This window comes from Drosophila obscura, unplaced genomic scaffold, assembly GCF_018151105.1.
Source record: "Drosophila obscura isolate BZ-5 IFL unplaced genomic scaffold, ASM1815110v1 contig_37, whole genome shotgun sequence".
NCBI lineage: Eukaryota > Metazoa > Arthropoda > Insecta > Diptera > Drosophilidae > Drosophila > Drosophila obscura.
This window is the reverse complement of record NW_024542825.1, coordinates 2,559,397-2,703,575: the sequence shown is the minus strand read 5'-3', so window position 1 is coordinate 2,703,575 and position 144,179 is coordinate 2,559,397. Positions and strand designations below refer to the sequence as shown.

General features: G+C 41.9%; 2 protein-coding genes across 4 annotated transcripts; one reads left to right on the top strand and one right to left on the bottom strand.

Annotated features, from left to right (window-relative positions):
* The first annotated feature begins 35,802 nt into the window (after positions 1 to 35,802).
* LOC111074997 (rap1 GTPase-activating protein 1) lies at positions 35,803 to 140,615 on the top strand. Of its 3 annotated transcripts, none has more exons than XM_022368037.2 (5): positions 35,803 to 36,193; positions 90,761 to 90,950; positions 136,591 to 138,309; positions 138,387 to 138,923; positions 138,996 to 140,615. In XM_022368037.2, exons 1-5 carry the CDS (start codon positions 35,871 to 35,873, stop codon positions 139,155 to 139,157), a joined length of 2,931 nt encoding a protein of 976 aa, XP_022223729.2. In that variant the 5' UTR covers positions 35,803 to 35,870; the 3' UTR covers positions 139,158 to 140,615. The 3 variants fall into 3 exon arrangements, with proteins under 3 accessions (XP_022223729.2, XP_041450763.1, XP_022223731.2); XM_041594829.1 differs by lacking the exon at positions 35,803 to 36,193 and adding an exon at positions 47,293 to 47,758; XM_022368039.2 differs by lacking the exon at positions 35,803 to 36,193 and adding an exon at positions 80,858 to 80,946.
* LOC111074998 (lectizyme-like) lies at positions 120,872 to 121,801 on the bottom strand. The gene has a single exon (XM_022368040.2). The coding sequence runs from the start codon at positions 121,757 to 121,759 to the stop codon at positions 120,947 to 120,949; it is 813 nt and encodes a 270-aa protein (XP_022223732.2). The 5' UTR covers positions 121,760 to 121,801; the 3' UTR covers positions 120,872 to 120,946.
* Positions 140,616 to 144,179: the final 3,564 nt, after the last annotated feature.

Genomic DNA, 144,179 nt, shown 5'->3' with positions numbered 1-144,179 from the left:
TTCAGCCCCTGTGTTAGGGTATCCCATAATTCTACCTGATTGCCGCCCACCCATTTACCTTGGTTGCATGTAATGAACAATTTCATGCACTTGGAACTTGGGGGCCATAAATAACGTGGCTGAGCCCATTGTGCGTTGCCTGCCACTGAGAAATCGAATCAATCATTTTGCACACACGAAAACGGAACAGCATTAAAAAAATGCAATTGTTTTGCAACGGGGTGGGTGGGGGGTAGTTGGAGTTGTTGAGTGGGGTGGGGTGGAAATACAGACAGTCCGTTATTATGACAGCATTAACAAAGAGCGGCCAAATTAAAGTGTTTAATTAACACAGAAAAAAAAGAGTTCAACAAACACACAACACACCAGACCAGAAACCAAAAACAACGAACACAACATACAAAAAGAGAGGCTCGACATGCTCAAAAATCGCTCATACGCTCCGTTGAACTTCGGTAAAAAACACGCATGAGGAAAGACTAAACACAGCAACCAAAAAGCGAATACGTGTGAATGAATGTGTGAGTGTGAGTGTGAGTATTCGAGTATCGCAAGGTGTACCAAGCTCTTGATTAATTGTGCAATTGCAATTGAATTAAAAGCGTGTAAATAACTCGAGCAGCGAGAAGGAAATCCAAGAGAAATGTTCAAAGACGAGCAAGCAGCGTCACCTGATATGCAAAGCAGGGAGGAAGAGGGGTGGAGAGCAGGGGAAAGTCTCTTTGGATAAAGGACAACCTGATGAGCGGACAGACAGAGCGGACAGACAGAGCGGACATCGCGGGTTAAATTGAATTTATGGTAAATGCAAATGAGCGGAAAACAGAAAAATAACAAGAAAGAAAGTGTAGCCTGTGAAGGCCGAAGTTTTGGATACACTTAAGCATTAATTGTGGCTTTGAAGGCTATAAATAAAAATAAAATACAATTTTATAAATTAAAATAATATTAAAATAAAAGCCATAAAAAAACTTTAGCTTGGGCTGACATAATACTCAACATATCAATACTTACTTGCATTGAATGAATTTTAATTCTAATTTTTTAGTTTTTAATTAATTAATGTTTTTAATTTTAATTTTAAATCTCAAAATATTCTCTTTGGAAAATGTGAAAGTGATTTGCTGTTTATTCTGAAATATAATGAATATTTTTTAAGAGATCGCAGATACTTCGCTCTCTTCCTAAAATCGTCATACCCCTTATTGTTAGGGTATTCTACTCAACATGAAATTGATTGAGGCAAGTGGAATATGCAAAAAAGGAACAAAAACATATGGATGCAAATACACACATAAACATGTTAAGTATATAGATATCAAAATATATATATGTACGAGTGCACATACAAAATATCTGCCAAGAGTAAAAACAAACGAGGAATAAACTTCGTTAACATTGTGCACACGAGCGAATTGCTCTCTGGCGATTACGATTAAACACGCTTGTAAATACTGGATCAAAGCAAGCAACACAAAATAAAAACAGCAACAAAGATACAGAAAACAACAACAAAAATACAGAAGAAAAAAACATGAGAAGAAAAATAATGAAAAAAAAATATACGAAATATATTCATAAGTCAAGCTGCTACTGCATCGAGGTCGAGGCGAAGGCGACCCAGGAAAGGCTTCCACAGCCAGAGGAAAAACAGGAAAGAGGTAATGGGAATGAAAAGATTTGATGGAGCCACTCGAATAATTTCCAGATGAACTTCCGCTGGAAATTGGAAAACACTTAGCGAACAGAGAGAGAGAGAGAGAGAGGGAGAGAGAGAGATAGAGAGAGTGGAAATGCTTAAGGGGAGCGAAACTGATCGAAATAAGGAAATGTGAGCAAAGTTCTAAGCAGTAAAAGAAAAAGAAAGAGAACTAAAATGCGAAAGAAATTGGAGCAGAACATCTTAGGGTTATATTCTGATGTCTCGATCAAAAAGGATGAATAGTTAATTATGGTGTCTGAAAGTTCTTGTATAAATGTAAGGCCAACTAAAAGTATAAACGGTTGAGAAATTTCATGGATAAGAATGCAATGAAAAGATTGCAAAAATATATGAAATAAATTGTGGGAAAAGTGTAAGGATTTTTAAAAGCTAATCAAAATATGAATGATCGAAATTCGTATTAAAAATAGCTATAACAATTTAGATCTTTTACCAAATAAAAACATTATTCTATATATAATAATCTAAATAAATATTATCTATTATATTATATTATAATAATATTACATATATCAGAAAATATATATTCATGGAATTACAGATTGCTTTCAAGTTTCTATTTCAATTCTTTTCCCTTCTTGCACTTATTCTCTCTCTTGCACTATGTCCAATATACCCCTCAGCTGCCAGGGTAACGCATATCGTGCGATAAAAACTTTTCGCTTTTCGCGTTCAATTGAATCCGCTAACTGTTCAACTGAGTGAGTAATGTCCAAAACGTTGACAACGGACACAAATCTGTGAAGGAGGAAGGAGAGGAGGGAGGGGGTGTAGACAGGGGATAGTAAGTAGAGTTGTAGCTACAGCATACCTCTACCTATACCTATACTATATATATATATTTACAACATGTATGTATAGAGGTATGTAGGTATGTCAATATGTACAAGCAATCATCCGTATCCGAAGCACACACACACACTCGAGTACGCCACGGCCCACGACAATATTGAAACGGCGAACCGAACGCACTTAAGTGCCTTCGTCTCTAAAGCTCTCCCAGCGCCGCTGCCCTGCCTACCCGCTCCGCATACTCACCAGCTACGATGCCGATTCCTCCCTGCCTTCGTCCCGCTACCTGCTCTGCCTGCCAAGTTCGACTTTGCCCACCTCCGCTCTCTGCGCGCTCATAGATCCAACGGACTCTGTGGCTCCGTGCCTTACATTACACGACGACGCTTTGCTGATTCGCATTAAGCGCGCTCGCTGCACGTTTCTTACATGCCAATGGATATAGTTTCTTCTATATGTAGATATGTGCACCATACAGCGGTGCCTTTTTCTCTTTATGGGTTTAGTGTTTTGTGGTCAAACGGGTTTAAATTTATTTATGATTGGATTTGATTTTATTAAAATAAAACGAGCAAAAAAATAAAAAAACCCCCCGCACCAGATAAAAAGGCGAAACAAAGTCAGCGGGCGGTGTTCGTAATTGCCACTGCCGCAAGGAGTGCTGGATCAATTGATGCGGGTGTTGAATGTAGCAGCAGGAGGGGGGGCAGAGGTACTCGGGGGTAGCGATCTCTAATGGCTAATACAGTTGTTAGACAAAGCAACATTTATTTGAAGTCAACTTCCGCATTGAGACGAAACGAAAAAGTAAATAATAATTTACACACGAAAACACGATCGACTTTGGGCTATCTCAAGATGAACATCGTGGTGGAGGTGGAGATGGAGATGGAAGATGGTAATGGATTTTGTTGCTGATGAAATGAGAGTGAGAGCGGAGGAAGAGTACCTATGCTGAGTAAAGGCGTGCGCTTAAATCAAATGTCGATTGCCTTCACTTTTATTTGTTTCGCCGCTGATTTAGTGTGCCATTTTGGTTGGCGCAATGCCTTTGCCTGCTGACTTCATACATAATTGCCTGCCCTGACGACTGCGAAATGCGTGACAAAAACACTGGAGATGAGCGCGTGAGAGCAATCAGGAAGTACATTTAAAGAAGAGCAAAAGTCAAGGGTTTCGTGATGGCCGGAACACGGAAAGAATAAGAGCGAACGTGTCAGGTATTTCCGAGTGGGAAGTGCAGAAAATAGGCGATGAAAAGTAGGGGAATAAAAACGAAAAGATTAATATAATCTAAGAAATATTTTACTTTTGAGACAGTAATATAAAGCAGAGGCCGTCAGCGTCGTATGCACTGTGCATAGGAAAAAATCTCGGGCAGCGCTGTCGGCACACGTACAGCGTACAAGCTTCGTGTAGAGCGGCTCGGCTGCCGCAGCGGCAGAGAACTAACTTCGTGTGCCCAATGCACAATGCACAATTGCACAATAAGTGAAGTATTTGCCTTCGTGTCTGTTGTCTTCGCACACAAACGCACTAAAACATGAGAGTGTCTGCGTGTCCGACCCCTGATATAAAGTATGAATATTTCTTAGTGATTCCAATGGGAGAAATGATTTTCCATCCAGAACTTAATATCTATACACTGATATTTTAATGCAGAAAATACGTGTTAAGCAGGCTAAACTTCTATTATAATTAAAACGACAGAAGGAAACCCTGCGTAGAACTAATGGAACCCAGCAGAGCTGTCGATGTATTTATTTACCTCTAGTATACATTTTTACACAAAAAAGCTGGCACAGATTCGCTTAATGGGTTGCCCTCCAGCGTACTATAAATGCATTTCTGCATACATCCAACCTAATAACACTGAGATTCGCCATTCTCTCACGCTACCATCTCCATTTGGCAGATGATAGCCGCCTTAACCGTGTCCACATTTTGTCAGCGATTTGCACAATGTGCACATGCCTGTTGCCTGTTGTCTGTTGCCTTTTTGCCTTTTTGCCTTCTGCATTTTGCCAGCTACTTGTAGTACTTGCTTGTATCTACTATAATTTAGCGCTTGCCTTCTTGCCAATACTCGCATTGTGTGCAGGGGGGGGCGCTCCCAACTCCAACTCCAGCCACAGTCCCAAACGACGCGACTCCTCCTCTCCGCCTATTCCTCTCAGGCTACCTTTTTATTCGCTTTGTTTGGCAATTACAAAATTTGTAATTTCAGGTGCGATGCGCCGCGGGAATCTTAAAGAAGAAAAAGAAAAAAAAAAACAAAGTCTGTCGCTGCTGCTGCTGTCAAGACGCTTGCGCAAACTCCAAATAAGAAATATAAAACTCGTTAGTGCTGGGATCGAACGGGGGTCTATGTGGTCTATGGGGTATATGGTAATCCATGTAATCGCTCTAATCTTAACAAGAATGCCGCCGCAACAAGTCGCGCAGCACTTTGAGTGCCCGCGGCAAAGAATGTCAAAAACTTTCATGAAATTGTTTTCGAAAGAAAAAAACCATACAAAAAAAAATGATTGCCCTCCAAAATTGCTGCTCAAAAATTGCTGCAAAGAGAAGTGTATGGTATGCAAAATTGTTTTCAGGCACTCCTCAAAAAATAGTTGTTGTTTTTTGTTTTGTTTCCAATGCGGTAGCCATGTCATTTGGAACCCTTTTGTTGGCGCTGTATAATCTATTCATATCTATGGCTCACATCTGCATACAATGCCCATTGAGCAGGGGCTCCATGGAGTCACAGGTATTTATCAGCAGATATCCAAAGCCCATTGTTGAAACGTTTTTAATGTGTAGCAAAGCAGCACCAGCAGCAGCCAGTAACGATGGGTGGCAGGGGGCGGGCCTCCTCTATAATGACACTAAAAAAAACATGATATTGCGGTTTTTAGCAAATACCAAAAATATTAATCTCATCTTTCACTTGAGTCATTATTGGGTAGCATTGAACGGCATTTGAATTGGCGGCGCTTTTTACCACACAAAAAACTGACAATGATGATGATGCTGCTGCTGCTGCTCTGCTGCTGCTGCTGCTCATAATCACGTTGATGGGCGCTGGTTTAATGTTTGTTATTTTTTTTTTCTGTGGTAGCCATGAAATTTGCATAGTAAACCTTTCCTCCTCCTGCTCCTCCTCCTCCTCTTTTGGTTTCGCCTGACAATTGAAATCCGCGCTTCTCAAAAGGTTAAATCTTAAATGGCATTTGGATAATGCGATGATGCCAGAAACAGCAACAGAAAAAAAAAAACAATTGAACTCACTCAACTGCAGATACAGATACAGTTGCGGATGGCTGCCACAGCTACAGATACACAGATACAAGAGCGGCAATTGATTTCGTTTTCGTCGCTTTTTATTTGACTTAACATTTAGCCCTGATTGATGGGGGCGTGATAAACTATTTTATTTTGTTTGCATTTAAAGGTGAGGTCTGATTTGGTTTTTCGGGGCTTGCGGGTTTTTTTTTTTGTAGCTCGCTGGGAAGCCATAAAGGTGAAGATTCATTTTGGTAGAGCCGCAGAATGAAGGCAGAAGGCAGAAACCATTCCATAGATGGCAATGCAAACAGTTGATGGATGGATGGATATACCTACAGATAGAATGACTGATACACAGATAAGTAGAGCCAAGCATCGTCAGGTTCTAAGATGAATAACTGAGAGACTTTGTGCACTATTCAAACAAAATTTAATAAATATAAACCAGTAGATTACAGCACTTAAAGTACTTCCCTAGAATAATATTATTTATTTTAATATAATATATATTTATTATATATTTCTATATAATTTTGTATTTAATAGTTTTAATATTTTCTTCACTCTTCGCTCAACACTTTCCAACCCACATCTAAACATTAGCCAATTTCTTTCAATAAACCATAATAATCCATCACAATTGCTCACAATTTCGATTCAGCTTTTTATTTCAATAATTAATTAATGTTTTGCATACTTACCTTTCACTCGACTCCTCCCAGCTCTTTAATCTCACTTGATGCAGCCAATCCCCCAACAGATCGCCCACAGTCGCCGCAGCAGTCTCGGCATCAGCCGCAGCCTCAGCCACAGCTCTTTAACCTTGCGGCACAAATTTGGCACATGCCACACGATCCATGATTACCCCTATATCATCATAAACAATCAGCCAGACGACGTCCGACGCTTTTGGGGCAACAACACCCCTGCAGCTCCATATAGGCCCATCTAGCTATATGTATCTATCTGTATATAAGTCTCCCGATCTGCAGCACTCCTCGCGCTGTGAGTCTCTCTCCCCTGTAAGTAAGATTAATGAAAACATATGCCAAACAAATGCGAATGCGTTATGTTGATGGGGAGCGGAGTGGCGGGGGCTCCAAGTGACACAGAAATGGAATAGAGAGAGACCCGGCACGTAATTGAACAAGCTCGATTGTCGCCGAAGTCGAGTACGAGTACGAGTCCCCGCGTCGAGTCGGTGATTACTCCAAGTCAAAAGAGAGGCGAGACAGTCATACAGGGTGTAAAAGAGAGGGGTTGGGGGGGGGGGTGTGTGTGTGTTTGCATTCGGATTAGCATAAATTCAAGCCTGACTCTGTCAATAGGATAGGTGTGTGTGTGTGTGTGTGTTTTGTGTGCACGGCAGACGACGGGCAGTAACTAATGAATACATTTGCATGGGCATGACTGTCCCCATGTACTTGCCGCTCCCCACACTCACTCCCTGTAACTACTCAAAAGGGGAAGTGGGCCAAGCGAGAGATGAAGAGATAAAGAGGTCAAACAGCTGATTTAGCTAATAGAGATGGCACATCTGATCGATATGTCATCGGAAACAATATAATCGAAATTAATATGGAGGAATTATGCAAAATATGAGAGCTAAAAAGATTGAAAAAAAAATTATTTCATCAGTTACAACGATAAACTGTATCAATAATCGATTAAATTAATATGCAAATAATAGATAATAATGGTATTATTTTAATGGATATTAATTCGACTAAATTAATATTGAAATAATTGATAATAATGAATATTAATTTGATATACAAATTTTCTTGGCAGGAATCATTTCTAGAATGCTATTAACATATTACTTTTCCAACTTTTATACTTTTTGTAAATAATCCAACACACTCTCGATAGCTGGATATTTATTTTATTTTTGTATTCTATTTTTTTATTTATTTAAGATAGATTTTTCATCTGCTGGCAATTATCAGTCAGGCATCAGTTAAGCAATATTAGTTCCGATGTTTTCCTTTCAACATCCCCCCCAATTAGCTGTGCTCCCAAGCTTACGCTTATCCGCATTCAGCCAAAAGCTCTCTGCCGCGAGCTGAGAGATACCTACTCGTATATGCTGCACTGCTTGCTTCGCACTGCACTAGCAGCGCTCTCTGGTGCATGCCTTCTCACTCGCACTGTGCCATGAGATAATTGTTTCGCATTCGTCTCGCTAGCAAGTCACGACATGGAATGGCTGCATTCCACACAGCAGAGTGCAGAGCAGAGCGGCGCAAAAGAAGTGCAGATCGGATCGCGGCAGAGTAAAGCAATTATAAACAAATCAACGCAATATACAAAAATTGTTTTTTGGTCGTTGCACTCACGGAGAGAGAGACGCCACTCCACTCCACTTCGTTGCACTCGAAGCCGTGCCACTTCCGTGTCAAAGAAAAAGGAGCTTAAGCTGGAGCTGAAGCTGGAGCTGGAGCTGGAAATTGGGGAGAGAGACAGCGCGCGGCTCATCCTTCGGCGCCATTAAGCTGACAAATTGTTATCGTGGCCGTCGCCGAGTCTCCAAGTCGTAAATTAAGAGTCACTTGCCACACGGCAGATAGGATAGGGGGCATGGGATTGGATTGGATTGCCATCCAGCCGGAGAGCCTTTCACCCACTTTCGGCCAACAGGGCAATGCATCATGCACTTGTCAGAAAGTGAAAAAATCAACAGCAGCCAAATTGGAAAGAGGCATGCAAAGCGACAAGAGGGATACTCTACCTATGCAAGGGATTTTTTTTTTGGCACTAAATTATTGTTGTTCCATACAAAATTATTTTTTTCTATAATCAAATTTGTTATAAATAGTTCGTTGTATATATTAAATAAATTAAAATTTATTAAATAAATAAATAAATATTAAATAAATAAATAAATAAATATTAAATAAATAAATTAATATTAAATAAATACAACGAACCATTTATTTATAACAATCTATTTATAGCCACAGCTGCACAACCTCAGGCATACACACAGTACACACCTCCAGGCACTTCTTGTATAAATTAAACGACGCTGCCATTGAGAAAGACTCTTCAAAGAAAGAGTGAGAAAGCGAGTGAGAGAGAATGTGGTGTTGGGGGAGGAGAAAGCGACGTCGCGGTGGCTGCTCCACTTTTTGGAGCTGCGTTACGCAATCAACATCGCCGTTGCCCGCTCCACTGTCTGTCTGTCTGCCCGTCTGCCTGTCTGCAACGCAGTTACAGTTACAAGACTCTCGAACAATGCTCACAAACGTAAAGAAAGAAGCAAAACAAGACTCAACATGCGTCTGGGGCCCCCATCGATGCCTGTGCCATCCCCCTACCCTCCTCGTCTGCTGACCCAAGAGTGGACATCACATCCCATGTTGCTGATTGGAGTTTCATTACCATCGTAAGTCGCAGTCGCAAGTCTGGCTCCGTTCCTCCTCCAGGTTGATATAAATCAAATGGCCTGAGACAATGCATCAAGTGAAGGCGCTGCTAATGTCGACTCAAAACCCTCCACGCTTCACTCTCCCCCTGGTCTGTGTTTCTCTGTTACTCTGCTTCTCACCCTCTACCTCTCTCTCTCTGTCTCTGTGCATCTTAAGTGCATCTCTCTCTCTAATGGTTTTAGTTGGGACAAATGCCACAGTATTGACATTTTCCGTTTTCATTTCGCCTCATTTCGTTTTTGTTTTGTAGGGTATACCCCTTCAAGGGGGGGTGCTATGATATTGAGCAGCTGTTTGTTATAAGGTAAAGGAAGCATATTTGAGGATTAAATATAAAAATATTAGAGCAAAGAATATAGATTATATATAACAGCATTCGCATACGTAGCATTCAAATCGCAAACGTTAATATAAAGACCTTATCTTATCGAGCTGCCATTATATCTTATATCTTTTTATTTTTTATATTTATATTTTTTATGTTTTATTTATATTTTTAAAAATATTATTTAAATATTACTTGAATCGGAAACGTTAATATAAAGTACTTATATCATCGAGCTGCCATTATATCTTATATCTTTTCATTTTTTATATTTTATTTATATTTTTTATACTTTATTTATATTTGTTCAGAAAAAACTTGTGTTTTAATACGCAAATTCTGTGTTATTTGATGCTTTATAAACTCATATAATTCTTAGTCAAATCATATCTATATATCCGGTCGAAACTTTAGTAAAAAGAACTTAATGGATCTGCAGATATTCCAATTAAATTTAAAGATATTATTATTATTATTTATTTATTCAATATTAACTTTTATACGTATACCATGTTGACAATATGATAGCCTATTAAAAATAGCAGCACCATACATTTCTATGCATCTTACCAAATCGTCTAACATTTATTCCACAAAAACAAATCACATCTAAAGAGTATCCCTTGCTGCGATCTCCTGCAGCTTTTACTCTCTTTCTCTTTGTTTGTTTTTAAACTGATTTCAAATCTGCAAATTGACATGAGAAACAATTTCTGTTACGTTTCTTCAAGATTTTTGGGGAGAAGGGCCAACAACAACAACCATCAGCAGACCAGACTACTCTTTTTGTGGCTCTTTTTTTTCTTTCTTTCTCCTGTGTGCTTTTCGTCGCTTTTTGTCTTTGACATTTTGTAAACACTTCCGCATGTGCTCTGATTGTTGTATTTGCTGTAGTTGTTGTTTGTTATTTTCGTTGTTGGTATTATTGTAATTGATGGTTTCATTTTGTGGATTGGCTCTGATTTGTCTGTGTGTGTGGATCTGTGTATCTGGCTGCATTTAATGATGGTTATTTGTGGGTGATTGTGTTTAGATGACAATCGCGTGAGTGGTTTTCGCCGACTCGTCGGCGGGGGAGTTTTAGTTGAACTAAAAATATTCACATGGCATACATTATAAATGTTTTAAGATGGCAGAGGCAATACACACATGGATCATTAAGTCTCTTCCTTGAGTCTTGGGGTCTTATTTTGGTAATTTATTTCTGACATTTTTTTAAATTTTAACCAGCAAAAATATCTTCTTTTTTAGTTAATGCCAGAAACTTTAGAAACTTTACTGAAGTTTCAGGATTATTTATTTGAAATATATCCGCTTTTAGGGGTCATCTTTTTTAAATAACTTTTCTTTTTTGGGGGTAAAGTTTTTTAGAATTTTTAGTAGTTTGGGGTCACCTTTCTTCCCTGAGAATGGGAACTGATTATTTCTCGTAACTAAGTTACGGAAAAAACATCCACTTATTCTCATTCATCCACTCCTCATCTATTCATTCATCCACTCTCTACCCATTCTGCGTCATTCACTCCACTCAAGAGTCTATCCTTTCGCTGCATCATAAGTAACCTACCGCAATAGCCATGACCTAGCTGCCATCTCCAAATATAGCATTTATTCCTGACCTAATGGATGTCATCACTTTTCTATTTTTAAACGTTTTGAGGTTTGCCATTTGGCATCTGCTTTTTATTCATATTTTCTGCAGCCCCCACAAACATTTATTTCTGGGAACTAAATGCCTCCCACTGCTTGAAGGCTGAAATGGTAGCTCAGGGCTACCTCTTTTTCTTCAACTTCCTTGGGGGCATCCCCTTGAGACTTTGTTTTCCTAAACGTTTTTTCTGCTTCAACCATTTGAAAACGCATCGAATTACCTTCCTTTCAGCCCATCCATCCCATCCATCCATCTATCCATCTGTTTATCTAGTGTCTATCCATCTTAACAACCTACGACAAGAGTAATTACATTAATCCAATCCACAGGCCCAGGCACGCGCCGCACCGCGGCCCGACTGTCAGCGGCTTCTTCGCACCTTCGAGGCTGGCTGCCTCAACGCGATGTGTTGCGTGCACCGCCCGCAGCGTCATGAATATCAAATAACCAATCAACGGATAACAAAGTCTTACTTTTTTTTTAACACTAATCCAAAAGGCAAATCAATCAATGGGATAGGATGGGATGGTGCGACAAGGACGAACCCAAATCAATCAAAAATCGAAAAAATAAAACTTTTGTGTGTGCGGCACAACAATATTCGTTTACATGCAAAAAAAAAAAAAAACACAACGACGCACAAAATTTTTTAAACTTTTGTTGAAGTTTGCAATGTAGCCCAACACACAAAAGAGGTGACAAAAGTATTCATAACCCGCTCAATGGGGATGTTTTATTTTTGGTAACCAAACAACAACCCTCCGCTCCCCTCCCCACCCCACCTCCTGGTGGAAACTTTCGTTGCGAAAAAAAATTAGGATCTCGGGGATTGCTTATCACAAATGCAAATTGAAGCCAAAATTCAGTTTTTGCGCCGAAAGTCATTTGTCAATGGTGACAACCTTTCGTTCTCTCCCCCTCTCTCAGCACTCTTTTTATTGGGCGAAAATTATGTGCAAGTATTTCGCTGAATGATTAATTTTCATGTGCTGCTGCCAGGGGATTAGCCTGGACATTGGCTACTTGCGATTTTCCCGCTGCCTGTTTGCACAAATTTTTAAGTTGTTGTGTCAACAGAAGGAGGAGCACGAGACCAAGGGTAAAGAGAGAGAGAGGAGTAGACAACGCAATGGGCTGATAATTAATGATCCGAAACTCATACACGCATACGAGCATGCGAGACAGGACAGGACAGGACTGGACTGGACTGAGCTGCAGTGGACCAAAGGTATTAGTATGATAAATGAGCCTCACTCTCACTCACATTTACACACACTCTCTCACTCACATTTACCCACACTCTCTCTCTGTATGTCTCGTCTCCCTGCTCCTCTCTCTGCTGTGCTCTGCTAACCCACTCACTGTAAATCGCTGAATATTATGTAATTGGCCAAACGCATTTTGACCAGGTTCCGCGCGCCGATTATTCAGTGCCTTGTCACAGGTTGTTTGCCAGCGCACACCCAAAGATGATTTATCTTCATCCACCTTCGCCACACACACACGCACACATCCCTTCTGCACCTCCTTAAAGCTGCAAGGAAACATTCAGGCAGTCAGACAACCTCAGACCTCAGACCTGACCCGATTCCAGTTGTGTGTCGTCGGGCTGTAAGCCACCCTTCGTGTCGTGTCCTTTGAGTCGTTTACTGCATTATTGAGCAGCTGCTTGCTGTTTAAGGTGACAAGCACGCTCTGCCGCTGTAAATATCCAACTGGCTGCGAGCTGGGAGGAGACTTGGTGCTCTGGATTCTGGGTCTTCCTTTTTTTGACTGTTATTGGCCTTTCGCACCTTAATGTGGTCACATTTGTGCTGATGGCTCTGGGAGAGAGTGGTCGCAGAGGTAGCTGATGGCTCTGGGAGGCAGGGTACATAGTCGCTGCGGTTGCTGCTCGAGTTTGTCTAAGCGAATTGTGGATGAGTCACACGCAGGTCAATGGAAAGAGCAATGGGAATGGGAATATGTAAGTGTTCGCATAGAGATGAATGCGTGAGTCACGTTAAGCTGGAGTAAGGAGAATAGAAAGAGTAAAGTCATGAAGACACGCTTTAGCTGTCCAGAGAGATCTAAAGCGCGGATTTGCATGCAGGTACTCACATGTTTGAGTGCGTTTGTGTGCGGACACGAAGGCAAAAAAAAGGTTGCTGGCTTCCCTGCTGCGGCGGCTGGGCAGAATAACGAAGCTCAAGCCACACGAAGCTTTTAAGCTGTGCCTGCGCCGACTGCGCTGCTCCGCGATCTTTTTCTGTGCGACGGCTGCCTGCCGCTGATCTGCACGTACGAATCTGCACGTACGTAAACAAGGTAGGTAGAGATTAAACGAAGCAAGGAAGAAAGCAAATAAATAGAAAATCGCAGTAGCAACATTCTTCGGACAGTGACTGCATTGAGTAATCACAGCTCTGTGGCTCCTTTTGCTGCACGCCACCATCACTAACTAGAAATAAAAATAAAAACTAATCGACAATCCATCCAGTAGAGCAGCCTCAGAGCGCAGCTCTACGTATCCATCGCGTAAACAGCTCACGTGTGGCATGGCCTCCATCACTGATTGAATTACGGCACAAGTTGGAATGTGCTGCCGCTGCCGCTGCCCTCACACAGGAGAAACTTTTTGCAAAAATCCACCAGCACCGACTGACACCTCTGCTCAAGCACTGCCCACATCTAAACTAAGCTCTAACTATATTTGCACCACTCTCCCTCTCCCACTCTCCCTCTCTCTCTCACCCACTCTCTCCCCCTCTCCCACTCTCTCTACTTAGCAGGAGCCCCATTTTCCGATAACTTTTGAAACATGACCATTTTAAAAAGTTGCTGACAGATAGCAGAGGACACAAAGTCCTCCAGCAAATTGGCTGCAGAGAGAAAGTGAAGAAAAAAACACACACACTCCCATGGTTGGGTGTATCCTTTGGTGTGTGTCCCTTTGGGGCAGTCTTTTAGTTGGCGTGTGCGGGGTTTGGGGGTTTGAGCCTTTATTGATGGTGTCCATTTGCTGGCAGAACCGAATCACCCATCCACCTGTTGCGGCACAAAAAAAATAAAAAAAAGGTTCAACTAAGGAAGCTTTTCATCTGCTACCTCCTACCCCTCCCTTTCAGCTCTGCCTGTGCTGTGGTGCCTTTCGCTTCTGCCATGAGTTTTCCTGCTGCGGGTTCGGGTAATGCCTCACGTACGCGTTTTGGCGTTTAACTTTTAATTGAATTTGATCGAATGCATGCGATAAAATTAATTGAGGACCACGGTCTTGCTGTTACCCCAAGCCCGCTGTTTTCCTCTGGGTTTTCATCTACTTTTCCACTGTGTTTTGCCTTCATACTCTGCCCTGTCTTTCCTTCATACTCTTCCCTGTGTTGCCTTCCTGCTTCTCCCTGTCTTTTCTTCATAATATTCCTTCAAGCTACTGCTACTTCTATTTATATTTCCTTCCATTTCTCGGCTACCTCTGCATTTGGACAGTTGGCAAAAGTCTGCGCCACTTGACCGAAAGTTTTTAATTGACTTTGAGCGTAGACTTCAACGCCCGGAGGCCCAAAGCTGTTCAGCCACAAGCCATGGTAGCTGGTAGCCAAAAACCGTCTGAATGTCTAACTAGTTTGCATATGTATCAGCCCCCTCCTTCCCCGTTCTACCCACACCTATCACATGTGCATACCCCCCCGCACTGATGCCACCCCTACTAATTGCTGTGTTGCCAAAACTTTTCGAGTTAGTTTGGCTGCGGCATTTCATTAGCGGTTTCGCTTTTCAGTCCTGGCTAACGAGGATGCTACCCCCCATGATACCCCAATTACACCCTCAATGCTCCGCCATGCTGAAACCCAAAATTGTGGGCATCGAATCGGCCTGCTATGCGGGTTGATTGAACGCAGTAAAAGGCTTTTTCCTTTGGGGCTTTTCATTTTGGTTGTGCACTTTGCAGTGCTTTGTTCTGGGAGCGGAAAGAGAGGCAAGAGAGGGGCTAAGCCATAATTTGTTGATGCTCTTATGATAAATTATCCAACAACAGCAGCCAGAGTTATGCCGCCAGAGCCACAGAGTCGAAAGTCGAGAGTCAGTGGAGGCCCCAAAAGAGTCGAGAGTCGAGAGTCGCCGCAAGAGCCGCAGCAGCCGCAAAGTATGCCATGGAAAAGGCTTCCAACGAAGACTTCTAAAGAAAATGTACAGGGGGAAAAAAAGGAAAAAAAAGGGAAAGGATAAGGGTGAGGGTAAGGAGAACTCAACAAGGGACTAAGCACTGAGCCAGGTAGCTGCCTAAAAGGAAAATCTCTTGAGCAGGATGTGGGCAATTTGAGTATTTTTCATAATTTCCGCACACACACAACAACAACAAAACGCACGAGGAACCAAGCAAAATAACTTCCTGATGCTGCTGCTTATTTATGGTTTAATAAGCTACCAATAAAAATATAAAAATATATATGTATATGTAAAGAAGCGCACAAAAAACAGACACTGACATCATTATATTTCCAAAAAAAAAAACTGTAATACTTTTTGGTGGTTTGGTGGCTCTGAGCCGCTCTGCTAATTTCATCAAACATCAAAAAGAAAAGGCAAACAGCAGCCAGCCAGCCAGTCAGCCAGCGAGCAGTTTCCTGTGACATTAATGTATGCAAATGCCAAAGGACGAGGGCACATGCGATTATGTTGTATGAATATTATCCTTTCTGCGCTGTTTGTGTAACTTTACCCGAAACATGCACACAGCAAAGCAACAACAAAAAAATTTGCATTTTCGAGGGAGTGAGGGATGGGATGGTAGGGGTAAGGGTATGGGTATGGGTATGGGGCTGCGGATGCATGTTAATGTAAAATCAAACGACAAATGATTTTCTGATTTGCACGCGTCGCCTGCCATCAGTTGATTAATTATTGATCTCGAACAAAATTTGATTAAGTGATGGAAAAACTCAAAAGTGAAACAGCGACAGAATGAGTTCAACTGGAAAAAAAAGGTGATTAATTCGAAAGGTGCAGTAAAGAGGAGACTACTGCAATAGGAGGCGACCCAAAGAGCTACCAAAAGAGCTGCTCAAAGAGCTACCAAAAGAGCGCTGAAAGACGAGGCTACCAAAAAAGATTATACTCCAAAAATTCCTAGTAAAATAAACCCCTCAAAGACCACTCATAGTTCGCCTAACAGGCGTATCCAAAGCGGTCAACCTGGTCCCAGCATTGACCACAAAAATGAGCCAACAGACAAGCCAGAAAGGCGTGCAACAAAAACCTACACAAGGAATGGAACTCAAAACAAAACAAAAAACTCGAAACTAAAACATGAAAGGCATTCAAACAAAAGGCAAATGAGTAAAAAATTGCGCGCAGGCGCAGAAAATTTAATTAAATCGAGCAGCGAGCGCAGAAGCAACAACAGCAACCCTCGAAAAACCAGAACCCCGAAATGACACGAGTCCATCAATTTTTTCAGTGAAACACAATTCACGCAATTAGACACAGTCTGGGGCATTACCAGAAAACCTTTTCACACAAATATATGCAAAATGTGTGTGTAGAGCAGAAGGAAACGAGAGAGCAACTAGAGGTTTCGGGATTCGGGATTTGGAATTCGTTCGACCTGTCAGAATGACGTGAAGGAAACATCCAAGCACACAGAGATTCCATTAAGTAGATAGGCACACACACTCTACCTGAATTTCCATCAGAGATACGAAATCTGTTAAATATTCAAAAATATCAATCAGACACTTGAGCCCATCGAAGTGTGAAAGAAACGAAAAAGTTCATTTGAATATCGAGTAAAAAAATCACAATAAGAACAAGTCAATGCCCCGAGTCCTCCAGCCGGGTTCACATCAGGTCAAATGGAAGAATGAAACCTAAAGTTGAAGTGGAAATTGCTTCCAGTTGAATGCCGAAAGAAAAACCCACTGAAAAATCTTAAGCTTAAGAAAATTATGAGGGAAATAGGTCAGCAAATTGTATTGGTGGTGGAGGGGTGGGATGTAAATGCAAATATCTGGCAGACACCAGGGAAACCTTGGCATCAAAGTGAAATCAAGCGAAAAAACAGACAAAAATGCATAAATAAACATAAAGAAAATCGGCAACAGAAGCTCCATTGAAGCTGTCAAATGTTGGTTTTTCCAATTGTTTGTCTAAGAAAAGATAAAAAACTAGTTTTTCTTTTAGCTAAAATATGTTTGTGGTTCCCTTACTGAGAGGCGAGAAAAATAAAACAACCCTTGAATGACCCCCTTGAGACAAAACAAACATGTTTGAAGGGTTTGATAGGGAATTCCAACGTGTTGGGCTTGAAGGGATGAATGCGTCGAACCTTCTGAAAGGATGAATGATCGAACTTTTAGGGCGAACTCTCGAGCATGTTGGGAGTTGAGACCTAAGAATAACGGGGTTCGAACTTGGTTGGAAAAGAAAAATATATGAGGTATGAAAATATTTAATTTAATAATTTATAAAATTTATTTAATTTAATATTTAAGAGCTGAAAAATGATTTGAACTATTTTTGGAATATTCAAAATAAATATATATAAATATAAATTTAGATTAAAATAAAAGATGGAAGATTAAACTTTGAAAAACTTTTAAAGTGGTAAAGAAAGAGAGATTTCCATGAAAAGAATAAAAAAAATAAAGAAAAACAAAGAAAAAATAAAGAAAGAAATAAACAAATAAATATAAATTTGGATTTAAATAAAAGATGATTTTCATGAAAATAAATAAACAAAAATTATATGGAGCTAAGATTCATGAAGGCTTATATCTACTAAAGAAAGTATTTAGTTTCAGCTCGAATGACCTTCCAACGTCTAACGATCGCACATAAAATATTTTACAGTTCTTCGAAGCACAGTAGCAGTACCAACGGACACCTTTCTCCTTTCACCTTTCTACCTAATCATAGTCTATGCCACATTTTAAACCCAACCTCAACCCATTCGCAACCCTTTTCTAAGCCCAGCCCACGATTTGTCCAATTGTCAGCTCATAAAATATAGATCAGAGACAGCCAGCGAGAATCAATATTGCCAACTATATTTATGAGGCTGTGCCAAAATTATGAGAGGGCGACCCATTAAAAATAAATCATTGGACAGGCGGCACAACCCCTTAACCCCTCTACAGGGGCAGGCACGCAAACCCTAAGCTAACCCTTTGGGCTACCTTAGGACAGGGGCAACTCCGTCAGTCACTCAGTCAAGTGTGCAAAAATGCATTAAAACAACGCGACGAGCACGCGACTTTTGAGCACAAAATTTTTAAAAAAATATTTGCACTTCACTGGAGGCACAAAGGGGTGGAGGGGCAGCCGTTTTTTTCGGCTGGTTTTTCAGGTATGCGCTGCAGGATGAAGTATTGTGGATATAGTGGATGTAGTGCGGCTTTTGTTTTTGTTTAAAACTCTTTTGATTAGCTCATATCGATGTCAGAGAGCAACGACTTTTGCTGTTTGCATTTCCGGCCTGCCAAAGGGACCACAGAAAAAGTCCAAACAAAAGCCTCAGCCCTGACCTTGATGCGAGTGCGAGGGAGGACTGTATACACAGCTCTCTGATAGCTATATAAATTACCAGCAAGACCAAATATGCCGTCCACTGATTACCTCTAATTGGCATTCGATTGGGCCCCAAAGACATTTAATACGAGTATTCGCGGGCGAGTGTATCGTAGCTGGAAGTTGTCGCATAAATTTCCGACTGAAACTGCTCTGTTCGGGGGCGTTTTTTTTTTATACTCTACTCTACGTTTAGGAGACTCTATTCGATTCGATTTGAATTGATTCTGATTCTGATTCGGATTTTTATGTGGCTGTGCTGGTGATTGTGGGCGTCGTCTGGACTACTTGTTCTACGCGTATCTTGGACGGTAGACTCTGGCACTGGCACTGGCTCTGGCTTAGAGATGCAAACGTGAAACCCGTAGAGAGCAATCACAAGAGAATAAATACTTTATGGCCTCAAATTGTTGTATTGTTTCCAGCAGCAGCATTGGGGATGTACATAAATTAAGGAGAGACTGGGCAACCTTATACTTATGCATATTTTTAAAGAAGAAAAAACATTATTAGGTATTAAGTATAAATAAAATCTAAAAATTATTCATCAAATTATTATATTATATTTATATTACTATATATTATAATACTATACTATATTATATTATATAATATTATATTATTATTACATTATTTTTTTTTTTAAGATTTGTTGCCTTCAAATTTAATCTTAATTTATTTCCAATGATTCCTCTGGTATTTATAAAGTTCTTTCACGTTCGAAAAATGTGAATATTAAAAGCAGTCTTGGAGCAGTCTTTTGGATCCTGAGAGAATTATCCACGCATAAAAACTTGTGCTTAAAATATAATCTGATTCCTTAATGTTTTGCTTAGCTATGGAAAATAAATTAATATCACTGCCGAAAATTAATAGCTAGGAATTTATATATATTGCAAGTCACATCTTTCAGCTATCTAACAATATTCCACTCCATATATTCAGCATTATCACGACTCACTCTCCCATCACTGCTGCACATTGCATTCAAATGAGTTTTGAAGTGTGACTGGGACGGGGTCAACAAATGAGCACAGGAATCGACGACTTGCAGGCGACTTCTAATGAACTAAACATGAAAAAAACGGCAGCAAGAAAGGGTTCCAGCATCGGAATGGTCAATCAATCAATCAATGAAACTGTCTCCATAGGCGGCTGGGCAATGGAGACTGCGTCTGTTTCTGTGTCTGGCTTTTCTCTAATTAACTTGTTAACTGCGTTCGAGTATCCACACAGCTCTGGCCACTCTGCGGCGAAAAGTTTCGCTGGGTTTGCGGTTCGGGTTTTTGGTATCTGCCAGATACTTTGCATATCTGCGGCTCGAGTTGATCGCAACTTGATTTGCAGTTGGCGATTAGCGTCTGCGATTACATTTAAATGCTTTGCCTCTGGCTTTGCTTTTGATTGATTGATCGTCCATTAGAGTTTTGCCGGGGGGGGATGGGGATGGGATCCGTGGGCTGTGGCCTGCAGATAGTACGGAGACGGCAGTGGACTGAGTCAGTGGAGCAAGTGGCGTGGCTTTAGCTGATGTTAAATGTCTTGCGGATGTTGTCTCTGCATTGGATGCTAACCAATGTGGGACACTCGAAATGTTGAAGTGGTTTTCGGGCAGAGAACCTGAAATGTTTGATATATCTGCAAGGAAGCGAAGCCAAAGGGTTGGGCATATCTTTGCTGAAGATCCGTGGATGTGCTGGCCAAGAAATGCTGTGAATATCATTGGAAATATTTTGCTGCAAGTGCTGACAGTAAGTGAATAGTTTATGGGGGGAAGCTAAAAGATGTTTCAGCTGCGATAAAGAATGCTTTAATTGCAGTGACGGCAGGTATGGAGTAGTGGATGGGAAACTAGAGACAGGCTTAAAGGAAGTTGAAGAACGTTGGCAATTTATTGAGCGAAAATGGGGAATTATTTTTTAAAGAGAGATGGAAAAAGTAGATTTAATTGATCTGTATTACAAAATAAAGAACAAATCTGAAGACAGCTAGAAATAGTTGAAGAACTAAGCTGAGAGTGGAAGATCAGTTGAAGATCAAAATGATAATAAAATTATTTAAAAAATTAATAAAGAAATATTAAAATAATTAAAATAAAATATTAAAAATTAAACAATAATAATATATGTTTAATATAATATGTAATATAAACTAAATGGATATAATATAATATAATATATATATAATATAATATAATATAATATAATATAATATAATATAATATAATATAATATAATATAATATAATATAATATAATATAATATAATATAATATAATATAATATAATATAATATAATATAATATAATATAATATTAAAGATCAGTCAAATTGATGCTCGACACGCACAAGCAAATGCTGTAAAAGAAAAGTGCCAATAATTGACTCGACTAGAGGAGTCTCTCTGTGTCTCTTTCCAAAGAGCTTTGTGGTTTATTAAGCTTTGTGGATTGGCTTCGGCATGGATGGAATCAGAGCTGACATCAAATTATTGAATAAAGTCGAAGATATTTACACTCCAGTATTAAACACTTCACCCTAAGTAGATCATAAGTGCCTTAAGCTATAAAAATACTTCTCCTACTTCCTTTTACTTTTACCCACAAAATCTTTGACTTCCCCTTCTCCACCCCACCTCCTCTACCATTCACTCCTTGATTCTCCAAGTACCACACATTTTTGCCTCACCATTAGCTCTCACTTTCGTTCTCGCCCTGAGAGCCCTGCGAGCCCTGAAATGGAACCACACTCGCCTCGCTCTAATTGTGCAAATTCCCACAAAATGAATCTTATCCCAGCTTCGGGCAAACATACATTTTCTTTAGATTTTCCTTCGTTTCGGTGTGCTACTAGTGCGAGAGCCTCTCGCACTTGGACAAAGGATTTTGGGCTTCGGCTTTGGATTTTCCCAGCATCCCAGAAGGAAAAGGAGAAAGGGTTGCAGAGGTACAGACAATGAATGAAAGGGAAAATCTATTTGCTATTTTCCTCGGGCCGCCAGAGAAAAAAAGCTAAGCAAACAAACAACTAAACAAATGGAACAACAACAAAAAGAAAAACAAAAAAAAAACAAAACCTAAGAGAGAAAAAACCAAAAAAGAAAAAAGAAAACCTAAAAAGGAAACTTTATTTTTTTCCCCCTACTTCTGTCACTCATTGTTGCATGTTGCATCCTCTCCTGCGGTGCAGCATTGTTCTCTCCTCCTCCCCCTCTGTCCTTGTTGCCCGCTCGAGGATGGAAAGTGGAGCACGGCCAAAAGGAAGTGCAAGAGGGAAAGTAAGAGTGCGAGGCGGCTGAGAGGATGAGGAACCAGCGTGAAATCAATTTGCGGCAGCTACTTAAGTGCAACAAGGAAACAGCCACCAATGGACCGGACCCCCCCCCACCCCACTCCACTCCGCTACACACATCATTCGAGTTCCACTGTGAGCGATCGGAAATCGTTTGGCCATAATCGAACACGATTTGCCTATTAGCAAGCGAATACAAAAACAACCGAAATGCAAAAAAAAAACCAAAAAAGAAATCAACGGAAAAGAGTGGCTGGAAATGTACTTTGGTGACGTGGGAATGCCCTGCAAAATTGCAGATAGAAACAGTCGAGGCATGCCACGGCGTACTTTGACATTAGGATAACCAGCACTTGAGGGCTGACAGTTCTGCCATTTCTCTTTGTTTTTTTAGATTAACTTCTGCTTAAATTCAGTTTATTTTATTATAAAAATAATAAAATATATATAAATAAAAATAAAATAAAAACTAAATATTTAAAAATTAAAAAATAAAATAAATAATAAAGAAATAAAAAAAAAATTTTATTTTTAAGATTTATTACTGCTTAAATATAGATTATTTCGTAATATTTTAGCAATCAATCTTCAGGTATGTAGAACCTTTCATTTCAGCATTGATTTTTACTGGCCTTCCACAAGTGCCTCGACATCAAGCTGCACTGTAATTGTGGCTTAAACAATATATATTAATTTAATAATAATAATATTAATGAATTAATAATATTATTAATATTTATAAATATTAATATTATTACTTTAGGCCGGTTTTTTTAGGGCACTTTATATGGGTTTCATGATTTAAGGAAAAATCGCAAAATAAGTAAGAAAATCGAATACAAATACCAAATAGTCTGAACATTAAATAAAGATATAGAATATCTCTTTATTCTTAGCCTAAAAGCGTTGTGGCTCTGGCTATACAAATCAATTATAATGCAATATTAATCCTAGTGTAAAATGAAGTAAATAAATTAAAAAACTAAATCTCTTTATTCTAGAGTCAGAAAAAACACTTTCCTTGCTGCATGACAAACCTCTCCTGAAACCCCTACTACCCACTTTTAGTGTACCAAAAAAAAAAAAGGAAATGGCATAAAAAATGCGACACACAAAAATTTATTCGCTCTTAGAGGCTCTCGCAATGCTATGAAATTTAATTACCTCATCAGTGCAGAGGGGCGACACAAAAATTTGCATGCCACCCCCCGAAGTGCAGCAACCCACCCCGGGCAACTGCCCACCCCACCCCGCTACTACCTTCCCCCCTCCCTACACGCTGCTTGATTTTTGCACATTTTTGCACTTTGGCACACATTTCACAGGGCCTTCCTTTACGCAGGGCCATAAATTTTAATGGCAAAAAGCGCATTTGCAGCAAATCAGAGGGGGAGTGGGGCGTAGGTAGGCAGGGTGACAATGATTAGGGCATGGCGGCATGATGTTTGTCACTTTAACGAGTGGGCATGCATAATTTCAATATCTAAATGGCCTTCAAGGACACTTTCCCCCCATCAATTTTAGTCGAGTTCTTCGATCGATTTTTGTCCTCTTTTTAAATTGCAATTTGCATATGGCACAGTGGCAGGGCTGACGCAGGGGGAATGGGAAGGGGGTGGGGCGGATAAATGTTTGCATTTGAAAACCATTTAAGTCCCATACAACTAGCGAGCTTTTTGGTTGAGTGCCAGGGAAAACGAACGAAAACCACAAACGGATGAGTGGAGCCGGACCGGACCGCAGATAAGCCTGAAAATGAGCAACAGCCACGCCCAGACATGGGAAGATAGTGCTTAGGGAGAAAGTTAGTGTGTGCAAAGAATGGGGAATACCCCGAAAAGGGGCTTTGGAAAAGGGAATTATGTATCCATTTTTGGGATGATTTCTCAGGGTTTTTCTTTCTTTTAAGCTATTTCCATGAAGGAAAAATCGATCTTAACCTCCCCCATCGACCTCCTATTCTATACCCAAAAATATTTTTTAAATAATTAACATTATTTTATTTTATTTTGTTATTTATCTCTTATGAACTAATTTATATAACCCAAGTATAAATATGCATTCATATTCAATATTCAATCCCCAACTCTCTATAGGCCAATTTAATATGAAGAGTTCATGCAATCTTACAATAACCTTTACAAAATATGCAAAACTATTTATTTTTATTTAATTTATGTATTTAGTATTTAATTTTATTTTTTTGTAGTTAACAAGCCCTAAAGAGTGGTCTGGATTATATCCTTCTAAAATTTCTTGAAGGATATAGTGCTCGGTTTAAATGCATAAAAAATAGTACAAAAATGAAAAATTTTTTTTTTTTTTATCACCCAAAGTGCACTGGCCGTATTCCTTATTTATTTTTATTTATTTATTTATTTTAAGTTTGTAAAAGGAATAAGTTATCTGCTTATAACCCATTATTTAATCCAAGTAAAAATAATAATACAATTTTTTAAAGATATATAAGGTAATTATGACAGAGTTACTAATAGCTTTCACAAAGTACTCGATTCTTGAATATTCCATTACCCTTAGTAAAAGTTCTTCTAAGTCGAAACCCTTAAATAAAACCCACTTAAAGTGTCTGCCATTAGACTTGCTTTTCACAATGTCTCCGTTTAAAGACCCGCCCGCACACATATATCAAAGTCAACTCAACCCATCAACTGCTCAAAGTGCAACGAAAGGCTACAAAAAAAGAACGTAATTTTCCTCCTAAGAGGCAACTAAAATGAAGTCGTTTTTGCCTCCAAAGAGGAGCGCTTATCGCGGCAACAATCAATACGCCTTTGCCCTGCGACTATTGCCAGCCATTGGCAAGCAGCTTTAACTGCTTCACGTTGCAGCAAGCGGAGCTGCAGAGTGTGTGTGTGTGTGTGTGTGTGTGTGTGTGTGTGTGGCAGGGCAGTGGCGTTGTGGTGTGTGGCACTTGCAACCAGTTGCTTTTTTTTCTGTGTTGTGCTGCTCGGCACAAGAAAGCCAGACAAATGTGTGTGGCCTAGAAAATCGATATGCCGTGGAGTTTTGCCAAGAAAAGAAAGAAAAAGTCCTGGCAGAGTGGAAGCCAATGAATAACAATTGGGGCAAGAGCCAGCAGAGCGAGCAGTGCGGCCACAGAGAGGAAACTACATCTAACCCAAAGGAGGACACACACACACAATGTGCGCCACCCGCAACAAATATTGAGGCGACGCGTCATTTTGTCGCGTACTGGCGCCACTTTGTTTTATTTATGAATAACAGCCAGACATTCGGGCAGGGTCTCCCTTCTCCTTTTGTCTGCATTTTTTTGTTTGCATTTTTATTTGATATTTTCCATAGCTAGAGAGAGATTTGGGTCATGCCCCCACACACACACACGCATTTACAGTTCCATTGGCTGCTGCTGTTTTTCACGGAAATTGAATTGTTTTTTGCTGCTGTGCTCCCTTTAGAACTTCTCTTGGCTGGTAAACAAGTTGTTTGGACTCGTTAAGTGAGCGGGAGAAGCTTAAGCAGGGGCAGGACGTGCCATGGGGCAGAGTCAATGTATGGCAGAGCCGAAGGTGGCTTCGTTTTGCCCCCCAAATGAGGTATTAATAAGATGAAAACTTTGGCAGTAGTTTCAGAGAGCGGCTCAGAGTGGTTTCTGCTCGCTGTAAGAGTTGTGTAGTTTTTTTTTATTGGCCACATTTGACTTTTATCATGATGGCCCAAAGTTCTTGCGTAGATTTATTCCCCTTGAAGTGAATAATTTTTAATGAAATGTTGTTAATGAATGCGAAATTGGCATGGAGTCTCCCTTCAGATTTTGCTTCTGCCTTTGGATTAAAGATCTGCCAATCTGCCACACATCTGCAGCCCCTTACTCCGCTCCCTTCTGACAAAGGGCTTCTTCCTCTGGCTCCATCAATTTGGCGACCCCTTGCAGAAAACGAGTTCAGCACGTGACAATGGGCCAGGAAACTTGTCTTCTGGGGGGAGACAAGAGCCCAGAGCCAGGCCCCTTCCCTTTAGAACGAGGTCAACTATTTGGCTTTTGCTCTTCTTTTTTTTCTGTACTGCTGCTGCTGCTGTGTGAAACATTTCTCAACCGAAACCGGAACAAGAGTATTCCAAATGCACGACTGGCAGTGACAGAGAGAGAGAGACCCCCGTAGAAGGGGGCAGCCTGACCCACAGAGCCAGCAAGAGGCAGGCAGTCAGGGGTGTGTGTGTGTGTTCCCATTTGGCAGGTGTCTCGCACTTGCATTTAATTGCCATCATTTCATGTGCAAATTGTGCACAAATAATTGACGTTCTGGTTGTGGCTCCCCTTTCCTCGCTTCAGCCATGGTCAAGGTGTTCCAGCCAAACAGTCAGCGCTGCTTTTATTTCGCTGTATTTTTTGTCCGTTTTTTATTGATTTTCAATGAAGCGCAAAACCTTTAGAATTGACGGCAATTGACAGGCAGCGTGGAGCGGGGCGAAGAAAGTGTACAAGGTCAGGCATCAGGCATTTCTTTGAAACGATTAGAACTTACTCAACTGCGGGGTGTGCCGTGTCAGAGAGCTAATTAAATGAATTACATAAGTTTAGGGAGAGCTTAAAGTGAGAAATACATTAAATATTGAATAAATCGCCTATGCTACAGCTTTCTACATGGAGGATCTATCTTTACTTATCTTTTATATTCTTTACTAAGTTCTAAAGAAGGTTTTAGGAATTAATCATAGAATCATGCACTCTGCTAATGCTAAAATTCTAGACAAAAACGAACATATCATCTCAGCAGGACCCACATACGTTGTGTTCAATGAAATAGTAGTGCCCACCCACACTTCAACCCTTTTGAGATATTCTAGCTTCAATGACAGAACCTACGGGCCGGGTAAGCTGCCCCAACCACACCTTGTTTTGACTTTAGACACTACCAGGATACACATAATATGCACCACCGTAGCCATGGAGTGGAGGTTTTGGCGGTGTTTGGCGTGGCAGCCGGTCCAGAAGAGGAGACCGTGACTAAAAACTTGGGGAGGTTAATGGGATTGCTAAGTTGTGGCCTCACTTGTATTTACCCAATTAACTAGAGACTGGAAACGATTTTGCGAAAAAATTATTTTTAGGGATGGGGCGTGGCGGGACCAGGCCTTTACCCAATTATGTTTTAAATCGCTCGTCAGGGGGGTTAGCGGTTGTCACATATTGGGGCCCAGCACCGGTTGGGTGGAGGGTGCACGAATCCAGTTTGGCGCAGGGGGCGGTTCTGACAACTTTTGATGATAGTAAAGTTGTTGGTGATAGACTCAAAAAAATATGTTTGGCTTCACAATCCGTTACCACCTTCTGTTGGCGCGTGCTAGGGGCCCGCCATTAGCTTTACTTTCTAGCCTGGGTTGGTATATTTGGTTTTGACTGTGGGGTATACTTTAGATCTCTCATAAGGACCTGTGGTTTTTAACCGGATATGCTGCACCCAGGGGTTTTTTTCGGGACGGTTTCCATGGCCACTGCCAACTGGTTTAATCTCATCGCTTTGGGGACCAATACATTATTGCGCAACCGTGAACCAGAGCCAAGTTTTAGCGTGGCATGGTTTGCTTTAAGCGTGCAATTAATGACCCTATCCGGCGGGCGCGGCCTGTCTTGCTGTTGTGTGTTTTTTTGATCGTTTCTAAAAAAACACTACTATTTCATTGCGCTTTCTGGGTATCGGCTTAGTCATGTCGATGGCTGGCTCTTCGGTTCTAATGGTCGTCAGTTTTGGTCTTGTCTTTGGTGCTGGGGCAGGTTTGGTGATGGGGGGCCCTCTTGCCTGTATATCATTAAAAAAGATGCAAATTGATCGCTAATAGAAATAAAAAATTATAAATAATTTCAAATTTAAAATTAAATATTATATATACAAGTTTTGAATAACTTAATAATGTAGTAATATTGTTAGTACATTTAAGAAAGACTAGAAATAATTTAAAATGAAATATTAAATATTCAATTGTTTAATAAATTTAATATTATATTAATATTTTAAGTATATTTAAAAAAGTCTATAAAAAAATATTTTAAAATTAAAAATTAAATATACAAATTTTTAATCAATTTAATACTATATTAATATTTTAAGTATATTTAAAATAGACTAGAAATAATTTAAAATTAAATATTATATATAATATTTTTCAATAAATTTAATAATTCATATTTTTAGTATATTTAAGAAAGAATAGTCAATATATGCAATATCCCAGCAACGAAAATCCTTACATGACCGATTCTTAGAATTATGCAAGCAATGCTTATCCTCATAGAGAACACAAAACATTTTCATAATATCGAACAATAAAAACAAAAATTGAATTGGAAAATTACATGGAAAAATACACATTTCAAATTTAAGTGAAAATATATAGTAAAATATATAATTAATTCCACGATTTTGAATGCATTTTTGTATACAAAATTTCTTTGGAAACAGTTCTGGAAATAGCCCCCCCCATCTGCTGATTTTTAAGTGCTCCGAGTATAATTCTTAATCGCTGAAATATTCAAGCCTAACTTCACCGAGTTAATGCATTCAAATATCCTGATCTTCATGTGTCATAAAACCTTTAAAGGTTACCCTTGAGGTGCCCCCCTCCCCCCGCGATCTGCGATCTTTAAACTTCCTGGAATGCCCTCTTGCCCCGCTCCAACTTTTCTTTCACCACCGCCAACAAGTAATTTCTCCAAGTCACACAACTCAATTTAGTCGCCGCCTCTCGCCGGGCACGCTTCAATTACGGAAACACACATGTCAGACCAGGCCAGGACAGGACCCCCAGGCCCAGCACCAGGACGCAGGACATTTAAATGCTCAATGCTAAAGTGTCAAAATGTGTGTTGAAAAAAAGGCTCTTAATTTTTGTTGTTGTTGTGTGGAAATTTGTGCGCATGCCGACAACTCAATTAAGGATGAGAGATAGGATAGCCAGCTGAGGGCGGGGGAGGATGCAACAATTAGAAATCTCACCGCGAAGGAGAGTGAACGGAGAGCTGCGAGCAGGTAGGGCAGGAAATGGAGGGGAAGCAGCGACCCTTGGGCCGCACTTAGTTACGCAACATTTGCGACGAGATCACCAGATAAGGACACTCGTGGATATCCTTCAGGGTGCAGCAGCAGCAGGAGCAGCACTCTCCTTCGAGCGTAGGCGTTTGACAATTTTTTTTATTATTTGTATAGTAAAAATGCGTTAAAGGAACAGCTGCCCGGCGAGCGAGGATCCTTCGGCACTTTTTAGCCCGAAAAGATAAACAGGTCCTAGAAAAAGTCTCGCTAGCCGGGGCTGCTCCTTTCTTTAGTGCATTTCTTTTAGGAAATTAAATTGTGGCACATTTGTCTCTCGCATTTCCCTCGTTCTGTTTGCCCCCAAGTGTGGCAGCTCATTAATTTTGTGTGTGGCTCTGTGTGGCACGTGTGTGTGTGTGCTGGCGCTGCTCGTGTGTCCTCTCATATGCGTAATTAGTTGCGCACTTATAAGCAAATCGTTAAGCGCCAAGCAATTTGTTTAGCTGGATGGGGGGGAAACTCCAACAAGTTCTCCCCCACACACCCACCTATCAGCATATTTCCATCTTTATTTTTCTACTTCTACGCGGCCTTTTTCCTGCTTCTACTTCTGCTTATGCTGCTTCTACTACTGCTTTTCCAGTCCCTCCTCCTTCTGCTTTTCCTGCCCCTAATCCTTCTCCTTTTTCTGCTCCTCCTCCTTCTGCTTTTCCTGCTCCTCCCCCTCCTCCTTTTCCTGCTCCTCTTTTTCATGTTTTTTCCTTTGGGTTTCGGCTTGCGCTTCATGAATTATTTAACCAGCAAAAGTTTGGCTTTTCCTTCTTATTGGTTTATCGCAAAACTTTGAATAATCGACAAAGAGTTACCTCAATCTGCTCCTCTTTCTCCCTCCCCTCGCCAGCCCATCTGTTTTGTGTATCTTTCACCTCCAATATCTGATAGATAGATATCCTAGGCAACGGCTCTAGCTTGGGTTCTGCTGGTTGCCACTGCCACAGCATGCGGGCCAAAGCTCAAGTGAAAACAGCCCAAAGTCAAATTCTGAAGCAAAGCAGAGACACCACCCCCACCCCCACCCACCCAACACAATTTGCGCCTTTTGTGGCGAATGTGAGAATAGATTTTCGCAGAGGTGGGCGAGCAGGGGAGCTGAGGCACAGAATAGTTGCTAGAGCTGGGGCCTTGGGGGGTGGTCATGAGGAGCACACACGAGAGGCTGAAGGTGTGTCAAAAAGAGTAAATTCCCATTCAGAATTTCGAATACTCTCAGCTAAGAAAAGAAAATTGTAATAATTATGCAGAACAGTGTAAAAATATTACTTGAAAGAAATTGTGAAAAAAGTGTGTGACAAAAGTACTTAGGGGATTTTTAAAAAGTTCTATAAGAAAAAGGGAAAAGATTTGTGGAGATGGTTCTGAAGAGATCCTCGAAAGGCACCTTGACAGGAGTATTGGAAAGATTTCTAGAATTAACCCTGGAAGAACCACTTGCAATAGTATAATACCTGGTCGAAATAAATATTGGCACACTCAATTTTGTTTGCATAAAATCTTAAATACATATCTTTTTTGTTCTTTTTTTAATTTTATTTGTAAGTATGGTGAAAAAATTAATTGAAATAAGATGCAAATTTTTTTAATTACTGAGCCTTTCCGGGAAAATGTACATACATATATCCTTATTTTTTATCCCTTAGAAATAATTATTGGTACACTGAATTGAAAATAATTTTCGTTACAAATGCTAACCAGTTTTTATTATTATTAATAATTTAAACTATGATTAGTGAGTGTCCCAATATTTATTTCGACCAGGTATATAGCAGTAAAGATCACTTGGAAAAAGCCCCGAAACTGAGCACGAAGAACTGGAAAGTTCCCTGTTCAGAGCCTTGGCAAAATCTTTAAAAATATCAATGGAAAAATCACAGCAAATGGGTCCCCGCAATTAACTCTGGAAATAACTCCCGCAATAATTTTAAATGATTGAAGGAATGAATAGATTGAGGACCCCATCCATGCCCCATCTAAAAGCCCAGACACCGCCTGTAGATGCCCTGCAAAAAGGAGCAGCCGTGAAGAGTTTTCCATAGCCAAAGGCAAGTTCTAAGCGCTTGGCTCTGCAGCTGAATGGAGGACGCACCTCCAAGAGGTCCTGTCTGCGCTTCCTTCAGGCTTCCTAACCAGTCCGCCCCCCCTAGAAAGCCACGTCAGTTGGTCAGGGGCCAAAGCGGAAAGCGCAAAAATTAAATTTAAGCTGATTTTAGATTTACGAGCCCCCAAGGCGGCGGAGGGGCGGAGAGCAGTGGAAAAAGCGATGCAGAAGGATTACGCAGGAAGGAAAACGGAGGACAGGAAAATCCATCTGACAGACATGTCCCGTTCTAATTTCTCTCATGTCCAGAGGACAGTGGGAAGAGCAATGCAGAGAGAGGGCCTTGGATTTCCACGTAGTTTTTCCCGCAGATTTTCGCTTTCATTTTTTTTGTTTTTGTTTTTTTTTTCTGAAGTTTTATAAATTTTTTTAATTAAAAGTTTTTTGCTTTGCTCTGCAAAAACAAGAAAAAGAAAGGGCAGCACGAAGGGAAAGCAAAAATATGACGTTTTCCGGCTAAGTTTTCCTGCGAGGTTTTTCGCTGACAAATTGCTGTGTGGGTCCCATGCTGAGTCAGTAAACTGCTTGCCTTTTTTTATTGCCCAAATATTGGCCATAATTAAGGCGATAAAAAAGTGACAGTCGCCGCTAGAAAAGAGCGATAATTATTTCCTCTTTTATTTTGCTACAGTAAACTCTGACATAACTCTATCTCCCTTTCTGTGAGTCTCGCTCTCTCTCCCTCTCTCTTCTTCTGTTGCTCTGCTAATTTGCATTTTAATTTATGGCCGCCTATAACTTTTATCGAAGGGCAAAGTCGTCGTCTTTGTCTTTCTTTATTATCCTATGAGGATTGTAGGGGATTACCAAGCCTGCCACCGAAAGGTCACACAGCTGTTGGACGGGGGTCAGAAGACGTCATTCGGGGTTTGGGTTCTATGCGCTGAAAGGCAATTAGCAAGGAGGTCAAACGTTAGATATGATTCGGGCTATAGAGGGGCATAGAGGATAAGAGAGGGTTATGCATTGGCAGGAGCCCGTCAACAGCTGTGGCTAGGTGCAAGAGCAGGGGCTGGGCAAATGGGTGGAGAAAATAGAGCAACTGTCAGCTTGGGTTAGGGACAAAAAAGAGCAAAAGGTTTTGTAGAGTGTTTAATGCGTTCCTGTTGACTTAATTAGTAAGGATATGTATATGTATATATATGTACATATGTATGTATATATGTAATTTTTTTCTCAGCTCCCCATGATATTTTCATTATTTAACTTTGAGTTTTATATTTGAGCGAAAAATAAAACTCAAAGTTAAATTATTATTTTTGAGTTTTATTTTTTTCGCTCAAACATAATTGTTATGGATAATCATTAATAATAATATATACAAATAATTATTATTAATAATAATTATCACAAAAACTGAAAATTTAAAATTTTTTTGGATTTGCATAGTTTATTCTTAGAGCAGTCTATTGGTCTATTTAATTCTACGTGCGGCTACTTTAAGTGGATGATTTTCTCGAAAAAAAAAAAATAAAAAAATTATTTACGCTCCCTGATTTATTTATTTATTTAAAAGCAAAGACTGCGTTTATTGTTATTTGAATGCTGGCAGCGACTCAGCTGCAGCCCCAAGGCATTGACAAACAGCCCAAGGCAGAGGGGGCAGCGCGCTGAGGATAGAACTGAAACCTCACGCCTTTGGTGGGTAATTGTAGTCCTTTGCTCCTTTGCCCCTCGAGCACAAGAGTTTCCGCTCTTATCGCCCAAAAAGAAAGAGAAAGTGAAACCTCAGCATAGCTCTGGCACACACTCCTTCGCCCACTTCCTCCCTTTGCTATCTGCCCCGCTGCTATCTACCCCACTGCGCTATCTCCTGCCCCCCCCCCCTCCGTTTGCTGGCCGTGTCTCTCTTCTAATGAACACATGTCAATTAATGCCCAAGTCTCGTGTCTGCTGTCCATCGAATGAAATATGTTGGCCAGTCGCTCTCTCGGACAAAGTCTCAGACTCCGACTGCCCACTCCAACTCCTGGCTCCCACTCACTCCTTCTGCCAGCCCTCCCAACTGCCAACTCCCCTCCCATCAGCAACTGCAACTCAAATTCAGACCGCGACAAGCGTCTTGCGTGTGTGTGTGTGTGTGCCGTGGCCGCTCTTTTTGATGGCCTGCCTCTGTGTTACGTTACGTCCTCTCCACGCACAGTTATGTTTCAGCAGGGGGGTGGAGCAGGAGAAGCGCGGAGCAGGAGGAGCGACAGCTCAGACATGTTCGCCTCAAACCCCTCAAAATGCAAGTGTCTCGCATTACTACAGCTCTCTCTCTCCCTCTCTCTCTCTCTATCTCGCTCGTTCCCCACCGCTTACGCACGCACGCCTCGGCAGAGAGACGCGGAGTCTGGGAGCCGCCTGATTTATGTCGTCGAGTGTGTCGCGGGTGTTGCGTGTCACCCACTGTACCCCCCCAAACCACAAACCCCTTTTTGCAGCAGCGGTCAGTGGAGCGGAGCAGGCGATTTCCGCTTTAATGTAATTTTGACAAGGCATCCACAAGGGGGGTGGGGTGGGGGGGGGGTGTCGTCATCTAGGAAATGTCATGATAAATCTTGCTTGGATTTCCCCCCCGTTACAGTAGCAATTTTGCGCGGATTTCGATTTCATTTGCTTATCGTGCGATTTGTCGCTTTGGCATGTTTCGATTTATCTGGACTGGCGTTTGGTATTCGATTACCCGATAGGACGTTAGCAGGGAAAGCAGTCGAAAATGGCTTTGATCGAATGCTTTGCCCCGCCGCTTCCTCACTTTGTGCACTCAAGAGAAGAGCGTCAGGTTCCTCTCTTTTCACTTTGCGGTTATGCTTGCAGTTCTACTTCCACTCATTCCACTTTGCGGTTATGCTTGCAGTTCTACTTCCACTCATTCCACTTTGCGGTTCTGCTTGCAGTTCTGTTTCCACTCATTCTAGTTTGCGACTCTGCTTGCGGTACTGCTTGAAGTTCTGCTTGAAGTTCTGCTTAAAGTTCTGCTTGCAGTTCGGCTTGCAGTTCTGTTTCCACTCACTCCACTTTGCGTCTCTGCTTGCAGTTCTGTTTCCATTCCTCTTCCATTCCTCGCCCACCAGTCTGTCATCTTATCGCGAGCGCGCTCTCTCTTCTTGCCCTCTCTCCTGTTTCTGCGGAGAGTCATAAAAGTTCTCCTCTGTGACCCATGCAGTCGTAAACAGAGATTGACTGATTGATGCATTCATAATCTCTCTCATTCTAACCGCTCCTTCTACTTCCACTCAAATAAGTTCCACAGAATCTAAGTTGAGTTCCTGCGAGAGCGCCTGTCACTCTGCTGCTCAGAGATAGAAAGAGATGGCACATAATACTCTGCATTCCACTCTTAGCTGTTACCTGCACACTGTGCAGCCAGTTTCCTACCTCAGCTATCCACTTTCCTTGCATATCTAAGCTTTGCCTTGAAATTCGAATTCAATTCTAATTTCGAATTAATTTTTCTTAGGCATTAAATTTGAAGAACTACCGAATATTAACACCTCTAGTGAAATTCCAGTACTCCAGTACTCATTATCAAAATACGCCCCAAAGCTTACCCCCCACTCTACAGGAATCACAAAAAACTTCGATTGATTGATGGCTAAATTGATTAAGCCACAAGTCCATGGGCTGTGATTGATTGGAACATTGAACTAGAACTAAGACAATGATTTGTATTCATCCACCGTGTAATAGAGGGGCGTGTCCAAAGGGGGTGGATTGAGCCAAATCAAGATTACAATTTGTACAGTGAAAACTCTCTGCTAAGCACTGCCACACAATTAGTGTTTGTGGCAGAGAGATTAACGATGGAATAAATACAGCGTTGGAGCTGCAAAATAAATTTCCCCATAAATATATAAAGAGTCATATTTCCTCCCCGAGGGGTAACCGACGGGGCCCGCCCCAGACCCATCCTCCCGCGAGCCCAGGGGCCCCCACCCAACACCCCCCCCAACCCCGTATTTATTGATGGGGCCTAATTCCTCAAGACACCCCCGCGGGGAGGGGGGGGGGGGGGGGGGGGCGGGGGGGGGCCGGGGCCGCGTAGTCATATGCTATATCTGAAGTATCCACTAAGTTTGTGGCTTGGTCAGCCCCTATAGAACTTTTTCCCGTTTCTTAATAATTTCTTGAAATATTCTTCAGCAAAACGCTGAGCTGAACGCACAGAGTCAATCGCACGGGGCTGAGTATTTATTTATCGCATTAAGTGCAAAAAAAGCGAAATAAATAATAATCCAGCAATTGCAACTGCAACAAATATAAGCATGCAATTTAATACAAAAAAATAATATAAAATAATAAAAACCGCAGCAATATAACGTGCGAAGCAATAAAAAACAATGCAAAGCGAAACAGCACAAAAAGAGAGGCAGATCTTGCGGTAGAGCGAGAGAGAGAGAGAGAACACTGCTCCAGATAGTGGCCCATTGTACTGGGGGGACTACCATGGAGCTGGCTGCGTTCTTTGTTGCCCCGTCAGTCTGAAAAATCGAATCGAACGCGACGCGACGCGACATCGAAGCGCGAAACGGGGATTAATGGGATTAAGAATGATCCAACGAACTTAGGGATAGCAAAAGCAACGAAAACTGATAGAAAGCGGGAAGAAAACGTGAAGAAAACGCGAAGAAAACGCGAAGAAAACGTTCAGAAACGAAGTAAAGGAAAGTAAAAGCCACTCGAACTCCGGAAAAATGAGCTCCTACAGGACGCTGGTGGATCAGGGAACGCCGCCGTCTCATCTCGTCGTGGGTGGCAGCGAAATCTCGCTGGCTGCCACCTCATCGCCCAAGACGCTGCATCGCATGATCAAGTACTGGCGCAACAGCTCCGGCAAGATTCCGGGACTGCGGAAGAGCGAAAGCTTTGCGGATTACAGGCGACACTCCTCCAACTCCTGGGTGGGAGTGGGCGGCGGAGGAGGAGGAGCCACTGGTGGGGGTGGAAGATCGAGCACGCCGAGCACGAGATACCAGCGACTGGAGAGCTGCCCAACGCCAGCAACGCCAGCCACAAGGTGAGTGTGTAACGGGCACAGTGGGCCCCCATTGTGCATAGATCTTTGAAGTTGCAGCTGCCGCCCGCCGCCGCCTCCCCCCTTAAAAGTGGGCCAACACTTGCCAGCTGCAGCCGCAGCTTCTTTGGCGTACCGCCCCCCTGGGTCACATTTGGCGTTTATCTTGTGGGATGCTGTGGCCTCTTATCAGCAGAGCCTCTGCTGATAAAAACAAGTGCAACACGCCGCCGCAAACGCTGTGTGGATTCCACGCTCTGCGGTTTGTGGATGTCATTTACACTCTCTGTGTGAGTGTTGTGAGTGTGCTGAGAGAGCGCGATGCTCTCTCGTTGGACTTCCAGTGTCCACAAGATTCGGCCCACAAACAGCAGGCGGCAGCGCAGACAGCATCCACAGCATGAGCGCGTGGTGGAGCATGAAAGTTGTTTTTACACTAGACAACAAAATTTCAATGCTATGACGGGCTAATATAATTTATTTATGTACATATGTAAATGTAAATATATTTATACTGTTAATATGCTGAGTAAGCTTCCAAAATTCGAATACTATATAAGTCTGGCAAATATTTAAATATTCTACTGCAAAATCTGATATGACCAAAAACCAAATAATTGTACATTTTTTCAAAGTTAATACATATATCTCATATTTTCATATACCAGATTAGACATATAAAAGATTTAAAGTATAATCCCCACCTTGCCAAGCATCAATCAACTCAAACAAAGTCCAAACTCCTTGTTGCGCAGTGTAACAAACCAACTGTTTATGTTTTCATTCCATCGAAGAGAGCGCGCTGGCAGAGAGAGAGTTTCAGCTTTCATAGCTCTCCCTCTCTCTCTCTCTCTGGCGCCCGAAACAAAAACATATGGGCGCTCTGTGGGCTCCATGCCGGTCGTTCGATTTGTTTTTGTTATCTCTTTCGGCAGCAGCAACAGCAGCAGCAGAGCAGAGCAGCGGTAAAAGCGTGCCGCCGACGCTGCCGCCTTCTGCATACTTTTGGGGTGCCACGCCACCACCGCCCGCCCCCTTGCAACAACAGAGACTATGCAAATATGACTGCATTCCATGTGGCAGGGGTACGCGGGCGGCTTTTTTGTATTTGAACGGAAAATTGTGTTTGCTTTTTGCCTAATGCGGGCTGTCACCCCCTCCCCCACCCAACGCAAACAAACTGCGCGCATTTGGAATGCAATCCCCCGCCCCCTGACCAATCTACCAGACAGCAACTGCAACAGCAGCAGCCACCCACACAACACCCCAAACAGAGGCAGCGTCACACACACACACACATGTTCCTTCCAGTGCCAAGAGAGATAGAGAGAGAGAGAGCGCTACACTCTCTGAGAGCGCTGTGTGGACTCCATTGTGGAACCTGAAATCTGAGCTTCGTGCGCAACGTAGCTTTGCGGGCCCCACGTTTGTACCGTTTTTTCCGTCGTAGCGAGTGGGCGTTGTAGCGCAAGGTGCTGCTCTGGTGTCCCCCAATTAAATGTGTGTGACGTCTTCGTCGTCGTTGTCGTCGTCGGTGTTGTCGTCGTCCTGCGTCGCCACGAGTCTGCGTCAAAGTACGAGTCCGCAAACTCCTTACAGTTCTAACGGTACTTCAAAAGCAGCAGACAGCAACAGTTGCAACGGCAGCCAAAGCAGAAGCAGAAGCAGCAGGCAGCAAAAGAATCCAGAAATCAGCGGCAAAACAGCAGCAACAAATGTAAGGCAGAAAAAAAACAAACAAAACAAGAATTCGCATATTTTTGACAATCTCTGAAAAAGTGTGTGTGTGTGTGTACGTGTGCGTGGTATTATCACTGCATTTTCGAAATAGTGACAAAAGAAGCGTCGAAAAAAAAATTCGAGTCTCGCGCGAAAGTGGAGGGCAGCTAAATGCCAGCACGTTCCACAAAAACAAACCAAAAAAAGAAAAGTGAAATTCAACAAATAATACTATAAATAATAATTGCGTGTGCATAGAAATTACAATTAACGGCAGAGACAGCAAAAGAGCAAGAAGAGCTGCTGCTGCCGCCAAACGAAAGTGTTTCCAAAGTGAAATTGTGATTACATTTTTTTTTTGTCCCTGTCGTGCAAATCAATTACAAAATGGCAAGAGATGGCATAGAAAAAGTGAGAGAATAACATAATCATGGCAAAATAAATGTCACAAAAGTAATTAAATCAACAAACAAGAAAGTATAACCAGCAACAATTAAGAAGCTAGAAAAACCAGCAACAAATAAGACGCCGTTGAAAAAAAAACCAAACAAAAACCGCGCAAAATGAGAAATAATTTGTGAAAAGAGAAAAAGCCGAAAAATGCCACAAACAAAACTGCAGAAAAAGAGTGCCGCGATCTCGGTCTCTCTATCTCTCTCTCTCTAGCTCTAGCTCTTTAAGCGTTTTTTGCCGGTTTGTTTTTGCTGTTGTTGTTGTGTGGTGGCAGTGTTTTTTTTCTGTAAGGAGTTGAGTGTAGTTTTATCACATTGTAATTGTTTTTGTTGCTTTTGCTGCTGGGAATCTCTTTTCTCATATTGCATTTCGTTTGATATGCGTCACGCATGATTATTACGTGTTGTATTTGTTGTTTTGTTTTATTATCCCATTGAATTCGATCTCCCTGTGCCGATCGTAATAATCTCCCTCTCTCTTCCTCTCTTTCGTATGTGATTTATGTGCAGGTTATGTGACGCGATTATGCTTATGACCAGCAGGGTGGAGAATGGAATTGGTAGGGCTGTCCAACAAGTGGCTAAAGGGAATTAGGCACCATGTGACACTTACTTTATGACCCAAAGCAGTTGCCTCAATAAAAAAGTGAGTGTCATACAAACTTTAAGGGAATTCCGACAGGTCTTTTTCCTCGTCTCTCTCTCTCTCTCTCACTGCCACTTATCAGCGTTTATTTTTATTAGGGGTTGAACGATGCCATTTGAAGATCATGAACCTGAAACGAACAGGTTTTTTTTTCGGCTACATGGGGAAAATATATGGGATATGCAAATGTGATAATGATGGATTCCATGCCATGCCGAGTGTGAATGTTTTATGGATTTATTTATAAGTCCTCTGACTCCACTCGATGTGCGGAGGACTCTCTCCTTCTATATAAAAAAGAGACAACTTTTGCTTCTCTCTTTTGGTTTTTTCTCGTTTCCGCATTGCAAAAAAATTGTAAATTAAAATTCACGCACACCTCTCTGCCTTTCTCTCTGTTTCTTTGCCTTGTTCGTTTGTCCCGTTAGCTGACAATGTTGCTTCTGCTTTTGCTTTTAATACACTTTCGAGAGGATATACCTGTTTTGATAAGACTTTTGTCAGAAAAAAACTCTCCACAAAACCTAAGCCAAAATCTGTCCATTAGTCGCTAGTGTTTGATTCACCCAATGTCGTATTACTATATCCCATAGCTTTTATGCTAAAAATACTTGGCAAAAACACTTTGTTGGGGGTACAACTTTATTGTCTCTGCAGATATTTTCCTGCAAGAGTATCTATAGCTTCGGCTACAGTAAAAATCCATCTTTACTCTCTTGTTCTTCTGCTGTTATCAAGCCTGTTGTTGCATCTGCTGTTAATATGCATTTGCCGGCGGCGCAACGCGTTTTGTGGCATGGCATGCAAAACAAAAAAAAAAACGAAGCAATGAAAAATCTGCAGAGCACGTGAATTTCTTTTTCGACTTTTCGAAACGAGTTTTCAGGCCTGAAATGATTTCAGTTTTTTTTCCTTCGCCCCAGTTGTTGTTGTTGTTGTTGACTTTTCATTTTCGTTAACATTTTTTCTCAATTTTTTGTGCAGTGGGGAGTGGAGCTGTTTCATGGGGCAGTATCCAAGGTGCAACTTGCAAAAATATTTATTGGCCAAAAGTGTGTAGTTTCTGCATGTGAGTGAGTGTGTGTGTGTGTGTGTCGTGTCGTGTGTGTGGCTGCTGTATCGTGTATCGTTTGGCACCAGCTGCAATTTGTGGAATTTCTGAATTTCAGTGCTCTGGAGAGATAACGGGGCATATGGGTTCTGTGAAGAGTTTTGTTGTCCCAATGATAAATGGTGAGATGTAGGTAGTAGGAATAGCATTTGATGCTTGAGATAGAATTTTCTTATATTTTAAATTAAATATTTAGCAGTAGAAAATCATTTAATTTAAAATTGATCGATATTTAAGCGATTAAATATACAATAGTAATTGCTTATTTATCATATTCCAAATTTTAATAAGCTTGTTTTTTAATATTATTTAAAAGTTTAAGCGTAGTGAAACTTTAATTAAGCCTAAGATCATTTCTCTCTGTAATTTTTTCCCTGATTCTTCTGTATCAATGTGTGCCACTTCTCTCTTTCTCTCTGCTTTAGACTGTTGCATTTTTTTTTTTTACCATTTTTTCTGATTCTTATTTTTATTGCATTTTTGGGTTAAAAAGGTAAACGGACAGCTCATCAAATATTTATGCGAAAGAGCAAGAAGGAATATCTGATAATATTTCGGAGTGTTTGAATCGGATGTCAGATGTCCATCCGTTGAAGTGGGCAGAGTGGGGAAAAGTGTAGTGCGGAGGCTCCAAGTGAAATTCCGTTCGAGACGGCGTCGAAATGTAAATGAACTCGAAAAACAAATTGGCCTTGTCCCCCGCGCTCCGCGACTGAAGATGAACGATAATAACAGACAGCCGGGCGAAGAAGTGCAAAAAGAAGCGCACAAAAATAGCCACAAATAAAAGAAAAATAAAGCAAAAAAAAAAATAAAGCACAAAAATAAAGAATGAGCAAATACAAAACAAATGGAGAGAAAAACAGCTGCTTTTTGGGCGCACAATATTATATCTCTTGTATTTTGTGTGGTGTTTCTTCATTGAACCCTTCCTCATCTGTAAATCTTTTGCTATTTGTCCTCTACTTCCTTTCCCCTTTCCCCTTGCTGTTCGGCGCCCATCCTCTTCTTCTGACTTGTTGTCCCATTCATCTTTTGTCGCTGTCTGGCCCATCAATTGTCTTGTCATCTCCCTCCATGGCCCTCGCACTCTTTCGCTTTACACACACACACACACAGCCACACACACACACACAGTAGGCTGCCCACTCGAAAGTTCAAGTTGAAGTGCAATCCCGCACAAAAGCTAAGCTCAGACAGAAAGAGAGCGCAAAATGAGAGGAGAACGCGAAGATAGAGAGAGAGAGAGCGAGTGCGAGTGCAAAACCTTGCTGTGTCATTCGCCCTGCATTGATTTTGGATTCTGCCCTGCACAATTTACCGTTTTGCCAATGCGTTTACTGTTGTTGTTGTTGTTTTTCTGCTGCTGCTGTGTTGTTCGGTGTCTTATCTCGTTTTTTCAAGCTTCCCTCTCTCACTCCCCATTCTGTTTTGTCTGCAGAGAAAACACACGCGAAATTTTATATTAATTTATGGGGCGTGTGCCGTCGCGCCGCTTTCGCACGATGGCATGCATGGTGGCCCAGTGCCAAAATGTTTGTGGATACAAATGGATGGGGTGGAGAAGAGAAGAGTGGGATAGATAGATAGCTGGGAGAGGGGAATAAGGAGAAGCAGATAGAAGAAGGCAACAGTTTATGGGCGGAATGGGATTAGGAGATGCTGTGTGTGTGTGTGTGTGTGTGTTTGGTGGGAGGAGAAGAGACATCAGGCTGATGTCTAAAGAAGAGGGTGAATGCTCTTCCCCATACGTATACCACAACCCCCTCGCCAACCCTCTCTCTGTCTGCATAGTCCAATGTTTACACTATTTTAAATTGTTCCATATATTCCATACCCGTGGGTGATTTTTGTTTACGATCTGTTTACACCTGTGCAAAAAAAAAACAAGAAAAGCAAAAGAAAAACCCCCAACCAAAGCAAATGCCAAAGAGTTTTTCCCAGAAATTATTCAATTTTTATGTATTTTTCTCATATTTTAATGGGATAACTACATATTACAACATACGGGGGATATGAAGGTCGCGTGGCACAGATTGGACTTTGAAGTTTTCTTGTTTACATTGGTGATTAAAAGGAAATTGGGAACGAAAAACATTGCTGCAAAATGGAAACATAATGCCTCCTTCAAGGTCATGACTCGGGAGGAAAATGCTTATGAAAATGGCAATATGTTTTTGGGTAAAAAATATATAGTATTTATAGAATTAATTGAAGGGTAAATGATATGATGGCGGAAATTTATTGGAATTTTCCAAAGGTTATTGTAAATATAGAAGAGATTATTTAAGTATTTTATTTAACAAGGAAAATGTATGCAGAAATTCAACAGAAAAAAATACGTTAAAAAACTTCTGGGAAATATGGAAAATAAAATATGGCTTAATTGGGGGTAAATTATATCCCAAGGTAACATTATAAATGTTTTTTTTTAAACAATTGCAAAGTTTAAAAGTGTTTTAGAAACCTAAATTGAAATAATATAGTTGTTTATGTCTGGCAACTCCATAAACAAAGCTCTTCCGGCTGGTTTTAAGGTTTATTTTAGGCATATACGATATGCCATGAGATTATGAGATCAATTTTCAATGATTTTCAAGTGAAAAACTTTGGATTTATAAACAACTCAGAAATATATCACTTAGAAACAAAATTAATAACAAGTCGATAAGCAGCACTTTAAATATAATTTTTGTGTTTTATTTCCCGATGGGAATACAACAAAATTCAGTAAACGTTTTTAGCAAAAATTATTTTGAAAAACCCTGAGCCCAGGTTTTCCTATGAAGGAGTCTCTAAAATTAATTTATTTCTTATTTAAATATCACTTATAGCCAGAAATATTTCTAACGATTCCCCAACTCAATGGACATCCAGAGATACATTTAGAGTGCATGTGGCAGCGCTCTTTCAAGGTTGCAGAACCATTCAAAAACTGATTAGTGAGGCCCACAAAATTGGAAGCTGATTAGATAAGATACAGCATAATGGGAGATACATATAACAACCAGCCACCGAAGCGGAGTAGAAGCCAGAAGCAGAGACCACAACAGAAGTCACAATCGATTGGAAAATTCATCCCAAAAAAAAAGTTGTCGCCCCCAAAGGCAGTGGCACAAACAAAACCGACAGCTGTTAACGTTTGTTGCCCCAAAGATGGGGCCTAAATTTGTTTACAGCATTTTGTCGTGGCATAAATATTTGAACACGTGCAACGCACACAACACACAACGCACAGCAGCAGCAACAGGCAGCATAATATTCAGAGTAAAATGTGAAACAAAAAAACGACAGACGACAAACGACATACACAACGGACGACCCTCTCTATAGGGAAGTGTTTGCTTGTACCCGGAAATGGTACGCAAATCCCCAGCTTGGAATTTGGCCAAAAATGCCTGCCGGATGTTGCACGGAATTTAGAATTTTTTTCGGGGGTTTTCTCAGCACCAAAAGCAACGAATTTTTTGTACTAGAAATATGTTATGTATTACGATAAGAAAAACTTCAATCTCGCAGTTTTGTTGATAAGGAAATAATTTGAGTTCTTTGGTTGCTTTGGTTTAGCGTCTCAATTGAGTCACAGAATGTTGTTTTAGTGTGGAGATTGCGGTTCCTAAATGACGTATCGATATATGGTTTTGGTCTACTAACTGAAATCTGATTGCGAAACGTTGACGCAACGGTAATATTTGTGTGGGGGGCTCACAATATATGGAAAGGGAAAGGGTGGTAAATATTTACAGGGGGGTTAGCGAATGTTTGAGTATGTCGAGCACTTGACACAGTTATCAGTCGAATAATTGAGAGAAAATGAGGGTATACGATAAAATGATATATGGAACGAGAAAGATATAGGAGAAGTGAAACGGAGTGAATAAATAGAGAGAAAGTAAAGGAAAGAACACAGAGAAGGTGGGGGATTTAGCAGAGGGGGAGATTAATATTAATATAATATATAATAATATATAATATTATAATAATAATTAATATTAATAAACAATTGATTAATATTAATATATAATATAATAATAATATATTTATATATTTATAATAGTATAATAGTATATTAATAATAATATGTTAATATTAATAAACAATTGCCACACATTGCCACACATCATCTGCAAATGTATCTTGTATCTTTTTGCCACACATCATCTGCAAAAGTAACTTGTATCTTTTGTGACACACTTCATCTGCTGTAAAGTATCTCCCATATCTCTCTCTGTGTTGTTGCTTCATTAACTCAATCATACGCTGGATTTTTATATCATTTGCAACTCCACGGCTCACAATAAATCAATAAAAAGAAAAATGAAAAATTCCTAATTGAATGAACAGCAGAGAGTGCAAAAAAGCGGCTAGAACCTCCTCTAAAGAAAGACTGAGCATGGGGGGACCACCCACTGGGCGGTGCACCCCAACGTCCCACACACACACACACACGTAATTCTCTCGACTCACAACTCTTGTCTCTGATCTCTCACTCTCCCTTGCAAATCTCTTGACATTAATTTGAATGAATACAAATTTTTATAGATATTTCTTATAATTCTGTTGTTGTTGTTGTTGTTGCTGCTGTTGTTGCATGCCACCCCATAAATGGTTGTCGTCGTCGTCGTCTTGTCGTTGTCGTCTTGTCGTTGTCGTCGTTCGGGGGCGGTGGCTGCGGCTCAGCGACTGAGCGTCTGATTTAAATAAATTATTCTATATGCGTTTTTATAATGCAACAACAAAAAAACAACAACAACAAAATGAGCAAAAACCGCGCGGCAAACAGCCGCCCCATTTTTGTAGCTGCAAATTGTTTTCTATGCCACGTAATTCAATCTATTATGATGTATCTTTTTTATTTAGCACCTGAATTGTTGGTGTTTGCTTTATTATTTTTTGCTTTTCGCATGCGGAAATGAGGAATTTGCAACCGCGTAACGGAAGTTGCGTGTTGAACAAAAAAAAAAAAAAAAGATAGAGATACAAATAGAGGCTGTGTGGCAAGAAGAGGGATTTTTGTGTGTGGCAGCTTCAACATTTTGATTGCTCTTAATACGATTTTACATTGGGTAATTGCATTACAGCGACAGCAAAATATATCACTGTATCTCTGTGTGTGTGTGTGTGTGTGTGCTGCTAAATGTATCTGTGTGTGCTGCTAAATGTATCTGTCTGCCTGTGTATCTGCATCTTTTAGCCAAATGATTTGCCAAATGTTGCGTAGAAGATTTACAGATTTAATGCGAATTTGGGTCATCAACATCAACATCATCATCATCGAGGGGGAGCTGCTGGCATTAGTGCCACACAGATGAAGTAATGTATCTTTGAAATTCGCATGAAAATTAAGTAATATTTGTGGGGGGGAGAAAATTAATGAGAAAATGTGTTAATAACTTATGGGGTATTTTCGGGTTGTGTTTTGACAGAAATTAAACCAATTAAATGTGCACTCCGATATGGTTTATCCTTGCCTTTGGTGTACCTTTAATTTGGCCAATTTAAAGTGCTGGTTAAGTGGCAATTAGACAGTAATTGCGTCGAGTATTTGATTGGTTAAGTCTTTGGGAATGTGTTTGGACATGTTTATGGGTAGATTAATAAATTAAGCTGTAAGTTTGATGCATAAAATGCAGTAGAAACGCAAGGAAAGTGTTGCCTTGTATCTACAGACTAAAAGCTATCCTCGGGCGTAGTCGAAAGTATTTTTAGACCCATAAAAAATAATGGAAAGTAATTTTTTTTTAACCGAAAAATAGTCGAAAGTATTTTTAGACCCATATAAAATAGTCGAAAGTATTTTTTTAAACCGAAAAATAGTCGAAAGTATCTGCTCCGCTCTTCATGCTGTTCATTGCCACTGGCAGTTAACTCCCACACCGCCCACTCCAAGCCACGGTTAAGTAGCTTCTGCTGTTCGCCCCCTGCCATCCTTCATCCATGCTATGGTATTTTCCTTGGGTAAACGTCTTAGAGGAGTCTCCCCAGACCCCCTCCCCCTGCTTAACCATTCAGAACTCTCATAATGTACGCACATTACCACTTAAGCGAGAGAGAGAGAGAGAGAGAGAGAGAGAGAGAGGTGGTTGGCCCTTTCATCGTCGTCAACGTCATCCAAGCAGCGAGTGGAGCACCTGACAACAGAACGTAGCCACTGAGGCATGTGGCAAGGAATTGTGGCATGGCATGGGTTGCCAAGTTTTATGGCGGTTTCTGTTGCGATGATGGCCACACGAGAAGATGCCTTCAGTCAATGCCGTAAATCATAAATCATCGTAGGGGGCGCCGCAGCACTTGGACACGTGCCACACTGCCACTGCCACTGCCACAGGCATAGGTTGCTCTCGCTCTCTTTTGTAGGGATGAGGCATAAGCCAATTGTCAGTGGGGCAGGTTCAAGCACACACACACACACACAACAGAGTTTTCTTTGCCGCTTTATGAGGGTTTTCCTTTCTGCTTTCTGCTTTTCCTGCTGTTCTTCTTCTTGTCTTTGCCTTTTTTCCACATGTGTCTCGTCTCCCCCGTTTGCACGCATTTTCACGCGCTTTTCCTCGCCTCGATGGGCAGACGTTTTCAGCTTTTTTTCAGGCATTACTTTTTAATAACCAAACCCCCAACCCCCCAACCACCAACCCTTCTCTAATGTTTTTCTTTGAGTGATTTTGTTTGTTTTTTTTTTTTTTTTTTACCAAGCAGCAGAAATATTCTGTTTTTGTTAGCAGAAGTTTTACGACCATAAAGTTATTAAATTTCCATTCTTTTTATTGCGAAAAGTGTGTGCAGGGAACGCGGGCAGGGAAATTAGAGGTTTCCCAACATCGTAAAATGGGGGAAATTCATTATGGAAATTGTGCGGGGGCGAAACAGTTACAGCCGCTCAAGTGACCAATGAAAAAGCAAAGGCAAACGTCCATTGAAATTTAATTAATCGCCGGCAGGAAAAAAAAAAAACGGCCCAAAAGGGCGGGAGAGAGGCAGAGAGACGGCCACTTGATCTGATTTCCCAATTGAATTACAACCGGTTTTTCCCGGGTTTTCCCCCCCTTCCCACAGGAAAATGTAAAGTGAAAAAGAGTGAAAACGCAAGGAAAAACTACAAGAAACAAAAAGTGAATATTAAAAGGAAAATTTTAAGGGAAATTAAAAGGAAAAATAAATAGAAGAAAAAAAAACAAACAAACAAACAAAAAAAAGCCAAACCAAAAATACTTCAAAACCAAAAATCTAAAACCAAAATCATCAAAAACAAACCTTCAGTCAGTCAAGTCAGTCAATCATTGAGTCATTCAGTGAAACACAGGAGTCAATCGTAGCTGTCAATCCCACACATCAATCATGCTTAAGATACACATGCTCGAGCAGGTCGTCAACACGGAGAACGTCTGCGAGAATGCCCAGGAGCTATCACCAAAGCGGAAGGTGCCACACGGCATCGCCAGTGGCGGCATGTCTGGTGGCATTGGTGGCATTGGTGGCATCGGTGGCAGTTCCTCTTCGAATGGTGGCAGCGCCAAGAGCACACCCACTGTCTCTGCCACATCGTCGCCGCATCACCAGCCGACGCCGCCGCAGCGGCATATACATGTAACGGCCGGCGGTGGCAGTGGGAAGAGCGTCAGCCAGGGATCATCGCCAGCAGGGTAGGTAGCAACATATCTGTATATAGATAATGATAATGGTATCGGGGGGATCCACTAAACGAAAGAAAAATAAATGCTTAAATGTCTTTAAATTAAATTGAGATTTTAGCGAAGAAATTTCAAAGGGAATCAATAAATTTGTTGCCATATTTGGGTGTCAATATTATTCAAATTTTTTTTCTTTTTTTGTGACACAATTTAAACATATTTTAGTGCATTTTCTACACGTATTTGCCCCTGCCCTTTCCAACAGTAGCTCTTTTCACACATCATGCAGTGCATTAACAATTTTCCCCCATTTAGGCACACCTCAAAAACCCCCACACCCCACTCCACACACACACAATGAAAAGGCAAACACACAAAGAAAATAACTAAATTTGCGGTGAAATTTGTTAACTAGAAATCTGGGCATATGGCCAATAGGCAATGGGGAAAAGAAACGCAATGCAGTGGCCAATGGGCATGGCCAATGGGCAGACGTAGATAATGGGGAAAGGGTATGTACATATGTATACCTGATGGACGTTGCATTCATTATGACAATGCAACGCCGGCAGCAGCTTGCGACTGACGACCGCAGAGACCAAAGGAATGTGACAGCAGGGAAATTGCATCAACAGACACAACAAAAAGAGAGTGTTTTGTGGGGGGAAAGCAGCGCGTCTACTGCTGCTGCTGCTTTCGACTGTGGCTCATCAAAAAGGCATCCATCATGCCACACAGATTGTTGCACAAATATGCATGAGGAAAAACCGTTCGCTTGATCCGCAGGGCAAGCTGCTCAATTAGCCAAAATACCAAAGTACCCGGCGACAGTAGAGCGACAGGGAAATGGAAAAGTACCATTTAGGTGGAAAAAGAGTTGTGGGGGGCTCTGGGAAAATATGCATGAAAATTAATGGAGTTTTTAAAGAGCTATCGAACGAATTTTCTGTGTGATAAAATATACTTTTTATGCAACTTTCAAAGTTTTTTCAATTCTGAGAAATTACTATCGAGCACAAGCTCTCTTTTCTTTTTATTACCCTTTCATTTCATTTGGTAAAAGAATCAAAGTCTGTAGTCTGTAGTTGACATTATTCAGTCAATTAGCTTGCTACAAAAGTTACTTTGCTGCTTGTGTATCTAATACTTATTTCAATGGGAAAATTGCCATAAGTTTCCAGCAGCTTTAGCTCACTTTTTGTAGAGAGCTTTTGATGGACAATATGCCCCATGGAATTCATTGTTCAATCGTAAGTTGCATAAGTTCTGGTAGTTGCAACAGTTTCCTTTACTTTTACTTTGCTTTGCTTTGTCTCTTTTTTTTTTCTGTCTAAGTAGCTATATCTTTTCTCTGTCCAGGTAGCTCTATCTGCTCCATCTTTCACCTGCCACACACAGCGTTTTTTGTGTGTCCATTCTGTGCTTCATTTAATTCGCTCAATGCAACAATTGAGCGTCTTTCAAGCTCATTTTACTCATTTCTTTTGGACTGCTTTTGTTGGTCAGTTAACACCCTCACAGCCACACCTTTCCTTGGCATTTTCCTTGGCATTTTCTTGGCATTTGTTGTGTGGCTGTTTCTTTTCACTTGTTATTTTCGCATTAGACTCTCGCGGTAATTGATATCTAGCGGTTGGTTATGGCTTTCTGCCTGTGAGAGCGACACATCAAGGCAATGGGCTAAGCCAAAGGAAAAACCATAGCAAAACTGTACGCAAAAAACAATGGGGCATTAAGCTCTTGAATGTGGGCGTGGCCCTGGGCATAGTTTTGTTCATAATTATCATTGTCACAGTTTTTCCAGATACAAAAGCAATGGATTGGGGCTGGGGATGGCGGGTTGTATATATATATGATTTTCATTTTCTATGAACTTGACAATCAAAAGGGATTTTTCCCAAAAGCAGCAAAAGGCTGGGGGCCCTAGGGGCTTTTCTTCTCTTTTGTAAACATAATTTACAAAACATCCAAAAAAAAAACATAAACACTTCCGTTGGCGCCCCCTCAATCCTTCGTGTGCCCCACCCCCCGCTACAGTTTTCCCTGTGACTTGTTGGCTATTTTTGACTTAATTACTTGAAGACTTTTTGGGGCTTATGGGCATCTCTGTCTCTGTCGTTGCTTGTAGCCATTATTTATGCCTCGCATTAGTCGCATGGCCCCCACACTACCCTTCCCGTGCCACAGCTTGTTTCTCGACAATTTTTGATTTGATCTTGAGGCACAGGCACAGGCTGGCTGCACTGCTGCTCTCATTATGCCACCATTCCAGCCACATTGGAGTTTTTTTTTCAGGCTGTGCATCTTCAGCTTGAGCTTCATTCCGTGGCTCATCTCCATTTCGTTTCGTTTCGTTCGAGTTCTACAGCTACATGACCCCAAAACGCTGCCAAAAGGCGGCCAAACAGCGGCGGCAGTGGCTGTTGTTAGCCCAGTTAGTAGTAGACAGACAGTCGACAGAAGGCTGGCCTGTCTGTCTGTCTATCTTATCCATTCCACAAGCAAATTGGAGTTCTCTTTCGGTTCGGTTCGGTTCTCAGTTCAGTTACGAGTTCTATTTGGTTTTCTGTTCTACACATTTTTCCAGGCTAATTTCTATGCAAAGATTGAGCCAAATAACTGGACAAAAGCCAAAGCCAAACAACAATCATTATCTATCTGTATGGTGAAGCGACGACTCTTGACCAGGCCAAAACCATTTATCACTTTCCAATTTTTTAAACATTTTTTTTTTTCTGTTGCTTTTTGTTTTGTTTTTTTTTTCTGTTTTTGTTTCTGTTTTTTCTGTGTTTGTCTTTAATTTTGGGGGGATAATTTGGCATGTCAGCGGCTTTAATATCGCAGCATGAGATTGGTATCTTATCTTCTTTGGGATTTGTGTGTTGTCTCTCTCTGGCTCTGCCTCTTTTTTGGAGCTGTTTTGGCCCCCTTTTGGACCCAATTTCGAACCTATTTTGAAGGAACTTTTGTGGGTGGTTTTTGGTCTGCTGTTACAGTGCTGGTTTGACATGTTGAGCAGGGCACCATAAATATTTGCATACTCAAAAATTGGGCAGCATCGAATAATGCAAAGTGCTGCGCTGACAGTGGCCTCTGCCAATATTAGACAGGGTTTACTTTTGGACACAAGAGTAGTTACACTGGCAGCCAACATTATAAGGTTTTCAGGTGTTACTCTGCTACCGAATAAGTACAGTATTTTTGACCCACTCTTGAGCAATTCTCGCAGTCTCTCGCACTCAAAGTCGCGCTCAAATCCCGCACTCCGCACTCACAAAAAAAGTGCCCGCATGTGCCTGTCCGCCTACGCAAACGCATTAACGGTTGTTGTCCTCCCAGCACACGACTCAAAACGAAGGCGAGGCAGAGAGAGAGAGAGCAAACTTTTGTTTGTGCTTATCGGCTGATCTGTACGCGTGTGCGTGTGCGTGTATGCAAGCCACACACAAAAACAAAACTGTTGCGCTCTTCGTGCTCTTCTGTTTGTTCTCTCTAAAGGTAAATCAAATGTGAGTGCGAGCGAGTAAGCAGTAGAACTTCAGTTTGGAGGACCAACACTGGCCTCCAGCAATATTATAACAATGAAAGCTGAGCTTCAGCCCTTAACAGTGGCTGTAGCTAACATTAGTCCAGACTTAACTTTAGCCACCAACTAAGGCAGAAACGAGTTAAGAACACGTAAGAAGAACAACTAAAGTTGGCTCGGATTTAGTTGCTTCAACTACAAAGTAGGTTATTGGATTGAAGGACTTTGCAGGACAAAAGGACCTGCACGTGACTTTCGAGGGAACTTCACTTTGGACTCGACTTCGCTTATGCCACAACACGCCGCTGCCACATGCGCCGTAATGCCGCAAAAACCTGAAGAAACCAAAGCGCCCCCTCCTGCTCTTCTCCCATGACTTATTGTACGTGATTCTTGGCTAAAAAAAAAATGATAGAGAGAGAAACCCAAAAGGCTCGAATCTTGATAAAGTGGGGAGACGGAGCACCCGAGGGGCCAGCCAAAAAAAAAAAATAAACTTGTCATTGGGCCAAGTGCTTCGACAATTGCCACAGAAAAAAAAAAAAAAAAAAAAAACCGAAAGACGTCGAATGCCAAGTTCACGATTGGATCTACGATTGCAGCTCAAAATTCGAACAGGAAACCTATCTATATGGGGTGGGGGGCGGCGGCGGCACAGATCAATCGATGGCAAAGGCTTTGGCCCTGTAATCGCTCTAAATTTTGTATAATTTATTACCGCACTCGAGTGACAGGGCAGCTTCAGCTCTCTGGGGCACATGAGTGGGTGCCCCAGCACCAACACCAGCAACAGCGCCCAACCCCATGCCGGGTTCAAAGATGCTGACAAACAATTAAATTAATGTCAGGGCAGGCAAAAATGCCTCAGGGAAAATCAATAAAAAAGAAAGAAAGAGCACAACAGAAAGAAAGAGCAACCTTTGGGTTGTGCGTGTGTGTGTGTGTGGCATCATTTTCCATGCCACTGAACTGTGTCTGGGAGTCTGGGAGTCTGCTGCTTTGATGGCTCCACTAATTGGGCGAAACTTCAGAGGCAAACGAAAAACGCGTTGGTTCCATTTCGAGTTCTACGCCTAAGAGGTGAGAGATGAGAGCCTTGCTTGCCTCTCTCTTTGATTTTTTCTCAGCGAGATGCTAATTTATGCCCCCAGCCCTCCTCCCCACCCCAGACACAAAACTGATGTAACTTTTGTTTTCTATTTGCTCCACACAAAAGTCACCTTTGTTTTCGCAGCAAATATAAAGAAAAAAATCCATTCATTGTCTGGATCTGCGAGCTGCTGTTTCCTTATGACTTATGCATGAGGCAGAGGCATTGGCAGGGCCAGATTCAGTGGTTTTTATGTTGGAAGTTTGTTGGGTTTGTGGCACACACTTCAACCCATCCATCCATCCATCCATCCATCCAACCCATTTTGCTACTGTCTAACATCGTTTCGAGCAATTAGCCAGATTGAAAGATACAGCTACAGATTGATTGGTTGATGGAATGGCAGGCCAAAGATTAAATTCTGAAGGTGTGCAAAAGTAGTGGGGGGCAGCCAAAAGAGGAAAAAATTGGGCCGTGTTTTTGGGTCATGATTTTTATTGGTTTTGAGATGAAATTAAAAGAAAAGAAATTAATTGGAGATCGATTTTAGTTCTAGATTGAAGTATGAGTAATACTAATGCAGGAATGCAAAGGTTTTTTAGCATATTTTAAATGTCTGAATATCTGAATCTAAATATCGGAATAAAATTTATACAATAATAATAATAAATAAAAATAATATAAATACAAATAACTTAAAATATATTTAAAAAATAAAATAAATACAAATAACCTAAAATAAAAATAAATAACATAAATAACTAAATATAAATAAAAATAAAAAATAATAATAATGGAATAATTTATTAAAAGTAAATACAATTAAATTAAATAAAATTTTTTTGCTAAATTTGTCTACAAATTCAATAAATTTATTAATAGAATAACATGATTTTTTGTATTTGAGATCAATTTTAAAAGAATATTTTGAGGAAGGTTTTTTGCATATTTAAAGCAGTTCTAGAAATTAAAATTAAAGTAAAATTCGAAGGCATATCCCTAGTCGCCTTGAAAATATATATAATTATTTTCATTATTTTTCCCAGCCCCCAGCAATGGGGCTACACCTCCTTCTCCCACTAATTAAAACAGTCCCAAGGAAACACCTAAAAAATCCTGTTTTCATTGGCACTCAAATTGTAATCGCAAATATAAATCAAAGATATAAAAAATATAGCATAAAATCATCAAAAGAAATGTGTGTGAAAATCAGCGGAAAAATCTCTTGGCCAACGACTGCTCATCCAATTTTCCCGCTAATGAAGTGGAAAAAGCTAAAGATGAAAATGAAGAAAACTTAATGGCCAAACCAACGACAGCGGCAGAGGCAGAGACAAAGACAAAGACAAAGACAGAGCCAGTGCCAGTGCTTTTTGTATGTGTTTATGCTGCAGAAGATGCATCCAACAGATAGATGCATATCGGACGTCATTGGGAGGCTGCTTCACTCGTAACCCAATTATGAGGCGCAGCTCCCTACCCCTACCTCCTCTCACACTCTTCTTAGCTTTTCCCCATGGAGCTTTGCCAACAAACAGCCAAGAAAAACACTTTTGAACAACAAGTGTTGGCACCCATTCCCGGGAAAAAGATGGGGGAAGGAAACCAACGCCGAAAGAAGCAGCAGAAATCTTTATGAATTATTAATTGGAAATTGTAAGCCCAGACAAAAGATGCAGTGCGGGGGGGGGTGGGGCCATTGGGGTGGAGCGCAATGACAAAGTTATAAAAGTTAAAATCACTTGGTACAAACTTTTACATTTTGCGGTGGCTCCAAACAGCAGACTGTTGCTGTTGGCTGTTGGCTGTCGTTTCTGGCGTTGTTTGATGGATGCAAATATCAAAATTGATGTGACAGACAATTTTCATAAATGGGTGAAGACTGTACGAAAAATGGAGTGAGCATGAAAATATATTTGATGGCTGTAGCTCTCTAACTACTCTTCAAGAGGGAGTATTTACTATGGCAGTTGCTATGCGAAGAAGTTATTTGATTTGGATGAAACTTTATAAATTTTTAGGAAATTAGATTATACTAATATTTTAGTTTAATATTTAATATTATATTTAATATTATATTTAATATTCTATTTAATATTTAATATTATATTTAACATTTAATATTATATTTAATATGTAAAATTCTATTTAATATTTAATATTATATTTAATATATGGAATTTAGCTGGATTATTTTAAAAGAGAAATAAGTCATGGAAATTTTATCTAATGTTTTTTTAGTGTGAAATGATTATAATTATCCATCCGCGAAAAGTTTAAACAGTTATATTACAACACAGTTTAATTATTGCTTAATAATAAATAATAATAATAAATAATAATAATAAATAATAATAATAAATAATAATAATAAATAATAATAATAAATAATAATAATAAATAATAATAATTTTTCATAAAATCAAAGATACTTTTTTGTTCTAAAATTTAATCTTTGAACCAATACTAGTAATACCTTCCCCGAAAGGGTATAGCTGACTCAAACTCGAGTGCAAGTGTTGGTTTTGGTGGTTTTGTCATTGAACTGTTTGGTGGTAGCTGAAGCTATTGTGGGGCTGGGACTGGGGCACAAGTGTAATCGCAGCCTGGGAATGGTATGGGAAATAATGGAAAAGTTTACTCCATTGAAATAAAAGTTCTTGCCACAGCGAGAGAAAAGTTCATTTTTCCTAAAATGAGGTTGAGACCCCGAAAAAACCCGAGACCGAAGCGAAACAGCTGAGCAAACGGCACCCATTAACTCAGAGCTCAGATGGAAAGCATTTCCAAACCAAGCCATCAGCGACGCCAAAACTCAATGCAGCAAAACAGAAAAGTAAAAAAGAATACTCGTACAAGTTAATTACATTTGTGGCAACAAAAAGTGGCAGCGCAGCAGACAGTGCAGTGCAGTGGCAGAACGATGTACAAACATTATACATATTTATGGAGATATATACTATATATAACGTTTACATGAAAAATATCAGTCAGTGGGTCAAACAAAAGCAGCAACGGCAGCAGGCCGCACGACTGCTTGCCCCGCCGCCACTTGAAACGTTTTTGGCATGCGTTTTGGCGGATTGTTGATTGTTGTTGTTAAGTTGTTGAATGTTTGTTGTTGTTGTTGTTGTTAAGTTGTTGAATTTTGTTGTAGTGCTTGAATTTGTTGTTGGCGTACTGGCAGCAGACCAAAAATAGTTTCTGGCAGTAGATTGAGCGGCGGGCCACCACACCACTCCCAAGCCGCCTGCAATGAAATGTTGAGGCAGTAGCCATGCCGCACACTCGCGGACACCAAACTAGCAGCGTTTCAACCAACCGGTTTACTGTGGCATCTCCGTGTGTGGCGGCTGCTGGCCAAAATGAGCGACAGTTTAATTGATTAGCGAGCATTAAGCGTAGCGTCTTGGAAGCTAAGAGCAGAATCGAAACAAAAGAAAGTCACAAGCGGCCAAGTTCATTGTGTGGCAGCAGCTACTCTACGGGCAGATGCCAAACAGGTGGGAATAGTGAGTGGCCTATAATGAAGGTCATCGCAGCGCAAACGAAAATTATGCAATTTATGAATGAATGAAAAAAAGATGCAATAAATAATGAATGGAAATGATTGTCCAAAAAGCAGAAAGAAAGAAAGAGAAGCCTTTCCTATTGTCTGAAAGTTGTTCAATCGGTTTTGGATTTTTTGGCTAGACGTAATCAAAATGATTTGAACATAATTTGTCAAAGAAAAAAATCCACAAGGGGTATATGAGAAATATTTTTGATGTTTGATTGGAAAATTTGATTTTAGTTGAGTTTTTTTATGAAGATATGGGAGATATTTTATTGTATCAGATAAGGAAAATTAAATTAAAGAAAATTGTGGCTTTGAGACTTATGGAACAACAAAAGCTCCATTTTCGACTTTTGTAGGCTTTTTTACCGTTCAAGCAACCGAGGGGACCTGCTGCATGCTGCGTTCTTTACCATTATTTTAATACTATTTTATAGGTTTAATTTATCTAATGTGCTTCTAAAACCACTTAAAAATTCCTATACTATTTGCTGTTAGTTAGATCTTACATAGAACATTATCAAACGCTATAAATATCTACAAAAAAATCGTGTGAAAAGTGTCCTTAAATAGTTTGCCCCAACAAATTGATGAATGAGGCTGAAAATAGATTTACGACCAATACAGTTTTCAGTTCAAATCGATTTGTAACCTGCGCTGCGCCAATTACCATTACACCGATTCGTGTTTGCTTACAATTTACACCTTGCCAACGCCACCGCCAGCGCCGAAAAACCGAAGGCGAAGGTGCCACATTTCGTGCCACATGCAAACCCCACCAAAAACCATCCAACAAAAACTTTCGCTTTCCATGGAAACTTTGGAGCAAAACTTGACGCCGGAGGAAGGAAGGAATCGTAGCTGCAAAATTCTTTTTGTGGGCACAATTAAATGCTCGAATTGGCTGGGGCTAGTTAATTTGGCTAAGACGGTGCGGGGCGGGGCGAAGCGCTGCTTTTGGCCACTCGACGCGCAAGAGAGACGCTTTTAATTGGAGAGACGCTAATTAACCCGCAATTAAAATCGAAAAGTAATTCTGAATTCGATTCGCAATTAAATGAAATACGAAATAAATGGGCTTTCAAATTCACTTTCGATTAAGGCCGCCGGTCTATAGCTCACCCCACCTCCTACTTCTACTCCTCCCCCTTTGAGCCATGTCTCTGTTTGTTGGCTAATTACGTGTCTGTCTTGTTGCTGTCTCTTTCAATTTTCGTCTTGGGCCAATTTTAAGTGCGGTGCTGGCCTGCCCGCTGCCTGCTCGCTGCCTGTCTGCCTGCATTCATTTGTCGGCCATAAAAGTCGCCGTCGTCAAAACACCAAAAAGTCTCTACTCTACGGCTCCAAAGCAGTTTTTACCATAATTTTTGTTCACTGTTCCCCCCATTAGATATCCGTGCCCCCCTCTATCGATGTATCTCTAGAGACATTCATTCGACTTCTCGTTCTCTCTTTTTTTTTTTTTGTATTTTGCGGACAAATGTAAAACTGGAGTAGGGGGGCAGCGCAGACGGGAGGCTGCTGTTGCTGTTGGGTAAGAGTGGGCGTGTGGGTGGAGTGGTGTATGCTGATTTGTTGAGAGAGCAACAAGTATTGTAAATCGTATGCGCATTACAGATGACGTCAATCTCGAAAACAAGTAGGAATGAATATTTATAGGGTATTATGGGGACTAACAGGGATGATGCGTCGTAATTGGTGTAAGATGTAGACAACTCTGACAGTTAGTGTTACAATGATAAATTCGGTAGATAGATAAATAAATAAAATAAATAATAATTCCATACCTTTAAATCTGTTAAAAGTGGAAGTCATGAAATTTCTTGTGTATTTCTTTACCAAAAACAAATATTATACGGATATTAATATTGATATATAAATATATATTATTATTAATATTAATATAATTTTATAATAAATAAATAATCCTACCGTTGCCAGCATAACCTCTTTTTCCACTCCTCACAGGGTATCAAATTTATGCTTCTAAATAAATATATTGGAAATTCAAATTGGACGACTGCCGAGGGAGCTTTTCGAGATTATCAAAGCAAGGAAGTGTGAAGGATAAAATGAGCAGTGGAATCGTGGGGAAAAAGGTCAGAAAGAGGGAGTGTAAAGTTAGAGGGGAAAAGTCACAGAGACGATGGAGAGTGGAAGTCAGAGAAGCGGAGTAAAAAGGTGTTGAATGGGATTGTAGCAGGGGGTGGGGAGGGTGCTACTCTCCACCTCTCATTTTGGGAGATCATCGCGCATTTCGTATGCTATTATTGTAGCGCTTGCCTCCTGCTGCTGCTGCTGCCCTGCGGTTGCATTTCGAATTCAAACGAGTCACAGGAGGCGCCGAAAGCTCATCAGCAATTCAATTGCCTCGAGGGGCCAACACATGCCACGCCACGCCCCCCCTCTCATACATGCTATTTTGTATGCATCTTCAGTACGATTATCTTTTTGTTTACCTTGGGGACAGCGCTTCTGCTTCCTGCTCTGCTCTGCTTCTCGCTCTCTCATTCGTTCGATCTTTAAGCAGATGCCAAAAATGTTATCTCCGTTTCAGCATCTGAGAATCTCTCCTGGGGGGGTTCATGCTGCCTAATAGGCATCTGTCGTACCCCCATCAGAATAATCATCATCGTTCCATGCTGATGTTGATGATGATGATGATGTGAGAAATGTCTTTAAAGTTGTGCAATGACAATCAACCACAAATAATGTGGTCGCGGACACACACACTGGAGAGAAGAGAAAACTCCCACCCATTAGCGGGCATTGGATTGGGGTTCTAGTTTCTGCTTTCTGCAATGTGCACAGTGGAACGATGTGTGCAAAAGTGTGCATGAAAATGCGTACTTAGAACAGAGAGTGAACAGTGGAGGAGAGTGCAGGGGAGAGTGCAAAAGAGTGGGTGAATATATACATATGTAAAAGAAACCACGATCGAGAGTAAATTAATTGTCGTGATGGTTCCCAATGCCTACCATTGTCCGTAAGTTCCTGTTCTTGTATTTCTGTTATTTTGCAGCCTCAAATGCGATAAGAGATGAGCAGCGAGCAGCGAAATAAGATTTCGTGAGCCGCAATTCGTTATTCTCGCTCTCTCACTCACTCACCATACACTCGATCGTGACAGCATTGCAAAGCTCTCTCTCATCAATTCCTTCTTCCTACCACGCTCTCAGCGCATACAACGACACACTCTCTCTCTCTCTTGCTCTTGGGCTACGCGCGCTCTCTCAGCAAGTAAATACGGGACCCTAACTTAACTGCGTAGTTATTTTGTTTTTGTTTGAATTTTGCTCTTTGCTAAGCAGTCCCTATTAACCCTTTAAAACCAATTGGGCAAATGTGAGAAGCGCATAGAATGGCAACCCGCAACAGTTGAAAGCGTTTAAAAGTTTTCTTTGGAAACACTGTTGCTCCTCCCGCTGTCAAAGACACTTGGCCCCAATGTCCCCCAAAAAGTGTGAGCCTGCCCTAGGAATCGACTTTCCATTATAAGTATTTCAAACACACACACGGATAACATATTTTGTGTGCTTTTCGCTAAAGTTCTGAAGTTATTGCTACATTGTAGATTTTGTAGCATTTTGTGAACAAAATGTATGGCGGCGGCGGCACCCAGAGAGATGGAGAGATACATAAATGATATAGACTTTTGTCGACGACATATTTATGACTTTGTGCGCCCTTTCGCTACCCTACCCTACCCTCTCGAGCGACCCCCCTTTCGACAGCTTGCCGAACAAACTTTTGTGGCATGGAATGGACTGTGAAGTGGAGTGGAGTGGGCAGAGTGTTTTGGGGCAACTCCAAAAGTGCAACTATGAAATATTTTTTGGCAGCGGCCGAGAAGCAGAAACGGAGATTATTACATGATGGCCAAAAATATAATTTCCACACAAGGAAAAACTTTGCAGTTGTCTGGCGTTGTGGCGGACTGGTGGCGGTTGTGTGGTGCGGGGAAAATGCCTCAAGAATTATGAAAAATGTGTTGCAAAAAAAAAATAGAGAGCAAAGTTTTTTTTTGTAGCTGCAGAGAAATGAAAATGGCGTGCGGCACGAAAATGTGCAAAAGAAAATTTAAAAACAAAAATGTGAAAAAATACGCGAAAAAAAAAACAGACGAAAACGAGTCGATACGGGAGTCGCCGCAGAAGACAGGTCTTCATTTTGGGTATAATAATCAGATAATAATCTGAGACAAATTGTGGAAGTCTCTGAGAAGTAGCCGCCAAACGGGCCAAACAAATGGACAGACAATAATATATATATTTTATTGCTAGCTGTTACATTCAGCTGCACGAACAAAATATACCCCTGGGCCTCTTGAGTACCGTGTATTAAAAAAAAAAACCAAAAAACTAAAGCCTGCTGGCAGCCTGGGGTTAAATTTGGTGGCAGGCGAAACAACGCCTGAAAATTGTCTGACCAACGTAGAAGGGGTGGAAGTGGGTGGGGAGATGGGAGAGAGAGTGCAACAAACGTACAAGTGTCCGACTGTCTGTCTGTCTGTCGTGTCTGTCTCTATCTGGCGGTGGGGCGAGCGCTTTTGGCTGCCACTGTGTTTTGTGCTCCATTCCTGCATTGTTTACGGGATGTTGTTGCTGCACTCCTCTCTCCTGCTTCTGCTCCTGCTTCTCTATCTCTTTACTTTTTCGCTCTTTTGTAGTCTCATTTCTTCTATTTCTTTTTAGGCTTTTCACATTTTTATTTTACATTTTTTTTTTTGGCTTATTCTGTTACTGTAGGTAATGAAGGGTATATGGTTTTTATATATGTATTGGGATTATTTCCATTAACAGAATACATTAGAAACGGTGAGATTAAAATCGTGCCACATAGAATTATGCCCTTAAATTATCTTCAAATGTTGGGACACCCCATTGAATTCTATAGCATAATCAAAAGAATCCTCGGTCTAAATTTGTTCAACGTTTCGCAAAGTCTTTTGTAATAGGTGCACCCCAAAAACACTTCGATTAAAGCGTACCCCTTCTCAGCAAAGGATACCTTTCGGGTCTATATTTTTGTTGCAGTTGCAGCTTCCTTCCATCTTTTACAAGGTACGCTATACATATGCACTGCACATATATTTTTTTCTGTGGACCCTGTGTAAACGGCACAACTTTAATTGCTTTACAAGCTGCCGACGCATCGAAATTAAAATTAAAGTAAAATATGTATATTCGTAGCAGTTTTTTTGCTGCTGAATTTTCCTTTTTGCATTTCCCTATTAGGAGGAGGCTATTAATCGACAAACCTGAACACAGCACAGCACAGCAACCAGAACAGAATTGAACCGAATTTGGGTTGAAACATTATTTATGCGCATTTTTATGCCAATTTTCGTTGTCGAATTTGTCAACTGCAGCAATGCCATCAAAAAAAAAAGAAAAAAGAGAAAAGAAAATTGCATTTTTCGATGGGATTTTCAATGCGTTTTCCATGCCAAGCTCCACAGGCAAACAGTCGATTAAAAGAATGAAATGAATAACAACAATGCCAAAGCAATTAAAATGCAATTTTGGACTCCAAAAAAAAAAAAAAACAAAGCCACCCGCTGGGTATGGAATGGTTGAATGGTTTCTGGAGAAGATTGTGTGTGGGTCATGAGTGAGTTTCCAGGCGGTTGATACTGTTAGTCATAAGTTCGATAAATATTCCTTGAAAGATTCTTTGATTCACATTCGGGTCACAGTCATGAGAGTTCTGCAGCTCTCTGAGAAATGCAATGAGTGGATTTTGTATATTCGCTTTGGGTTTTTTTTTTGTCTTGAGGTATTACAAGAGAGTTAATGTCTGCCCTATGCCACATTTGAAGGCCCTTAGACTGCTCCAAACCCACACCAAAGCTGACACATTGACTGCCACTTAGCACCTGATAAAAAACCAATTGAGAATGCCCCCACATATTGCACTGCACTACACTCCACGCGACTCGACTTCACTCCACTCCACTCGTAATTCCATTCCAAATTCGATGGATGAATGGATTGTTGGATGGTTGGTTAAATGTGGGGTTTTATTTTTCGTATGCACCCTCTAATTTATGTATCGGACAACAGGCCCAGGCCAGGCCAGGCCTCGAACGACGAGCGCGTATGCAATTTGCTCGCTAATTGGCAAACACTTGCACTGCCACAGCACACAGTCACACAGCCACTGCGATATTTATGGTTGGGTTATTAACTGGAGGTGAAACTGATTTGGGGGAGACCCCAAAGTGTAGACCCCCCGCCCCACTCCATGCACCACCACTTCACTCCTCGCTGCCATGCTGCCATGCTCCATTCTGCAGTGCTCTTTTGGCGGTAAATAAAAACACGTGGCCATTAATCAGTGCGAAAATCGACGCTGGCTGCAGACCCACTTTTCGAAATAAATAAGCCGACAAAAATTGGCCGTCTGTCACATTAAGCGTCTCATGAGTGTTGAGGGGTAGACGGGGTAGACTGGGAGACCCGACAGCCGGTTGTCAAACGGGGGCAATGTTGCACATGCAAATTAGACATAAATCACTGCATTTTAGCACCCAACTTCACTTTCGTTTCCCACTTGATAACCTGAAGCGATCAGATCACAATGGCTGCAAGGGCCATATACGTAACTCAACTCCACAAAAAGCTATTAAGATTGATATGCCAGTTAAATGATCTACTAGATGGAAATTCATTTAACAAGTGGTTAAAACTAATCTAAATTTATATATATTATATATGAATATAATATATAATGAATATATATTATATATGAATATAATATATTTATAATTAATACAAATAATTGAGAGCAGAATTTATGAACACAAAAAAGATTCCATGGAAAACCAGAGCTACATATTCTGTCCGGAAAATAGTCTCTAAATTGAAGTGCAACTAAGAAAAGAAAAATAACAACAACATTAAACAAATTTAGAAATATTTTCGAAGCAATTTGTGCAAATATTTTTGTAATAAAATATAGTATATTGTGTATATAGCCAAAATAAGTATGTCAATGTCCATTTACAAATACTCATTAATCTATTTAAAACAGAAAAAATGTACGAAAATATTTTTGAATAGTTCCTATTGTAATTTGAACGTGTTTTCACTCTTCCGTTGAAATTCTTTACGTCAAAATAAGAATTTCTTGATTGTTAGACTTGTAGCCATGAAATGCAATTTAAAGCAAATATTTCTCAACAATATTACGACTATTAAATTACAAAATATATGTGTTTTTATGTGCAGAAACTCCCTCTGCTAGAACTCTAATAATATCGGTCCAAAATTAAACAGAAATATTAAGCAACTATTCAATTTGCTCTTTAACATACATATATCAAGAATCCAATCCTACCAGTACAGCTCAACTGTGCTTTATTTATTCGGGCATACAATGGGAATATCTGTTAATTATATAAGCAAATTCACACACGCACACACTCTCAACACCCCAAGAGCTGGCAATCAACTCATGGATAAATAAACCAGCACACAGCAATAATATTTTTTGGACATAATGAAAAATGTCATTTCTGGTTGAGTAAACAAAACAGAAAATATCTTTTCGCCTGGCCGAAAAACATGGCACGAAAATGTGTGTGTGTGTCTGTGTTTTTGTTTGTGGGGTCCGTTGGTCAGAAAGTTGAATAAATAAATTTAATTATATGCAAACTACATGCAACAACATAACATCATAAAACTAAAACTAAAACTAATAGAAAACAAAACCGATTTGCCACAACTTGTTCATAATTCAGGCGATAAATCTTTAAATACACAACACACAGAACTTTGTGAGTATCGATGGGAATGGGAGGGGCATGCGAAAAGTCTGAAATTGAATTACGTATCCAATCCTCCTGCATAATCCAACTGTCTGTCTGGCCAGACACGTAGTCGACTGTTGACTGTTGGTCCAGGGGGAAATTATCGAGTCCAACTTATGGAAATTATGGCGACCAGACAGACCAGGCTGCAGCGTGTGGGGCGATTGTTTGAGATGAAAAAGCGCCAGAAAAGAAAGAAATAAGGGAGATATTGGTGGGCTTAAGTTCTGAATAAGCGATGTGAATTGAAGGAGGATATTAGAGAAAAAGAGAAAGGTGCTTAGAACTTTTTTGATAGCTCCAATAAAAATATACCAATCTCATTGTAAATATTCTCTCTATATATATATATATATATATATATATATGTCCATCTATTAATCTCTATAGCACTAAATCAAACATAATCTCCAAGATGTGTTTTTTTTTATAATTTGTTTAATTATCGAAATCTTCAATAAACCCGCTTAAATAATATTGTAAAATGTTAACAGCAATCAAATCCCATTAGTGATTTTAATTCCATTTATGGCTATTGTAACATTTAACAAATTTAAATCATTACCAAAAATTAAACAACAAGCAAAAAAAAACTATAAAAATCTTTATGTGGGGGATATCTTGCATCTTTTATTATTATGCAATTTTTAATTTGTATTTTGTTTATGTAACTGTTGGAATGCCAAAACGAAAGGTCATAAAACCTAAAGCTTAATTAAGATTATAAAATTAAATAAATAATAATAAAAAAAATGTAATTGTAATTTGGGATAATTTCGGTTAATATTTCAAACCAAAAAACACAGCAACTAAAATGCAGCCAACCACAGCCGCAAAAGGGAAACATACCTCGTACCTTTTTTAAAAGCGTGTAATTTAATTTAATGCAGTGGCAGTCGTCGAAGCACAACAGCAACAACTAAAATAAACACCAAAACGACAAAAAAAAACAGTAACAGCAGCAACAACAACTAAAAGTAAAACTAAATGTGGCGCGTGAATAAATGTGGAAAATGTTGCAACATCGACCATTTTGGCTTACACTCGTATGCGATGCGATGTGCGATGCAATCGCCAGCCAAATCGCTCAACCATTCAACAGTTGGTGGGGGCAACTACATGCAGAAGGGGAGGGGGCGAGATTGTTGGGGGGGACTGTTGTTCGGCGGGGTACATTTAATCACTTATATCACCGACCGAAGAAAAAAACAAAACAAAATTTTGTTGATGGCGGGCTAATAAAGTTGTTGGTAACAGCAGTTATAGCCAGCCAGCCACCAACAAAGTAGCTACGAAAAATTGTTGCCAAAAATCAACCAAAAAAAATACAAAATAAAGATAGAGATAGCAAAAGATATATAGTAGATACTGTTACAACAATAAAATATTGCTTAACTTGGGAACTGATATATGGAAAAGAGAAGCAGAACGACAATTTTGATACCCTTCAAGAGCTAGTGAAGGTTCAAGGGGGGAGTATAACACTTTGTATCACTGAAAAATGCATCTTTTCCTTTATAAAAAATTAATTTAAATAAATAAATAATTAATAAATAAATTAAATAATAATTTTTGTTTGCTATTTATTATTCTATATGTCTTTCTGTTACCTACTTAATGTAGGTATTATGTATTATGTTCTTGAAACTTCAGTTTCTAACTTTTAATTTTATCTTCTCGGGAATCAAACAGACTTTAAGCACACAGAAGAATATACCCAATCTTTCTATGTATCGTCCCTACACTCTTATTTCTGATGAAGAATAAATATTCCCTGATAACTTCTCTTCACTCCAAACCCCTCTACACATGCGTAATACCCTCTCGCAGAAGCGTATACCCAAACCAACAAAAGAAAAGAAAATTAATAGGCGTCTTTTGACTGGTGTCTTTTTTTTGTTTTGTTTTATTTGGCTGTTGTTTACTTTTGTTTTTAGCCGTTTCTTGTGTTTGCTGCCTGCTCTGTTGGCTGTTGCTCTCTTGGCCAACAATCGGAAGTGCCAAATTAAAGCGCAGACGGAAAGAAGCTCAGAAGTGGCCAAAAGGCAGACACAACAGACAACAAGCGGAAGTTGTATATGGGTGAAGAGTGGTAAAGGGGAATTGTGGAGCTTGATGTGTAGTGTAGGCGGGGGGAGACAGGAAGTGGAGTCAGTTTTGGGAGGGGGGGGAAAGAAGAGAAGGCAAAGAGGTCGGATCCATAGTTTTGAACCCTTAGAAGTTCATTTGGCAATTTGTTGGCAGTTCGTGGAAATGCTACACTAATTGCAAGCATTTTAAATGTCCACTATTTTAGTTGTAAATTCAATATACCGTGCGTTTCGGGAGTGTAAGACAAATAGAAGTTTGTAAATAATTTGTTGGATGTCTTTGAGACTTTTTATTCAAGAAAATAATGAAAAACTGATGATTAATCGTCTTTTATCATTGATCCAATCGTGTAATTGAGTATTGTGTAAGTTATCGATATTTTTTTGGTAGTTTTCGATTAACATAACGTGTGAAATGTTTTATTTTCTGAAGGTTTTCTTATGTATCTATGACTTTCGACCTCTATGTAATGAAAAATAGAATAATCAACGACTCTGCTCTATGATGTAATGCTGAAATCGGGTACTGTTAAAGTTATCAATTCATTCACAATAATTTTTCGACTTAAATAGCGTGTCTTCTCAAGGTTTTCCCATTTATTATCCATACTTATAACTATTCTCAGAAATGAACTCACAAGTGCCTTATTTCCTTTCGCTTTACTATAATATAAACTTAAATTTCTCTTCTCTTTTCGACTCTTTACAGGTAAGCACAACTACGTAGTCTTCTTCATTTCTCAGAACTCAAAAATCAGCTCTCAGGCGTCAGCTTTTCTATTGGTTCTTGGTGACGACTTCTGTAAGTAAAGCGAATACAACGCATTTCCTTGGAAAAAACATGAAAACGCAACCCACAACAAGCTTTTCTCAACTTGTTTTCCGCTAAAAAGTGGATTTTTGCATCTCTTGCCAACGGTTTCCATTGCTCCCCAGTCGGAAAGGCAAAACGCTCTCAAATCACGGCATGGGCTGGGCTTGGCTTCCGTAATTCAATAAATATTTTATATTTTGTCGCCGCTGTTCAGTGAGCCAAAACGTAGAGACATGTCGAGCGTAGCGGGTTTATTAGCTAGAAGGAGAAGGTGGGAAAAACTTTGAGAGGAATTTAATGGAAATGATTAGCAATGCCCCACAGTAAAATTGTATATAAGATTTGAAAGTGGGAATGTAAATATTTTACCACTCCCGAGAAAGTTTTCCTGAGCAAAGCACCAAAGGATTCCCGAGAAAGACTCTTTCCTGAGCGAAGCACCAAAGGATCACAGGGAAATGTCTCTCATATCTACAAAACTAATCATATAATATCCAGATTATAATTAAAAAACTTTTATCTGACTAGGTATATTTTATATATTTATATTATATATTTTTAATGATCTCTCAAAAAAATTTAAAGCTTTTACAAGAACAGCAGTCACAGCTCCCTATGCTTTCTTTTTCATCTGATTTATCTATAGAAAATTGTATCCACTTGTGGAGAGAACTGGGAACTTGTTTATCTACATTTTGGTTTTATTCTCTCAATTTCTCTATAGAGTATTCCCCTGTTCCCTAAGCGTATGTCGATCTATTCCAACTTCTCTCTCTCTCTCTCTCTCTCTCTGTCTACTCCTTTCTCTTGCTCCCCCTCCGCTCTCTTCTGTGGCGCATTCCTTCACACTTCTTCGAATATTATTTATGTTGTTGACAGGCGGGAAAATGACAGGCGAAAAACCAAAAAACCGAAACATAAAACCGCCCACTGTCACAGCCATCAGCTACAGGCAGCGACAGCGGCTGGCGGCAAGGCAGTCAGATAACGGGACATTGTGCGAATTGCAAACTGCAGAACTGAAGCGGCTGGGCACACTGCCAGCGGCGAGAAAGAGATGGCAGATACGTGCAGGGAACTGTTACACGTCACCCAGCCCCTAGGGGGTAGGGAGGCATTTGGTGCGGCAGCTTCTTCGATTCTTAGTTGGTGGAATATTGTGAGCACTTTATTGATAAATGCGGTAATGTGTGGCAATATGCTGCAGGAAGATACACATACTTAGATGGAGAAAGAGAGAGAAAGAGAGAGAGAGAGGGATAGATCCATCGAAGTGGCAATATCAAGTTGTTCGCACACAAGTGTTGGCGTCATTTTGTGGGTTTTGTGGCTTGTCATGAATACTACAACAACAAAAATTAGAAAGAAAAAAAAAAGTTTCTATTTGAAGTATTGCGACTAACAGATACCTAAGGTATAGATGTAGAGACGCTTCTGATAGAAGATACATACAGAAATATATACAAATATCGTTTGCCAAATCTTTAAGTCTCTGGATCTCTCAGTGTTTTAATTAATTTATGTGGAAGCAAAATCTCAGTTGAATTTTTTTTTTTTTTAAGCAATTTTTAGAGTTTTTGCAGTAAGTAACACATTTTAGGAGTCTAACCCATTAAAAATTCTTGCAAATTGCGTAGTCCCCAAAGTATTTTTAATAAATTGAAAAGAAGAACGTTAAAATTACTGCACAAAAGTATTTTACACACTCTGATAGGTTCCAATATCTGGAATGTGGAACCCCATTAAAAATTCTACCACATTGTGGCACTCCACAAAGTATTTTTTATAAAAAGAAAATAAGAATGTTAAATTTACTGAACAAAATATTTAACAGACTCGGATATCTTCCCATATCGAGAATCTATATATCTTTAGGGCATCCAATCGCTTTCTTCCATCTGTTACATACACTCCGACAAAATCCACACACCCTCGCTGTCTGCACAAGTACTCGAGGGTATCCCAAAAATAATAATAAAACGATGAAGAACTTTTGTTGCCAGTCGAAGTGTGATGCCGATGCCGCTGGCCTCTCCTTGGACGCCTGCTGCCCGACCCGGGCCCGGCCCAGCCCCATCATTGTCGATAAAACGTGAGAAACTTGTCGCCATCCAGGCATATATTTTTTTTTTTCTTTCCTTTTTGTTGATAAGGAGCAAGAAGAGTTCCCTCGAAGTTCTGGGAACTGGAATTGCAAAATGCGTACATATCGTACATATATTTTATCGCTTGCAATGAACCTTTGCAGACAGGGTCGTCCCTGCCACAGAGCTCACTGCCTTGACAAAGGGCGATGCTTCATGGGATGCGATGCTTCCCATTGCCATGTGGGATGTGATGCCACGCGATGCTGCAGGCAGAGTCCATAGATTGTATGAGAAAATCAGGAATGAATCAGGCGAAATTTTTGTTCATTGGGGAACAGAGTTAAAGTTTGAGTTTGTCCTTTATCTTTCTGTTTTTTCTTTTTCTAATTATAATTTTTTTGTTGCCACAGAAATTGCATAAATTGTTGTCCCTAAAGGCGATAAATATTGCAATAAAATAAATTGAAGTTTAATTAAAATGGGGGGCATCTTCCGTCGTCCTGCTAAAAGGATGTCTGCCTATTTCTTGCTGCCTCTCTGGCGCCCGAATGGGGAATGCGTAATGGCCAAAATGAGAAATGACCAGCAAAAGTGAAATGACAGGAAGGAAAGCAATAGGGAGCAGAGAGAGGAGCCCCGAGGACACCAGAGGATGTCAGAGGAAGCCAAGTGCCAGCCCCAGAGGCCAACAAATAAGGGGGGCAGCTGGTCCTGGCGACTCTTGCACGAAGCTTTCCCCCAGAAAATTGTCTTCTTTTAGCCACAGGTGTGGCAGGACATGGACAAAAAAGGAAACAGAAACAAAAGCAAAAGCATTTCCATAAATTTGGGCCCCCAAATTGAAGTCTATTTTTAGGCGCACTCTCAGGAGTAAAAGAAACAAAAAAAAAAAACCAAAAGAAAAGGCAGCGAAAAATTCAAGGGAAAAATCTGTTACGCCCAAGAGAGAAAAATATGATGAAAAATTGCAATCAAATTAAATGCCTTAAAAGTCATTAATAATCCCACGGATAATTCAATGAAAATGCACTCGAAACGGTCGCCGGGGTGGGAATGCAAAACGAAAGATATTTAATTAGGAGTTGACCGAAGTGCCACTCAAGAGCAAACCAGACCCAGACCCACTTAAGAGGCCTCCCTCCTTTCAGGCTGTGCGCCGCCACCCAAGAAGTAGCCATAATAAAAATCAGCCACAAAAGGTGTCCATAATAATGGGCCAAGTGGCAGCAGGGCAGCAGGGCAGCCAGGCAGCAGCTGCCATAAAAACAGAGTCTCAATGGGGGCAGGTTTTTGTTGTTGCAGGGGCGGGGAGGGGAGCTATGTGCGACATTCATTCATTGGGAAATTAATTAAAATATATATTTTTATTTGGTTTTTTTTTTGGGCCATCAATTATTGCAATAATTTTGCCCTTCGACTGCCGCCGTTGCTGCCGCTGCTAACGAGCCAAAAAAAATGTCAGGCAATTAAAATTCATCCACAAAACACAGGGCGGGGTGTGGGCGTGGCAGTGGCAGTCGCGTGTGTGTGGTCGCCACAGGTACTACCAAAGGAGAGTGCATTTTGTTTAACACCTGATCCTGGCAGTTTCTGACAAATTAAAAACACATTTCGCTGGGTTGGTGTTTCGGGTTTTGGGTGTTTTCCATTTTCCACATGTCCTTTTTAACCAGAGGCAGAGACAGAGACAGAGACGATGCGATGGGTGGTGTTGGTGGTGGTGTCAAGGATAACACTTGCATGGTCATGGCTCATTAGACAAAAAGGAGTGACGGACATCACGGAGCCTGCAAATGCAGGCACTTAATGGCTAAAACAAAACCAGTAAAAATTCATAGAGTGACCCAAATACTAACAGAAATATCCCAGGGAGAGACCTTTGGGTGACTGCCTTTTGCTCAACAGAATTGCGGCATAAATTTGCAGTGTAAGCAACAATTTTAAAGAATTTTCTTCGTAGAATAAAAAAGAGTCAGACAAGAGCTGGACATGAAACATGACTACGAGTGTTACGAGTACTCCCCAAAAAACGTACTAAACAATCCAACAAATTCACGGAAATAATAAACTTTGGAAATTAAATTAAAGTTCAGTTTGAAATGCATTTAAGAACTCTCAAAAATATTATGGAAAAATTTGCATTGCTGAATATTTTTAAGCCGCCATAAAACTTTACGTATTTTTGGCCAAATGAGTCGAGTATCCTGTTGCCTTCTATATATGTATATTTATATCTTTCTCGGTACTCCGTATATATCCCGAGGATATTGCTAATATAATTATTGGCTCTTCTTTTAAGAGTCTCCGCCCCCACTTATAAAATTCGTCTACATTTCAGAGAGAATTTTCAGTGCACCGCAATACATTTTGCTCTAGCATTTTTTTCCCCTCTGCCGCTTGCCACTTGCCACTTGCCACTTTTGACTTTTGGCAGCTTCTGGCTGCTGGATGGATGGCTGACGGACTGGCTGGCTGGCTGGCTGGCTGGAGGAGTCGCTTCATTGAGGGAGAGTCCTATAAATAGCTTGAGCCTCGAATGAAACTTTTAGCTGTAGGAACTTTTCTTTTTTTTGTTGCTATTTTGCATAGAGGACGCAGCAGGAGGCAACTGTGGCAGCAATTAAATTCTGAAATGCCCAGAGAGAGAGAGAGAGAGTGAGTGAGCTATAGAGAAATGGAGGACAGGACGGAGTTCACTTAATTGAAAAAATTAACTCTGGACAACATGAAAATACAAATGGCAAAAAGGAGACAGAGACACAGAAAAAGGTGGCTAGGGGGGCTGGTGGCATAGCTTGAAATTGGCTTTAAAGGCGTGTTTGGCAGCAAATTTGCATGACACACACACACACACACACAGAGGACTGGGGACTCGTACATAGGGGATACAGAGGACACATAGCACTCATAGGACACTGAGGACACTGGACGTGTGTCAATGTCGGGCTTGGTTAAGGTCTTAGAAACGTTCAACATCCAACTGCATTTCACGATGAGTTTGTCAACGCTGATGAAATGATGTTCCCCATGTCTGTCGCTCTCTTTTTTGGTATACCCTGCCTTAAAGGGGTTACTCAGGATATACTTTTGTTGACTAGAAATAAGTGCCGATGTCAGTACTTTTTTTTCGGACTTGGGGGAAGTTGTTTTTAACCCTGTTGCATTCCCCATTTGAAGGTTGCTCCTTGGTTCTGAATTCTTAGCGAAGAATTCTGCATCTATATTCTGCATTAATATTAGCTAAGTAATATTTGAGACGATCCTTAGCCTAAGACAGCAGCGAATGACAGCAAAGGATCCTCTTAGGCTCAGCTTCACGTGGTTCCTCCGATTGCTTCCTCTCGTTCACTTGATTCCCTGCCAAGTTTCGCTCCCAAAGTGCATTAAAACTTCGTTGAAGCTTCGTTAAAGAAAACTTCTCTCTCACTTTAGCCTTTGTCCTGTCCTGTCTCTCCTGTCTGTGTGTACTTGTAAGGACTCTCTCTGCCCCGGCACTCTTTACCCCGCTGTTTGCACAATACACAGACGTTGGGACATTGCACTGCCGCGTTCTGTATGTGTGTGTGTGTGTGTGTGTGTCCCACCGTCTGGTATTTGCTCCGGGGCCCGCATTTTCAGGAACATCCTCATCATCCTCCTCCGTAGGCTCTTAATGCTGCTCGGATTTCCCTCTTTAACCCCTCAACCTCACCTCTCTCTCTCACCTCTCTCTCACTCTCTGGCAGTGCACTCTCCTCTCTCCCCTCTCTCTGGGCATCCTTTCGATTAGATACTCATTTTTCAAGCGCTATCTCTGGGAAGCGATCGAGTGGGCCACAAAACTCGTTTATCCTTGACATTCGATGCCATTCCAAATGCAAATTTCAACAAGCAAATTAGTTGCGTCCGAAATTTCGATAATAATTTTCCAGCAGGATTTTCCAACCCCCCAACCCCCACCCAAACCCCTTGAAGATTTCCGCCGTAACATTATGCGAATGAGAGAGAGAGAGAGAGAATTCATTATGCGAGAAGGCAAAAAGTCTTTTGTGAATTGTTGTGCCTCCAGACGGGTAGCAGAACTTTCTCTCATTCTCTCGCACAGCAAAAAAAAGTTGCAGGCTTTGCAATGCACTGAGCGAAAAAATTAAGCTAGATGCTTCAAATCACGAAAGGACTTGCAGACTGGCCACAAATTTCATTAAATGTAAAAATTCTAAAGGGGATGCACTCTTCAAGTGCTTCAGTGCTTTGCTTATTGAGCGAACTTTTTCATTGCCACGAACTAAAAATACCCTGTAAATAGGCAAAGGGGTTGAGCATTGAGTTGAATATATTCCACAAGTATTTCAGTATTTCCAGCACAAAATATTTGTTTTAAATCTATAATTTTGAAGTGTAAAAAAATAAAAATAAATTAAAAGAAAAGAAGAAAAATAAAAATATATGCAAATCAGATATAAATTTAATTTAATTGGATTCATTTGAAGTTCCAAATATTCGATGCTGTTTTGTAGTTTTATTTTCTGATATTTAAGCGCATTTAAAAGTCTTTTTTATAGCTTAATTTAATAACACCCAATTGCCATAATCTGAATCTGTTTCATCTTATTTTAAAGCAATAAAGAACCCACTTAAAAAACTCTGCTCTCCCCTCGTGCTTCCTGCGTTTTCTTTGCACCTTTCGCAGTTGGGAAAAGGAGCTGAGCTGCGTCCTCGTGTCGCCTGGTTGGTTGTCATAAGATTTATAACCTGCTTCCATGGAAAAAGTTGATATAATATCCTTCATCTTCATCGCAGTTACCCCCCACCGCTGTTTCCCCCTTTTCCACACCTCTAAAGAGTGGCGAACAAAAAGCGCTGACTATTCCACCAACAAATACAACGACGACAGCGACAGCAGCGACAGAAGCAGCAGCAGCAACGATGACGTTTTAATTATGTGTGTGCCTAGAAGGGGCTGCTGCTGCTGCTGGGCGGAGGAGAAGGGGGTTGATTTGAGAGGGCGGTGGCAACAGGGGCAGCAGCCGAGACACTCGCGAGACAGTTTCAGGAGCTGCCTTCTCGTACTCGGCTCAACTCGTTTTGTTAATTTGCAACGTTGTGGATCCTTCGTGGAAGGCTGAGGATGAGGATGAGAGAAGGGTATGCAGCATGGCGCAATAAAGCCTCAATGGGGGTTGAGTGGAGAAGCTTTCGAGGAGCGGTTGCGGGGAGCTGCAGGCCTAACGGTGCCTGTGGGGAAACGAATGAAAAGTGAATTCACAAACGGAAACATTGCAAAAATGCGCCAATGCAGCAAATGCTCAACGAGCAAATGCACGAATGAGTCCAGCTCTCTGGTAGGGGGGGGGGAGGGGGATGGGGTCCCGTTGCAGTCCCGCGGGTGTAGGTGGTTTGTCTAGGAGCCATAGTTCCGCTACACTGAAACAAATTGAAAGTGCAAATTATCCCAGCACTTAGTGGATTAAAATATATACATATGTACTTTGCAAATCGATTGTTACTATTTCTTCGCAAATTGTGTTTGGAGGAATTGTTGTAATTATAACTATAATAATTATAAATAAATAAAATAATTAAATAAAATAAATAATAAAATAAAATAAAAAAAATAAAATAAATAATAAAACAAATAAATAAAATAAATAAATAAAGTATAAATAATTATAATAATATAAATTATAAAATTGCAATGATTTTTATGAGATATATACATACATATGTGCATAGCTAGATAATACCACCAAAAACAAATAATAAAATAAATAAATAAATGAATAAAATAAATAAATAAAATAAATAGTAATATAAATAAATAAATTATAAATAATTATAAATATTATAAATTATACAATTGGAATGTTTTTATGAGATGTGTGCCATAGCTAGATAATACCACCAAAAGAATGGACACAAAAAAAAGTAATTCTATATCTTTAAAGTTGAAGTTCGGGCTATTTATAATTACCGATTGTATTGACTTTTGAAGGTAGAGAGATCATATCACATTTTATTTTTGCAACATGAATATAATATAAATATTTACATGTATAAATAAATATAAAGCGTATATTTTAAAAATTGTGGTATGTATGGAAACAGAATAAGAGCATTATTGGCTTTAAAAATGTACATGCCACAGCTTCCATCTGTTTTGTATTCCTACAAATTCAGGTTTTAATATTTATAGGCGCTTAATAATTTATTTAAATTTTTGTTCCTTTTTTCAAATGGAGCTGTGACCTCGTAGGGCAATGGAGAGAATTATGCATATGGGAGGGAATCTCTGCATGCCTCTACCCATTTACAAGGATATGGTTATCCCCTCCCCATTGTACACTCTCTTTTTCGCCCCCCTTTTTCACCCCCTTGCCGCCCATTTTCCTCCCATAATCCCCTTATTTGTCCCTCCATATTCCCCTTATTTTTCCCACACATTTTCCCCACCCATAAATGTTTATTTTTCAAGCATTTGGAGCAAAATTAACAAGCGTAACTAAAACATATACTTCTGTACATAACTATGCACATATACATATACATAAGTGTGTATGTGTGTGTCTACAGATGTACGAATGTATCTACATCTCTACATGAATGCACACACAACACACACACACACAGAGAACACACACACACAGAACACACAATCAACAGTAGAAATGTTTGGAAAGGGTGTCGCTGTCGCTCTCATTTGTGGCTGTTGCTACCTCTCTACCCCCGCAGCATCCCATAGCCCCAGCCTGCTATAAGGCTGCTGTTGAGTGGCCTTTGGGGAAAAGAGAACCAGATAGAGAGTGAGAGAGAGAGAGCGACACGCAGCTAGACGACAGCCTTCCCCAAGCAATGCCCCATAGGCCTAGGCCTAGGACTATAGGCGTCCACCCCCTGTGCCTTTTGGGTCCTGGGTTAATGTACTCTTTCTGCAGCAGCGACGACGACGACGACGACGGGCTGGCCTGGCAGTCAGCTTCCCTTAACACCCATTTAACCAATCCACCCACCACCCCGCTTACAGCACCTGTAACTGGCATTCATTCAACATTTTCTAACATTTAATTTTGTTCTGTAATTGCGGAAATTTTCATTGAAATAAATTAGCTGCTTTTGCTGCTTTTTTGCGCTGCACGAAAATTGTTTGTTGTTGCTGTGGGAACAAAAGTTCCGTTTTTTTGTGTGTGGTGTAGGGAGGAGTGGGGTGAGGTCTGGGTTCAGTTCTGTGCGAGGAGATGTCATGGGTTAATGTCTGCTATCAATGTCAGGGTCAAATGGGGTTGTGGTTGGGGCTGTTGGCTGTGGTTGGGGCATACACACGTGGGGGGAAACGGAACAGAACAATGAATATGAATTTGATTTAATGAGGAGAAATTGCAAAAGGCAAATAGGGTGCACAATCATAAATGGAATGAATGGAAGGTCATCCGCTGATTAACCGTAGAAGGGTTTAAAATATTTGTGATTTATTTTGCATATTTTTTACGCGATTCATAAAGGTAAATATGTGATCAAAGAACCCCAAAGAAATATCTGCCATTTTTAGCCCATAAAATATATTCAAAATTGTGTTCAATCATTAACCCAAATGTTCTACATTTAAATCCCTGCCACAGAATGAATACTGTATTAACAATTGTTCTCCAATGCCAGGGTTACCTCACCTCCTCCTCCGATCCCTAAAAAAAGGAGAGCACACTCTTCCGCCTCTTGCTCCCGACAAATTTATAGTTTATTTAGGTGCATTTTCTATGGTTTGTTTCTGTCAATTGCCGCACATTAAAATTCATAAAAAATTATGCTAATTCTTTGATTAGAATTTCTTCCATAAAAAAGGTATAAAAAAATGGAAAATATTACAAATCAAACGCATGGCAATTGAGCGAACAAATCAGCAGACAGAGTAAAATTATAAATTCAAAACGGAAAATTTGGAAATGCAACAAAAATTTGAATGAAAGAAAAAACAGGATTTTTTTTTCGTGGAGTTATGCTTACCCCTCAAAATAAGGGATTGTGCGTGAGGGGGTAACTAGGGATGGAGGGGTGGAATGGTAGCCTAAAAATTCTACATCTGATATTGCCATCTCCGATCTCTCCCCTGTACCTGGCGTGCCCTGGCGACCCTCTTTCTGAGGTCTCTGAGGGTGAGAAACGCGTGCGCATGCGCCTTTGACACCTGAGATGACAATTGGAATGAGAGAGAATACCATATAGAATCTGCATAGGAGAATGACAGAGAAAGAAAGAGAGACAGAGGTAGAGAGTGTGGTACCTCCACTTGATAGCGAGCTGCAAATTAAAAAATCATAAAAAAAGCTACGAAAAAAAAGTCGCTCGAGAAAAGAAACGAAAAAAAAAATCTGGGTGGAGTGCGTCGTCAAGCTAGCGCCACGGATGTTAATGATGTTTATAATGATGATGCTGATGATGCTGATGATGATGACGACGACACACATAAACAGAGCCGCACGACAAATTTGCATAATTTGAAAATATAAAAAAAATGTATAAGAAAAATACAAGACTTAGCATAAGCAGAATCAAAAGAAAACGAGAGACTTGCAGAAGAGTTGAAGTTGAAGAAGCGATACAAAAAAAAACCAGACGAAAGTGAAGTTCAGGGGAGAAATGGAGGAGGAATTATCCATTGGAAGAAGCCAGAAGCAGGCCCATAAGAAGGCAGCTCCCTGATTATCATGATTATGTATGCATAATCACACACCCAAAGAGCCGAGACGCGAGACCAAGACCAAGACCCTCGCGAACCCAGACCCAGACCACGGACCACGGAATGGGACGGGACGGGGTCGAAAGACAATGGAATTATGAGGTGTTGAACGTTGAGTGACTAGCGGAACGGACCATTAAAAACAAGAAAACCTCAGCAAAAGCCAACGAAACAAACACTGAGGAGTAGGAGAAAAAGAGAACAAGAGAGATGTGGTAGGGCGATGGCTAGAGAAGGAGGGAAATATATATGTTAGGGAGACGCCACAGAGAGCAGCAGAGAGAAACAAAAACACTCAGCGAGGGCGAAAGAAATGTTAAAAGAAACATTAGATCCCAACAAAACAATGGTTAGAGAAAGTTATGGGCCAGAAATGTATACAGGAAATCGAACAAGAAGTTGCAAAGAAGTTGAGCAAAACAAACAAAGAAAGAAAGAAAAAACATTGGAAAAACAATGAAAATGCGATAGAAAAACTAAATGAAAACACGGTTAATAAAGCGTTGCAAATGGGAGCACTATAATCCACAGGAAAAAAAGGTAAGAGTATTTTTCAGGTAGCAAAAAGAGTTGCAACGGTGGCAGAGGCAGAGGCAAACAACAAAAGGAAGTGGAGTGGAGGGTTCCTCGCTTATTTTTTCTTTGAAGAAATCGAATTGAATTTTAATGATTAGGCTGAGAAGTTACTTATTAGATCATTAGATCCATTGGAGTGTGGGCAATATGTCAGCTGTTTGTGTGTGTGAGCTGTAGGGGTGTTGACTGTTGAAACAACAGATGAACAGCGGCATCTAACAGGGGATCTAACATAGGCAGGGGGCTCATTAGTGTGTTAGGGGTTAGATTAGGAATGGAAAAGAAAAAGATCTGAAGAAGTAGAAGAGGTATTTTTTTGAGCTAATTCCAGGACTGTGACTGGGTCTCCCAACTCCCAATTTTATGAACTGTACAGAAGAGCAAAGTAAACGTACAATTTGTGCAGCCAAATTATATTTTATATTATAGTATATTAAATATATGTATATATTAAATAATATATATTATTATATTATATTATATTATATTATATTATATTATATTATATTATATTATATTATATTATATTATATTATATTATATTATATTATATTATATTATATTATATTATATTATATTTTGTCATCTCCCAAAGTTAGATTCTATTGCCTATTCAATCTAGTAGCAAGTTGCTTAATTTATTATTTTATTTCGGCTCAGTTGCCTTAGTTCCCGCAGTCGTTTTAGTTAGTCTCTCTTTCAAAATTAAATCAGTCCAAAATTTTGACTTAATTTTTCGAACATGGATAAGGCGGCAGTGGAGCAGCTGTTCGTGGAGGTCGAACCGAGTCAGCAGGGAACTGAAGCTGAAGCCGCAGCCACGATCCCAGCCGGTCAACACAGCACCGAACCAGATCCAGATCCAGACACTGTGATATGGCTGGACATAAATGCAACAGCCACGCTGACTGCCGACAGAGCTGGTGCCGGAGCCGATGAGCCACAGCCAGAGCCCTCCCAGGTGATGAAGGAGCACTTGCAACGCCGCGCGGATGCGGAGGCCCACTTTAAGCAGGGGGAAACGGTTAGGTCCAGGGGCAAGCGATCCCAGTCGCGCAGTCCCAAAAACCGCCAGCCTCGTCCCTACCACCAGCAGCAGGAACAGGAGCAGCAGCAGGAGCAACGAAGTCAGCAGCTGGAAATGTCGCGCCGGGAGCATCCGAATCTGGAGCAGGAAATCGATCAAATGATCGAGAAAACCTTGGACGAGCACAAGGTGGCCGCCCACCATATGGACGGGCTGAGGAACTATCTCCGGGCAGAGACGCAGCGGGACCAGCGAGTCAGTCAGCTGGTGCGGTATCAGCACGAGGAGCGGCTGCGCATGCAGCAAGAGTTTGACCGCCAGCAGAAGCTGCTCATTCAGGAGATTTGCGCGGAAATGGACTTGTCGGTGTACAGCGATGCCAGCAGCAGACCCCACAGCGATTAGCCCCCATGAGCAGCACAGGGAAACCAAAAATTCTGATCTAAATTATTAATCAATAAATAGTTTCACTCTTCACTTGGATTTGTGTGCGGGGATTTCATTTGCACCCACGCAAAACCCTATAGAAAAAGGGTCTCAATAAACGCTCCTCTCTCCTCTGTTTCGCCTCCACTTTGATATGGGATCTGTCAGATGTCAGTGAATGCTGAAAACCATAGCCACAGATCCCCCATTCAGGTTCGGTGTCAGTTTCGGTTTCAGGTGTTAATGACTTTATTTCCAAAGCCACCCGTGTACAGTATATGCCATTGTTTTTGTTCCATGTGTCCAAGTTTGCTTGAAATTATAGAAGAGAACAGCACACCACACACAATCCGTGACATACCCATAGGATAGCAGGCCTATTGTTCGGACATGGACATGGCCCAGCCCAAACCCAACCCCAAAGACATGAATACAAAGCCCGTGGCAGGCCTTTTGTGACACGGCGCTCATATCCGGTGTGGTCCCTGTCCGGGTACCCGCGGTTTATTTGCTCGATTGCTATAATTCCATATTATATGGCTGGATAAAAACCGAATAACTCCAAGAAAAGGCAGACGAAATGGACATCAAACCGATCGAATCGAACCTCAAGCGAACCAAAGACGAACGGCAGACGAACGGCAGATTGCTTCGAACCTGGAACCGAACGAACCTTCAAACGAACTAACACGAACCGAACGTACTTCCCAGCGCACGAACCTCAAACGAAGCTCAATCGAACATGTTGGCATTGACTGCAGAGTTGACTGCGCTGTGTTCGCTTCGAACCTGGCACCGATCGAACATGTTGCAGGCCAGCGATCAGGGTGGAAACCGGCGTGCAACTCCAACTCCACGCACAGAATTTCGAGTTTTATGTTAACAATTTATGCGGATGGAAAACAATATACGTTGAAACTTTGGGCTGTACGGTTGTACATATCGCGGGGTTCCGTCAGTGGGTCAAAAAAAAAAAAACGGGGCAGAAATAAAGTGCGTAAAATACGAAACGAGCGAAAGAAATAAAAAGAGCGCATGCGCGAATGTATCTCGAACTAAACGAATGTATTATCTGCAAGATATGCCGAACCAAATGAAGTGATTTTATAGTGTAAACATTCAATAGTGCAATATTTGTGTATAAGTAGGGGACTGTAATGCAAAGAAAAATAACCTACCTGCTCTTGAGTGAACAAAAATCAAACGAAAAGAAAAAAGGAACAAAGGTTTTTCCTTGACCTAAGCAAACGCTAAGTGAATTATACCTGAACCCTAACGAACCGTAGAGCGAGAAAGAAACTCTATTAAAGAGAGCATCCATCCATCCTCTCTCTCCCTACCTGTCTCTCAGACAAAACTCGAATCTCATATAAAAATATAATTTTCGATCTCAAACAAAATAAACCAAAACAAAATGAAATATCTAACGCATACACACAAGGAGTCCTACACACTGGTGGCACGCAAACGTTACATGAAAAATCTGCTGTATGTATATTTTATGCTGTCCTTTAATATTTTCCAAAAATTCATTAGCATGCCAGTAGCGGTGGGGTGCGGGGAGTGACATAAATGTCAGCCTCATCTAGGCAAATATTGATAGAACCCTGAACCTCTGCCTTCTGTCTCCTGTCTCGTGTATCTCTCTCTTATTGGTGTGCAGAAATTATGGAAATTATTTGTGTTTGGTGCCATTTGAATATGAAATGTGCCATAATTAGGCATTGAATCCATTGAATGGCTCCGACACTCGTGAGGAGTGCGCCCTAAAATTTATGTCGCATCAGTTTGCATAAAATATGTAAATTTTCCAACGATGGGAAAGGGGCAGCCCCTTTTCTCAATTTTCATTTTGTATTTTGTATTATTTTTTTTTTGCCAACTCCTGTCATTCTGTCATTTGTTTGTTTTGGCCTTTGCCTTTGTAACCGAAACAAACCACAGAAATTTGCAAAGAGTAGTTTATCGGAGGGGATTATCACGGATCTACCTTTAAGGAAGAGCAAACGAAAAACCCTTTTCTTTGTGTGCTGCTTCCTTCGACTCTTCCTTTCTTGGCTGTTTTGTTAATTAAATTTATGATTAATGAATGATATGCCCAATGATGATGATGATGATGGTGATGGTTTTCCTATGTAACAGCTGTGCAGCGAGGAGCGCTGGAGAGGGGGTTGGGTTGCGTTTTCCCCGTGTAAGGTGATATCTTAACCCCTTTTGGCTGCTCGCGCGGCTGTTTATTTTCGCACCCTTTTCCTCACCCGGATGTCGTTCTCCTCTATTATTTTTTGTTAGTGGAATTTATTTTTGGCAAAGTCAATAGGCAAACAGTGTTTGCCATAAGTATATGCCGCATTGCTTATCGATTTGTTAGCATCAGCAGAGGCAGCAGCTGTGGCAGCGGCAGCGGCTTTGAACGGTAAATCACTTGGCCAAAAACCCACACACACATATGGCTAACAGCTAACAAAAAAAAAAATAATATTCAATGTCTGAGACTACCGAGAGAGTTCAAACAGAGAGATCGCAGACGTGCAATCATAATTTGCTTAGGCTATGGCGACTCCAACGCGACTTTACCCGCACCTAAAACCAACTGTTTCCCTAAGGCTACAGGCTACACAGCGTCTGTGGGGGTGTGCAGCAGAGTGGCGGGGGGGCTGCAGGGGTGGGTCTAAGCCAGAGAGTCAGTGGTAAATGACCAAAAGACATGCAACAGACAGGCAGCAGCAGCAGCAGCAAACATAATTAGAAGCCTCGTCTTTGCATTTGTGCAGAGGAAGTTGCAGCATTAGCAGGCAATCAAATTAATTTGAGGCAGTTTTTTATTTATAAGCAGGAAGAGCAGCGCGGAAAACGCGCGCTGGAAACGCTAGCGTTTTTAGTAGTGAGGAATAGAGGAATAAAAACCGCTTGAAAAGATTTTTGAAATAAAAAATATAAGGCAATCAATACTAGAATTAAATATTAAAAAAAAAAAACAAATATTCCAAAAAGGAACTTCTGAATATTGCACAGAAAACGCTTGAAAGTCGCGCAGAACACACTCTCACGCGTTTTTAAGCGCGCGCTTCACGCTGCACTGCCAGGCGGTTTTAATCGCCAACATCACACTTCCAAGCTGTTTTAAACGCTCTCGCTTCGCACTGCACTCCATTCCACTCCCCCAGACAAGCTGTTTTAAACGCTCCTCCAAATGAGTGTCGTAATAATCGCCCCCCATTGACGCGACGCTTAACGCTTAACCTACTAACACGATGGATGGACTTGCCACACATTTGCGCGCGACACCACGACACCGCAGCAGCCATCAGCCGGGCTACCAGTTAACCATTTAAACAATCAAGCCATCCAGCCAGCAATCCATCAATCTCTCAATCGGATGGCGATACGGCCATCCCTCAATGTCGCTGAATCTTTGTCGGAAATGCATGGCAAATTTTCACAGTTCCCTCGATCTCTGACACTCACTGACGACGGGTGGAAAATGTTTAATGTATTATTATTTTTGGTGCTGCCCGCTTCACAACCCACATGATAATTGCAAATTAACGAGACTCCGCGGAGGAGATAGACCCCGAGGCAAAGATTTGACACCAAAGATTGTAAGTCGCGACCTTCGTCAAGATGGTTGGGACGCCCACATAAAGAGGGGGGGCAGGCAGACAGTGGATTAGCCACAAAAACGATACATGTGTAGCTTTGTATCTTTTTAAGCCATCGATGACTAATGCAGAGAAAGAGACAGAGGAAAGAGAGAGGTGCCTGGGCACCTGATGGCAGCAAAAACGCGCCAAATATTTTGGTCAACGATTTGCGCAGAGACAATCGAAGGAGAGTGGGGGGATGAGTGTGGTGCGAGTGCCACTGTTTGTGGCACGTGCAAAATGAAGAAGCGCGTGCCTTGTCCACATTAATTTTGAATACCGAAAAAAAAGCAGCAGAAAGGAGAAGCAGCAGCAGCAGGAGGAGGAGACGTAGGGGCACAGGGCCTTATAAATAGCTACGCTGACTAACTGACGACGCGCTTCATTAATATGCAAAGTGACCCTCCATATACCCCTCCCCTCCCCATAATCCCCGCTGTGCCCAGCCATTTATAAATATCAACATTTAAACGGTTATTACCAGCGCTTTTCATGCTGCATTTTGCACTTGGGCAACAGGTTGTGACTCGGTCTGTGCCCAAGTGCCCAAGTGCCTTTTCTTCTGGCAGGAGGAGCAGCAGCGCATGGGGAATAGCGTGTCAAATTGAACTTCAAGTGCAACTTATAGCAGCAGCAGGGGGGGCAGGAGGGGCAGGAGGCATTTGGGGCAAAAAGATGGCCAGAATAAATGGCCTGTTGACTTGTTGATGTCGCTTTGCGTTTAAGTATATTTAGCTGCGGCTTTTGTTGGGAGGGTGATGACACTCCAACAGAGGCACAGAGCTACAGAGAGGCGTTGTAATTAGGAATTTTGTCTATGAGGATGTCTTTATAATGAAAATAGCTCCCGCGGATTGGTATGGGATTGATAGGTATGGGATCTACCTTGAGAGTTGTATCCATTGTTAGGTGTTTTCCTTTGGTTTCTTTTAGCTTAAATCTTGCACCCAAAAATGTGATTTTTCTAGCCCTATATCCATAGAGTCCTCCTGCTCCGCCCTTTGACCCTTTAAAGTTAATCTGTCCTCAAAAAGTAGCCTCAAACTGTCCCAACTGAAGATCGCTTGCTGCCTCATTGATCTCTCTCTCTCTCTCTCTCTCTGTTGAACTCTCATCTTAAATGTGACAATCCCATTTGAAAATCATCCTCAAATGGGACCAGAGGTTGCATGATCCTGCCATGATCTCCTGCTAGCCACTAAAAATGCGGCAGAACAACCCACCTTTGGACCTCACATTTTGCTACCCTTTTTCCGCAGTTGTGGCAGAACTGGCAGCTCATTTGGGCTCCTTGCTACTTAGTGTCAATCTTTAAGCTGAAACTCAAACAGCATCAAATTAAGGCAACATTTTCCCAGAATCCCAGCAGCGTCCTGTACATCCTGTACATCCTGCACATCCTTTTGCTTGACCGCACAGCTGCCTCCCTTTTTTACTTTCACTTTTTTTTTTTTTTTGGGCTACCTAAAAGCGACTTTCTTTGCTTCAATTGAGGCAATAAATCTGCAAAAGCTGTCAGCGCATAAGGGAAAAACTCGTCTCGCTCGAGAAAATGTCCACCAAATTTTGGGTAATTTCTTAACCCAAAAAACACGAAGCAACGCAATGGAACGATTAAAAATATGTAAATTTTTGGAAAGGAAACTTTGATGTGATGCCGGAGGTGGAAGTTTTCCGGCAAATTTGTGGCTAATTTATGGGGCAGAAGGAAGTCCGGAGATTGCCGCCTGTACTTTCTTGAAGGATATCATCTTCAGGGAGGGAGGGGAGGGAGAGCGACCAAAAGAGGGTCTCCGTCTCGGGTCTCGGGTCCGTTCGAGTGCTTGGAACGTGTTGCATTTATGAGGTTGAACGAAAGGGGGCAAACGGGTTTTTTTTTTGTGGCGTGCAACCCCCTGGGCAGAGGACTTCTTGTGCCACTCCGGAAATGAGAAAAACTTTCAGCGCAAATCCTTTGCCGCGAAAGGAAACGGCGCGACTCGCACTCTCTCTCTCTCTCTCTCTCTCTCTCTCTCTGTTGCTTGCGCTTGGAACTAATTTTAATGACAATTCACGAGGCAGCAGCGCCGCGGATGCAGCGCCGCGACATTAAGGATAATGTGAAAACGAACCGATGTGCTGATGTCCACATGAAGCAGGAAAGGATAACAGCAGCAGGAGCAGCAGCAGCAACAGTAGAAGAAAAAGAAAAGAAAGGAAAGGAAAGGGGTTGCAACCCACCCTGAAAGAAAATGCATATCCTTTTGCTTGTCTTTTGCATTTCCCTGCGAACGCGCTTTCCTTTTGAAATTCATTTTTCTCAGCTTGCCGCCGCCTTCTGCAGTTCTGTACCAAAAAAAAAGAATATACATTAATCATAATCATGTGATAAGGGACGCACAGCAAGCAGAATATTGCTTTTTGCATTGAAAGGACTTGCAGGACTTGCTGCATTTACAACATTTTTCATGCGGTTTTTCCACGTACTTTTCATATTAATTTTATTTCGAGGCCAAGCACTTATAGTCCTCATGCGCGTATTAATTACAGGACCTAAAGGATCTCTCTCTCTCTCTCTCTCTCTCTCTCTCTCTCTCTCTCTCTCTCTCTCTCTCTCTCTCTCTCTCTGTGTGTGTGTGTGCCTCTGTGCCTGGTTGTCCTGTCAACGACCCCTGCTGCTTGGTCAGAGTTGACTTTTTTGGTGCCACACTGTACGAGTACGAGCCCGAGCCCGAGTTTATATCCCTTTACACACATGTCCGCTGCTGTTATCAGAGCGAGTGCATCGCACTCCTTGGACACTCCACTCCCCTACCCGCTCCCACCCCGCTCTCTCTCCCCTTTCTCCACTCTCTCTCTCTACTGTGGCGATTGCTATCTGTATATTGCTGCTCCAGTTTTCAGTTGCGACTTGTGTGACCCATTATTAGCTGGAAAATGGGAAAAATGCATGAATGTCTATGACTTTTCCCGCTCTGCCCGCTCTACCCGCTCTACCCGCTCTACCCGCTGTGCCTTTGGTCCTTTGGGACTTGATTTCCTTTTGCGTTTTGGACATTTCCTGTGTCACTGTTCACTGCAGCAGCAGCAGAGGGACAGAGATAGAGCGAGAGAGAGTCAGTGGTAGATGTGGGAAATGTCTTTGGAAAAACGTTTTCGAGTTAGCGCCTAGGGAAATGTCATGGAAAATTTTAATTGCTAAATTAATTTATAAAGAAGTTGACACTAAATATGCGACTTCCCTGCACCGGGGGGATCCTGGAAACAACTGGTAACAGCTCCTCCCCATCATACTCGTATCATATCTTCTTTTGCTTTGCTGTTTTCTGGCATTTTTCTGGCACACAAATCTTTTACTTCTTGGGGCAATTGGCTGATCATCGAATGCTATCATCCATATACAGTATCACCAATATTTTCCATATCATCTTGCTCTCCAGCTCTCTTTGAATTTATCCCTGCAACCCTACCCCAATCAAGCATCAGTATCTGTTTTCTACATCCTTCGCTATCAGTTTTCTTCATGTTGAAAGCACTTATAAATAATAAAATAATACTATATTAAATATGTAGCATCTTCTTGTGTCTGAGCCATCCATTGGGGCGGTGCTCCTGTCTGGCTATCGCTCTGCTTTCTTCCACTAATTTTTCCAACTTCAATTAGCTCCCAAAACTTCTCTGTTAATGTTCATTTAACTCCGAATATTATGCTGCTTCCTTTGGAGTCCTTCTCTCTCTTTCTTTTTTTCTTCCTTTGTGCCTAGGGGAATTCCCAAAAATAATCCCAAGAAACAAAAGAGATCTTGACTCTAAATTGAAGCCACAAAATATCATTTTTCCTTTTCTTCTGCTCTGACTTCAGGGTGTTCTCCTGCAGCTTCCCAATCATTGCTCAATCTTTGTGCTGCCTCTCTGCCTCGCTCTTTCTCTGATCTCTGCCTCTCTCTTTATCTGCTCTCTGCCTCTATCTTTCTCTGATCTCTGCCTCTATCTTTCTCTTCTATCTCCCTCCCACCCTCTCCTTTCCTTGCTCTTTTCCGGTGTCTTTCCTTTATTTTGTTTGAAGACAAAAACAAGTGTTTTGATTATTTCCCACGTCAACACACAATGTACGCGTTCTGTCGCTCATTCGGCTCTCTCTCTCTCTCTCCCTCGCTCCCTCTCTCTCCCTCTCTCTCCCTCTCTCTCCTACTCTCTCTCCTCTGTTCTTTGGGAATATATTAACCCAAAAACTTTTGTTGCAGCCAACACTCCATTCTCTACCCCTTCTACAGGTTCCCCCTCTAAGCTAAGCTCTACTTTGCCCTTTAAAGCAATCTTTTTCGAAGACTTCCCCCCCCACACACACACACACACACACCCTATTTTTCTTGTGGGGTTTTCCCGCTGCAATGAACTGTCAACACCACATGTGGCTATGGCTATGGCTATGGCTATGGCTTTGTTCTTGTTTGCTGGCTGTGTTTGTGTTAATTGTTTTTCTTTCTAACACATGACCCCATGGCCCCCCACACTTCCCCCCCCCCTCTTTTGCTGCTTGCAACATTTTGCGGCTAAACTTTAAACACGCGCAATGCGCTGCGCATGCCAAATGAGGCAGAAGGCTACGCTCCCAGACTGATTGAGGGAGGGGGTAGGGTGTTTCTTCCCTCTGTGAAAGGTGCCTTGCCTGGGGGGGGGTGTGCGGGAGGTGGCTGGTTGGGCTGCCCATAAATTTGCATTTAATGAACATTTTTCTGGGCATTTCGACTAAAAGGAAGGGCCCTGCCCCCCCGTCTTATTCAGAATTAACGCTTTTTGTTCTCTGCCGTGTAATAGGTTTTAATTATGTGGGTGGGCGGTGTTCAGGGGGGCGGTGGGCGTGCTGAAAATTGCATTACAATGAGACGCGGAATGTGGCATACAATGCTTGAAAATACTTGCAAACGAGAGCTAAATACGAAATGGGAGGAGGCACCACTACAACCGCCGGATACCTTTTTTTTTTTTTTTCGGCGCAGGCGTAACCGCAAAGGCAGGAAGCGGCTGCTGCTGCTGCTGCCGCTGTGTTTTTTGTGGGTGGTTTTTTCTTGCTGCACACATATGTAGATTTGTGGCCTTAACTGTAGGTTTAACATGAGATGTGCCCAGCCCCCCTGAGCTGCACTTCTTCTAACTGTAGGTTAAACCTCATCAGCGGGTCCATTGTTTGTGCCATTTATGCAGTTTTTGACTTTTAACAGTCCAACAATCGGTCAACATTCCCTCAGCTCTCTCATTCATGCAGCTCTCATTCCAACCAGCTCTCATTCCAGCAGCTCTCATTGCTGCCTCTCACATTCCTGCCAGCTATCCGCCTCTCTGTCATTCATCCCCTCTTCTCGGCGCTCGACTTTCGCTCAATTTTATGACAAAATTCGATTTCATTGGCGATTTGGCAAACAATTCATGTGAAAAATTGTCATAAAAATGCAATAAAATTTTGATTTCAGCTTCGATTTTGTCTGGCGAGCAGCGCAAAAATAGTTGTAGTTGTAGCAGAAAAATCAAAATAAAATCCCATGTCCACAGAGTTGTAAAAACACTACAGAAATATTATTCTGTTTTTGCGTTCAGCGAATGGGGCTGGGCTGGCAGCCAAATAGATTGATTTATGGTGAAAAGTGCCTGGGAAATATGAAGCGCGACTCATGCTGAAAGGGAAAATGCTGTTGCTGAGAGTGAAATTGGATGAAGGTTGAAGGTTCAAGAATTTTTTTTATGGTTTGTTATTGTGAACTGAAGCTAGCAAAAAAAAAAACGTAGTTGAAGTTGTGATTTATTGTTGCTTTTTTTGAGGTTTGAATGACAGCGAAAAAAGGTTTTTGATTGCCACTGTATTTTATTTCAAATTAAAGAAGAGTTGAAATGCGCTTGGGAATCCTTTCAAAAAGGTTTTTAACTTAACTCTAATAAATTTTAAAAATTCACTAATTTTAATTCTTTTCTTAAATATTTAGCATTTTGTTTTTGTTCTTTAAGTCTTTATCTCACTTTCACTGAATACAAAAAAAAATCTCATAAATTCCATATCCTTGCTTTAAGCTCATGCCCCACTCATCTCGCATGTCCTCCTCTCTCTTCGCTGCCTTTATCCGCTTTCGAAAGTCAAGAAGTCTCTCAGCGCTCAAGCCTTTTCCTCTCTATTTTTCTACTTCTTTTTCCACACTTACTCAAGCAGCCAGCGCAGCCCCTCTTCACGCACTCTTCAGTGAGAATGAGAGAATTATGAGTGGACGAACACTTCACGAATAATATTTTCAGTTTTCATTTCTCAATTCGCAATCTCTATACAGAGCATTTTTATTGTCGCTAGAGAGGATATTATTATTATTATTTTTCTTTTTTTTTTTTGTGTGTGAGAATTTCTTGTGCATTTTTTCGGATGTTGACACACAAACGACAAAGAGACGAACGCCTCGAAATGAACACACGAGCACACAGGATGGAGGATGGGGAGTATGGAGTATGGAGAGAGTCCTTACTTGCATGGGGAACACGGAAGAGGAACAAGCAGAGGATGTTTACTTTGTTGTTTCAGTGTTGTTGGGCAATAATGTTGGATGCTGCAGCTGTCTCTGGGTCTGCTTGCCCCACTGGAAAAGAAAACGTGGGAGTAAGAGGAGAACATTCGGAGGAGAGGACTCGCATGAACTCCTTTTAGTTGTCACTCATAAATTAACACCTAGCGCACTCTCTCTCTCTTTCTCTCTCCTTTGCTGTTTGCTGCTCCTGCCACGTTGACAGTTATGGGGCAAGGATATCAAAGACACGACTGCAACTCTGATGAGCCTGATCATGCCACAAAGTGAAAGACAGAAAGACAGACAGACAGAGAGAGAGTTCCACATACTTTTCTCTGAATAAATGTTGTGTGTTGATTGTTTGAAGTGCCCCTGGCCCTCCACGAAAGTGGCAGGCAGAGCAAAGTGGCGGGGCATACATATACCCCGTTTTGGGTCAGGCGGGTAATAGGAGACTAGTCCATGGGGGAATGTGTGCAGCACTTGCAACAGATGCGAGCATTATGGATGCCTGCCAGAGCAGGGAACGAACGAGTGACACGACTGATGACAGAATGAAAGATCAGAGTGAAAGTGAGTGAAAGAAATCTAAGAACTGCCAGACAGAGGTGCGCTGCTGCATTACGCAGAGTCCTTTTAAAAGTGCGCCTTGCCTTTAATTTCTAACTTTTATTTTCGTTTGCTGCTTCAGCTGTCAGCTGAAGTTTGTGCCAAGCTGGCAGGAGTTTTGCTTTGCAATCATTCTGCGCCCTTAAACGTTTCTCAGTCCCCTCCAAAAAGGAACCTCAAAACCCACCGAGTAGAGCAGCCCCTTCAACAGTCGTAAGTCGTCTTGCAGTCAGGAAGTCTCTCTTGTGCGCGCTTTCTAGTGGCACTCTGTCGATCGTGTTCCTGATTCCGCCTTAACCCTACCTCAAGTGACACTCGAGTTTGTTCACTCAATTGAAAGTCTGTGTCCCCCCCCCCTCCAAGTCTCTCCCTTTGCCGCTGAACCATGAATAAGATTGCATGTGGCGTGCCCCTCGCAAATGAAGACGGCAAAATTTTGCTCTAGTGATTAGCTTTTTGCGTGCACTATTATTAAAACATTTCCTGTTTTTTCTTTTCTTTTCTGTTTCTTTTTCTTTTCCCTTGCAGGCGTCAGCATGCCTTCATGGGCAACACACAGAAGCAGCAGCCAACTGCTGGAGGCAGTGGCGGTGGCAGCGTCACCCACAGTCCGGAACGTTTGCGCGGTGCCACACAGGATCTGTTTGAGCTTCTGGAGCGTGTGCAGTGCTCGCGTCTGGATGACCAGCGATGCGTTCTGCCCGCATATTTCTCTCAGGTGCGTACCCAAAAAAACAAAACAAAAACAAAACAAAAAACAAAACAGGGGAGACAATAGGGCCAAAAGGTCAGCAGCATACAGCGTCAGCGTCAGCGACCTACGACAATGGTCTCATATCACAACACATCAGAGTCCCCGGGCATATGCTGTGGTGCTCCAATAATCGCCACTGCTGCTGCTGCTGCTGCTGCTGCTGGCGTTGGATGTCCATGCCCGCCTGCCCTTTGGGTTTGACCCATAAAAGTGCATCTCCTGGAATGGAGCAGCGCAAGAGTAGTAAAAATTCCAATTTTATTGCCACTACGGAGGGTCATAAAAATTGCCAATGGGACGGGACAATGGGCAGCAACCACACAATGGAGTTTGTCGCGCTGCATGTATGTATGTACATGATGTCGCCCCTCGCCTCCCGCGCAACAACATGCAGGGGCAACATCTGTATAATTTGACATAATCTGCGCTTTGTCTGCGACACCAAGCGAGACAGAGACCCAGAGACACGTTTAATAGGCAAATTGTAAGCAGCACCCCACAACACACATTCGCGTGGACTCTGGAACGGGGACTGGGACTCTCGCGTGGTTCCATTTACCTCCAGTTATTATTGCGGGTGTGGTTTCTGTTGGGATTAAGAAGTGTGTGGTGTGCCGTGTGGTGGTTGTCGATTTTTACGACACATTTCTTGCCATCCAAAAATTCAGCTGCTGCTGCTGCGGAATTGAATTGAAGTTTTTGGCAGCTGTCAGGTGTGGCTCCTGGCCCCTGGCCCCGTGGCCCTGGCCTTTGTTTTCGGTTTATTTGTATTGCAAATTTTATTAAATTAAAGGCGCCATAAACGAATGAATGCAGGTAATGTGTGTTTGAGGATTTGCCTGTGGGGCGGTTTAAAAATTAAATTTCTGCAATCAAAATGTTTATATTTTAAATTTTTAAAAAGAAAATGCTCAATTTTTTAAATTTAAATGGCGCCTTGGGCCTAATGCGGTAGTTTTTGGAACTACCATGTTGATGACTTCGCTAAACAGCCGCTTGGTGGCGCTTTGCTATCGCGCTAGCGGTTGATGTTGAAACTAAAAAGCAGCTACAGTAGCGCCCCCAGGTGGGCTTTGAGGGTACTATTTAAGTTAGTGCATTTATTAACTGATAGATGGCGATGCTCGTTGACGTAGTTGCCGGCATAGATGGCGGCATGCAGCTATTTCTGACATTTAGGGAACTTTACAGATTTATGCTTAAATTCTTAAAAAAAAAACTAAAAATAAATAAAATTGGTAACTTAAATATTTTCAGTATAATTTTAAAACCGAGCTGAACTAAATTGTTTGCTCTTTAACCCTTAAGCCCGCCGCTTGACCCTCCCTCCAGTCCACACTAAAAAGTTGTTTTCTCTTTTATTTGCAAAGTTTATCAAATTTTTAGAGCATAATCCACTTGGCCTTCCCTTGCCTTAAGATTTGTATAGTTTTGTTGCTTCGAGTTTTTTTTTTTTTTTTTGTGTACCGTGCCCTTCTCCCTTCCCACCCCCTCTTCAATTTTCTATGGCCTTTTCAGATTTTAATTTAGTTTTCGCAACAAATTTTCGGAGGCAAACTTTTTCATCAAACAGCGCAGGAACTGCAGCAGAGTGCCGCCCCCCTCCCACGCCTAGATGCCTAGATGTTTGCCCTTACCCCGTTGCACCGCTTCTATACTCGCCCCTCTTATCCACAAGTGGCTTGCAACAAAGTGCAGGCTCTGCCTCATCCTTCCACTCACCCCTATCCTGCCACAATTTCTACTCAAGATGCAAGCCGTCTCCCCGTTTCGTCGAGTGCCTTTTCGAAAACTTTTTATGCGGGCTCTTATAGGAAAGAGCGTGCGGGAGGGAGAGGGTTGGGGTGGGGGTGGTGGTGTGTGTGGCAAGGAGTCGTCTGGCCAGCAGTCTGGGGCAACGTCTTGAGGCAAAACTAGGTTGACTCTTGGACCGTAGGAGACTCCCTCCGTGTTCTCCGTCTGCCGCCTGATGAAAATTATGTTTGTTCAAGTTTGAAAATTGAATTTGGGCGCTCAGTTCAGATTGTATATGGTTGGGTGCTTGTCAAACTGTGCCACGTGCCGCCCCGCCACAAGAGAGAAAATACCAAAGGTCCTGTGGCTGTGCAGAAAGTCCTGTTCTGTCGTCCTCCTTGGATGTTTGCATGTGTTTTTGCTGGGATGCCTTTGGGTGCGCTTCTATTTCTTGCTTGCTCTTTGTGTGTGTTTTCTCTCTAATTCGCATAGTTTTCACTTGATATTTCTCTGCTCTCCCCCTCCCCTCTCTAAGTATTCTCCCCTCCCTATCTAACTATTCTCCACTCCTTCTCCTGAGTATTCCCCCCTATTGCATAGTTCCTCGCACGTTTAATCTGCCATTCCATTGCATAGTTTGGGGGCTAATAAAGTGTTTGGCGAGGGAATGTCTCAGGCTCTGGGTGTGGGTCTGGCTCTGGCTCTCTGAATGTCTCTCCCACTCTTGACACTCCCCTTCGCCTGCTCCTTCTCTTCTGTGGCTAATTAAGCCTGGCCAAAATCCACGCAGAAGTAGAAACCGTTTTCTACCTTTATTTTATTTTTTTTTTTGCCAGCTTTTTTTTCAACCTTTTTGCTGTACCTTTTGTTCCCACCCCCCTCTGTTTTCCCAGGCCCATCTGGGATTCCCATTGTGTTTCCTCCTCCGCCTCCTTCTGCCTATTTCAGCTGTAAATTTATGCTGCAGCTCCTCCTCCGCCTCCTGCTTCTCCTGCCTCCACCGACTTTTGTTGGAATTATAAATATATATTTTAGTCGGTTTTGGTTGCCTTTTTTTTGTTGTTGTTTTTGTTTCTTGCATATTTTTCACGGGCTCTTGCCTCTGCCACACCGCACCGCACCGCATTAGAAGAAGTCTCTTTGGCTGTGTGTCTCCTTATGTCTTTGTCTCAAATGGTGCTGCAATTTGTCTGCGGCACAGTTGAGCAGTCATTGTGGGTGTGAGTGGTGTGCGGTGCTGTGCACTGTGTGTGTGTGTGTGTGTGTGTGGGATGCAACGAACGTTGAAGTTGTTAATTGCGATGGTCGTCAGCCGCAACGACAGCCAAGAAGAACCAGAGACCAGAGGACCGCAAGAGCAATAGCAAAAATTTACTCCCACAGTCCCGGCGTTTTTCACCGGATGAAAATGAGCTGCATTCACAAACAGAGAAATGGTTGGAGATGCTCAGATACATATGTACATAGATACTTCTTTGGTTTTTGGGGGGTGTGGGGCAGGCACTTCGTTATTCACCTCTAAAAAAAATTTCCAAGTATAAAAACTGCGATGTTTATCAAACGAATCCGCCCGTAACCCAAGCCCAAGAGCGGCCTCTAAATTATCAAAAAAAAAAAAACTCAAAGATATCCCCTTGCCTGTTTGGCACTTGGAAATTTATAATTATTTTCCGCTTGTTGCATGCAACTCTTCAACTTTGCCATGTGGAAACCTTTCCGTTACTCATTCATTCACTCGTGGCTTTTTAATTTCCTCTCCCCCAAGTAAGTATCTTTCTGCTACTCCCAAAAAAAAAAAACAACAATGCAACTTTAAAGATACTTCCATTTTTTTTTTTTCACGCTTTAGTTTGAGGTTTGCTTCTATTTTGTTGTTGTTGTTTTTTTTTTTGTGACTTTAACCCCCAGCCCTGGGGCACTGTAATCCTGCCCTGCCCCTCTTGCAGCGCCAACATTTTCTTGGTGCTTCTCGCTCTCTCGTATCTTTTGCGGCATGCGGCACTGACTCTGATGTTTACCTTGTTGCTGCTTCGCTGACTTTGTTGTTGATTGCCAGCTGACAGCAGAGGCAGCAACAGCAGCAGCCATCAGACTTCAGACACTAGAAGCAGCAAACCTTAGACCTTAAAAACTCTTTTCACATGGAATTTAAAGCTCGATGGCGGTTTTGAAGTTTTTGGGTCTGTGGCTGATGCGGGTTCAGCATAACCAATTAGCCATGAGAAGAGGCACTGCGGAAGCAGTCATCCAGCCCAAACAACCATCCAATCTATTCAGCCTATCCATCTTTCTATCTTGCTATTCGTTCACTTTTAGAGCTATCTGTCTGCCTGTCTGTCTGTTTGTTTGCCTATGCATCGATCCATTTCTATTTGTCTTTATTTTAAATATATTTCCAGCCTTTTGTCTCTCTCTCTTGCTATTTTGTGTGTGTGTGTGTGTCAACTACTTTCTAGATATTTATGACTTGAGTTGAACTATTTTTCGTAGATGGAAGGAATAGCTATTTATTGAAGTATCTAGCCCTTGAACGTACTGTTCTACAACTATCTATTTCCCATCTAGCCTGCTATATCCATTATCATCTATTTATACCTCTTCGTAACTATTTCTCCATTTATCTCTAACCATTTTTATCTCCCTATTTATCCACGTATGTATTTACTCTCCATGCATATATATTTTTTCCCACTCTCCCTCTGGCTTGTGGCCCTCTGCAAAACCCTAGAAATACTTTTATTTCTTGCATCTTTCTTTCTTTCTTCTTTTTGGTCACATTTTGTTTATAAACAATTTGTGGAACGCGCCATGGGGCATGGGGCATTGGGTGGCACTTCAACGCCAGAGCAGACGTGTTCGTTTGAGTATTCCATAGATTTTTCCACTATAATCAAAACTATATATAGTATATAGTGTACGACAGAGTTAATAGCTCGAATGCCAAGGTCGCGACAAGCAGAATCATAAATTTTTGTTTGCTTTTTCCTCAAGAAGTGGGAGAGGCAGAAAACCAACCAAAAATCGTTCGACTCCACACCACACGCTTATCCACAAGTCAGACCCCAGTTACAGTGATGTTTCACGTTTCCAAGAGGTTTGCGCTGCTTATCAGAAATGAACACAAATTATTTATGGAATTTATTCCATGAAATATATTTTTTAATCTTTCAATGAGTGGACCATTTCCTTTTTTTTTTGGGGTTTTTTTTTGCACTTTTGGCGACAATTGCGATGCTGAGAAAACAAAAAGAAAATACAATTATTCGATTTAAATGTTGGCGCCATTAGAAACTCAAGCTAGCTGTGCTCCTCTAACACACGCATCAAACACGTTTGTGCCAGCAGCATGCTGCCAGCAACATGCAAGAGTCCAGCAGCTCAGCAGCATGTTGCCGCGCTGCTCAGTAATGCAGCGCAAATGTAAGAATGCAGAGTATGTCAAAAATGCGGGTGAGCCTTGGCCTGGCCTGCGTTGAGTTTTCTGCGCCCGTTTTGCCATGTGGCCATACCCGTTTTTCGGTTTCACTCAGCAACATTTGTGTGCACCAGCAACATTTTTAGGCGCCTCAGCGGCAACATTTGAAGGCGGGCTGGTTTGAAAGCGCGGCCTAGCCAGCAGCCCATGTATCTCACAGATATTTCTGACGCGGCCAGGGAAACACAGAAATAATGTCGAATTTTTATCTAAATTCCGAAAAGTAGTTCCGTTGCGTTGACACCAAAATATACAATATTTTGGGCAATAAAAAAACATAAAAATATTAACTAAAAATATTTTAATTCAACAAAAATATATTAATAATCCGATTTAACAATATATCCCCATATATATATAAACAACAACCCGCTCTCGTGTCGTTCGTACATTTTTGTTCGTTACAAATTCAAAACGAAACAGCAACAACAACAACAACAACAAAAAGTGAGCCAAAGGCAAACGCATCTTCGTTGAGTTTATTTATAAGAAAGAAAGATACACGGGGGCTCTCTGGTTCTCCATGCCGCCGCAACCAAAATAAAACACACAAATTTTTGTGAGTGCAATAAACCAAAAAAGAAAAGAAGAAAAGAAGAAAAGAAAAAACTGCATTGGTAGCCGCATTGGTGCAGCTGCAACTTGTATATCTGTGTGTAGACGTATCTGCTGTTGTGCTCTTGTTATTATTGTTGGTGGAGTGGAGTGGAGTGTCTTCTTGTCTTGTTTTGAGGTGCATTTCGGTTGGTTTGTGGCTGAAAAAAATAATAAAAACACACACAAACGCACAACATCAAGTATTTAATATACATATATCCAAAAATACCAAAAAGCGGATAAGGCTGGCTGGCCAAATTGTGTGTCTCTCTTTTTATCTGTGTGTCGAGTGAAGAGTGAAATTGTTTGCTTAGAAATTTCAAAGGCCTGCAAATTTGCATATACACGCGTATATACTATATTCCGATCTCTCGGTGTGAGATCAGAGTCGAGAAGTCGCAGAAAGTTGTCAGTCGCAAACAGTTTTGCAAGCACTGTACGAAAAACACACGCAAAACAAAAAACCCGTCAAACGAGTAAAGCAGCAAAACAAAAACCAAACAAAAACAACAAAAAACAACAAAAAACAACAAAAACGAACGAAAGGAAAGATATTCATAAAAAAAATATATATATATATATTTTTGGTGGGCAGCCTGCAAAAATTACAACAATTACCTTGGAGAGAAAAAAAAATCAGTGGAGATCGTTGCCCCTCGAGATCTGCATTAGAGACACCCCCCCCCAAAAATCCTGCAAATGCAGTCGCTGGTCTGAGCAAACTTTTTTTGTTGGCAAAAAACCGTTTGCCTGGGCTGCCACAACACAGCGTGCAACGTGCAACAGCAGCAAAAGGCTGCCCATCAGCGAGAAGGTGGCATTTTATAGCGAAGGCGCCGAAAGACGTTGGGTGCGTCAGGCCGTTATGGGGGTATTGAGATGGCGCGATTCACCCGGATCGCGAATGTCGGGCTCATCCGCTTCAACGGGCAACAGCAACACTAACAACAATCATCATCAGGGGCAACACCATAGCGGCAGCGGCAGCGGCAGCAACAACAGTCATCACCACAGCAACACCAACAACAATCACATCAACAGCAGCAGCAACAACAACAACCACAACGGCAACAGCAACAACAACAATCGAGAGGTAAGTGCTGCCAGTCGAACCGAGCAGAGCCGGGCGCTGGCTCCATTGGATCGTGGCACGGGTCTGGGGTCTGTGTGTTGTGTTTTGTGTGTGGGTTGCCTGCCCCCTCGTACCTACAACGATTCCGATTCCAATGCGGATTCTATTGTGACACCCAGCAATTACAGAAAAAGCGAAAGAAGGAGGAGGCTTCGTAGGAGCTAATGCAGGAGCAACGAAGTGTTGAATACGCTTACAGAAAGATCTTTTGATTGGGCTTAGCTTTGGCTTAGCTCTGCCAGAAACTTGTGAAGCTTGAGCTTCATGGTTGAGTTTTGCATAGCAATATTTTCAGAGCTAATAAATAATTTCTTTTTAAGAGTTTTTCTGCGAGTAATTGTTCTTATGGCAACTTTAAGCACAGAAAATACTGATCGTATCTTTGTGATAACTTTGAGTACTCTCTCTGTGCCAAAAAGAAAAGACTCTGCATGGTTTCAGTCACAAAAACAGCTTCAAAATTTAGTAATAAATCTGTGAATATTTTTACTATCTTCTGTTCCCTTTCTGCTCAAAAAACCTCCAATAAAAAATTTATTAATATACCCTCTGTGGCAGTGTATGCAGAACGAATGTTGTTGTTGCAGGGGGGGTGGATACATTTCCATTAATTAAATGCAATTTGGGCGTTTGTAATTGATGTTGTTCGGTTCATTCGATGGGTTGTTCTGTTTGTTCTGTTTGTTTGTTTGCTTGCCTTTTTGGCGCATTGTTTGTGGTTAGTCACAAACGTGTTTGCCTGCTACACTTCCACCACAGGCAGATACAGAGCAAACGAAAGCAGCGTGTGGGTGTTGCAGCTGAGGGAAATGATGTAAGAATGACACAAACAAAAAAAAAAGTTTTAGAGCTGCTGATTGAAAGAGGTTTGGGGGACTGCACTCGAAGTCGTCTCTGTGGGTGGTTTTTTTTTAAATGGGAAATAAATTAACTGAAAAAGGAAGCAAACACAAAAAAGTTGAACAATTTATTTCAAAGATACTTTTATGCTATAATTACATATGTATATTGGTTGGATCGTTTGTAGGCTTAAAATTGGTTGAATAATTTCTCAAAAAATTGAAAATTAATAAAGATTTATGTACGCTCGCATATATTTTTCTTAACAAATTCTTTCCATTCAAGCCGTAATCTTGCATCATTTATATGCCCTATACCACGCTGCAGTTTGAGAGCCACTATCTTTCATTCTGCCGCCATTCCATTCAGCTTTTTTTTAATGCCCAACCGATAATATGGCTTTCCAAGTGCCCCATCAGCAATCGCATTGTAAGTTCTGCTCTTAGGGCCATCCATTGAGACGGTGTCATCAGAGAGGATCAGCAGCAGCAGCATTCAAGGCTTATCAACAGTTTTAATACCAAAAAAAAATCTGAAAACTGAACAAAAATGAACGTATATTTTATTGTAATTTCCATAAAAATGTTCCAGCGGCTTTCACACATGACTTGTTCTCAAGAGCCACCGAATGTGTGCCCCCGAATGTGGCAGAGTGTGTGTGTGTGTATGTTTGTGTGTGTTTGCTTTTAAGTTGCTTAATTTAAATAAAGTCAACGGCAAGAAGCACAGATTTAGACGCCTCACTGATAACACATGGAATGCTTGGAACGATGCCGTATTTGTAATTTTTGATGTCGTAAGGCAGGGCCAGGGGGCTACAGGGAGCTACAGATACACAGTGCATACAAATTGTAGCTCTCTCTCTCTACCTAGAAGAATCTGTTCAACAGTTTTGTTGAGTGATTGGAAAAAAAACAAAAAAAATGAAAAATAAACCCAAAATGGAAACCGAGTTGACACATTTCATATAAATCACTCAACGGCCAGCCGGCAAGCCAGTCAGCTAGTCAGCCAGTCTCCACGAGCTACGCAGCGAAAGCGCAATCATCGACTCTTCAGGGAGTTTAGCTCATGATTATCATCATCATCGTAATGATAATAATGATTATGATGATGCTGATGATGATGATTGAGGCATGTGATTGAGATTGTGATTACATTCATCATCATTATGGCCATTAGCCGCATTCTCCAGCTTTTCGAAGCTTTTACCCTACGCACTTTTACTTCTGAAAGATACTTTTCGGAGAGTATCTCGTGGAGTGTATCTTTTGAGGTTTGCCAACTTTCGCCATAGATCGCACGCTCCAATTAAGGTTTTTAACCTTGTTCCGGATTTTCGGTATCTCCCCCCATTGCCCCCCCATAAAGAACCACAAGAATAACACTTCAAAAATTGTTGTTTTTTTTTTAATGCTTATCGCTACCTTGAAAATGTGTCTTAATTCTTTCACCACAATCTCCGTCTCGTGTGCTCTTAATAATGGCTTTAATTGGATACTTATACTGATTTTTTCAGACTTATACTCTGACTTATACTCGGAGTTACACTGCGTTTATTAATCCGGACTTATACTCTGCTTTATACTGTGACTAATACGCGAAGCTATACCCCGTATATGTATAGTCCTTCGACTTATACTTCATCATATACACATTCTTATACTTTGTCTTATACGTGGACTTATACTGCTCGTTAAAAACAGTCTTATACTTGGAATTATACTCCTTCCTATACACACTTATACTTGGAATTATACTCCTTCTTATACACGGACTTATACTCTTTTATTACTTATATTACGTCTTATACTCCGTCTTATATTTAAACTTTTTCTCCATATTAAAATCCGTCTTATACTTGGACTTATACCACAACCTATACTTATACCAAGACCGTCGCTTTGCCGTTTCCAAATTGTTTTCTAATGCTTATCGGCACCTTGAAAATGGGCTGTACGTTCTCCTCCACACAATCATCTCCCTCTCGTGTGGCGGCTCTCCTTCTTTCGTGTGGTTTTTATCTCTATTTCTACCATATATTTAATTTATTTAATTTATTTCTGTGTTTGCTTGGGATTTCATATCATTCCGCGGCCCAAACGACCGACCGACCGACTGACGTCTTCTGTAGTATTTGTTTGAAGTGCGCCCCCACAGAAAATCCGCTGCTCTCATCAGGGTGCAGGGTGGATAGCGGGGGTGACTGGGAATGGGAGGGTCTGAGATCTGGGGGCCCCATTCAGTCTGCCGCGCAATGATATATGTAGATGCAGATGATGATGCCTGCTGATGATGTGGCTGAAAAACAAAAAGAAACAAAACTTTCGCTGATACTTTTGCTGTTGTTGTATCTTTTCATTCGCATCTCTCTCTCTCTCTGTCTCTTTTCGATTTCGTAAGCATCTGGCCCTTTTGTGTATCTTGTAGATACTTTCAATGCTATCATCAGCTGTGTGTCAAGCGGGGGAAATTCTTCGCGCTGCGTTTGATGTCAAGGTTTCCCTTTCTCTAGAGCTAATTCTGAGAGAGATAGAGAGAGAGAACCACTTGAAACAGTTCCACTCCTGCTGTGTGTGTCTGCCACTTCAACCACAAAATAAAGGAGGAGGTACTGGTACGAGTATGTAAGGTAGAACCCCGGAGGCAAAACGAGTTGAAAAACCCGCCTCAAGGTCTGTGTTCGCTTTCGCTTTTTGTCGCCACTCCGCACCCGATGGATGGTCTGTGCCCTTAAATGGACAACAAACCGACTCGACTCGGAGGCCATGTAACTAACGATCGCCACTGCGCCACCAGCACCAGCAACACGCTGCACCGAGGTGTAGGTCTGGTCTCCGTCTCCACATCGGAGTAGGAGTAGTAGTAGTAGTAGTAGTAGTAGTAGGAAGAGTGGTTCTTTCCATAGCATAATGCATATGGATTGTTGGATTGTGGCTGGGAGGCGCGTGTCTTGCATAATGCCAGGCGATTAATGAGAGGAGACCCGCCGAACCGAACCGAACCGAACTGAACCTCTCGCTAATGAAAAGACTCCTCTCTCGACTCCTTTCCCCTTTCTGTGTTCTCTGTGCCTGCGACTTTTTTTTAGTGATTCATGGCAGTCGTTTCGTACTCCTCGTTCTCCGCCGTCATTTAGTCATTCCCTCATTGCAGTCAATGTGGAATGGATGCCCCCAAGCCTTCACTTCCTTCTTGGAACGAGGCATCACCGGATATCCATTTTGCATTTTGTTTGCAAAAAAAAACGAGAAGAAAAAAAAAATTATTTATGTTGCTGTTTGACAATGGCCTCATCACGATGATGATGATTTAGATGATGATGATGATGATGCAGGCAGAGGCCTCAGACTGATTAAAAGCAGACAATGCCCCACACAGGCAGCGGAGAGAGGGAAACTCCAGACAGAGAGAGGGAAATCCAACCATGAGGCAGAGAAAAATAGCAGAGGGAATGCTCGACAGAAGGAGGCGCAGATAGGGAATGCTCGACAGTAGAAAGACAGAGGCAGAGAAATGCTCTACCGAGGGCAGAGACAGAACACACAGCTACAGATAAGAGCAGGTAGTAGTAGGTAGTACCTCCTACAGAGTACCACACAGATCCTAAACGAAAGATAAGACCCCGTCCACTGATAGATGAATGAAGTTGGAAAACATTACAGCAGCAGCAGCAGCAACAGCAGCAGCAGTGACGAAGTAGAAGGGAAAGCCAGAGATATCGATTGAAATACCAAGAAATGTCCGCAGAAAAACACAAACCATATCAGAGATGTGTCAGAGATCTGTTGTTGGAGTAATAACAAACAGAACAGAAGAAGAGAGAGGTAGAAGACAGAAAACATATTGAACCTTCGATAAGGAAAGTAAAACCAGCGATAAGGCTAAGAAAACCTTCAACTTGGAAGGTTCTTAAAGGTTTTTTGGGTAAAATAAGAAGTATTGTAAATTAATCATTCTATATGAGAAATATAAAGGAATTAAGATGTTTATGTGGTGATTGATATGTCTGCCAAGAAGCTAAATTTCTAACAATTATTTTTTTTTTTTATATATAAAGCAGGATTTTCTTTTAGTTTTTTGTACATAAATAATGTTTTTTAATGGTATTTTTACTTAATATTAGCCCATAAATCCATAAGGAAAACATAAGAATTCGAAGGGCACTTTATCTACGGATAAATAAATATCTCTCTATTGATCATTCTTGGGAATATTTGATCATGATAAATGATAAATTATTGCACCAATAAATTCCTTTATTTATTCACCATTGAAATAAACAATTTGTTCATGTTCTTTCCCCCCCCTTTCAATTGTGTTTATTTTTCCTCATTCTAGCGGCTTGCACTTTGTTTATATTTGCTTATGGCATATGAAACGACTCTTGAACAATATTTTACTCAAATGATACGCTGCTCAAATGATATTTCACGAGAATGCATGCCCCTCTTCTGCCCCGTCTCCTGTTTCGGTATGCCCTGGCTCTGTCTCTCTCTACATGGAGTGCCATATATATACAGATACATATATGTTATATTCATGCTCATATATATCTAAAGTAATGGCAACAAATGTGATGACAATGCGGCATTAAAAAGCATGAAAAAAGCATTGGAAGAGCCCGCCCAACAATTGCTTTTTGCTTTTTTTTTTTGTTCACTGCTGCTGCTTCTTTTTTCTGTTATTGTGTAATGTTTTAAATGTTGACGACATTGACTTGACGGCAGGCAGGCAGGCAGGCAGCATTGTATTTGTAGCCACTGTTAGTCGTAAAAGCTATGGAAAATATATATATGGCTAGAAACAATGAAAATCATTCTTATATATGGGTTTGACACCTTACACAAGCCGATTACACAGCGCCCAGGCAGACAGCCACTACCCTAACATCATTCAAAGTGAGGTCTGGCTTACACACTCCACAGAGTATCTGTATCTGCATCTGTAGCTCTGCTTTTGGCTATCTTTAGACTGCAGATAAGATTTGTAGAGAAAGGTCTTTTGTTTGCAGAAAAGATAAAACTTTTTTGTTTGATAAGAAATGGCTTCTCTCTACTTGGATTGAGCGATATCCAAAGCAACAAACGATAAATCACACGAAATACACTTTTTTTTTCTTTGGGAGGAGCCCGCTACATCGAATAGGTTGACAAATTGAAAGCCAAGAAACAATAAGCCAAGTGGTTGTTATATGGCGAAATCGGTTCTGGAATATGCCCCTGCCCGCCCTTGCACACACCCACGTCGCTTTTTTTGAAGGAGGAATTATGAAACTACTTTTGAGAAAAGTTTCACTCTGAAAGAATCTGTCACTCTTTTGTATCTGTATCTTTTGTCAGTCGCACCTCAAAAAAAAAAAAAAAATAAAGAAAAAGAAAAGTAAAAGTTTCTTTTGGTTGTGTGGCAGGGGTAGGGGATGGGGAATTTCAACTCATAAATTAGAAGAGATATTTCAACTTAATATTCTGTTAATACCTTTATTATGTTGCAGAGATGTTTTCACTTTTGTTCACATTTTCCGTTGTTTATATGTATGTAAAATATGTGTATTGTTTTTATATATATAGATTTTAATCGCTTTCTATATTTTATTCATAGCTTTAGCCATATAATGGGGGGGGGGGGTTTGATTTGCGGCTTACCTCAAACAAAACGATTGGACAAAAAAAAAACAACATTATTTTAATGGCAAATTACTCTGCGCTTATTTTAATGTATAATTAATGAAACAAAAAAATAGTTGCGGGCATTTTTTTTTATTTGTTTGTTGTTGTTTGTGTGGCGGGCGCATTTTGTTGCAATTATCTATCGGATGCCATTGCGAACTTGGCGTCTATTTGGCTTTTGGCTTTGACTGTTTTTTTTTTTTTTTGCCGCTCATTCCGATCTAAAACGTTTGCTCTGCTGTTTGCTACTTTTTGTTGCTGGCAACGCACTGAAGTTGCCAAATGTTATTGACCCAAATTGAAAACGTATAAAAAAAGAATTATACGGCAGCAGGCAGCAGGCAGGCAGGCAGCCATTCGAAATAGAACCAAGCAAATACACACAGCTCTCGGGGGGCATACAGACTCGTACAGTGGAGCATACAGTGGGGCGTACCACAGGGCTGCTGGCTGCTCGCTGCTCGCCACTCGATTTATGACCACATTTCGTAGAAAACTAAAGTTGCAGTCAATCGTACGCGCAGGCTGACATCGGGCCCATTTATAATGCCACGACATTCGGACACGACTCTGCAATGAAAAATTTCGACTCAAACGACGGGCAAATCAACGAAAAAAAAACAGTTGGTAGCCAGTGGTAGAGTACTTGCAGATGGATTGTTGCATAAGAATGTTAGTTGAGATGTTGCTTAGAGGCATAAAAGTTGTAAAAGATCATGGGAAATATGCTTTCTGGTGTATCTATCATTTTTGTTTATTACTTTATTTTATTGTTTATTTCTTTATTTATTATCTAAAGAAAATAACTATTTTTACTCATGGGAAAATACTTTGGGGTTTTCCCTGTAAAATTACATGGAAAATCAAAAGGGTAATGAACTATCTCTGTATACAGATATCTCTTCGCGCTTACTTTTAAGGGGAAAACCGACTTTATTTCTGGGTAGAGAATGTAAAAGATAGTCTTGCTGCCAGAAAGGGAACTCCTCCGTTAGCTGCTTTCACTTTCTGCATGCAAGTAAAGGCAACCCCCTCTTAAAGATAGCTCTGAGACACAAACAGTAGCTTTATCTGCTTTGGGAGTGGGAGGGTCCCCCCTTCTCAGAACATGTAAATTACAAAAGGCTTTATAAGCATATCATTCAGATACAGACAATCTTATCGTAGCTCTTATCGAATCGATTACTTCACTGACTCGTGGTTTTGTCATATATTTCCACTTACACGAATGAATTCCTACTTTTATCACAATATTCTATATTCATTTTATTCCCTGCTGAGGTCTGTGTTGCTCTCTCTCCCTCTCTCTGGGGATGTTTGCATTTTATCTACCGAATTTCCTGCCTTTTATTTCCGTTTATATCTGGTATTTGCATATCTTTTATCTCTTGACTCTAAGTTTTATTTAAACATTGACACAATTTGGCACATACTCGGGTCTCTGGCTGCCTCTACTGTTTCCCCCCTTTGGGGCTTGGCTGTGGCCTAAATTGTACCCACCAGGCAGCTGTGCCAATAACTCCCCAATAGGCTCGGATTTTCCAAAAGAGGGGAAACCTTGCCTGCTGTGTTGACAAAACTAATTGCAACATTTTTGCATTTCGAGATCGCTTTTAATTAGCAAACAAACAAACAAAAAAAAAAATACTACGAGACGCAGATGGAGTCCAGTCGTAGACTTTTACTATCAATTAACATAATTGGCAGTTCGTCTCACCCGATTTGATTATTTTACACAATATAATTTTGTAGGCGATTTTTTTTTTGTATGGCCTACACGAACTGCAACTGTTGTTTCTCGTTCGTTTCGTTAATTGGCAAAAACGCATTGGAGCCAGCAGCGCTGGCCATTTGTGGATTTAAAAAGAATTTCATTTCAATTTGCAAAAAGCAACGGCACATTGGCCGCCAACAGCAGAACTCAATGGAGAATCTATTAGCCAAGACACTCGGTCTTTGAACTCTACTTCTCAACTCAACTCAACTCATCTCGTGTCTGTTTCTGCCTGCTTCTCCTCAGCTGCTTTTCTCTTGTGTGTGTTTTCGCTAGAGATTTATGTATATCATAATCAGCTGCGGCTCACGAGAGATTGGCTACCAAAAGCCATTGCACGCTCAAGATATGCCATTTTTTAGATACCTTTTAGTAGATGGAGAGTATGTAGGGATTCGCAGCAAGCTTAGCTCAAAGGAAAAAGTGAAATTCCTGCGGCGAAAAGTGTACCCAAAAACTTCCAATATTTTTCCTAAAATATTTTTCCAATTTAAATAAAACTCAAAATACAGTTACAAAATATTTTCTATACCAAACAAAATTAGCTTTATATTTTAGAAATATTTTATAAATATTATTTTATTTGCGAATTTTTTTTTTGTTGACTGCAGGATATCTTGAATTCGTCTAGTTTCTCTCGCCTACTTTGGTGTGTGCTTTGTAGGCCACATTGCGCATACGCCACGTTCTCTAAGGCTTAGATGCCAGCCACAAGATATGCACCAGGCCTCTTGTCTTTGTCTCACTGCTGCCTGCATTTGATATGTAGAGAGAGGGAGATGCTTATCCCCCCTGCTGCACTGACTAGCTGCTCGGGAGAATCATTTTGCGGCTGTTGTTGTTTTTTTCTGTGTGCCACGTTTTGTGTTGTGTTGTCTTTGTCTCTGTGGCACAGAAGTGAAAAGTTGCCATAAGCAGCAGCAGCAGAAGCAGCAGCAGCCGTAGATGGAGACGAAGAGTCGTTTGTTTTGTTTTGTTTGTTTGTTTTGTTGGTTTTCAATGCGTTGATGACCCAGAAAAACTTTTCTACTTGCTCTTCGGACCAGCTGCTGCTGGTAGAGTGGAAGATGCTGCCACTGCCGCTGCTGCCACTGCTGCTGCTGCCACTGCTGCTGCTGTTGAATGTGCAACCGCAATGGATTGTATGCGCCCCAAGTTAAAGAGCCAGGCAGGCAACAGCTGCAAGTGTTTTGCTCGCGGCTCTGCTCCACTTCTCTTCTTTCAGCATGGGATGGTGCCTCCTGCTCCCCCTCTTCTTTCAGCATGGGATGGTGTCTCCTGCTGCTCTTCTTTCAGCATGCTTTGCTCCTCTTCTTTCAGAGTGGGCTCCTCCTCTTGAAGGGTCTCTCTCATCTGTCTACACTTTATCGGGGTCGGTTGCGCTTCCGAAACGCTTAAAAAAAAAAGCATATGGTCATGACGTTTGCCTTATAATTGATACCCGGTTCATGCTGATTTATGTTTAACTCCAGTTAACCAGTTTTCATCATCCATCCTTTCAACACTTTAAGCAGTTCAAAAAGAAAAAAAAAAAATGTTTTTAAACTTTTTCTTTTATTACTTCATAGCAGATAGCAGATATTATCTGTCTGTCTGTCTGTCTGTCTGACTCTCTGTCTGCTTGGATGATGTTTTTTTTTTTCAACTTTTTTCTGTTTGCTGTTTCATGGAAAAACTTGTGCCATTAAATATATTTACATACAACTACAAACACTTACAGGTACAGCTACAGCTACAGGTTTTCAATCGAGTGTTAAACGAGTTTTACAAACAGTTTTACCCACAAAACAAACAACAGATTTAACTTGTAGTCGTAGTCGCAGTCTGCGGGTTGTTTCTCGTTGTAAGTGATTTTCAGTTGATTCGCAGTTCTCGTGTTATTTGGTTTATTTGGTTATATATATTTTTTTTTCTGCTGGTTTGCTGCTCAAACAACATGTTGAGGCATAGCCGCATGCTTGTCTTATGTAATTCATAATTCCCCGCAAGTGGCTGTCAAACTGTTGTCAATCTGTCTGTCAGTTGAGGGGCAAAGCTTGTGGAATTTTAATTAAATTATGCAAAAATTGTATACAAAAATGTTGTAAAAATTATGCAAACTGTGCAGTTGTTTGGTGTATAGATTCACTGCCGTAAATGTTGTTAAGTGCTGCAGGAAAGTACAAATTTAGAAAATAAAGCACTTTTATGGGCAATTTTATTCAGGAATAGGTTTTAGAAAATATATAAAAAAATTATTAGAAAATAGTTGAAAATTTGTTCATTTATAAAAATATTAAGTAAATAATATTAAATATTAAAAAAATTAATAAAACTAAAAAATGTAACTAAATTTTAAAACATTTTGGGTATTTATTTTGCATAGAAAGTAGACTGAAATTAAATTAATTATTTAGTTAATTAAAATGGATCTTTAAAATTCTCTATAAAGTTGACTAATTCTTAATTGATTTAATTTTCGTGGCATTAGCTCATAAACAATAATAGAAAAACTAGCATAAGCTACGTGAATAAACAACATTTCAAACCTCTAATTGAGATTGAGACTTTTTCATTGAATCTACGCTTATAAATAGATATGAAATCATCAAGAATTGATTGTGTTTGCGGCTGTTTGAATACCAAACGAACAAGCGGGAAAATTGAGTACGATTTTCTTAGGAATTCTGTGATTACTGCTTTAAAGAAACAGCCCTGATATGATACCCCTTCCATACGGAGTCTTATATGGCAAACCTTTCTATTGAAATTCTCTTTTAATTCTTACGGACAAAGTAATTTGCCTTAAGAAATTCTCAGCTACTCTCTCACTTTCTACTCAAGAATTAGCATTTCTTCTGGCCAGAGAAATATTCTCTTTCTCTGCTGCGGGCGACACTTTCCTCAACATGCAACAATCATTTCGCATTTGCCTGTCATTACCACAGCTACAACTTTCTATGACATTTGCAATTGCTGCTGCAGCAATTTTCTTTGGATTTTCCTATCTGCTCTGCACTGCTCTGCGGATTCTGCCCGTGGGGCAAATCAAAATACGAGGCACAATTTGCACTTGGCATTTGTACAATTTACAAATCAATTTCAATTCCATTTCCAATTGGCGGGCAGGCAGGCAGGTCTCTCCATAAACAATTTCACTTTGCGCGCGAGCATAGAAAATCAGCAACACAAAAAGAAAAACTTTCATTTTAATTAGCTAAACAACAACAAAACAAAACAAAGCAAAAGGCCGAACCCAAACCAAAGCAAAGCAAAACAAAATCCAAATCAATATCAATTTTGAAGCCAGTAGATTGGCTTACCGCAGATTCAATTTTCAATTCAATTTTTCCCTGAGAGGTCAATTAGCAAAACTCTTTTGATGGACATGTGGTGGCACAGACACACACACAGAGCACACAGCGGAACTGGTTTTCCAATTTTTGTATTCCAATTTTTTTTCATTTTTTTTTTTATTCAATTTACCATTCGAAAGGCAACTGGCAACAGCTATAGAAAAATACTCGTATTTTGTTTTGCATTGTTGCTTAACGTAAAAAGTCAAACGTGGCTAATTACGAGGCGGCTCGGCACTGAGGCACACAGCCCAGCACAGCACAGCACAGGCAACAACTACGCTCTCCATTGTTGGCACCGATTTCGTGTGCAAGGTGTGTCCAACGCCGCCGGTATATCAGTCATAGTCCGTCACCCACCCACCCCCACCCAGGCCAGGCCATGGATTGGCCTTTGATTCAAGAGAGCTGTTTTTTTTTTTTGTTTCAATGGTTGGAAAATGCCACCAAAACCTTGCCTCGGGTTTGGAATAAACTAAAATATATACTTCAGGGTGAGCGATATGGATTGGTAACCAAAACTAGTAGTAGCCTCAAGCTACAGTTCTTTGCTAATGGAACCACGGGCATATCGTGAGCTGACTCACGCTCACGTGGCTTGAGCAGGGCACCCATAGATAGTCCTCTGCCGGAATTCAAAAACACCAAAGAGCCTCCCCGCATACACACATCTTGAGTCATCCCAGAGGAACCCATCAATTCTCGCATTGGATATCATTTTTCTTTAAAACATTTTGTCGTTGTGCTACCATAAATCGTGGCACTCTTTGTATGGCGAATCGAACTATCTATCTATCTCTTACCATGCCACATGCCACTCTCATTTTGTGTCTGTCGACTGTTTTCCATATAAATCTTTTGTCTGCCGCCAGCTCTCTGTGCTGCCCCTCTCTCTGCTGTCTCTATCTATTTTTCTATGGTCTATTTTCAATCAAAGCCACGTTTTGCGCCAAGTTCAAATGTCAATGGCAACTAAATTGACTAAAATAACACACACTCACACACAGCAATGAACGTTTTGCTAATGGACGAGCAATTTTTGCGCTGCCACACACGAGAGCAATCACAGATACAAATGTATCTTTAATTGCTGCAAATTGCCTTTGAGCTGACTTTGCTTCGTTTCGCTGGTTTTTTATTTTTTTTTGTGGATTGTTTTTTGCGCTGTAACGCGCTTTTACTGCGAAGGAAGTCAATTTACATCCTGTGGAGAGGACGAGAGAGGATACTCGTGTGCGAGTGTGTGTGGGCGTGGTTTTTCTGCGTAGGTGGCTGCCACTAATTCAGTTTCCTGTTTCCCTTACACCCGCCCGGCGCCTGCCACTTAATGAGAGACGACAGACGACAGACGAGTGGCCCGAAACCTTCCACGAATTTAGGCGGCGGCCTCTCCGACTCCTACCTGGTTTTTATTTTTTGTCTGTCTGTGTGTCTGTTCGTTTCGTTTTGGTTCTTCTGTGGCCATGTGTTGATGTCACGTCCCACAGAGATCCCTAACTAACCCAACCCATAAGATACAATATACAATAATACGTCTCGAAACCTCTTTCTCCTTCTCTCTGTCCCATTCCTCATTACACAATGTCACACGCCGCCTTGGATTCATTTGCTTTGCTTTGCTTACTATTTTAATTTGGTATTTTTTTTTAGTTAATTTTTTTTATCGTTTGTCTCGTAAAATATATTTCTTTTTGCGGCATGAAATCTTTATGGCGGACATTTGAAAACGAGCGCCAGGTATTTACGATTATTCTGACAGGGTTTTTGCTATAAAGATACACATTCGTATATCTGCATAGCTGTATCTGTATCTGAAAGATGTGTGTACGAATATCAGGCTAGTCACGTCGCAGCAACTGCCTGGGTAAATAATTTTTGCAAATGAATAAAATTAGCCATACAGTTGGAGAGGCAGTGTGCATAATTTCAGACGAGAAGTTGCCATAAATAGAGAGACTTTTATTTTGGGTTTTAGATGGAATTAAATGAGAAATACTTCAGCAATACTAATTCAATTATTTTTAAACTTCATTTTGGTGTGGCTTTTTGGCAATAATTTCTTTAATATATATCTTGCTGCTAAGCCCCCATAATTGAATAAATGCTCTCAACTGATTTTTCGTACATAATTCCAATGAATTTGGACAAAGCATTTTTTGGTTTCACATCAAATGAATATTTAACCTAAATAATTATCATAGAATTTTCCGAAACGAGGTTCAACCAATAAACCAAGCTAAAATTTTCCACACAAAAACCGCACTCAACTGCCCCACCTCTGTCCCTTGCCATATCACCCCCTGTCGACTCTGCCGACAAACGAATATCAACATTTGAGATAAGCTCTCGTTGGCGGCTAAATTGCTCTCTTCTATCGCCGCATTGGGGCGCTCTCCGTTTATTTGCATATGATAAAAATTGTATATTGATTTTTGTGCTATGCGATAGACAGACGACACACCTCCACAGCGCTGAGGGGTGGGGGGTACTAATCATACGAGTGTCCCACCATTTGACAAGATTATTAGCACAGCAGAAAAGAGAGAGAGAACAACAACCATGAAAAATGGCCTTCCATTTGGCCCAGAATTTTGTTGTGTTGTGTTGTGTTGTGACCAAAAGATCATAAAATAAAAAAAAGAACATTTTTGTTTTTGTTTGTGTTTGTCTCGGGACTCAGTTTTATTTTGGCAAATACGTAAAATACGCGTAAAGCTAAAGGTCAAATGGGTTGTAAAACTCAACAACACAAATGAGGCACACAACACAAAAAACGGGGGACGGAAAAGTGGAAACGCAAAAAACAGAAAATTGAAAATTAGCTACGGTCTGGCAGCAGAGGAAAAACTCCAGGTGAAAGCCTTCGCTTCCTATTTCTATGCCACGGAATAGCCATAGCCATTGCCATACCCAAGCCGAGCCGACCGCCTTGTCAGCCGCCTGTCAAATGGCATTTATTATAAAACATTTAAATGTCAGCTTCGATCGTTTTGTGGGCAATTGTTTTGCGCTGTCGCTGGCCATAAATTTCCACCAAAGTTGATGATGTGAATGGTGGGGATGTGGACGTCGATGTGGAATGGCAGCGGCGCTCCTTGTGGGTCCCCAAGACAAACGAACCGTCCAAATGGTCTCTGGTCATTCAGTTGCCGCTGCTTCTCGTTTCATTCGCTTCTCCGGGCTCATTGTCTCTTTTCATTTGGCTCAAAGAAAAGATCTCTTACCACCCGGCTGAGCGGCTCGGCAGCTCGGCGGCTCTTGGCATGATGTCATATCAGGGGCCTAGACAAAGGTAGCACCGGACACATCGAACGAATGGCGAATGGAGAATGGTTCTCTGAAGTTATGTGCTCTCTCTCTTGAGGAGGGTTCTTGTAGTTGGTGATCTAAGAGGTGGAAGTGTGAGTTGTAGAGGCTATAAATGTGGATAAAGTGAGGGTAAAAATTGCCGTGTGATTTATGGGAAATTATTTTATGAAATTTATTAAATTTTAAATTTAATTTCCTTCAAATTATTATACAGAAAGAGTAACCAAAGTGCCAGTGTGCAATTACTCCACTGCACTCGCCTCCTTTGCGCCCCCTCGCCATGTTCACCCTCTTAACATGGCTAATTCTAGTTGTTGTCGTGGTTATTTCTCTGGCTCTGTGTTTCCGTTTTTTTCCTACACATTTTCCCCATTTGGGCGTTCCAACATATGTTGATTGTAATTTTCCGCTGGCGCCTGGCTGTCCCCCAGACCCCCAGACCCGGCCAGTGTGGGGTTCCGCAGTGTCGCGCAGCGGCCCACTGCCCACTCGGACTCAACCCTTTTGCTGTTGTGTGTGTGTGTGTGTGTGCTTGAGAGTCTATGATGATTTAATATGGGGGCAACTGTGCTTATGACATGGCACCAGCCACGGAGCCACAGGCCACAGGCAGAGACGAGGCGGGCGAAAAAAGCAGCACAGAGCTGTGCGAATGAATGGATCGGATCGTCGAGGAGTGTGGAGTGGAGTCTTGAGGTAGCAGCAGCAGCAGCAGCAGGGGGAAAAAAAAGGTGCGCCAGCAAGCATTTTGTTGCATGACTCTCCAACGTTTTTGGCCAAAGTTCAGAGCAGGAAAATGGCCAGAAAGGAGTGGAATGAGGAGAGGAGCAGTAAATGGCGGAGACTGGAGGCGCTGTGGTGTGGTGGAGGCTGATAGCGCGCGGTACCCATGGTTGACTCATGGAAGTCACGTAGCTGCCACACACAGCACACAGAAGAGAAACAAAAACAAAAAACAAAAAAAAGCTGTGCTCGCATTTGGGGACGCGAACGCGGCAGTCATCGCGTTCTGCCTGGCATGCCATGTTTATTAATATTTAAATGCAACGAGGCATGCCGCCTCCCCTACCCCTACCCCTACCCACACCCCTCCCACTCCATCAGATGGCCAGCAATTTCAGGCTTGAGCGCAGCCAAAAAATGTTGGCTGGAGCAGCGGCAGTCTGGGGGGTGTGGGGTTCCACTACCTTTAGGTGCCATTTGCGTAATCCTTTGGCAATGTTCTAAATGCAATGGAGAGCACATACCACAGAGAGAGAGAAGGGGGCATGGGATGGGAGGTGGCTGTGGAGCACATGTTACATTTCTAATGAAGCATGTTGTCCAAGCACGAACATGGAACACTGGGAAGTACTGGGTGGGGGGTGGTGCGAGTGCCGCCAGTACTCCTAAAGCTACAGTGCCACATATAACGGGGCTGCACTGGCAAAAAAAAGGGTATAGAATTTAGAAAAGTGTTACGATTTTTTCACTGCACTTTATCTTATTTTTAGCAGCTATATATATGGCTAGTTAAAAATTAAAAATTTTAAAAACCAAATGAAAAATTGTCTTTAAAAATTGGAATGCAAAAAACAAATCATAAACATGCCAATTTTTTTTTTAAATCTAATTAATTTAATTTTTTTCACCAAATAAATTCCATTAAATGTTAGAAATTTGTGGAATATCTCTGAATTTTGTATGTCTGCCTTTCTTTGAGTGTACATCTCCACAACTTCTCGTGCCAACACACATCCAGGCTGCACATCCTGGCATTTTGGCAAATGTCTGAAAAGTGATCATCATCATCATTTTTGTGGAAGGATTGAGTTTCAGCAGAGGGAAGCGGCTTTTCGGTTTCGGTTTGTGTTAGGTCATGGGTTTGGCGTTAGGTCAGCCATTCCATTCGCTGGTTTCGATGTCCTGGGCTGGGTCATATATACTCAGCTTACTGCTACCCCTTTTTACAGCCCTTACTGCTTACTGCTGCTCCCTTTTTGCTAGCCTTTTGCCTTATTTGTAACAATAATCAGCATTGGCTGTTGTTGGCTGGGCTGTTCATTACGTTCTCTGAGGTTTTCCCATCCATTGGCCACCTCATTAGTTGCACTTCCGCTGCGCAGTTCCGCTGTGGTTAGCTCTACTACTCCTTCCTGCTTCTTATAGGTGTTTATTATTATTTTTTATTTTTTTTGCGATGGTCAGCAGAGGTAAATGAAGCTTCTTCCTTGGTTTTCTCATGCTCGATTACGAGTCCTGCTGCACGCACACCGCACATCCGTTTCGAGTTTGTCTCTACGTCCTCCAAATGGGAACTCCACTTGAGTTTGTGTGTCTGTGTGTGTGCGGTGTATCTCTGTCTGTGTGTGTATCTGCAGTACTTGAACGTACTGCCCCTGCTCGCTGCGCTCCACCCCCGCTGCGTTCTGCTTATTATTATTTTGGCTTCTTCTGTGTCGGGTTCTTTGTTGCCACGTCTGACGACGGGGCAATGGTGCACCTGCTCTGTCTGCTGTGTGCATTGTTTCCAATGAAGTTGGAACCCCTACCCATACCCATGGCCATGTGGCATGTTCTCGCTAAGACCTCTTATCCGTTTCTCCCTCCCTCTCTCTCTTTGCTTCGGGAACTCTCTAAGGATGTTTATCCTTTTGCACCAGTTAGTTTTACGCGAAAGTTGGCTTCATTTGCATTACAAATCGGTTTAGGCCACGAGAGTGAATGGTAGAATCCCCACAGCGACCTACTTTTTCACTCTAGACATCCAATCCCCTCCCACCACTATCGCTGGATATCCTTTTAGCACAGTGCCTGCCAGCAGTCAGAGGCGCATCAAAGATTCATTCACACATAGATCGCACTGCGTTTCCGACTCCGATTTGTGCTCTGTTTCTGTTCTGGTTCCCACGTTGTAATAAAAAACCCACTGCTTTGGGGGAGGGAACTGCAAAAACGAAAAATTTGTTATGGGCGGGTTTTGGGAACTGCAAAAAAATATATTAAAGGGATGGCGTGGAATGTGGAAATTTGCGGGGGCAAAAGGGCGTGCCGGCTGCTTTTTTTTTCAAATGTTTTTTATACGCTTCAAAAAAACTAATCCACAATTTCTTTCTCTTTTTTTTTGTGCTCTTTGCAGGTTAGTACGAAACAAAAATAATACGCCCAAAAGACTGGGGTTGCTGGGAGGCTGGAGCCCCAGAGCCCAGAGCACCCGACTCAACATTTTGCTGCTCATAAATTATGAGGCAAAGCCGATTAGAAGAGCGGAAAAACGATGCAAAATATGGAGCCATGGAAGCGTTTCGAAAGAGGGTTTTTTATAATTTCTCGCCAGATATTTAATTTGCGAAATGTAATTGGTGGGGCATTTTGTGGCACGCGTTTTTCCCCCCAGCTGTAAATGAAATGAAAAGGGATGCCCAAAGCTGCACTTGTCATGCCCGGGCAGGTTTCACTGTTTATCTCTTAAGCAGCTTAAAGACTCGAGACTCCGATGGAGATTTCTTATGAAGACTCTGTTTTGCAGGTAGACAACGACTTAATCGTTCACCTGATGGTATGATGGCCAGACAACCAATTAGCCACGAAGAGTCCATAGGTTTCGCTGCCCGCTTATGATGACCAAAACTTTTGTTTACTTTCACTGGTGCTCAATGGAGCGCAATCGAGAACTTTTCTGCTGCAGCGAGAATCGATTTCTGTCACAGCTGACAAGCTTTGGCATTTAATTTCCCCAGCGATTGGGGGGACAGCAGCAGCAGCAACAGCAGCAACATTGACCGCAAAAGCCTCAAGATTGAAACGTCTGAAAGAGGATACCCTGAGCCCGAACCCTGGGGGTATCCGCAGCAGACCCAGACACACAGCCACAGCCACATCCACACATCCGTATCCGTAGCTGTTACCGTTTTTGTTGTTCTTGTTGTTGTTGTTGTGTGGGAAAACTGGAGCCCAATGGAGCTCAACTTTTTTGTGACAACTTTTAATTACATGCGACATCCGTTGACATCATCGAGAGAGATAGCGAGATATACAGGGGGTAAGACAGAGTGGAGTCCGAAAACGGAAATTACTTTTGGGCCAATGTTCCAAACCATTCGGAGAATGTTTGCCCACACATTAGGCCGGCGCGATGGATTCATTGTTAGCTCGGAAAAACCAGTCAAGCCAAGGGAAATCCGATGGAAGTCGAAGTCTCGTCTCTCTCTCTCTGTCCATCGGTTGAGTGGAAACTGAACTGAAAACTGAGACATCGTCGAGCGTTTAGCAGCAATCTTAATTAAGCAATTAAGCAAATGTTTATTAATTAGTACAAGAGTTAATGGGGCTGCAAATACACACAAGGAGAGGGCAGAGAGAGCTGAATGTGGAGTGGAGTTTATTCACTTGCAAAGATGATGATAATTAAGTTATGATTTCGTATGAAATTGATTGACTTGAAACGTTACAAGGTCAGTTTTTTTGATAGATTAAAAGAGATACATACAGTGAAAGGAAGGGAGTCTTCTGTTGATGGATTGCTATTGTTTTAGTATTAAGAGGAATTTCTCATCCCTAGGAAGCTCTTCCGCTATAACCTCATTCCATGTACTAGGCGCCCATCGACAGACAGCTGTGACAAAGAGGTGGCTTGGCCCCCGTCTACTTTTTTGCAGATTATGGCATCGTCTTCATCAAGGTATCATCAACATCATTTGAAAATGTTATTTTATGAGCCAAGTTTAATGAACCCCGCATTAAGTTGCAAGCAAAATGTTTCATTAGCCAAGCGCTAAGAGCCAAGAGAGTAGGTTGAACCCCATGGAGGGGGCATAGCATAAGGAAAAACTTAACTCGCACATTTTGATGTGGAGCCCGCTGGGTAATTAAGCGATGTGGCAACGCTGTCTGCTGTCTGCTGTCTGTGCTGTCTCTCTACGCTGGGTTCCCATAATTTATGGCCTGGCAAATAATTATAATAGTAACACAATGCCTGGGTAAGGGGGTATACGAGTATTGCAACTCGCCGTCACCCCTGCTGCAGCCTGTACAAAAGAGTCTTAAGTTTTATTGCATTAGTAGGCAACTTTGTTACTCTTTGATTATGGGAACAAAAAAAACGCGCACTCTTTCACTGCTATAAAAGGTGAGGCATAACCAAAGAGTTCTCCCACGATAATTGCATTGCATGTGGTTTCAGTGGCGTGTGACACAGAGCTTGAGAGAGAGAGAGAGCGCGCGGGAATATGCATAGCATACCCTTGTATAAGTATACCTTGCAAGTGCTCTCCCACTGCTGCTGCTGCTGCTTGGCTTGCCTGCCTTCTTCTTCCACTCAAGCTCTCCCTATGCTTTGCTCTCTCCCTCTCCTTCTGCAGCTTCTACTCTGCTCTGCCTGCCCGCTGCTTCTACTGCTGCTGCTGCTACTGCTACTGCAGTATTTTGCAGTAATTTTGTTGTTTCGTTTCTGTTTCATTCCTTCCTTTTTGCATGCGCTGGAGCTAACGGTAACCCAAAGCTAACTGCAATGACCGTTTTTTGCCTGCTGTTGTGTCTCTGCCTGCATTTGTAATTAAGCAAGCCAGATTAAAGTGAAGGTAAGGCAGTCCAGCCGTCAGGGTGGCCCCGCATCGTCGCCTTTGATTATGTCAAGCATAGGGTCGGTATACAGGTGCATCTGGTACGCAGCTTGGCCAAATATCAGTCACCTTACCCTCTCTTAAATGTAGCTTGTAATTATGCAAGTTGGTTCTAGAAATGACAGAGACAACGACAACGACAGAGGCAGCGACAGCGACAGCGTTTGAGATTGAGACTGAGACCAGACTTTGACTTGAAGGAGGAGTGGCAGCGAAGGAGCTGAGAGCGGAGGGAGAAGGAAATCAAGTCTTTGGACATTTGCCACTTGTTTGCATAAGAGTGAGATCTCTCCACATGTCTCTCTCCCTCTCTTTCGCTCTGCGAAGAATTCTCTGTTGCGTCATTAATAAAAATGTCTGGCAATGGCTTAAAATTTATGGCATGGCTGGCAGGCCCAGGCCAGGCCTGGCAGCAGTACCACATTTCAGATGCCAGATGACAGTAAGCGGGTTTTTATTTTTAGTTCGTTTATTTTTTCTCGCTTCACTCCTCTTGCATGTGAATGCAAAACTGACAAGTGCAGCCGCAGCAGCAGCAGGGAATGTAAAACTGTAAGGAGAGGAGAGCGAGCGAGTTCCTACAGCAATGGCTTTGCAACTGAAACTCTGCTTCAATGAATGTCAAACCATCTCTGCATTTGTAGTGCCTGCTGCATGTAAAACTGTAATGAATTTTAAATTCCTTCAAATGGAGATTTATGATTGCCTCCACTCCAAGTCGCACACACGCAATTGCTGCCCCACTTTATGTTTCTGACAGTACTGTCCTGGAAATGGTGACACGTGTCCCTGTCACGCCCCCCGCCTCACTACATGTGCCCCAACCACCGTACTCCCTCCCTATCATTTCCTTTGACTTTGCCCCGTCATTGTGGCCGTGTCATAAAATAATAATCGCCGCTTATAAACACACATTGTCATGGCAGGGGTGGGGTGGCTAGGGAGTGGAATTAGAGCGCGCGGAAAAAGGGAAACCCAATCATTAATTCGATTGTCGTGCAACTCTGTGTGTCCTAGGGTTGCCACCCATTTTGGCCCGAACAAATGTCAATAATAGTAATGTTGTCTGTGGTGGAGCGTCCGGAAACGGAGTCCAAGAATGACCCAGAAACTCAGTGACGTCATGCTGCGGGATTGTCCAACTGCTGTACAGGAAGGAAGCGCAAGGGACAAGCGAGCGAGCCGAGCCGCTCAATCATCCCCTTGGCAGCTGGACAGGAAGCGCTGAGGATGACAGAGGGAGACAGGGGAGAGGAAACACAAGCGGAAGGATGCATTATGCTCGCTCTTTTCGGGCTCTGTGGTTTCGGTTTCGGTTTGAATTTCCGGCCCGAAAAATTGGATTTATTTATTTTACGCTTTCGGCTTTTTTCTGCGTGTGTGTGTATTTTGTATTTCTTTTTTATTTATTAATTATTACCTTTTAGTGTGGCTCACTTCTTGTGGCCCATATTGAGGTGTCTGTGCGGCCAGCTGCCAATTTGAAATTTTATATTTTGCGGTCAGTCGCTGTCTCTCTCTTTCGCTGCCTTTCACCTGGCACGCGTTGGCCAGAAGCAGGTGGCTAAAAAAAACACCGTATAAAAGTTATAAAAACTTGCGCAAAAAAAAAAAAAAAAACTTTTTTTGTTGTTTAATTATTTTTCCATTACACGCTGAGGTCATAGCTGCACTCGTAATCAAATTATTTCTAGCTAAAAAAAAAAAGAGGGAGGGGCGCGCCTCTTAGCTAATTGTGATGACCTCAACACTTGCCCAGCACTTCCCCCACTCTCCCTCGCTCTCTCTCTCTCCTTCTCTCTGGCTACCACGATTTAAGAGAGAGCGCGCAAATATTCCATTTCCATTCGGCACTAATGGGTTAATAATGTGCGAAAGCATATAAAAAACTTCTTAGACTAATTAAATGTCGTTGCCACAAATGCTCATAGCAGTAGCTGTGGATAATTATTCCCAGCGCCGAAACAAAAAAAAAAGAGCTTAACGCAGTCCCCAGAGCCATTTGGGCCATTATCGAAAACGCTTCTGGCCAAAATGGGCAACAGTTATTGAAAGCGGGTTAAGCGCATTAGGGTCAGGGTAAGTGGAGAGGCCAATTGGAGCCAGAGGGAGAGACAGAGTTCAGTTCTAGGGAAATGGAAATTGGGGAATGGGAATTTAAGTCAAGTGGAATTCAGAATTAGGTGTGGCAGGGAAGTTATGCGATAAAGAAGTCCAGAAAAGTAATTAAACGATGGATGATTCCATTGGCTATTGGCAGATTGATCAGTAATCATCATGGGGATAAATCTTTAAATTTAAGAAATAAATTCGCATGGAAACTTAAGAGCTATGGGGGGAATCACTTTACACGGATAAACTACACAAAAATAATAGTTATTAGAACAAATTTTCCCCTGATCGAAGAACGAAGATGTTACTTTCTTTACCACACCCTTTCTGGGATGCACAAAATGTTCGTTTATTATGGATACTCGTACAGGAAAGGTCATTGCCTAGTTCTCGACAGCAGCCACCTTTTCAGCGATCCAGTCCAGATACGAATTCGTTTCGGTGTAAACCGATGGATAGTAGGTGGAAGCGCAAGGCGTGTAGCCCCAGGAGACAATGCCAATGAGGTAGGCAGTGCCGTCGGTGGAGCGGATGATCAGTGGCCCGCCACTGTCGCCGTTGCAGGCGCCATCCGAGGTGCCGGCGGTGTAGGTGCAGACATTCGAATCGGCCACTTTGCTGTTGGCGGGCAGGGCGGCCTTGCACTGGACATGGTCGATGATGTTCACATCCAGCTTCTGGAGTTTCTCGGGCAGGGCGCCGGAGTTGTCGCGTCCCCAGCCGTAGAGGGTGCCATCGGTGGAGCCCTCCAGCTTCTTGGGCTGCAGCGCGATGCTGGCCACGGGCGCACTGCCGTCGCGGGCGATGGCATTCAGGTTGAAGGGCGTCTTCACGATGATCAGACCGATGTCATAGGGTCCCACGCCGCCGCTGTAGTTCTCGTGGACGATGTGGTCGCTGCTGCTGATCTGACGCACCTGAGTGTCCTCCTTGCTGGAGCGGCCGTGGGCTGCAGCCACCGCCAGGGAGTTCGCATAGGTCAGGCAATGGGCGGCAGTCGCAATGCACTTCGCGGAGATGAGCGATCCAGCGCAGAAATGGGATCCGGCTGTGGTCTGCAGCGAGACAATGTAAGGTGCCTCGCCGGCCAGCGCCTCATAGCCGTTGATGATGCGTCCCTCGGGAAATCCTGGCTGGGCGATCGTGTTGGCGGCTACGGCGGCCACCAGGGCGAAGAACACCACAAATTGTTTCATGTTGGCTACTGGTTTTGTGTTTTGGTTTGTGCTTCTAATGGCTCGTGCACTGCTTTTTATAGGCTGGCTCTAATCGCGCTTCTCTGCTCTGCTCTGCTCTAAAGTAGATCGTTTATCAATTATCGTTATCAAATCGCTTGATAGAGTTGAAGATTTACAATCGTAGACTCTAGCAGCATTATTATTATTAGAGCTATACGACCGATAGGCTACCGCTGCCGCTTTGCCTTCCCCTTTTTGTCTGCCGCTTTGTCCTGACGTTTCACTTTTTTATTCTGCCAGCCAGGCACCATAAAAATGTGTATGCCGTTGACTGATTGCGGGAATGTCCGTACGTTCAATGGCATACGGCACTCGCACACAAAGGTGTCCCAGTGCAGTCTGTCTGCGTCCGGCTGTACCCTTGATCTGGATCTACATATGCGATCTATGCCCCACTTTTTTGAAGTGTTTGAATTGCTTTCTGGAGTGCCCTCAAGAGATTCAAGATCAAAATTGAAACTAAGATGATTTTAGTTATCAGTAGGAACGTTTTCTGTCGAGTCAGACGTCTGATAAAAACCGATTGAAACTCTACTTGCAGATGCGTACTTTGATTAATTTATTACGTTGGTTTTTAAATGCCTTTCTATTCTATTATATTTCTACTTTTGTCGCGGTACAAGTTTCATTTCGCTATACTCATTGATGGATTAGTTCAATCGAACTTTAAAGATCAACTTCTGTTGTATGTTTAGATATTCCTACCCTACTAATTAGTTGAATTTTTCAGCACTAGATATTACCAGCTAAGATCTTTATGGCATATCCACTCTCTTATTTCATCTCTCTTAAGTGTCTTTGTCTTTTGTTAGCTCTCATTACATCTAGCTGCCTGTCTTCTTGTGTTCTTTTGCCTTGGCTTAGTTTTCTGTTATCATTTGATAGCTCTACCCCACAGAGAACTCTGCCAAAAGACCTTCTAAAAAATTGCATTGAGAGTGACTCTTAGAACAAAGCGTCTAATTCCAGTGTAAGCCTTAAGCCCCTGCTGCAACTAAATCCAACGACAAATCCAAGCCTGAGCTTCAATTGAGATCTTGGGCTGCCAGCGGAAACAAAATGCTGGGCCTTTTGTTTAAGCCACAGCACAGAAACCAGTTAACTTGTTTGGTCAGCTCAACTTTCAGTTTTGTGTTGCTGCCCCCCCTGCCCCCCTGCCATAACTGACAAGCGGAAAACATTGCTTACAATTGGCCTGGGCAAAAATTACTTTGCCGCAAAATTATAAAAATTAACAGCAAATTATTTATGAATGAGGGAATAAGGCATGAGGCGTGAGGCATAAGGCGTGTGTGCTCGAGACCAAAGACTGGCTGTGGATGTGGATGTGTGATTAGCATGCCAACAAAGAACAGAACAGAGAACTCCCCAGAAATGATCATTCGAATTGGTTCTAGAGAGAATGCGAAGAGCAAAGCAAAGAGCAAAATGAAGATCAATCTGGGAGTTATCTAAGCGTCTGTTTCCCACTTGAATCTTTTATGTGTCTACGACAGGTTGTATCTTCGGGTGATTAACTCTTCCACTTGGCGATGTGTAAATTATGTTGTATCTGCCAGCTCCACCTCCCCCCCCATCTGTTGTGTTCTGTTCTTTGTGTTCTGTTGAGTGTTAACTGCTTTTGTGCCGTTCTGTCTGTCTAACTGTTGTTTGCCAGCTCTTCTAAGCAACGACCTTAGGAGCTTTAATTTATGCCCAGTTTGAAATGCAAACAGCCCGAAAAGCAGCCCCAAACAACCTTGTAATAGTTTCAATACAATGTGTAGAGGAGCTCTTTTTTCAATAGAAACTCCAGTATGCTTCTCTCTCTCTCTCCCACTCTCTCTGTCTGTTTGTGGTTAGCTCCATCTCTTTCGCTTGTGGCATGCCGGAAAAGCATTGTTATTTCGGGCTTTTCGCTTTGCCAACTTTCGCTGGCGCGAGAAAAGCGCCTGTCTCTGGTCGGTCTCTGGTCTCTGTGTGTGTGAAAAGCGTTTTGTGTCTCTCTAGGTTTTTTTTTTTTCTATGGAAATGCCATGGAAATTAACTGACACAGAAATGAAAAACCATCAGCCCAAGAGCTGCCAATGTTTTGCTCACTGATGCGTTGCAGATACAGATACACAGCTACAAAGATACGTCGCAAGATACACATTTGATAGGCATAGGCCGCTGCGATCCATAACCAAGGCTGCTGCCTCTGCCCCTCATAAGCGGATCACTCATTTGACATTTTCATTGAGCCGCAAACGTGTTTTATATTTTTTTTGTATTTTTTTTTTTGCACAAACATTCCATGAATCAACAGATCGAAGGCTTTAAGCCAATAGCTTTTTGCTTCTAAGGCTCTTGGCAGAAAAAGGTTTTACTCCTCTGCTGCTGCTGTCATGTCTGCAGGTCACGCAATGCCAAATCCCTGTCAAAGTTCACAACAGTAAAGCACAACAGCAACTGTAATGACAGTAAGATGAGCTCCCGGGGCATGCCACACGAGAAATTAATGGCCATCAAGTGCGAAAAAGTTCATTTCTTTCTTTGTTTGTCGCCTTGTAAAGTGTCACACAAGACACACACGCCACCAGGCCACCAGCCACCAGCTACAGCTACAGTAAAGCTACAATAAAAACGGTAGGTGGAGTCGGCGGCGAAGTGGTGGGCGACCTGGTCACCCAGGTGTCAGCCCCTAGGGGCATCCCCACAAAAGATGACAAATGGCTTGTCGCAGTGTCGTAGGTTTTTATGTCTCGTTTTTTTTTTTTGTTGGTTGGTTCAATGAACCGCAAAATAATGGGTGTGGTAGCCAACAAACTGCAAGGGTTAGAGAGGGTGTGCAGATTCGTGATTGTAAAACTTTAAAAATATAAAAGATTGCAGAGAATATCTGCAAGAAAGTGAAAGCAGAACTTACACTCATTTTCGGCAGCTCACGCGTCATGCAGCAGCGCTCCTCGGCAGCAAAAAAGAGCCAAAAAGCCATAAAAGAAATCTTTTTTTTTTTTTGGAGACTCCAAGAATAACTTACAAAAGCAATTAATCATAAATAATGGATCCATCACATTTCTCAAGTTTCCAATTCCAAGCCGCAACCTTGTTCTGGTAACTGCGCATCTTGTATGTTGTATGTTGTAGCTGGGTATGGGTACGGGTGTTTCCCTCATGCACCACCCGCACTTCTGGCACTCGCAGCCTCTCAGATTGATGTGCTGCCAAAAATCATCATAATCATCGAATGGATCGCAGCCCACTTGACCTTATTTTGCCAAGACAAACAATAAGCAATAAAATATAAAAAAAAAATATCTTTTAGATATCTCATATACATAAACATACGTGTATACACGTACATAAAGTATCTTTAGATCTCTCTGCGAGCTGCGAGCTGTATGTAAATGTAGCCGAGTGAAAAGCCTTGACTCTCGTAGTTCAATTAATAATTAAATCTCATTTGTTTTTCCGTCACTTTTTTTATGGTTTTTGTTGTTAATTGAATTTGTGTTTGTTTTTGTGTGTGGCTGAGATTTCTTTGATTCTTTGTGGAGAGAGACAAACAAAATTTCAAATTCAAATTCGGCCAAGACTGAACGAGAGAGACAAATGGCTCAAAGATATGTATTTGGCCAAGGTTTTGGGCTCTCAGCATCTCGGCAATCGCGTGCGTGTCCAAACTTCAGCAGCAGAAGAAGAAAAACTGGTAAAAAGAAATAGAAATAATAAAATAATAATCATAACAATAAAGAGATGTGAGACAGACAGACAGACAGACATCGCTGATGATGATATGCCCTCAAGATATATTCCAAGATTTGAGATTTGGTTCCGGTTTTTATTCGTATTTTTTTCTGTTTGCTGCTGGGAAAGAAAGTTTCTAAACGAAATTGCTCGCAATGTTGTGTTTAAAAAAAAGATTAAAATAACGTAAGAAAAGGAAAAGAAAGGAAGGAAAGAAATAAATTCATTAGGCAAAAAGACAAAAATCACGTTGTTGGGCCTGCGGGTGGGGTGGGGCACGGGGCGCCCATGGAAGTGGTTAACACGCCCACAACACGAGCAACACTTCCCCTTCTACTCCACTTCCCCCACTACTCCACTTCCCCTGCTACTCCACTTCCCCTCCTACTCCAACTAGCATTGCTAACTATTTACTCTCTCTTCTTTGCCTCTCCCTCTCTCTCTCGCTCGCTTTTTGTTTGCTGTGAATTTCTTCATAAATATTTCGTAAAAAGAAAGTTTCACAGTGGCTGGAAAACTGTAAGCACCCGCCTGCCCGCACCCAAAAAGCAGCCAAAAAAAAAACCAATAAGCCAAACCTGCCGCTCAGATGAATCACCTATAAAAGCGAATTGTTTTTACTCTTGTACGCAGAAGATTGCAAGGCATTTAATACCCTGTAACAGGGGGTGTGCATAGATATACTATTAGCATTTATATACACATATATAATTAAAAGATGGTTTTTCTCTGATATTGGATATTTGACGAGCTTCTGTCTGTGTAACAATTTTGTAGAAATTTCTTTCATTATTATTTTTTTTTTTTTATATTTATTATTATATTTTTTTTGTTCTGAATATTTTTTAATAGTTTTTAATTTTTAAGCTGAACTTCATAATATTTGCTACAGACCTCCAAAAATTTCCTGGGGTAACTCAATGCCGCGACTTGGGCCCCATTGGGCCAATCTTTCTTTCTTTGTATCTGGCTGTTATTATTGGTATCTGTAGCTGTAGCTGTTGTATCTCTATTTTTTGTTGTTGCTGGTTGTGTGTTGAAAGTGTTAAATGCATTGCATACTCTGGTTTTTGGCCAAAACGCTTCACCTGAATCTGAAACTGCTGACCAGCCAATGGTCAATCTTTCTCTGTTGTTGTTGCTGATCATTGCTCAACTTTTTGAGTTTCAGTTTGTTTCGGTTTTCGGTTTTTGGGTTTTGGGTTTTTATTTTCGTTTTGCATTTCACTTTGCGGGCAGCGCCGCGGCGCTTGCATGACTTTCTGCGGTCTCTCGAATCGTTTATTTCGGAATTTTAGTGGCTTGGCCGCTACGCTTTAATTGCCAGCCAACATGCAACCTGCCACAACTTTTGTTGGAATGGTGAATGCATTATTCACTCTACTACTAGTCCGCAGGATGTCAATGATTGATTACAAAAGTTGAATGAATGTCTCTCACACAGCGATTCACACCCCAGCACAATCCACCAGCCACTCTTCTACGGTCAGTTGCACTTTTCTTTTAGCAAAAACCAGAAAAAAAAAAAATGGGGCTTGCATGACTATTTTTCTGACGTTATTTATGCGGCTTATTAAGTTTATGGACTGCTAATTTATTGATTTATATGCCAGACTGCAGCAGCAGTGACTCTGGAATAAAGTTTTGTTTTCGGTTTTGCCAGACATGTTGTAAAATACAAAATAAAAAACAATTGACGAACGGGGTGGGGGTCTGATTGCATGCCGAAGGCGAATAAATCAAGGGAGTTCAAGCAACAAACACAGTTTTAGAGCTAACAGTTGTGGGCAGATTGGAGCTGACTTAACAGCTAGTTTAGTAGTGAGAGCAGAGTTGTGGCTGAGAATTGGAGATGTTAGATGGGTTAACAGTTGCAGAGATCTCTGCTGTAGAGACAGCTGTGGGAGTAGCACACTTCACAGTTTGAGAGGCTTTTCTGTTGCAATATTTCTGGAAGGATTGGTGATTTTTGTGTGCAAAATATAAGTGGAAAATCGGACATGTTCCAAGGCAGTCTGAGAGTTAGCAGAGTGAAGTAAAAAAATTAAAAAAAAAATGCATTGCAAATGGAAAGGGAAAATGAAATTCTCGGAATCAACACAGCTGTCGAGCTCTACAATTACAGTGTAATATTCACCATGAACTGCACTTGCATTTGCATCTCCTTTCTTGACTTTCAATTTGATGATGCAGCCACATTTTCCCCGCCCCCCACCTCTGGCCCCCGCATTGCATATGGAAAAACCAGATGAGTAAGGCTTTTCTTTCGCCTCCTTCAGTGGCAGAGCAGCGCCCATCAAATTAAATCACTTTGAATCTCTCGCAAGTAAACATTAAACAGATGGCGAGACACAGAGAAAGAGATGGCACCCGACAGAGATGGAGCATAGTTTTTATGAGGATTTTCGCTGATTTATAGATGACCAATTCCCCTACCCTTCTGCCTTGTGACTCGTAGCTTCTGGCTGCTGGCTGATGTCTGTCTGTCTGTCTTCTGGGCCGCCCAATCGAAAGTCAGTCGTGTGCTGTGTGGATCGTAAATAAGTCAACAAATGTTTGCAGACAGACGGAGTGAGCGAGAAGTGCACTGGCAAATGGGGGATTGAGTACGAGAAACTGAGAGAGGTTCGTTCCCCTCACGTTGTGCCCCCATTTGTGGCACTCATAATGCTGCCGCTGCTGCCGCTGCTGCTGCTGCATGGGGCATAAGCTGTAATGGCGCCGCTGTAAAGGGGTAGCAGGGCAGCAGGGAGGTAGCACGGCACTTGTGGGCACTCTTTTTGGCGTCAAAAGATTTGCTATAAATACTCGGACCTGCAACAGGCACAACAGCAACAGCAGGGGCAGCAGGGGCAGCGGCAGGCGGCAGCAATTTGCGGCAATTGTCGCGTATGGAGGCGCTGACACACAGTTTGAGAGTCCGTGCGATGGTGCAGCAAAGGGAATGAATAATGAATGCAGCAGCAGGCGGCAAGCAACTGCGGCAGATGCAAATGAATGAAGATAAACGATGAGCGAGTGTTAAAGTGTGAGGAAAGGGTGGAGGTGGAGGAGGAGGAGGAGGAGTAGCCCCTGCCGGACGTGCGTTGACCCACTTTGAGGCTCCCTCAGCCCACCCCACCCCATCCAAAAAAAAAGCCTCCAAATAAAACCTGAAAAACCAAAACCCTGAGATACATATGCAGATACACACAAACACAAACAGAAACAGCGCAGAAACAGCGCGAAACAGAAAAAAAAAGTGAATGTGAGGCTGATGCCAAAAAAACGCCAACGCGAAACCGCATTTTTTTCTCTGTTGCTGTTGGTGTTTGTTGTTGGTACAGCCAAAAGTCAGGAAATCCATAAATCAGTTTGAAATATTTGCTGACAAATGGAGACCGAGAGTGGCTTAACTCTAGAAATGGGATCAACAAGCTATTGGCAGGCACTGTGTGTGTTCAGGGAAAGGGACACACTCTCCAACCCCATACTCAATCCAGGCCATGGTATTCCCCCCTTTTTGCAGTGCCTTCAATAATTCAAAAGTGCAAAGTGCAAACCAGCAATTGGTTAACCTCGTTGGCCGCCGCTTGTTTGGGCCAAGTAAACACACTGCACTGCGTAGAGGGGTCCTGTCCCTTGTCGTTGCCGTTGCCGTTGCCGTTGCCTGCTGTTGCTGTTGCTGCTGTGTGTGCAGTTATGCTCCACTTTAGCCCAATTGTTTAATCAATATTTGATGGGGTAGAAAAAAAGCCCTTAACTTTTTGCAAAAGCAAAGAATTACAGTCACAGCTTGACAGCAGTTTTTCTTTTCCCATTAATTATAAACAGGAAATGTTTCTATAATGTTGTGTGTGTGTGTGTGCTCTGACTTACAGTTGTTATATCTTCTTACTGATTATGTTCGCTACCTTGCAGAGCGCTATCATGTTCTATGTTTTCTCTACCCCTCAGAGAGCTATCTCATGTTCTATGTTTTCTACTCTTCGCAGCTCATGTTTTCCGCACTGTTGTTTGTCTGTTTTTCAGAGCCTTGTCAACTCTCTGTGTCTTCAAAAAAAAAAAACATGCAAATATATTTCCTAGTAAGACAAACTAAATTGTTTTTGCTACAACTACAAGTTTTAGGCAAATTACTTGTGTTGAAAAAGAATTCCAGGAAGCGCTCCCTCCCCACCACATAGGGAGGTTTTCTTCTTTTGTTGTTGTTCATGTTTCACGCTTCGCTGGCCCAAAATTCTCAGGCGCACAAAAACAAAAGCCAACTCCCAAAGAACAAACTTCACAACGTCTCAGGAAAAGCGACAAGCAACGAAGACTCGCCAGGGGGAGAGAGAACGTCTGAAGACTCGCCAGGGGTAGAGAGAACGTCTGAAGACTCTCCAGGGGAGTGAACATAATGTAATTCAAGTTGAAAGGCAAAAAGTCGGATGGGATGGGAGCGACCGATCATCATCATCACACGGAGCAATTATTTTATGAGAAACGAAGCAACCGAAACGAACCGAAAAGGGGCAAACAGAGGAGTTACTGGAGAGCTGCACAGAGAGAGAGGGAAAGAAAGAAATGACTTGTGTCTGGGTATTGGGCAACCACTTTTGGGTTTGAGGGCTTGCTTGGACTTTTGTCAGCTGTTTGTAATTTAAATGTGCAAAAGTTACACAAAAAGTTTCACAGAAGAAGGGCTTTAGCCTCACACTCCTGCTGCTGCTGCTGTTGCTGCTTCTTCGACTGGAAACTGCGCAGCGCTTCAATGCACATGCGCAGCGGCAGCTTCAACTTCGGCAGGGTTAAGCTCACGGCAAGAGAAAGAAGCGCAGTTTGAGAGCTATTGCAGAATACATATCTGGTTACGCTTAAAGGGCACCCCTCTAGACTCCAGACTCTAGAGTCTGCTGCTCAGAGAGGCGTGACACCGAGAGTATGGGGCACATCGCATCGCATGCAACCTTTTGGGAAATTGTGTGCACTTCCCGTGGGGGCATGTGGGAACGGAGTTACCTTCTCAGCGACTGACTGACTTCCTTCCTTCTTCGAGGTATTACTTTATTCCCGCTCTTTGGAATTGTCGCAGCTAACTAATTTTATGCTGCACGTTGACGATGACGAAGCAGCCAGCGAGCGGGCGAGTGTTGCGGGTTCATTGCGCACCAATTGGGTCACATGAACCATGTGTGTTTGTGTGTGTGTGTGCAACAGCTTGCCTTCTCCTCTTGCATTTCTCATGCAATTAAATAGCTATTTTTAAACCTACAAAAAAAACAAAAAAATACAATATAATTTCAAATTAATTATAACATTTTTAAAAATCAATCAGTAGGCTTGCATAATTTATAACAGCTTCGAAACCATTTTTGGGCATTTTGTCTGCCTTTCGCTTTCAGCTTTTTTTTTCGTTTGTTTGTTTGTTTTTTTTTTTTCAATGGGATACGTTAATGAAATTGTCGCCCAACTGTAACAACAACAAACAACTTCGAATCGATTGCCTTATAGAGGCCACTGTTTTGGTGTTCAATAATCGTTGAACAAAACACGAATAAATAATGAGCCACGATCGTCCCGCATTTGGACAACAGCAACAAAAAAACGCCCCCAAAACAGCAGCTAAATCGAGCAGTAATTATGTGTGACTCTACAACTGTACGGCTCACATTTTTGTGGTATGACCCGTTTAAGGTTGAGATCATTTTTGATATTCCATATCTTAGTCAGAATGGCAACCAGCTTAAAATATATATTTTGTTTCATTTTCAAAAAGTTCTTTAAACATTTTTCTCTCTCTTTTGCTTGGACTCTGCTGCTCTTTCTCGCTTGCTGAGAACCATTACGAAAACCCCATAAAACCTATGGGCATATATAACCCTCACCTACTATATATTCTCATGTTAATTAAATTTGTGAAAGCGTTTCATGCGTCGTAGTCCCGCTACGTGCATTGCATATTGAAGTTTCATTTCAGTTTTCAGTGCTGAAAATGTGGCCCATAGGTAACACTTGAGGGAACGATCGCGCAGCTGGAGGGCCTGAGAATGAAGGGAATATGCGTACGCGTACCTGTTGAGGTTCAGGGAATTTTAACCCAATTATTTGTGGCACTTCTCTCGCTCTCATGGGGCTTTAGTGTTTCTGCGTTTTATGATTAGCGGTACGAATTTGTATAGAATTTTAAGGGTTTTTATCTCATTCTTAGAGTAAAGAATGCGTTGGCTTTAACGCTGATTAAGAACAGTGCCTATAAATATATAAATTTTGCGAATTTTATAAAAAGAAATCTTTGAAAAAAAACCTTTTCATAGCTGAAGCTTAAAAGTAATTAAAGTTCTTGCCATTCCAAAACGATTGTTCATGTGTTAAATTACAGCTGCTTTTTTGCAAAATGTTTAGAGGAGGATATCGAAGTATATCACCTTGACAAATATATATATAACAAAAAAAAAGAAATGGGCTTTCTATATATATTGTATGTTTAATGCCTGTTTGTGTTCGGAGCTGTAAGAAAATTCAAAAAAAAAAAGTTCTGTATCAAGTTTTTTTTCTTCTAAAAGTTACTCAAAAAATGAAGCGAAAATGATGACGTCCTTTTTTCTGCCTTAGACAAATTTCTGTGCCTGCAGCTTGACACTCATTTGCCTGACATTTGAGATTTTTTTTTTTTTTTTGTGTTTGATTTATGCGTTTTTGATTTGATTCGTGTTTGGGTTTTTAGCATGTAGAATGTAGCATGTAGCACCCTTGGAGACACGCATAAATCATGTGTCCGGGAGTGGGTTGTATACTCCACTTGGAGCTGGAGCTGGAGTTGAAGTTGAAGTTGATGTTTGTCTTGTGGATTGTTTGTTGTCTCTCTGTGGATTTCTCTGTGTGTTTACGTGCGTAGACATCTCATGTATTATGCTCCTACATATATCAATCACTTAGGAGCAGGAGTGAGAGAGAGCGGGAGAGACAGCACTCGCATGTGTCACACTTTTTTGTTTTGTTTTTGTTTTGGTTTTGAAATGTGAACTGCATAAAATATTCACAAAAGTCAAGCCCACAGTTTGGCAAGCATTGTAGGGGGCTGGCTGTGCTCTGCTCCGCCCTCTGCGTTTTTTTCCGCCACCTTTTTTTCTCACTCTTGAGGTGCCCTGAGAGCAACAAACAACAACAAGGCTGATGCTTCCTGTGCATTTTTATGCATTTGTTGCTTTTGTTTGATGCCCTGCAATGGGGAGAGGTATGATGAACAAAGGCATCTAAGTGAAAAATAAGGCGAGAAATCAGCAGACAAATGGGGATTTATGCACAGCAAAAAAGTGTTTAAATTCGAAGCATTTCTTGCAGGGTATCCAAAGCTGCGATGCCCAGAATATAAACTTACTTTAAAAGAAGGCGCTTTGTGAGGCACATGGGGCATGGCCTGAGGGCATGAGGCATTGGGCGTTGAATGACAAAAAAAAAAATGCACATTTTTAATGACGCCTCCGACTGCTGCTGCGCCTCCATGCACTCGAGAGTGGCACAAAGGCAGGCAACAGAAACAACAGCAACAACAGAAAACAAATATTGTTGACTTTGGGGCATCATTGCAGGATTCTCTTTTTTTATATGGGGGTGGACACAGAAAGGGTGGAGAGGTGAGGAGAGGCAGTGAGGCAGAGGTTCAATGAATGCCCTTCGCCTTATGCAAATATCGAGTAGATGACAGCCAGCCAGCCAGGCCCTGGGGCATGCCTCCCGCTCCAGGCGCGGCCCACCATCTCTGCCTCCTCTTCTCTCTGTTCAAGAGTGTACCCCACTAACCTCGAAATGTGGCCCCAGCTCAGAGTCTGGCCATATGGTTATACTTACACTTATAGTATAGTGTTGCATCCACGTTGCTTTTTGCCTCAAAAGTTCTGCCATATACTCGGTGTTTTTTCTTTTCTTTTCAGTTTAGTTTCTTTTCTTCTCAGTTCTCAGTGCTCCAGTGCTCAGTTTCTTGTGCTGTGTTCTCTGTTCCAGAGCTCGTAACACTTTTCTCTTGAATGTACGAGTAATCCGCTTAAGTTCCCCAGAATCGGCACATAAACATCATAATGATTATCATTATCATTATTATTATTGTTGCTGCTGCTGGGATGATGATCATTTGCAGCACATGTCTCATGTCTGTCTCTTGAGATTTGTCTCTTGGCTGTGGTTGTTGCTGTTGCTGTGGCTGTGCTTGCGGCTTGCTTGTTTCTGGTTCTTGTCATTCGTCATGCTTTCCACTTTATTACAATTTAACATTGGCATTTTCCGGTTTACTATTTGTTTCCACACAAAAGTTCTAAGAGCAGCAACCTCTACGAAATGGTTTCCTAATTAGATCTAGACGGAGAGTAAGAGGGGAGGGAGAGACACATTCCAAAAGCAATTGCCAAATTAAATGAAAAACAGACAGTGGACAGTGGACAGGGGACAGTGGACAGAGGACCTTTTGCCTTATTAGATGAATGACTCATGGCCCGCCCCAGACAGTGCTTATCCCAGCTATTTATTGGTTTTTCGGGGTTGGGTTTCCACCCCACCCACACCCCACTAAACCATTTTCACATTTAAACAAACATTTAAGGGCGCTCCGCTCTGGCCCGGCCCGGCCCGCCCTGCAGAGCAGAGCTACAAATGAAGCCAACAAACCGTGTGACGTGACCAACTATCTATAACTACGATTCCCCACAGCCACTCTGCTGTGTGCTCTACTATATGCAACACCCCATTCCCAGCCAATCCGCCAGCCACCAGCCACTTCCCCATCGTGGAAGCGACTCTGTCTAGAGTTACAACAAAAATTTATTAATTTTCCTCAATTGCCACATCAATTTTGCTGCAGGAACAGCAACAGAATGAGTGTGCCACAGTGGCCTGACAGCGGCCAGAGGGATTGAATTGCATTTGCATTTTGCATTTGCATTTATTTCGTTTTGGTTCACACGCTAAGCAAAATGTTACAGATACATAGATACTTTGAGGTATAACACAGATACAGATACAGCTACAGCTACAGATACTAAACACAAATGAGTATGAATGAGCGGAGTGAATGGTGTGCATTCGAAATGCATTCAAATGACAATGCAATTCATTAGCAAAAGTGAAACATAAATGAAATTTGATGAATCGAAATGGTTTTAGCCTTCGATTAACAATCGATTAAGCGATTGCACAAGGAGAGCAGCGATTGCACAGCATAGTGAATGGAATGAAAAGGCCATGCAGGAGCTGGTCACACTTTGTGATATTTATTTTCTAAGGATATTGAAATAAGGAAAGGATAAATCCACTTAAAATGAAATTGGATCGATTAAAAATCGATTAAGCGATTGCACAGCGCAGTGAAAGGAAGGTAAAGGCCATGCAAGAGAGGGTCACACTGTGGAATCTTTATTTTCTAAGAATATCTATATAAAGAAAGATTAAATAAACCTAAAATGAAATTATATCGATTAAAAATCGATTAAGCGATTGACCAAAGAAGTAAACGGATCTGAGGCATGGTCACACTGTCTGCTCCTGCCAACTCTGTTCCCATTATTCCACTCTTGAGGCCACAACAAAAGCAAGAAAAAGGAATGAAGCAGGCAGGGGCTGGGGCAGGGGCAGCCCTTTTACAATTGGCAGCAGCAACAACTAGCAAGCAGACTATTAAATCAAAGCACGAACTATCGATGAACCCCCCAATGCAAGGCAGGGCAAGGCAAGGCAGGGCATGGCACACCCTTTTGAACCCTTGTACGTGCCACATTTGGCTGCAAGCCAGAGAGAGGCCCCGCAGCTCAAGCCAAGCCAAAGTGCAACAAAAGGAAATTGTGGAAATGTGGAAAAACTGTTTGCAAATAAAAGAGGAACTTTTTAATATGCTTTTGCTTGTTTAGGTCGCAAGGGGGGAAGGATGGGAATGTGGATGGGTCCTACGACTAGACAAAAGCTTCGAGTGGCGCCACAAATTCAAAAGGAGACTCTACAATGAGGCAGGCACCACCAAGTAGAAGCAAACGTCTCTCCCTCTCTTGCGTTCATGTCAAATGAAAATGTTGGCTTAATGTTATCAAAAATTCAGAACCCCAGGAAGCGCAGAGCAGAGCTCGCTGTCGGTTTTTGTGGCTCTCCTCACTGATGGCAAATCCATCACGTAATCCGACCACGCCCACAGCGCTGCTCTGCACTGCCGCCCACCACCACTGCCATATTTGTTTGGCGCTTTTCAAATAGTTTGTGCCAACAAAATTGCACAGAGCCAAACAGCCATCATCGACATGAGCCATGAGCTTTGGGTGGGGGGGCGGAGGCGTAGGCACCCTCTGTGTTCTCTCTCTCTCTGTGCTCCACTCTGCTCGACTCTGCTCGACTCTGTGCACTGCCATTATCCAATCCATCCACAATCCATGGCTCTATGGCTCTATGGCTCGAGGCCTCGCAGCATTTGCATACACAAAACACAGTGCTGAGGCAGGCAGGCAGGCAGGCTTGCAGGAGGGGGACCACGTGGCACACGGCTGGGGGTTTTCGCTGACGATAATTGCATGAAATTATAATGCAGCCATGCAGTCCCCCTACACTTCTCCTCCTCTTCTCCTCCTGTCAAAGAGTTTTTGTGTGTGTGTGTGTGGGAGGAGGCACCCACACACCATAATCAGGCGTCAGTTGTTGCCTGCCACAATGGGTGGCAGCACCTCCTCCAACCATTTTGGATCTTTGACACACTCTTGTCCAAACAATCAAGGCAGCAGAAAGAGCTTAAGAAACAGCAGCTGTTCTTTCTCAGTTTCAGCACAAAGAAAAGGCCAAAATACAGCAAAAAAAAGAAAACTTTTACGATATGGAAAATGTTGTGGGGCTCACAATTTTGCAGTTATTTCAGTGATATTTGGTGGCATCATACCTCAAACTATTCTCCACCTTAATAACCATTTTCATTACGAACGGCTGCAATGTGCCCGCTACAGCAGCAACCAAAGCGTTTGCCGTCATTATAGCCATAAATATAGAAAATAAATCTAAAATTCCAGGGCGCCTTTGCTCAGTTTTCGCTCCACTTATCCCTTATGGCAACCAATCTAAGCACTGGCCTAACCTCTTGCCTTTTTTCGTTGTTTCAGAACCATCATCGCGGCAGTAATGCCACCAGCGAGGAGCGTGTACCACAGCCGCATTCCCCACACGACAGTCACGTGGCACACAACGGCGGCGGCGGTGGTGGTGGCTTGCAGCACTCCGGATCGCGTGCCACACTGCGACATTCGATGAACCACTCGAGCACCTCTGTGTCCGGATCGGCCTGCAGCTCGACCCCCGCCTCGCCGCAGCTGAGTGGCATGGTGAGTGCCACGGGCGGGCAGCTGCTGTCCAACGGACACCACTATCTGTCACAGTCATCGGTGAGCTCGAATTCGTCGATTGTTTCGGCCATACCCGCCTCACAGCGACTGCTGGAGGATGCGCTGGCCAAGGCGGCGCCCTATCCGATGATCCTGCTGCCGCTGCACGGCGGCTACTGGATGGACGGCACCGAGCACGAGTGCAGCTACGATGCCCGGGGCAATCCGCTGCTGCCGCAGACCACATGGATGGCCAAGTTCGAGACGGACGACACGGCCAAGTGCTATCGCCGGTTCTATGCGGCGCGCGAGCACTCGAATCTGGTGGGGCAGGACGAGCAACTGGGGCCGGTGCTCATCTCCATCAAGACGGAGAATGTGGCCAATCAGGAGCACATGCGCATACTGTTGCGCCTGCGCACCGGCACCATGCACGAGCTCATTCCGGTGTCGTGTTTGGGCGCCCAGCCGAGTCCCGCGAAGATGGTGCGGCTGCTGAACGAACAGATCCAGGTGGATAGCTTCATGCCGGTGCTGTGCCCCAAGGCCTCCAATCTGATCAGCGTCTACGACGAGCATGTGCTCGTCTCGCACTTCAAGTTCGGGGTGCTGTACCAAAGATACGGCCAGACGACCGAGGAGGAGCTGTTCGGCAACCAGCAGACATCGCCGGCATTCGATGAGTTCCTGGACGTGCTCGGCCAGCGCATTCGCTTGAAGGATCACAAGGGCTATCGCGGCGGACTGGACATACAGAATGGACACACCGGCGACACGGCCGTCTATGAGGTGTTCAAGGAGCGTGAGGTGATGTTCCATGTGTCCACGCTGCTGCCTCACACGGAGGCGGATCCGCAGCAGCTGCAGCGCAAGCGGCACATTGGCAACGACATTGTGGCGATTGTGTTCCAGGAGACGAACACACCCTTCTCCCCGGACATGATCGCCAGTCACTTTCTGCACGCGTTCATTGTGGTGCAGCCGCTGGAGCCGAATACACCGCACACCCGCTACAAGGTGAGCGTGACGGCCCGCGATGATGTGCCCTTCTTTGGGCCCACACTGCCCAATCCGGCTGTCTTCCGCAAGGGGCAGGAGTTCAAGGAGTTCATACTCACGAAGCTGATCAATGCGGAGAACGCGTGCTACAAGGCCGAGAAGTTTGCCAAGCTGGAGCTGCGCACGCGCACCTCACTGCTGCAGAATCTCGTCGAGGAGCTGCGCGAGAAGACGCGCGATTTCCTGGGCGCCGATCTCTCGCAGGCGGCAACGGCCAGCAGTCCCACGCCAGAGACACCCAAGGCGGAGAGCGGCAGTGGCGGCGGCGGCAATGCGGGCAGTCGCTTCATAGACACCGTCAAGAAGGCGCTGATCATGCGCGTGCGCTCCCAGAGCGTGGACACGGGCAACGGGCAGGACAAGTTCAGTGTCAACACAAAGCTGGGCACACTCAACGCCAAGAAGGAGCCACAGCCCGAAATGCAGACACCCAATTTGAATGTAAGTTGGAGCAAAGCTTAAACTGCCCCCCCGCCAATCGATCCACTAACCGATATTATTTTCTGATTCCCCTGTAGAGCTGCAGTCGCACCGCCTCGAAATCTTCATCGAAATCAAAATCCTCGAATGAATCCACCTCCTCGTCGCCGGACATTACCTCGCGACAGGCCACAGTCAACAACAACAACAACATCAACAATGGCAGCGGCTCCAATGGCGGCGTCTTGCATCCGCAAAACGGCAGCGCAGTTGGTGGAGGAGTGGCAGCTGCTGCTGTGAGTGCCGCACAGAACGGTGGCGTGGGCGTGGGCGTGGGTGTGGCGGTGGCCACAATGTCAGAGACGAGCGATGATTCCAGTTTGAATAGCGTGGATCTGGATCCAATGATGGGGCATCTGGATGGCGGTGCCACCTACATTGACAGCGATACGGGGCTGGAGAGCATGAGCTCGGCGGAGGCCACCACCAAGGCCTGTTCGCTGTGCCTCGACGGGGTGCAGGCCACCATGATGGGCAGCTCACCGAGCAATGAGACGATCGTCAAGATTGAGAATCTGCGGCAGGAGGTGACGCGACTCAAGTGCGATAAATTGGATCTGCTGCGTCAGAATGTGGTAAGTTAATACACAAATAGAGAGAAAAATCTTCCCGTTTACTTATCAGTGTATTCCTTTTGGCATTTACAGACCTGTCAGCGCGACATTAAGCGACTCCGAGAGAGGGAACTTTCGCTGCAGGGCGATTTGGCGGCTGCCGGACGGGAGATTCTGCGGCTGCGTGATTTGGTCAAGGAATATATGCCGGACACAGCCACTGCATCGCTCTCCACCGCTCTATCGCCCATCTAAAAGCGTTAAACGTAACAGAGAACGATACAAAGAGAGAGAAAAAAGGAGAGCGAGTCAAAGTAGAGAGAGAGGAGTAACCACTGTGCCGTGTATAACACTTTGGAGAGAAGGGAAAGGAAGCGATGGCTGATCGTTTCGCAGGAGTTGTTAAATGCATTCATTGTAGCCGTAGCACCAGCCCCCCCACGTAGAACGAATGAAAAGATAAACTGTATTATATTTAGTTTAGATGTGAGAGTAAGAAAGGAAGGAGGAAGTAGACGAAGAAGGATCGCTGCAGGACAAGCATGGACAAGAGTTATTCAAATCGTTAGAATATATATATAATCATATTATATATGTGTAACAGTTACAAACTAAACTAAAAGAAAAGAAAAACCAGCAAAAGCAAAAAACAGAACACAAAACTCAAAAAAGTACACCAAATATATAATATAAGTCATTAAGCATATTTAACGCATGGATTAACACAAAACAAAAACAAAAACATAAACATAAACAAAACCAAACCCCAAAACAAAAACAAAAACGCCCCAAAAAATATATAGAAAGCGATCAATCACAAAGCATCACAACGATAAATCGATATCGATAACCAAACACATGATAATCACATACAAACACACGTAGCAATGTTTTGAGGTTTACAAAACCATTACGCGGTTCGTTAGTCGCACTCGAATACCGGAATCACAGCTCGCTGTGACTTCTGTGACTGTTACTGTGACTCTCGTTATCACACATTCACGTAGCACCACCCCCAAAACCCCCAAAACACCCAACACCAACCCACCCCAAATATCCCATATATATCCACCCCATATGCGAATATATTGAAGAGAAGACAATTATATGATCGATATGATTTTTAGCGCTCGATGCTCGATAATTTTAAACTGCAATCGATAAACAAAGATAAAAACAAAAAACACACACACACACAGAAAACCGAACACTCTTAACCATAAGTTTAAGTTGCTTTAAATACTTTTACCTTAAACTATGTTTAATTATTTAAGTTTAATCGAAACCAACAAACCCCCCCCCCCCTTACATCGATGAATGATCGATGACTCAAGAGAATATTCAGCATTCAAATGTACATATACTTTATAGAGAGGAGGAGCGGAGCGTATAGTTCTATCGAAATTAACTATGACTATTTTATTTTCTAATCGATTAACGATACTACCGATACCAATACCAATACCGATAACCACTAAGTACGCAGATATGTAGATGCGATCGATTCCCATATATAAAAAAAAGAAATCAAATGATACAAAAGTAGAGAACAAACGTTGCACGCAAACAAATTTGTCTTTGAAATCTTCTAAATTTTAAGTTCGATTAATGCGAATAATTGTTTTTGTTGAGATGATCCATTATCATTTTTATTGTGTAAAGTATAAAAACAACCAACAAATATATATGCAAAATATATGGAATATATATATATAAACAACATCCAAGGCTTTTTTTAATGGGGTAAATATTTAAATGAAAGTTAACTGAAACTTTCATTTATTCCGAATTTTTAAATATAAACAAATCCATATTTAGCTTGGAAAGAGTAAACAATTTTCATGAATTTTCAACGGATTTCGAAAGTATAATTTCTCTACATAATATCTACATTAATTCCACACATTACTACATGCTATAATGCACATGCCATAAAACAGATCTCGCTGCATGGTGTGTGAGCACAACGAGGTAACGATATTTGTATGCGATGTGTCCATTCCTTTTTGTACACACCATGCGGCCGATTGCTAGAAACATTTAAATACCACTTGAAACAAAAGATGTATACTTTTGGTGAAACGTTTGTAACGCACACAAACTAAATCTCAGGCATGGTTGCATATTTGATAAGTACTTTGTGCAAGAACTTTTATCTATTTTACATACTACTAAAATTTCCAAAGAAACTGTGACCTTTTGCTGATTTCAATAAATTCTACACAGAAGTTTTATTTATTTAGACCACATAGGGTATTGAAACTTCCATACCCAGCACTGCATGCGGTTTCCAAGCAATATGCGCCTAGAATCAGGGAACATTTGCTACCCCCAAAAAGAGGCAGAGTGTCGCAGCCGCGCCAACAACAACACCAACAAAAACAAAAACAAACATAGTTGCTTTAACTAAAAGCTCTCCCAATGCTCCCCAAAACAAACGGCAAACGTTTCTCGCTCCGCAGGCAATGCGGACGTTCGTTCCGCGTCTCTGCTCTCCGCCGTGCGCTGGTTTTAGTTGTTTTTTAGTTTAATTGCAAATTGTTAACACATTCGTAAACTTTTTCGAGCTCCACCAGATTCGTGAGTGCAAAAAATGTTAAATAAACATTAGAAATGCCGTTGGAAAAGTGCCGTGCCGCCGCGTGTTGAAGAATAAAAACAGAAAAAAACAGGCAAATGTCTTAGCGCTTGACTGTCTTTGTGTTTGTGTGTGTTTGCCGTTTGACTTTGCAACAGATGCTGGGGGCCGCCGCGAAAAAACAAACAAAAGCACACACAAGAATTCCCGCACAAATCTCAAAGCAAAAGTAAAATCAATTGCAACAAAAAGCAATAGCAACAGCAGCAACAACAAATGTTTGTGTGTGGCAATTTTTTTTGTATATTATACAAGGTATATCGTAAGTAAGGTAAGATAAAATGGAATTTATGCGTAAGTCTAGCTAAATGCTTATAAAATAAATGTTGCATTGAGGAACAACTCACATGGGGAGTGCATCTTTAAGGACTCTCTTTGTACTCTCTCCCAATAAGATTGACCCTGAGATCGATTACGAGGAAATTTTTTAAGGAATTTAAATAGCTGAGAAGATTTTTAGAACTTCCGCCCATTATTTGCTATTAGGTATTTAACTCAAGAGACAGCCTTACCTTCTATTCAACATAGCTTGTCTCTCACCTATTATTTCAAAGTGCCGGGCCTCTGAACCTCTCTCTCACTCTCTCTCTTCCCGGGGGAAGCAAAGTTTCAGCTTCAGCTTCATGCTTTTCCCTCCTCTTTGTACTTACTCTCTCTTTCGCTCCCCTTCTATCATTTGCAAAGGTAATTAATTGTATTTTATTTTATTAACGTGACAAATAAGCAAATAATAATGCGTGTGCTTGGGCGTGTGTGTTTGTGTGTGTGTGTGCGTGTCAGACATGTCTGTACCTGTGTGTGCGTGCGCGTAGGCAAATGAATCAAAATTTTAGAACGCAAACAAATTATTGAGTAACGAAGAAATAAACGCAAGGAGAGCCAGTCACGTTCACTCTTCTCCACTCTCTCTCTCTCTCTTCATCCGATGATCAGCTGAGATCACTTTATCTCTCTCTTTCAAGCGGAGCTTTGAAATGCCGTAATCAGCACGCTTATTTATGACTCCGCGGGGGGACCGCTGTGGGTGGTTGGGCTGTACGCCTCTAATCGATCGCTCAAAGTGATCTATTGGCTAATCAGAGCTGCTAAGGGGCGAAGGCATTGCGGCTTATCGCTATGGAGGCCAAGGCATTGCCATGCAATGGGGCCGCGCTTACGCTTACTCGAACGAAGGCGAAGGTCAGAGGGAGATAGTGGGATGGATCCAGAGTGTGTTGCTCCCACGAAAGCCTTTCTCTTGATGCTGTTGCAGCTCTCTCTATAGCTCACTCTCTCTCTCTCTCTGGAGTAGGAATACAGTAAAAGGTCTAAATATGATACCTGTGTAAGATTCCTCTTTTGCCTATGCCTACCCACATGATGATATTTCTGGGACCGGTTTTACCTTTATTCCTTTATGAACCGCTCAACATAAAATATCCTGAAAACAAGGGAAAATAAGGCTCTAAAATTATCAAAAATACGATACATATTTCTTATAAATATCCTCGCTATGATGCGCTGAAAAACCTATACCCAAAAAACAGGACACAAACAATACCGTGAACGATCTTTAAAGGAATGTACCCATTAAATTCCCTTTATAATTACCAACTCCATCCAAGCTCTTAGCCGTGCTTAGGTCTCTCCTTCAGTGCCTCCTGCAAGTGGCACGACGGCAAGTGTTCGCCCCAGAGAGCACTCACTGTACGAGTGTATACACTCTGTGGAAGTATCTTCTTTTTTGGTGTGCCATATGCTTGATGTTCTCCCATAATTCTGTCATTATCTTGTTGTACATTTGTTGCCGCCTTGCCGCCTTCAATTGCCTTACTTCCACAGAGCCCCCGCCCCGCCTGTACCTACCGCTACCCCCCTTTAGGCACCCAACAACACATAACCCAAAAACAACACGTTGTAAATTATTTTTGTGGGCCGCACCCACTACCACTGCCACAGGCCGAGGCGCCATTAAAAAAAAGCCCCAAGAAACGTTCGGTTGGGTGGTATGGGGTGGTAAAAGAGGAGGTGGAGCAGGGGATGGTGTGGTAGTGGGTGGAGTGGGTGGAGCAGCAAAAAAGAGAAGTGTATAAAAGTGGGAAAACATACATTCAACGCACATAACATTAATTACAATAACCCACACGTCACCCACCGAGAACTGAGCGGTAAAGCAGGGGAATATATTTTCCGCAAAAACAGTCAGTCAGAGAGAGAGAGGAAGAGAGAATGAGAGAGTGGAAGAGCACTTGCCTTCTTTAAGCCACGCGTTGCCCCCAATCCTTTTGGACCACAACCTTTCACCTGCCGATGCCGCCCACTCAGCACCCACCTATCAGCCCCATCCGTACGCTCTCTCTCTCTATAAATAAATCTCATTAATAAATTAAACGTTTTAGCGGCAGGAAATTCCTTCTCCATCTATCTGCTGGCATTCAACCCCCACCACCCCATGCCCGTTCGCTCTCTGTCTCTCTCTATCTCTAGATTCTGGCATAATTTCAGTTCCAGACCTCAGACCAAACAACGTCATCATCGCTTTATAAATAAATTAAATTGGTTTTTGATTTTTGAAGAGTACTTACTCTTCTCGTACTACACTTTGTCTTCCGATTCCACCCCCCCACATAAATTTTAGATGATTGTTGCATCTTCTCAGC

Bases quoted from the DNA above. Each gene is read 5' to 3' on its own strand.
- LOC111074998 (XM_022368040.2), bottom strand. From the start codon at position 121,759: ATGAAACAATTTGTGGTGTTCTTCGCCCTGGTGGCCGCCGTAGCCGCC.
- LOC111074997 (XM_022368037.2), top strand. From the start codon at position 35,871: ATGAGCTCCTACAGGACGCTGGTGGATCAGGGAACGCCGCCGTCTCAT. The intron at 36,194-90,760 runs GTGAGTGTGTAA...TTTCCCTTGCAG, and splicing joins CCAGCAACGCCAGCCACAAG to GCGTCAGCATGCCTTCATGG. The intron at 138,924-138,995 runs GTAAGTTAATAC...TGGCATTTACAG, and splicing joins ATCTGCTGCGTCAGAATGTG to ACCTGTCAGCGCGACATTAA.